General features: G+C 43.5%; 1 protein-coding gene across 2 annotated transcripts; it reads left to right on the plus strand.

Moving 5' to 3' along the window:
- Window positions 1–397: 397 nt before the first annotated feature.
- Window positions 398–100088, plus strand: VWCE (von Willebrand factor C and EGF domains). 2 transcript variants are annotated; one of them, XM_040328383.1, is made up of 31 exons: window positions 398–525; window positions 14847–14941; window positions 18589–18678; window positions 18763–18804; window positions 28291–28410; window positions 31700–31855; window positions 33334–33459; window positions 33560–33676; window positions 34726–34848; window positions 35037–35165; window positions 36728–36847; window positions 38348–38769; window positions 40716–40806; window positions 40887–40969; window positions 45888–45975; window positions 47812–47897; window positions 48085–48202; window positions 50903–50988; window positions 52011–52107; window positions 54049–54131; window positions 59745–59835; window positions 59904–59986; window positions 63025–63115; window positions 65568–65650; window positions 70319–70394; window positions 70475–71293; window positions 76639–76721; window positions 82548–82652; window positions 87914–88037; window positions 96837–97015; window positions 99484–100088. In XM_040328383.1, exons 1-30 carry the CDS (start codon window positions 419–421, stop codon window positions 96920–96922), a joined length of 4020 nt encoding a protein of 1339 aa, XP_040184317.1. In that variant the 5' UTR covers window positions 398–418; the 3' UTR covers window positions 96923–97015; window positions 99484–100088. The 2 variants fall into 2 exon arrangements, with proteins under 2 accessions (XP_040184317.1, XP_040184318.1); XM_040328384.1 differs by lacking the exon at window positions 36728–36847.
- Window positions 100089–144179: the final 44091 nt, after the last annotated feature.

The following is a 144179-nucleotide window of genomic DNA, read 5'->3' on the forward strand; positions in this document are numbered from 1 at the left end:
AATTCCATCAGCAAAGCGGAGAGGGAGAAAGTGAGTCAAAGCACAGAAGAGCTACAGAGGGAGGATGGAGAGTTTTAGAAGGTGATAGATTGCCATGGCACGCCGTTAGCAACACAGATAAATGAGTCAAGGGAAAGAGTCGTACGCAACAGGGACACAGGCAACAAATTTCCTATAAGAGAGGGACAAGGACAAATTTGGGAAGCAGATCATAAATGGACAAGAGAGAGGAAAGCGGGTGTGAATGGAGCTTCAGAAAAAGAACGTACATATAGTAAAGCAGAGCTGATGCTGAGAAGTGAAGGAAAGGCAAAGCAAATCTTTTTGACTTTAAAGAGGCGAACAACTGACTACAGGAGTGCAGGGGGATCCCACTCACTATTGGTCACTGGATTCGGGGCTGGTTCAAGCGCACATCATGATCCCATTTTGGATGAGGATGTCCTGCATACTCCTCCTCACTTCTGGAAGAGAAGGAAGACTTTATAACGGGAGGAAGAAGCCGTCAGCACTGACAGCACAGAGGTATATTGACACTGACGCTATGACTCAGAGGAACGGTGACTATAAAACAGGAATCCACGAGCATGCGCACTAACACTGGAGGACAGCATTACACTAATACTGTACTCAACACAGGCAAGGCACAATGCTCCTGCACTACATTACAGAGGCGCCGCACTATATACAGGCATGAAGTTTTAGAACAGAGAGGATCATCACGTAAAGCGGGAGTTCACCCAATTGCTTTTTTTTTTCTATTTTCCCCTTAGATTCCTGCTCGTTGTGTCTAGGGGAATCGGCTATTTGTTTTAAAATATGATCCGTACTTACCCGTTTTCGAGATGCATCTTCTCCGTCGCTTCCGGGTATGGGTCTTCGGGAGCGGGCGTTCCTTCTTGATTGACAGTCTTCCGAGAGGCTTCCGACGGTCGCATCCATCGCGTCACTCGTAGCCGAAAGAAGCCGAACGTCGGTGCGGCTCTATACTGTGCCTGCGCACCGACGTTCGGCTTCTTTCGGAAAATCGTGACGCGATGGATGCGACCGTCAGAAGCCTCTCGGAAGACTGTCAATCAAGAAGGAACGCCCAGTCCCGCAGCCCATACCCGGAAGCGGCGGAGAAGATGCATCTCGTAAACGGGTAAGTACGGATCATATTTTAAAACAAATAGCCGATTCCCCTAGACAAAACGAGCATCCATCTAAGGGGAAAATGTGTTCTCTATGGGTGAACCTCCGCTTTAAAGGGTTAGTAAAGGAAAAAAAATGTTTCCTTTAAAATAACATGTTATACATACCTCCACTGTGCAGTTAGTTCTGCACAGAGTGGCCCCGATCCACGTCTTCTGGGGTCCCTCGGCGGCTGTCTCTGGTCCTCCCCGCAAGTAGAGCTTGCATGGTGGTGAGTAATTGAGGGTGCGCTCCCGTGATACAGCGAGTGGCCATAGCCGCTCGCTGTATCACTCGGCCCCGCCCCTCGGCGCAGCACGTCACTGGATGTGATTGACAGCAGCGCCAGCCAATGGCTGCGCTGTTCTCAATCCATCCGCTCCAGCCAATCAGCGGCCAGGCTGATCGGCGAAGAGGATCTCGGGACCGAGCGCGGGACTTTCGAGGGGTCAGGTAAGTATAACGGGGGGGGGGGGGGGGGGGGCGGCAGCATCAGATGTTTTTTCACCTTAATGCATAGATTGCATTAAGGTGAATTTTTTTTTTACTTTACAACTCCTTTAAAGCGGTTGTAAACCCAGTTTGGTCATTTTTACCTACAGGCAATGCTGGCCATACACTATACGAAAAATCGGGCGTTTTTCGACCAGTTAATGGACACAGAATCGATAATCGTTGGGACGTTTTTGAGCCGAAAAAACGAAGGACAAGTTTGGAAATTTTCTGCCGAACGAACGATAAATCGTAAGGTTAATGTTTTTCCCGTCCGAACTTTCTGCACTAAGTATATGTAAAAAAACGAACCAATTTTTTTTTATTTATGTCCACTGAACGATTTATCGGTCATTACATGAGGGCACTATCGTTTGCACTCACGATCGAACATTTGTTTTTCGAAAGTTCGTTCGGATGATTTTTCGTGGAGTGTATGGCCAGCATAAGCCTACAATTTTACCCCCACCTGTAGGTAAGATGAATATCTCCTAAACGTGTTTAGGAGTTATTCACCCTGCATTCAGCCAGTGACATCACTGGCGCATGCGTTTTGAAGGTCTGACATACCTTGCGGAACTTTAGAGCTTCGTGCCGGGACCGAGGGCTCGGGAGGGACGTCATCGCGGCCCTAGCCAATCACAGCACCGGACCTTCGCAAACCCAGAAGAAAAGACAGGGGGAACATGCCAGCCCTCTCAGCGGTGACTTTACAGCGCAGGAGGGTTTCACATGCATACTAGCACATTATGCCATTGCCTTGCGTGTTCATTTTTTTTTTTTTTTTACGAGAATTTGCAGTTTACAACCGTTTTAAAGTAAAGGGACGGTAACCTGCACGCCTGCAAACGTTTTCATTTATCCAGGTCATGGTATAGCTAGTATTAGTTGGTCACTTTCAACTGGAATTGCTCTATGATGATGTTGAAGATGTTTCCAGGGCTGGAATTAGGAGTGGGTAAATTGGACAATAGCCCAGGGCCCCCACCCTCTACAGGGCCCCAGTTAGTGGAATACACAGCAGGGGAGGAAAAGTAGTTACTAGCCACAGAAAGTGGTGTCCTGAAGACCTTGCAGAGAATGATGTACAGCGCCACTGTTCCTGCTTAAAATGATGTACCACCACGGGGCAGGATAGGCGCATTATCCTGGGTGGGATGTAGCAGAAACAGCTGCTGCAGGGAAATGCTTGAGATGGCAACACTGAGGGTGCACAATGGCCGAGTAAAGCTAGTAGTAAAGCTGTCTATAATAAAGGGTGGGTAGGTTGGGAGGGAGTGAGGTGTGTGTTAACCTGGCCATAAACTGAGAAAATTTCTCGTCAGGAGAAGACAGTGGACCAGATTCAGAAAGATCAGCGGATCTTTCTGCTGGCGTAACGTATCCCTTATACGTTACGCCGCTGTAACTTTGGGAGCTTAGTTCTGTATTCAGAAAGAACTTGCGCCCATATTTACGGTGGCGTAACGTATGTGTTACGGTGGCGTAACGTAAGGCCGCGTAATTCAAATGGGGGTGTTGGGGGCGTGTAGTATTTATATTTGTCTTGACCCCGCGTTTTTTACTTTTTTTTTAATGGCGCATGTGCCGTTCGTAAAATATCCCAGTGTGCATTGCTCTAAATGACATCGCAAATTACGTCCAGCCGTATACGCAAACAACGTAAAATTTTAGGATACGCCGCACATACCCCTCATATAGCAGGGGTAACTTTGCGCCGGAAAAAGCCGAACGCAAACGACGTAAAAAAAAAGCGCCGGGCGGTCGGTCATTTCTGAATCGGCGTAAATCCTAATTTGCATATTCCTTGCGTAAAACATACGGAAGCGCCACCTAGCGGCCAGCCAGAAAATGCAGCCTAAGATACGACGGTGTAAGACACTTACACCTGTCGGATCTTAGGGATATCTATGCGTAACTGATTCTCTGAATCAGTCGCATAGGTACGACCTCCCGCTCTCAGAGATACGACGGCGTATCAGGAGATACGCCGTCGTATCTCTTTTCTGAATCCAGCCCTGTGATTATTGCTAGCGGCCATAACAGCAGCTACTGATGATTGCAAGAAAATCCGGCAGGCTGGTTGTACCCAAGATGATCGATCTATCAACTTGGTACATTCAGCCTGCCAGCCGAGATTCAAACTGTCTATGGCCAGCTTTAATAAGTCAGTTTATGTGTGTTAGTATGTATTAGGGTGTGTATTTACTGTAAGTTGTGGTGGCAATACACCTAACAATCTGGATTTTGACAATATGATTGCATCTATGAATTATCGAAAAGACACATACTGTGTCATCAATTGATTTTAAGCAAAACCAATTAATTTTATTTTATAATTATTTTAATTAGTGTGAACATGAATGGCACATTGAACATTCTTTTTGATCTTACAATTTTTCTCCTGGACAATTAACTGATTCACAATATGATAGTATATATAAAATCGTTCCATTGTATGGCCTCCATAAGTATGTGAGTTAGGGTGTGTAGGTGTGTTGCTGTGTGCTTCTGCGAGTGTTAGTTAACCTCTTTAATAAGCCCTCGAATTTTGTATAGTAGAAAAAACAAGGTATCCCCAAGTGTCCCAATATGGGGGACATGGGCATGTGGGAGATTTTTAGCGCGCCTCAATATATATTACAAAAACAGGCAATGTACTTAAAAAAAACGATAGTTATTATACACAATTAAAATCTGAGGATATAATCTAAAATCATGTGATAGAAGCTGCCATATTTATATTACAACCAACAGAGCAGAAATCAAAGGTAGGATTGATGCGTTTTGCCCAAATCGGCCTTTTCACATTGCAGGTTGCTTCTGCGGCATTTGCTGCGATATTGGCTGTATACGTGGCTGTAGTCTTCTGAGATCAATGTGGATGGCTGGTGGGGTTTGAATTTAAGGTCTTGGTTATTATTTCTTCCCCTCTTATTCCCCTGGCCTATGGGGTTCAAATTGGGCATTCTTTTTTGTAAGGATGACAATAATTTTTCTTAATATCATTCTATTGATTTATTACTGCGGTGTAGCCTTCCCATCAACCTCCTGCTTCATTCGTCATTTTGGGCCAATATGTTGTAAACACAAAGTGGATCCGGAAGAAGCCCAATTTGGGGGCGAAACACGTCAATCCTACAATCACTTTCTGCTCTGTTGGTTGTATAATAAACTTGGCAGCATCTATAACATGATTTTTGATCTAATTCTCAGATTTTAATTATGTATCATAAATATTGTTTTTTATACTGCCAGGCAGGCTAAAAATCCCTCACATGCCCATGTTCCCCCTATTGGGAGATGATACCTTGTTTTTTCTACTATTGAATTTTTGAGCATTGTGCCATATCCTTTTTATACAAGCTCTCCCACCTAATATTCCCTCTAATTTTGTATGTTCACCCAAAACATTACCACACTAATTTGACCCTTCACTTTGCAAAAGGGCCCGACCTTCATCCGAGAGAACAAACATATTCCATGCCGACCAGGTCTTGGTATATTGCTCGCGCTGATGGCGGGCTGTAAGGATCAGGTCCTCCATTTTTTTTATTTCACCCACCTTTTTAAGCCACAGGCTGATGGTCGGGGGTTGTGTTGACTTCCACTGCAGGTGGATGCATGCTTTGGCTGCGTCAAGTAAATGACGGATCAGTGACTTTTTGTAAGATTTATGTGAGAGGTTGGAGGCATGGAGGAGAAAGAAGGCCGCGTCAGCCACTATGGGGCGTTCAGTAAATTCCTGCACTGTGTGCTGAATGGTCTTCCAGAACCGCTCCAATACAGGGCAGGACCAAAAGATGTGGAGAATCGTTCCCCGGTCGCCCTGGCATCTCCCGCAGCGATCCGAGGAGGGGGGGGAAATCTGATGTAGTTTTGCGGGGGTGTTGTACCACCTAGTGATGATTTTATAATTGGTCTCCTGCGTCTTTGTGCATATTGAGGATCTATAGGTAAAATTAAGGATATTCTGTTTTTGACGTGTTGTGAAGGTACATTGCATGTCCCTCTCCCACGCGTCGAGGCACTGCAATTGATGGCCCTCAAGTGGCGTACTCAACAGTTGATAGGCGGCAGATAAGGCATGTGGCAGGACACCCTTCTCCGAGCAGTAGATCTCAATGGTGGTGAGGGTTTGGCCAAAATTACCGGGTGGGGGGGGGGGGAGTGATCTGAGAAAGTGGTTAATTTGGAGAGCTCTCCAGAAGTCCAGACGGAACGGGCGGTCTGGGTTCATAAGTTCGCACACTGATGGCCACCTGCCCCCCACCAAAAAGTGGGAGGCTTGGAAGCGGGCAGTGGCTCTCAGGGAACAAAAGACGGGGTCCGCGCACCCAGGGGCAAACTCTGGGCTACCCAATATCGGGCGGAGCGGAGAGTCAGGGGAATGAAGGTGGGATCGCGTAAAGAGGGACGTGCAAGTCCGCGTGGTCGTACCTATTATGGGCCGTACACACGACCGAACATGTCTGCTGAAACTGGTCCGCGGACCAGTTTCAGCAGACATGTTCGGTCGTGTGTAGGCCCGAGCAGGCAGGATTCCAGCAAACATTTGCCCGCCGGGCCTTTTTCCAGCGGGCAAATATTTCCGGACTTGTTTTAAAACAGCCCGCTGAAATCCTGCCCGCTCGGACATGTTTGGTCGTCTGTACAGACCTACCGTACATGTCCGAGCGCCCGCCATCCCTCGCATGCGTCGAATGACTTTGACGCATGCGTGGAAGCATTGAACTGGCATGGCCGCCCACGTCGCCGCGTCATCGTCGCGGCAACGGCGCGGACACGCCCCGCGTATTGTTTACACACGGATTTCTGTATGATGGTGAGTACAGCCACCATACAGAAATCCCCGGGCAGACATGTACGGTGAAAACGGTCCGACGGACCGGTTTCATCGTACATGTTTGCTCGTCTGTACCCGGCCTTAGCAGGGGATTCTTCATGTCACTCGGCAGTGTGTTATGACACCAGGGAGCCCTGTCCAGGGGTATGGTACATTGGGATTGTTCCAGTCGGGGCCACAATTTAGTCAACTGATGACAACACCAATCTATAAGTCTGGTCAGATGAGTGGCTTGATGGTATTTGCGGAGATCAGGGACTGCCAGGCCCCCATGAGCTTTGGGAAGTGTTAGCTGTCGTCTGTTGAGTCTAGGTCTTTTGTGCGCCCAAATAAAATAAAAAAACAGAGCCCTGGTTTGGTCAAAATAACTAGCAGGAATTTGGATCGGGAGAGCTTGTAGGAGGTATAGAAACTTGGGAAGTATGCACATCTTAAGGATATTGCATCTTCCAAACCATGAGTGTAGCCCCGTGTGCCATTTGGCGAGATGACAGCAGCGGAGGGAAATTCAGGGCAAATATCTGAGACACCCTAGGGGGGATGTGTGTCCCCAGGTAGTGTAGGGCCGTATTTGTCCATTTAAATTTAAAACTAGTTTGGAGGGTTGTGAGTAGACTCGGAGGTACACCTATGCCCATGGCCTCGGACTTATTGAAATGTATCTTTAAGTTCGAGAGAGTCCCATATGTCTTAAATTCACATAAGAGGTTTGGAAGGGATACCGCTGGGTTAGTAAGCGAGAATAACATGTCATCCGCATATGCGGAGATCTTCTGCTGTGAGTCTCCCAGAGATGTCCGGATTGGCACGCACCGTACGCAGGAATGTTTCCAGTGACAGGGTTGATGTATGATTTTATTTATCACCACTCTCCTAAAGTCTCATGGGCAATTATTTTTTCTATATGTGTCTAGAGTTCTGCTTCCATCCGAACATAATGAGATAAAGAATAAAAGTCTAACCCTGGTTGGTTAGTGGGAAATATCTCTGATTTAAAAAACTGATAATTCAGTACCATAAATTCCCATGTTTTCTGTAAGTTGAGCTAAATTCTTACCATATGCTAATGTTCTATTTTTGAGTAAATATGTGTTCAAGATCAGCATTTAAAATAGCAACGCTTAAAGGGTTTGTAAAGGAAATATTTTTTTATCTTAATAGCTTCCTTTACCTTAATGCAGTGCTGTTTTCATGTCCTCATTGTTCGTTTTTGCTCTCAAGTTGCTGTAATTCTTCTCTGATTTCCACACTTCCTGGTTGTCTGTTTTCCTGATAACCACAGTACTGGGAGCTTTCTCTCTGTGGTCACTAATCAAGGAGGTGTGATTACTGTGTGTCTAAAACCCCTCAGCACCAATCAGTTTCGTTTTCCAAACCATCACTGCCATGTATTGGCTCTGTGGCTCTGTACAGTAGAGAAGCAGGAAACATGCAAAAAGGAATCAATTAACTATTATGGGGCATATTCTTAAATATCTGAGGCGGCGGAACGTATGTCCTTTACATTACGCCGCCGCAAGTTTAAGTGGCAAGTGCCTGATTCCCAAACCACTTACCTGTAAACTTGCGGCGGCGTCGCGTAAAGTCCACCCGCGCAAGCCCTCCTAATTCAAATGATCCTGGTAGGGGGCGTGGATCATTTAAATTAGGCGCGCTCCCGCGCCGATCGTAATGCGCATGCTCCGTCGGGTAAATTACCCGACGTGCATTGCGCTAAATGACGTCTCACGGACGTCATTTGTTTTGACTGTTGACTGTTTTGTCAGTTTGAGAATACACTTAAACATAGGATCGGACTTACGTCTGCGTATCTGCTGATACGCAGGCGTAAAGTATTTGAGAATATGGCCCTATGTCTCTATACCCTGTAAACAGTCATTTCAGCAAAAAAAAATGTTTTATTTACAACTCACTAATCTGGAACAAGAATGTAGGTAGAGAATCCAGAACACCAGGGGCCAGATCCACAAAGAAGTTACGCTGGCGTATCTGTTGATACGCAGCGTGAGGCCTCGTACACACGACAGAGTTTCTCGGCAGAATTCACAGAGAAACTCGGTCAAAACCCGGATTCTGCCGAGAAACTCTGTCGTCTGTACACTTTTGGCTCGATGGAGCCGCCGAGGAACTCATTGAGAAAATAGAGAACATGTTCTCTATTTTCTCGTTGTTCTATGGGAGAAGGCGGCCCGCCGAGCTCCTCGGCGGCTTCATCCCAGAACTCGATGAGGAACTCGACGTGTTTGGCACGTCAAGTTCCTCGGCCGTGTGTACGGGGCCTAACTTCTAGTTTGCTCCGGTATCCACAAAACAAGATACGCCTGAAGCTGGGCTAGATCCGACTGGCGTACGTCTTAGTACGCCGTCGGATCTAAGGTGCATATTTACGCTGGCCGCCAGGTGGCGTTTCCGTAGATTTCCGTGTCGAATATGCAAATTAGCTAGATACGGCGATCCACGTACGTCCGACCGGCGCATTTTTTTAGGTAGTTTCCGTAAGGCTTTTTTCGGCGTATAGTTACCCCTGCTATATGAGGCGTATCCTATGTTAAGTATGGACGTCATTCCCGCGTCGAATTTTGAAAATTTTACGTCGTTTGCATATGTCGTTTCGCGAATAGGGCTTTGCGTAGAATGACGTTCACGTCATAAGCATTGGCTTGTTGCAGGTTAATTTCGAGCATGCGCACTGGGATACCCCGACGGACGGCGCATGCGCCGTTCAGAAAAAACGTCATTTACGTTGGGTCAAGACGTATTACCATAAAACACGCCCCCATGTCATCCATTTGAATTGCGCGCCCTTACGCCGACACAGTTACACTACGCCGTCGTAACTTACGGCGCAAATTCTTTGAGAATACGGGAAATACGCTGTAAGTTACGGCGGCGTAGTGTATCTGTACACTACGCCGGCCGTAAAGAAGCGCCGCGCTACGTGGATCTGGCCCCTGATCTCTATACTTGTTCCAGGCCAGTGACTCAATAAATACTAAAGCCTTTGGATTAGCATAACTGCCAGACAACCAGCATTTTAATGGGGAGGTCTCAGCAATGGTTTCATCCTCCACCGAGTATACGATACCCCTGAATTTTTACCCAGAATTGGCTTACACGCTCATCCTTGCTGCAATAGATGTAGCCAGCCACATGGGACTTTGATCTACATTCTCTGGCACTGTCCCAAGCTCAGAAGGTATTTGTAAGGGGTAGTTCTAACCCTTAATGGTATTTTTGTTACACACCTGGAAGTTGACCCTCTCACGTGCATTTGATTCATCCTTACTTGATGATTGGCTATAAAATAGGATGTTGGCTTTAAAATGGGAGTCTGCAACGCCCCTTTCATCTTTGCAGGAATGGGTGCGTGAGCTGAACAGATGTATTTCTTTTGAGAATTATAGCTACTCACTTTGCAACGCAATGCATAAATTTGACCTGATATGGTCTCACTGGTCAGATGTTATGGACCACAGCGCCGTATAACATATTAAGTCTGCCTTCACACTAAGAAAGTCATGTAAAAATGTGTGTTTTTAGTAATGTATATTACTTTTTATATGTAATGGGCTACAGATTGTCCTATAAGTGGTATGTGATATTTATTTGACCTTTTTGTCTTATCTGAAGTGTTGTTTCTATGTATTTTCTTTAAATCCTTTTTTTTTTTTGAAAATTTATTTTTATTGAAGATGTTTTGTATAAGTACAGAACATAGCCTTTGGGCATTCCCGGCTAACAAATACAGACAGCACAAACTTCTAAATAATACAACTTATCAAATACAAAGAACAAAACATTCCATACCTTGCACTCCTTTAAAGCGGTAGTTCACCCTCAGTGTCAACATTGTACCATAAAATCAGGCATTGTAGCGCGAGCTACAGTATGCCTGTCTTGAATTTTTTATCCCCGTACTCACAGTGTACTGGTACATTATAGATTCCGACTCCCGCGTGGAATGGGCGTGCCTATGGAGAGGGAGGATGATTGACGGCCGGCTCTGGCACGTCACGCTCCCCAAAGACAGCCGGAGTAGGTCTCGGCTCTTCACGGCGCCTGCGCACAGGCTATGCGCAGGCGCCGTGAAGAGCCAAGCCTATTTGGGCTATTTCCGGAGAAGCGTGACGCGCCAGAGCCGGCCGTCAATCACCTTCCGTCTGGATTGGAACGCCCATTCCCCGTGGGCAGTCGGAATCGTCTATGTACGATTACACAGTGAGTACGGGGATAAAAAATTCGAGACAGGCATACTGTAGCTCGCGCTACAATGCCTGATTTTATGCTAGAAGAAAAAATATTTTTTTTTTCTTGTTTATAGGGTGAACCCCCGCTTTAAATCCTTCTTAAAATAAAAACAGATTTAAAAAAAAATCTCAGCAATGGGAGCCTTTGCATGTGTCTCAGTACAGGTTTGCTTTAACATAAACTGGGCTTTAGTTACTCCAAGTATTGTATCATATTTGAGAGGGTCAGCTACACTGGCACAGCAGAAGCCTGTTACTGGTGTGTTTTCCGTGAGAGAATTTCTGGGTTATATTTGTAGCGTTTAAAATGAAGTGTACATATAGGCCCGGATTCTCAAACGAGTTACGCCGACGTATCTCCAGATACGCCGTCGTAACTCTGAGTCCGAGCCGTCTTATCTATGCGCCTGATTCTTAGAATCAGTTACGCATAGATTTGTATTAGATCCGACCGGCATAAGTCTCTTACGCCGTCGTATCTTAACTGCATATTTACGCTGGCCGCTAGGGGCGTGTACGCTGATTTACGCCTAGAAATATGTAAATCAGCTAGATACACAAAATCACGAACGTACGCCTGGCCGATGCAGTACAGATACGCTGTTTACGTTAGGCTTTTCCCGGCGTAAAGTTACCCCTGCTATATGTGGCGTAGATGCAGGGTACCAATGTTAAGTATGGACGTCGTTCCCGCGTCAAATTTTAAATTTTTTACGTTGTTTGCGTAAGTCGTTCGCGAATAGGGCTGGGCGTAAAGCATTTGCTTCTTGCGGGTTAATTTGGAGCATGCGCACTGGGATGCTTTCAAGGACGGCGCATGCGCCGTTTGTAAAAAGCGTCATTTACGTGGGGTCACATAAAATTTACATAACACACATCTACCACATTTGCTATTTACACTACGCCGCCGCAACTTTCGTTTGAGAATACGGCACTTGCCTGTAAAAGTTGCAGAGGCGTAACGTAAATAGGATACGTTACGCCCGCACAAAGATACGCCATTCTACGTGAATCCGGGCCATAGCCATTTTTTTAGGTCTTTTTTTTTTTTTTTCTGTTTTTGTACTATTGGGCACATTTCCCATCACTTCTTGTCTTAAGCCTCGTACACACGGTCGGACATCCGACAAACTTTCCCTTGGATTTTTGTTCGAAGTGATTTGTCCGGTCACACCCATAGCATACACACGCTGGAACTTTTCTGAAAACTTTTCCAACATCACGTGGTTTTTCTGCTCTTTATCGCCACCCTTTGGTTAACTTCTGCTATTGTTGGTTGATTTTAACATTGGTTCTGGGCATGCGTGTTTGTACTTCAGACAAAAGTCCAATGGCTTGCTGTACACACGGTCGGACTAGGCACCATCTGACTTTTGTTGACGTAAAATTTGTCCGTTTGCAGACCGAACTTTTTGTCCGATGAAATCCGAAAAAGTTGGTCCGATGGAGCGTACACATGATCAGACAAATGTGAAAACTTGTTGATTTTGAAGTTTGTTGCCTGAAAGTCCGACCGTGTGTACGGGCATTAAGATATACAACAGGAAATTAGAGAAATGTTCCTAATATGAGAAACATTCCCCTCTTAAGCCTCTTACACACAATCAGACTTCCAGCAGACTTTTCAGTGGATTTTGGTCCGCAGGGTGTTGGCTGTGAACTTGTTCTGCATACACACGCACCAACATTTTCAGCCAACATTTACCAAACCACTTGGTTTTTCAGCTCTTTACCGCCACCCTTTGGGCAACTTCTGCTATTGTTGTCTGACGTTTAGCATTGGTTCTGAGCATGCGTGTTTGTACTTTGGATTTTAGTTGGACGGATTTGTGTACACACGATCGGATAAATCAATGTAACAAATTTATTGCCAGACAGTTGGTGAGCATGAACAGCCAACATTTGTTGTCCTTAATTACGCCAAAGATTGTCTGATGGAGCATACTCACACAGTCGAATTATTCGACACAACACTTCCATCAGACAATTATGGTCATAAAATTGGATCGTGTGTACGAGGCTTTAAGCCTCGTACACACGGCCGAGGAACTCGACGTGCCAAACACATCGAGTTCCTCGGCCAGTTCAGCACTGAAGCCGCCGAGGAGCTCGGCGGGACGAGAGCTCCCATAGAACAACGAGGAAATAGAGAACATGTTCTCTATTTCCTCGTCGAGCTCCTCGTCGGCTTCCTCGGCCGAAACTGTACACACGACCAGTTTCCTCGGCAGAATTCAGCCAGAAACTCGGTCGGAAGCTGAATTCTGCCGAGGAAACTGGTCGTGTGTACGGGGCCTTAGACAGTTTTCCCCTAAACAGGTATCCCCATTGGAAGATTTCTACTAGTCTCTATGTTCTAGGGACAGCTCTAAAATTTTGTATTTCTCTTTGCTTTCTTTCACTGTGACATTGGTCTCTAGCACAAATAGAGGGTAACCTTAGCCCACTCTATCCAAAACTAAAAAAATCGTTTTTCCTAAAATTAAACGTTAAAGGATATAGTTTTTGCTTTGCATGATTTGCTGTATAATATTTCAATATGTTGTTATAAAGATTTGTTGTATGCAAGTATGATCTGTTGTATATTGGATGTGAGGCAGAAAAATATACACACTAATCCTTTAACCCTTATTGTTAGTTAAAAAACATGCACCATTGATTCTGGAACCTAATCTAAAAGTAGATGGAAGCAATGTACTGTATGTACTTATACCTGGGATTGCCATCTGATTTGTCCATTCCTTGGCTTCTATGTCAGGTTTTTAGATGTATGTTCTAGTCCTATATGTCTAATGGCCCAGAAACATACCTGGGGGGAGTTGGGGGAAACCCATGCTATTTTTCTCAATGATTTTCATCCATATTGCAGGGACCAGACATTACATTTAAGCCGCAAGCAGTTATAAATTACTTTTTTCTTATAGTAATCTCATTTTGTGCAGGGACAGTTCTAAACACGTGCCACTTCACAGGCATACTATAGACACCCAGCAGGTACGATATTTAACCTCTTGACGACCGCGCCATAGCCGAAAGATGGCTACAGCGCGGTCGAGTTGTTCTGAGAGTACGTCCCTGGGAATTTTTCATTAAGCATCATTAAAATCACTGCTCCAGAAAAAACGACACTTTTTAAAACTTTTTTTTCCATTGATACATGTTCCCTGGGGCAAGACCCGGGTTCTCAAACCCGTTTTACGACAATAACTTGCATATTATGCCGCGTACACACGGTCGTTTTTTGTGATGAAAAAAAAACAACATTTTAAAAAACGTCATTTAAAATGACCATGTGTGGGGAAAACGGCAAAAAAATAATTCAAACATGCTTCAATTTTTTATGTCGTTTTTCAAAACGTCGTTTTTTGTGTCATAAAAAATGATCGTGTGTGGGCTAAAATGACGTTTAAAACGACGTTTTTAAACCTGCGCATGCTCAGAAGCAAGTTATGACGCGAGCTTCAATGGAACAGAGTGCCGCCATACGTGCTGAACGTAACTGCGCTTTGCTACAGCATTTTGAAAAAACGATGGTGTGTAGGCAACGTCGTTTTTTAAAATGAAGTTTGAAAAACGTCCGTTTTTTTTCATGAGAAAAAACAACGTTTTTTTACAAGACAAAAAACGACCGTATGTACGCGGCATCAGGCTTTAAAATTAGCACTTTTGAATTCGAACGTTCGAGTCCCATAGACGTCAATGGGGTTCTAAATGTTCGCGTGAACGTTCGGTCCTTTAGAAGGTTCTGGTGCGAACCGAATGGGGTGGTGTTCGGCTCATCGCTACTGATGACCAAGGCATTGTCCCCGCCACACTGGTGTTGAGGTGCAGCTCCAGGATATTGACAGCAGATGATGATAAAATGATCAGATACACTTGCCACAGTGCATGACATGGGCATAAATCTACTCCAAAGATGAGGATAGTGGGAGAAAGAATGACCCGCGTTGGTCAATTTTGATGAATGTGGCAATCCTTCTTGTATAAAGAACCCAAATCATATTTTTAGTCAATAATACATTCAAGATATATTCTAGTTTCTGAATCAAGTGACTATTGATGTGTTTGTCCTTCTTATATCTCTTTAGACTTCGTTCTGGTCCTCATGTTTGTTTCTCAGGTATGGGCAGTGGATGCTGTCCAGGATGGACAGTCTCCCCAGGCACTGGACAATGCCTTCAGCGTAAGTCTCATTTAATCAATGTTATTTTAAACAAATCGAGTTTTTGGAAAAAGCCAATGGTTAAATTTTTTCTTTGGTTCTTAATAATATTTAAGATATTTAGCCAGATATTTTAGTCAGATATTCTTAGGCCCCTTACACACTGAGGCGTATTTCAGGCGTTTTAGCGCTAAAAATAGCGCATAAATAACGCCTGAAATACTCCTGCCCGAGGGCTTTCACACTGAGACGATTCGCTGGCGGGAGAAAAAGAAATCTCCTGCAAGCAGTATCTTTGGAGCGATGTGTATACCGCTTCTTCACCGCTCTTTCCCATTGAAAACAACGGGACACCGCGGTAATACTGCCGGCAATGCGCCTCTGCAGAGACGCATTGCAGGTGGTATTAACCCTTTTTCGGCCGCTAGCAGTTCCACTGCAATTCCGACGGTATAGCGCCGCTAAAAATAACGGCGCTATACCGCCACCGCACATACTGCCCCAGTGTGAAAGGGGCCTTCATTTCCTGCTCTAACAATTAGACACAGCAAACCAGCAGTGAACATTTCACTGTTCCTACACTGTCACATCAGAAGGCTGGGGTTGCAGTGTTCTTACCCCAAGTGTTATGCTGCTGCCATGGCAGTCAAGGACCAGGTGTGTTGTCTGGTAGAGCTGTAGTAATTTTTGTTCATGGATTTTCTTGGATTCAAATTTAAGCAAGTGACATGATATATGTTTTAAAAATATTTCACGATATTCACAAAATACTTAAAGTAAAAAAAATTCTAAGACATAGTTCACACAGTTGTTTTTTGCAGAAACACACAGTCAATTTAAGAAGGTTTCCTATGGAACACGTTCAAATCTATGCTTTTTTCAGCTGCCGCGTTTTTTTGGAAGAGATCGGGGGCTTTTTCAAACGTAAAACGTTGCACTTTTGGTTTAATAGATTTCAATGGAGATGCTGCAAAAAAAAAAGCATGTAGTGTTTTTGGTGCGCTTTGTATTTGATAATCTGCCCAACAACAAATTGGCCAATAAAAGGCATTCAAAATGTATGAAAAGTGCATGTTCAGAAATGCACTGTAAAAAGCACTTCGAAACGTATTAAAAGCAAACGGCATAGGTATAAATCAGGCCTTAAAGTGGTTGTAAACCCTTTACAACCACTTTTTAATGCAGGAAAGCCTATAATAAGGCTTACCTGTAGCTACCCCCGGATATCTCTTAAACCTGCACAGTTTAGGAGATATCCTCTGTATCAGCATGTGCCGACGTCATCGGCACATGCGCACTAAAGCAATGGCATGTTCGTGCCGTTGCTTCAGCTAGTATGCCGTTACCGGCGGCTCCAGTGCACATGCGTGGGAATGATGTCATCACAGCTCCGGCCAATCACAGCGCCGGAGCCCACGATACACAGTGCCAGTATATAAGAAAATGTTGGGTTGATGAGTTTTTCTTATTCAGATATATGGAATTTATGTATACCTTTAAATATATTTTATTCAAAATGTAAAATACAAAAAAAAGCATACGGATAGATTGTCTTTCCACATATCAAGGTATTTTGCTTTGTCGTATGGTGGGATTGCTCTAGAATAGCTGCCCAACGCAGTCCCACAGCATCTGGTGTGAATGGACCCTCAATGAATGTAACCTCAGCTTATGCATTTTTTCAATTCTATGCTCAGTTTGAAATGCACAAGATTGTGACCACCAGTTGAGGGTAAAGTGACAGTTTCTCTTTAAAGCTTATTCCAACCCATTTATACTCATCAAAAGAATTACACCTGTCTGTCCAATTTTCATGGCATGCATTGATTTAATTCCCAGCAATACAATGATGCTCCCCAGAGTTTTCCCATACACTGGGCCAGATTCAGGTAGGAGATACGACGGCGTATCTCCAGATACGCCGTCGTATCTCTGAGTGTGCGGTGTCGTATCTATGCGCCTGATTCTTAGAATCAGTTACGCATAGATTTGACTAAGATCCGATCGGCGTAAGTCTCTTACGCCGTCGTATCTTAGGCTGCATATTTACACTGGCCGCTTGGTGGCGCTTCCGTCGATTTACGCAAGGAATATGCAAATTAGGTAGATATGCCGATTCAGAAACGTACGTCCGCCCGGCTAATTTTTTTACGTTGTTTACGTTAGGCTTTTTCCGGCATAAAGTTACCCCTGCTATATGAGGCGTATCCTATGTAAAGTATGGACGTCGTTCCCGCGTCGAATTTTGAAATTTTTACGTCGTTTGCGTAAGTTGTCCGTGAATGGGGCTGTGCATAATTTCCGTTCACGTTGAAAGCATTGGCTTTTTGCGGGTTAATTTGGAGCATGCACACTGGGTTACTTTCACGGACGGCGCATGCGCCGTTAGTCAAAAACTTCATTTACGTGGGGTCATGTTTTATTTGCATAAAACACGCCCACCTCTTCACAATTTTAATTAGGTGCGCTTACGCCGGCAGATTTACGCTACGCCGCCGTAACTTAGGGCGCAGGTTCTTGGTGAATACAGAACCTGCCTCACTAAGTTACGGCGGCGTAGCATATCGGAGATACACTACGCCCGCATAAAAATAAGCCATTCTACGTGTTTCTACCCCATAGTGTGTATGTGTGTAAAGGAAGAGCTCTTGGGAGCTGTAGTTCTGGGAGATGTGCCCATGTCAATAGGAAGTGGGCATCCAGCCCACAAGCCTGGTGATAATTTCACAGGGAGTAATAAAATCTGTTTCTCTCTACAAGAACAAAGTACAAGTAAAAAAGGAATGCTGGGACATAATCTAGTGGGGTAAAGGGAGGTTTGGGGGTATATTTGGGTAAAATTTAGGCAGATATAAAAGACAGGAATTAATGCAACTCTGTGACCATTAGGCTGGATTCACACCTATGCTGTTTTAGTGCTTTTTGCATTTTGCAGATTTGCACTACAGTCTATTTAACATGGGTTCCTATGGAACGTGTTCTGTAGTGCAAATCTGCAAAATGCAAAAAGCACTAAAACAGCATAGGTGTGAATCCAGCCTAAAAGCTGAATGTTTTTTACCTTGCAAAAAAAAAACGCACAATGATAGTCTATATACAAATAATTAAAAACAATATAAATGCTCATTCCCATGGGCGTGTGTCCTGAACAGCTTGAATGATTGCCTTGTCTATGCAACTAGAGCAGCCCAGAGCCCCATGCAGACAGTTCTCTATGGGGATGCAGTGACTGTATGGATGCAGCTGCTTGTCCTAATGTGACAGGCGTGCAGGGGGGGCAGGTGAGTGACCCTGAACACACACTATCTATGTTCAGGGTCAGCCGTGCATCCGCATACAGAAACATGGGCTGCCTACAAGCAGGTACAGGTGGCTCTAGCCGCATAAAGAAGGCACTCATTTACGATGTATGGGCTCTACTACAGTGCCCATGTGAATGAGGTCCTAATTACCAGTTTTCCAAAAAAAAAAAAAAAAAAAATTTAAAGAAAATTACAGTTTTCCTTTTACTGAAATAAGTGTGACGGAAAGGGACAGGTTTAAAAGGATGCCTGAATCTTCTGTCCTCCTTTGCCCAGGAACTATTGCCTCTTCTGCACCCTTTTAGCTATGCCCTAGCTCCTGCTAATATTTTCGACATACCTGGCACTTATTCTCCTTTATTGCAGCACTGTGTTCGTTTGGCTGTGGCGGTGGGTACTGCATTGCGCCCAATGTGTGTTCCTGCAGAGATGGACATCAAGGTGTCACCTGCACCGGTAATAAGATATACAGTAAGACGTGAGACCTTTAGTGTTCTGTGATTGATATCATCCAATCGTTTAAGCCTCTTCTCATTTCAGATCATTACGCCACTGAGTATGACAAGGAAATAGAAGACAGAGGTGAGATATGATATATGATAAAAAAAAGTGTAAAACCTTACCAGACAATGGCAGTTTGCAGGAATTAGCCCTGATGTAAAAAACAAAGTGTAGCACTACCCACTGCTGCACAGTCAGTCACATACCATTTTCTTACATTCACCTGCTGATCATTCTGGGGGGAACTAACAGTCACTTAGTTAATTCAGCAATAGCTCATTACAGACTATGAACATGTGGGGTGACCAGCATCTCTCATAACCTTCTGCTTGCCTGTGGCCACTGATCCCAGTTCCACCACTTGCAGAAATACCAGCCCACCTGACTGCTTCTCCCAGTCCTCTCGACTGACACACACACACACACACACACACACACACACACACGGAGACTTCCCAGGGCAAGGTTGGATAAAAACTTGGCATAACACTGTCTTCAAGAGAGCACTGCTACAGCTGACAGTCTCTCACCTTGTCTGTCCGTACATGTGTTGATCTACTCACTGTCTCTACTTGCTCTCTCTGCTGAATCTCTGGCTTGAATCCCTCCAACTGCCAGGCTGGCCTCCCGAGCTCCAGACCAAGGTAACCCAGCTCTCGCCAACCCCGGCCACCAGCAGCCTCCCTCAGCACTGATTCTCCATCCTTCACCCAAGCTCCCTTGCTGGCATGGCTCATGTCTATTTATGGGTTTCCCAGTTTCCTGCTAGGCTAAGGTGACCAGATTTTTAAAATGAAATTCAGGGACATATTTTTTCTTTACTAGTAATGGCAACAATCAGCGACTCTCTGCCCGTCGCCGGCCGCCTCACAACCTCTCAAGTCTTACTCTCCGGGCCCCGGCTACTACTGGATGGGGAGCGGAGAAAGATTACTCCACCAGGGAAGGCAAGGAGATAGGCAGGTGGCTGGCCAGGATTTGAGCCAAGGCAAAAGAACATGCGAGCGAAGCTGAATGGGCATGCGCCCGAAACTGAAGAAATATTCCCTCCGCTCCGACCAGCACATGATCATCAGAAAGGGGCACAGATAATGGGAAAAATACAACCCCCCTATGCTAGTAGGCAAGGCGGATCGGGGGTGTGTAATTCAATTTTTTTTATTTTAATTCTGCACTGACTTGTCTTTGAAATTGCCCCAGCCCCCTATTAAATCCAATCTGGGGACAAAACCAGGGACAGACTTGGTCTGGGGACAGTGTCCTCAATCAGGGGACTGTCCCCTGAAACTGGGGATGTCTGGTCACCCTATGCTAGGCCCACTCCTGGTGATTGGCGGAGGGCCCATATTCAAGGCAAATTAACTACTTTAGACCCGGAATATAGTCAAAAGACAGCCTCCAGGTGGCTCTATAAATCCGGGAGGCCATCTTTTGACGTTCTCGCGTCCTCCTGCCACTGGGGGGCATGCTCCGGCGGTGGCGCGTGCACACCCCGCACGTCCCCGAGATGCCGATGCGCGTGCCTGGTGGCCGCAATGTCCGCCAGGTACCCGCGATCGCCAATGACAGAGCAGGGACGTGGAGCTCTGTGTGTAAACACAGAGCTCCACGTCCTGTCAGGGAGAGGAAACAGATGCTGTGTCCCTTGTACATAGGGACACATCATTGGTCACCTCCCCCAGTCAGTCCCCTCCCCCCACAGTAAGAATCACTCCCAGAATACACATTCAACCCCTTCCTCGCCCCCTAGTGTTAACCCCTTCCCTGCCAATCACATTTAGAATCAGGAAGACAATAGCGAATATTAATTCCCTATTGTCACACAACTGAGTGGGCTTCGGGCCCAGTGCTCTGTCCCCTGAACCCTCCCTTTTTTTAAGCCAATTAGAGCCACGGGCCAGAATCTTGTCAGGAAAAAACGTTGTTTTTCCTGACGAGATTCTTGGCAAGAATCTTTTGCTGCCTGAGTGTACAGACACTTCTTTCAAAAGAACTGCGGTTCTTTTGAAAGGCAAGAACGCGGTGACGGCATCACATACGACGAGCAGGCGCTCGTCACATTGGATGCCATCCTCGCCATCTTGCTGCACCCTACCTATGCCTAGGAAGCTACCGCGCATGCGTCAAACTCATTTTGAGCATGCATGGGTTTCCACAGCGACATGTAAGTATACACACTCTCGGGTTTCTCGGCAGGAAAACACTGCCGAGAATCACAACGAGAAAATAGAGAGCAGGTTCTCTATTTTTCTCGTTGATATTTTAGGCAGTTTTCTTGACGAGAAACCTGAAAGCCTCGTACACACGCACGGTATACTCGAAAACCGTGCGCGTGTACAAGGCTTTAGGCTCTAATCATGTGCTTCAATAAAAACAAAAAAGTTTGAAATCCATGCGTTCGGTGCCCTGCATGTAGATTAGTGGCTGTACGCATGGATTAGGGGGGCGGCACCCCTGCAGCCCAAATGGATGGGCCGCCACTGCTCAGTGGAGATATCCCCTGCTGAGAATGTGGATCCTGCTTCACGGAGGTACCCATGTGAATAGGGCCTTAAAGGAGACGTACAGCCAAAGCTCGTTTTGCTGTACTTTTCCTATGGATCACAGGAGTGCAGTTTGTTTTTCACTCCTGTGACCTGTTTTCAGCAGAGAGCGGGCTGAAGTCCACTCTCTGCTGATGTCACAGAGTTGGTCCAGGCTCCGCATCATCAGGACCGTGGAGTAGGGATCTGCCCAGATCCCTGGACCAACACACGGCTCAGCCGCTCAACGAGCCACTGAGAGGCTGAGCCAGCCACTCCTGTCCCCTCCACAGCACAGTGCCCCAGTGACAGTCAGCAGCTCTCTGCTTAGGGAGCTGTGACACCCAAGCGATCAGCAGTGTCCAATTGCTCGGTTTTCAATGTAGAGGCGCCGGGGATAGATGCTGCATCCACCTAGGTAAGTATGAATAATAAAATAAAAAAAAAAAAACTTTTCTTTTACGGTGGGAGAAGTCTTGAATCTTAAGAGCATGTCAATCTGGGGAAGGGGGAATTAAACCTGTTGTTTATCACTGCAGGGGCTAACATAGTTAACTGAAATCAAGGAAAACCTCACTCATTAACTCAGAATGAGTATGCATTTTACTGTACGAAAGTCAGAGTAAAGTTTGACATCTTAATCTTCATACTTGTTCCAGGTTCTAGATATTGAAGCATGGAATTTTCATGAAAGTGTTACTGCCCATTTACTGACAAAATCACGGAACATATTCTGTGCTCATGATTGGGAACATAGTAAATTCTATTTTTGTTGCTGTCTAAATCCCCACTGGGAAGATTTTTTTCCCTTACATCTTGTTCCAATGCAATGGTCATGGGGACATAAATTGAAAAGAAAGTCAACATTTTACAGGAGGCTAGGGGGAACATTTCCACAGGATACATATAGTATATTATACTGGTCACTACTATGGTATGATTCCCCTTAATTTATGGCAATTATTTTTAATTTTGTCATAAGGACCGGAAGTAAGAGAAATATCTCCAATGCGATGAAGACCTCAATAAAAACCTGACACCAGATCTAACTGTTTAACAATTAGAAAAAAAAAAAACAGAAAAAAAAAACGCTTTAAGTCTTTCTGTCCACATTGGCCTTTGTGTATGTGTTTGTCGGTATGACTGTAGCATGACTGTTAGACTGTAAGCTCCTCTGATACAGTGACTAATAGAAATGGTTTATGTTCCTCTGTAAAGCACGATGGAATTAGTTTGCACTATATAAATGTATAAATAAATAAAATACACATGGTCCAGTTGTTTCCAACTCTACGTGCCATAATGAGGTCACCCTACAGTAAAACACTTGCTCCACCAGGCATTTACCACCGGAATCGTTTAACTCGTAAAAACTTAATTTTCCTGGAATGTAGATTTCTGGATTAACATAAACTAGATTTGCTTCCTATTACAAATTTTATAGAAATTAAATGCACCTGTTGTTATGTTATACACATTTCTACAATCTAACACAATTGAAGTTGTAACAGAAAAGTAGAACTAGTACCATTAAAGCTGAAATTTAGATATGGCAATTTTTGTATAGTTACATTGGTCTGGTTTGGACCAGGGTAGGTATGTACAGTATGTTCCATATCTGTGGTATTCAGTTGCTCAGCATGGGACCTGGAGGTTAGGAACAATCACTGTAGTAGCAGTGTCTACCATTGTGGTTTCCAGCTTCTCGTGGACCCTAGAAATGTGTGTGTGTATATATGTGTGTGTGTATGTATGTATATATATATATATATATATATATATATATATATATATATATATATAGTAATAGTGAGAGTCCCTGTCCCTATGGAAAGGGAGCAAAAATGGACACAGAGGGGCAGATCCACAAAGATCTGCCCCGGCGCAGCGTATCTGAGATACGCTACGCCGCCGTAACTTACTTGTGTTTGGTTCGAATCCAGAAAGAATTTGCGCCGTAAGTTACGGCGGCGTAGTCTATCTCTCGCGGCGCAATGGCGCGGAATTCAAGTGCGGCGAGTAGGGGGCATGTTTCATTTAAATGAAGTGCGTCCCCGCGCCGAACGAACTGCGCATGCGCCGTCCCTAAAATTTCCCGCCGTGCATTGCGCTAAATGACGTCGCAAGGACGTCATTGGTTTAACGTGAACGTAAATGGCGTCCAGCCCCATTCACGGAAGACTTACGCAAACTAAATAAAAATTTGACGCGGGAACGACGGCCATACTTAACATTGTGTACGCCACCAAAAAGCAGCTTTAACTATACGCCGAAAAAAGCCGACTAGAGACGACGTAAAAGAATGCGACGGCCGCTCTTACGTTCGTGGATCGTCGGAAATAGCTAATTTGCATACTCGACGCGGAAAACTACGGGAACGCCACCCAGCGGACGCCGAAGAATTGCATCTAAGATCCGAAGGCGTACAAAGACGTACGCCTGTCGGATCTAACCCAGATGCCGTCATATCTTGTTTTGAGGATTCAAAACAAAGATACGACGCAGGAAATTTGAAAGTACGGCGGCATATCAGTAGATACGCCGGCGTTCTTTCTTTGTGGATCTGCCCAGAGTCTGCATGTCAGCGGACTGCAGAACTACACAGCATAATTTTGAAATGGAGAAAACAGTTTTGGCAGCTTTCTCCGGGTTTTTCTAAGTTCGGATGGGGCTGTGTAGTTTGGAGATCCTGCAGAGACTTGGGCGGGATAGGATCTCCAACCCTGTGTCCAGGTCTTGTGAATAACCAGCAGGTTGTGTGCCCAGGTGCACACAACCAATATAATGAGGGACTGGTGAGAGCAGAGTGGAGAGGAAGGTGGAGTGTGTGCAGCTGGCTACTGGTTCAAGACAGACCTGTGTGTGGGGAGCTGTCTGTCTGCCCTGTGGGAGAATACATCCCTGGTGAGGGGGGACTTTGTGCCTGACGGACTGGGAGGCTGGAAGACCTGAGGTGGCTAGCGAGTCTAAAGGGGCTGAAGGAAGTCCGGAAGTCTAGGAGACAGTAGGCTGGAGAATCATGTTGAGGCCAGGAGTGAGCCAGGTTTAGCAGGTACTGCAAGGCTAAGTAAGCCTAGGAGCCAGGAGGCTTGGCATTTTGGTTATATGAATATTACTGGAGAAGAGCCCCTGCGTGGGAAATCCTGTATCTGAACTGTTGTTTTCTTTCCTTTCAATAAAAATGGGCTGCCATGCCCTCAAACCTAACATCTGACTGCTGTGGACTCGCTGAAAAATGCATTTACCATTTGAGTTAACAACCCCCAATATCACAATATATATATATATATATATATATATATATATATATATATATATATATATATATATATATATATACACACACACACACACGGCAAGATCCACGAAGCAGTTACGCTGGCGTATCGTGTAACTGCTAGTTTGCTCCGGCGTATCTTTGTTTTGTATCCACAAAACAAGATACGCTTGAAGCTGGGCTAGATCCGAATGGCGTACGTCTTAGTACGTCGTCGGATCTAAGGTGCATATTTACGCTGGCCGCTAGGTGGCGTTTCCGGCGATTTCCGCGTCGAGTATGCAAATTAGCTAGATACGGCGATCCACAAACGTACGTCCGGCCGGCACATTTTTTTACGTTGTTTCCGTAAGGCTTTTTTTGGCGTATAGTTACCCCTGCTATATGAGGCGTATCCTATGTTAAGTATGGCCGTCGTTCCCGTGTCGAATTCTGAAAATTTTACGTTGTTTGCGTAAGTCGTTCGCGAATAGGGCTTTGCATAGAATGACGTTCACGTTGTAAGCATTGGCTTGTTGCGGGTTAATTTCGAGCATGCGCACTGGGATACCCCCACGGACGGCGCATGCGCCGTTCAGAAAAAACGTCAATTACGTCGGGTCAAGACGTATTAGCATAAAACACGCCCCCATCTCATCCATTTGAATTGCGCGCCCTTACGCTGACACAGATACACTACGCCGCTGTAACTTACGGCGCAAATTCTTTGAGAATACGGGAAATACGCTGTAAGTTACGGTGGCGTAGTGTATCTGAGATACACTACGCCAGCCGCAAAGAAGCGCCGCGCTTCGTGGATCTGGCCCACACACTATATTGTCGAAAGTATTGGGACACCTGCCTTTACACTCACATGAACTCACTCTAATGGCATCCCCGTCTTATGGCCTGTACACACGATCCGAATATCGTACTACTTTTTCCTCTTAATAGTTGCAAGTAGAAATTGAATAGGATACTAAAGTCACGAAAATTCTCGTACGACAGAAAAAAAAAATATTATGTGATGTCATGGGTTGTAATGTATTTGTATTGTATTTTCGGACGACAACTATACTGACTAAACGAAAATCGTATGATCTGGCATCGTACGAGGAAAATTTTCGTGCTTGTCCGATCGAATAATAATTGGATGAACTGTCGTGATCGGCTCTCGAAAGTAGTGTACACACGATCTGAAACTCGCACGATTCTTCTTTGGACGATTGTTTTTGTCCGATATTCGGATCGTGTGTACGGGCCATTAGTCTGTAGTCAGCTGCCCAGTGTCAAAGGCACATATTGGATTGACTTGTTGGAAATGACTTGTTTTTATAAAACTAATCTCAGAGGTATTGGATATTCCAATACACCTGAAAGCTATTTATTGGTAAATATAATCTGCAGGTACAATGTCAACAGGCTTTCTAATAATCAGCTGCTGTAAAGCCTAATGCCGCGTACACACGATCGGAATTTCCGACAAAACCATGGATTTTTTTTTTCCGATGGAATGTTGGCTCAAACTTGTGTTGCATACACACGGTCACACAAACATTACGACGAGCCGAGAAAAATTAAGTTCAATGATTCCGAGCATGCGTAGGATTTTTGTGCGTTGGAATTGCATACAGACGATCAGAATGTCCGACAAGAACTTTTCCCGTCGGAAAATTTGAGAACCAGCTCTCAAATTTTTGCTGATGGAAATTCCGACAAAAAATGTCCGATGGGGCCTACACACGGTCGGAATTTCCGACCAAAAGCTCACATCAAACTTTTCTTGTCGGAAATTCTGATTGTGTGTACGTGGCATTAGTTAAACCAAAAATTATTAAAAAAAAAATCAGCACATGGACTATTCGATTACAAGCAATGTGTTAAAGCAATGTGTCCCTTGTGCTGCTGGCTGATGTTTTAGTTTAAATTTTCTATCCTCCGATGCCCCCAAGCACCAGAAGATTACGGCGGCAGTGGTTAATAGATTTTATATGCACTCATCAAGAGTGCTGAAGATGCCCACCCTTTCTGCCCACCTCCTACATTTGTAGAAGCTGTACTGTAGCTTCTATGAATAAAAAGTGCCCCATGAATGGAAGAGGGGCAGATGGTCTGTGTGTTGCAATTCATAGATAATTTTTTATTCAAGCGGTAGTAAACTGCATTTTTTTTAAGACCCTGTAGGACAATTGCATAATGTGCTAGTATGGATCGCATACTAGCACATTATGAAATACTTGCTTTAGAACAAAGCCTTCCAGGGGCAAGCTGTCATCACTGAGGACGCTTGCATTGGTCACAGACAGGACAGTGACACGGAGCTCTGAGGGATGGAGAATGCATGCCATGGTGACACCACTGGCTAAATGCAGTGTGATGATTATCTCCTAAACAGTGCCAGTTTAGGAGATATTCACAGTACCTACAGGTAAGCCTTTACTGGCTTACCTGTAGGTACAACTTAAAGCAGAGGTCCACACAAAATGTAAACCTCCGCTTTTCGGAACCCTCCCCACATCTGGGGTCACATTTGGCACGTTTCAGGGGGGTGCAGATACCTATATATATATATATATATATACAGGTATTTGCACACACTTCCAGGCATAGACTTCCACGGGAGTCACGCCCCTTCTCGCCCCCCACCCCAGCTGTCTTCTGGGAAACACACTGGTCCCAGGAGACAGCGGGGGCCAGTAAGGACGCATTGCGTGACTCGCGCATGCGCAGAAGGGAACCGAGAACTTCCTGATTCCCTCACCAAGGATGGCGGTGGGGGCAGCCAAGTGATTGCTCAGCTGCTGACATTGCGGGCACCCTGGACAGGTAAGTGTCCATTTATTGAAAGTCAGCAGATGCAGTATTTGTAGCTGCCGGCTTTTAATATTTTTTTTTAGGCGGCCCTCCGCTTTAAAAAAAAAGGGTTTGCTTCCACTTTCAAAGAAGCTATTGTCGTGCTTTTATGAATGGAGGAGATGGGCAAAAGGGCTGGTATAGTCTACACTTTTGATGCGTGCATATGGCATAGTAACAAGTTGGCATAATCTAATTTAGTAAAGTACCATACAATGAAAAAAAAAACGATGGGATGTTTAAAAATAAATCTCCTACTTGCTTCATCCCATTCTCCGATTCATTTAATACCAATAGTCTTGTATATCCCACTGCCTATTATAAATGTTGCACATGTATAAGCTGTTGCTAGCATATATGGGTCTGCGAGTCAGTGGGCTTCCTTTAATACCTAACATTTTTTTTGTTTTTTTTTTAAATCAGAAGAAAGTTTTACTTGAACAAATCTAAACATACATGTTCCATAAACACTCACAAAAGTTGTAATGTACAAAAAAAAAGAAGAAAACAAATAGGCAATTAAAGCTTTTAACTGCAGAGAGCTTTACTAAAGAGAACATACAGCCCCACCTAGTGGCTGAAAACAAAAATGACAGTGCCAATAGAGCATTATCATCAGTCAGATAGTAATAACTAGCAATGAGTAAGCAACAGCATTATACCCCAATATACTATCTATAATCAGGTCTACTGGGGCCAAGCATACATAACTTTTTTATACTTCTGGCAATTAACTTTTTGAGCCTTTTTCTTGTCAACGAATGTCACCCCCTAAATACTTGTATGTTGTTCATAGATTACACAGACTGGCTCCTGAGCCAAGGGTTTGTATATTCTACTCATGGGTGCTTGCTAAATGTTGTTTAAAAATCGTTCTTCTGAGTAAGTGTCAGATACTCGGGTACTCTTTACTCTCTTCATATAATTGTATTGCAGGGTTTACTCCAAGTTGCCTATCAGCACTGTGTGATCAGGGCTGTAAAGTGATCAATGGTATTGCCATGTGTACCTGTTTCCATGGTTACATTCTTGGAAAAGATGGAAAAAATTGTTACGGTAAGTTGGTGGATTCCATATATTTATTACAGCATTTTCTCCCTTTTAGATTGGACTAGACTTAGAATTAATGAAAGGGAATATTCAGTTTATATCACATGAAGATCAATTCTCTAGTTAAGAAGTAACACATCATTTTGGGACCACTGACATTTATACAGTGATCAGTGCTAAAAATTGGCCACTAATTACTGTATAAATGTCAATGGCAGGGAAGGGGTTAACACTAGGGGGGCAATCAATGGGTTGGGTGTGTCCTAGGGTGGTGTTTCTAACTGTGGGGGTAGTGTACTACTGAGGAGGAGAAAGATCGATGTTCCTAATCACTAGGAACAGCAGATATGTCTATTCTCCCCTGACAGAACGGGGATCTGTCTGTTTACATTGACAGATCCCTGTTCGGTCTCTCTCAGGAGCAATCGCGAATGGCTGGCAGACATCGGCGCGCCCCCCTAGTGGTCTTAAAGCGACCGGCGTACAATGATGGCGATTCGCCCAAGAGAGCCACCCTGCTGCACTAGATGGCGCTTCCCTTTCTATACTGGGTTCACACAGGAGCGGTGGGGGAAATCGCATGCAGTTTGAACAGAAATCACACCACATTCCTGTTCAAATCACATGCGCTTCTTTGCAGTGCGATTTGAGCCCATTCATTTTGTATGGGCCAAATCTCCCTGCAAAGGTATCCATTTCGGGTATCGGTAGCATTCCCAAGAGTACGCATGCAAATACTCTAAATCTGCACCAATACCAATATCGGTGCAACCCTAGCTTATATCAATGTAATTACCATACCTGTCTGATCCCCCTGGAACCTGGAAATCATTGAAGTAGACACCACTACCGCAGTTATCTCCACTTGCTTCGGTGTCCCACGCTAAGTGGCTGGCCTGCTGTATTCTGGGGTTGGCTGGCCACTTAGGTATAAAATATCCATACCTGGAATTCCTCTTTAAATTTTCACCAGTTTCTAATTGGGATTAATTGTTCACGTCTATGAGAGGTATGTAAAGTAGAAAAAAGTGACATTGAGGGGGGCATACAGAGAACTACAGATGACATAAATATTTTCTGGTAAGTAATAAAGATTTCATACTTCTGAAATATTTTTGTGTTAATTGAATGTTTGATGGGAAAATAAAAATAAATAAAAATAAAATAAAGAAGCTGCACAAGCCCTTGTCCTCAGCATTGGGAGAAGGTGTTTTACAAGGAGGTTCCCCCTGTCAAGGTACCCCCATGTTGGGGGCATGTGACCTGGCACCTTTCCCTCCCATTTCCTGTCCAGCCAGGCTGTATGCTTGGATAAGGCTCTGGTATAGATTTTGAAGGTACTACATTTTATTTCCAGAACCAAAGGGCATAGTACGATTTTTTTTTTTTTTTGTAACACTATCCCTTTGTTTGGAAATCATGGCTGACAGCTGAATGTGCCAGGTGGTGATAAGTCACTTGTTGTTAGTATTCTGGCAGGTGTCGGCCAACCAAAAGCCTTGTACAGGAAGCTATCACATTAGGCAGTGGTAGTAATGCATAGTGCATAGGTCCCACTCATATTATTTTCCCTTCTGGTCAAATGTTCTTACTTTAGCCTTTAGTTTTCGGCTACTTTCTCTTTTAGTGAATTTTATTTAATTCTTATGGTTGAATGTTCTCATGATCATTTTTCTTAGGATCGAAGGGAATGGCAACTAATAGAAACGAACATTGCACACATATAACAAACATTATGGGGTTGATTTACTAAAGGCAGATAGACTGTGCACTTTGCAAAGTGCAGTTGCCCCAAAGCTTAATAAAAGAGCTAAAGCTTCACTTTGCAAAGAATACCCAATCACGTGCAAGGGAAAAAAAATGCATTTTTGCCTACACATGATTGGATGATGGAAGTTGGCAGAGCTCCTGCTCATTTACTAAGCTCCGGAGCAAGTGCACAGTCTTCTTGCCTTTTAGTAATTCAACCTCAGCGGGTATTATTCATTACTTTTTCACAAATCAAAGCAAATTTTTTATACACAGAACCTTAAGACCCCTTTCACACTGAGGAGTTTTTCAGGCGGTGCAGCGCTAAAAATAGCGCTGCTATACCACCTGAAAAACTCCTTCACCCGAGGGCTTTCACACTGAGGCGATGCGCTGGCGGGAGAGAAAAAAAATCTCCTGCCAGCAGCATCTTTGGAGCGGTGAGAGGAGCGGCATGTATACCGCTCCTTCCCATTTAAAACAATGGGAAACTGCGGCAATACCACCCGCAATGCGCCTCTGCTGAGGCGCATTGCGAGCGGTATTAACCCTTTATCGGCCGCTAGCGGGGGTTAATACCGCACTGCTAGTGGCCGATTCCCGCGGCAATCCCGGCGGTATAGCGCCGCTATTTTTAGCGGCGCTATACCGCCACCGCGGCTCCCGCTCCAATGTGAAAGGGGCCTTAGTGTTACTTTATGACATCCATCAGAAATACACATTTTAGGTCAACGACCAACAGAAAGTTAGCTTTCACACATAAGACTTAGGCCCCATACACACGAGAGGATTTATCCGCGGATACGGTCCAGCGGACCGTATCCGCGGATAAATCTTCTCGAGGATTTGCGTGGATTTCCATGCGATGGAGTGTACTCACCATCGAATCGAAATCCGCGCCGAAATCCTCTGGCGATGACGTGTCGCGTCGTCGCCGCGATTATGACGCGGCGACGTGCGCGACGCTGTCATATAAGGAATTCCACGCATGCGTCGAATCATTACGACGCATGCGGGGGATCCCTTCGGACGGATGGATCCGGTGAGTCTGTACAGACCAGCGGATCCATCCGTTGGGATGGATTCCAGCGGATAGATTTGATAGCATGTCATCAAATATTTATCCGCTGGAAATCCATCCCAGGGGATAAATATCCGCGGAAACAGATCCGCTGGAGTGTACACACCATAGGATCTATCCGCTGAAACCCATTCGCTGGGATTTTTCAGCGGATGGAGTCTATCGTGTGTATGGGGCCTTAGGCGCACAATTATGAAGCACCAGTAGGGATTTACAGCTGTTTTAAAAAAAAATGCACACTTTTGAGAACAGTAGCATGTTTTACAGATGTGTATTGTGCAATTAATATCAAGGGGTGGAAAAAAAATCAAGGAGGAAATCATGGAACCAGCCATCTTCTGAATCACAAGCTTATTGGTGACTGCTTGGTCCAAGTTTTGGGGGACCCTTCTAATGCATATATGCACATTGCTGTCATAAAGTGGTTAAGAATAATTTTGGGGTGCTGTTTTATTTTTTTGCCAGATATTGATGAATGCTCTCGGCCTCAGGCTCTAAACCCTTGTCATCAGCAATGTAAGAACAACATTGGAAGTTACAGATGCATATGTTATTATGGGTATCAGATCTCAGCCAACGGACGAACATGTCTACCTACAAAGCACCCCAATACCATTGCTGGTAAGTTCCAAACTTTTTTACAAAGAATATTTAAAAAAAAATTAAATCATGTTGAATTTTCTAGACCAATGGCATATACAGGTGTTGTCCATGCATTATTGTGCATGACAAATACTTATTTTTTTAGTGTAGAGTAAAGTATAATGGGGAATGATTACGCCTCATCAGGTTACTCACTGCTGTCAGTGGGGAAAGTTCCCATCACTTTCTGTCTTGGAAATGCAACATTGTCACCAGAACATTTGTCCTAATTGAAAGATTTCCCCTCACCTTGTGCTCTCATCACAACTCCAAAATATGTAATTTACTCTATGGGCCAGATCCACATAGAAATGGATCAGCGCAGCGTATCAGAGATACGCTACGCCGTCGTATCTTACCTGGCTTTAAGTCGAATCCAGGAAGATTTTGCGCCGTAAGTTACGGTGGCGTAGTGTATTTCTGGCGGCGGAATTAAAATCTGCGATTAGGTGGCGTGATTCATTTAAATGAAGCGCGTCCCCGTGCCGATTGAACTGCGCATGCTCCGTTTCGAAATTTCCCACCATGCTTTGTGCGAAATTACGTCGCAACAACGTAATTTTTTTAACTTAGACGTGACTTACGTCCATTCCTATTCACGGACGACTTACGCAAAAAATAAAATAAATTCAAATTTCGACGCGGGAACGATGGCCATACTTGACATGGCAAGTCTATCTATACGCCGCAAAATAGCAGCTTTAACTATACGCCGGAAAAAGCCGACTAGAGACGACGTAAGAGAATGCGCCGGCCGCGCGCACGTTCGTGGATCGTCGGAAAAAGTCCATTTGCATACCCGACGCGGAAAACGACGTGAACTCCACCCAGCGGACGCCGAAGTATTGCATCTACGATCCGAAGGCGTACAAAGCCGTACGCCTGTCGGATCGAACCCAAATGCCGTCGTATCTTGGTTTGAGGATTCAAACTAAAGATACAACGCGGGTAATTTGAAAGTACGCCGGCGTATCAGTAGATACGCTGGCGTACTCTCTCTTTGGATCTGGCCCTATCAGTTTTCCTGCAGGTTTTTTCTCTTCAGGTTTACCAAAACCATGTAGTGCAAGGACCTGCCTGATTGCATACAAATTTAAACTCTTAGACCCCTTTCACACTAACACGTTTTTCAGGCGGTTCAGCACTAAAAATAGCGCTGCTACAACGTACAATTTCCCCACAGCAGAAAAAAAAATGTCCTTTACTAATTAATTCTTGTGAATAGAGCAAGACTCCTTTAAAAGTTCTTATTTGAAGGGTAGAGTTAATTTATTTTATTTTATATAAAATGTAAAAAAAAAAAAGTTTAAAAACATTGGATTGGATTGGATCACACATATCTTTATATCCTGCAAAACACATCATAAAAAAAATTAACAGAACATAGAAAAGGTGAATTTTGAACATTTGTTCACATTATTTATGATCCGTCCTTTCCCCAACATGTGTAATTACAGCTCCTGGTCCTTGTGGAGAATATGGCTGCGAGTTAAGCTGTAATGATGGCGGCTGTGAACATGTCTCCCGTGTGTGTCCTCTTGGATTTCGCATGACCGAAACAGCAAACGGAGTCACCTGCACAAGTATGCTAGTACCCTCCTTTCTACTATCAGATTAGCTTTGATGCACTGTAAATGTTATCTTTATGAACAGTCTTTTTTTATCATACCTTCCTTTTACCAGGCATTAATGAATGTGCTGCTTCTACCTGCGAGGGAACTTGTCGGAATACTGAGGGAGGCTTTGTATGTGACTGTGGGCCTGGCCTAAAGCTTGCTGCTGATAGGACCAGTTGCTTGGGTGAGTTATAACTTTACGAGATTGTCGTTTTTGAAAATATAAAATTCTTAAGAGTTTAAGGACTCTGACATTTTTAATAGAAAACCCCAGCTGACATTTATGACATTTATAATAAATGATGCAATGTAATGGGGAGTGTAATGAGTGATGGGTTCTAAGAAGGTTCTACTGTACCACGCTTTGGTGCAGTGAAGAGCTTTTTGGTCCTGGATGTATAGGTAGTCATGAGTTATATAGGAATATAATTTGCCTGGATCCACCCACCATCTGCAAGTGAGTAGTAATCACCTTAATTTTTGGGATATTTGATGTAATGAGGCATTTGAATATCTTCTGCTCTAAAAAGTTTCTACAGTGCTATACATTGGTTCAGTGTTCCTACTCATTATAACCCTCTAGATCCGTGGTTCTCAACCTGGGGGTCAAATGATGATTTGCCAGGGGTCCCCCCCATCCTGGGCTGTTCCTGAAGCCCACACCGCTCTCCCAGCCTTTTTGACTGATCAGCATTACCATTCATCCCAATTCCCCGCCAGCACTGCCACTCACCCCCCCCCCTCCACCAAGGAGCAAGAGAAGTAATAAAAATATTGCAAAATGTCCGTAGGTTTGGGGGTGCAAATTACTTGTCTTGCCTAGGGTGCTCACAACCCACGCTACGAAAATAATTTTACTGTTAGGGGTCCCCACAACTTGGAAAATTTTATTAAGGGGTCACGGCATTAGAAGGTTGAGAACCACTGCTTTAGATTATACTTTTTTTTTGATCTTTCTGACAGAAATAATCCATCAGAGGAAGCACTAAGCGCAAATTCCTGACATGTTCCAAGCAATTCCCTTCAGCTTGGTTATGGGACTTGGATTGAACCACTGTAAATGGTGTAATACTGTATATTTCAAGCCAAAATTTGTATGCGTAGCCAATTTAGATTTCTTATGCATTTTGCTTTATAACTCCTATTTATAACGCCTATTTTTGGTTACCATAATAATATATTTATATTAAAATGATTACTATCCAATTTGTAGCATTGTTTTCTAACCTTCAGATATTGATGAATGTTTGACACAACGATCAGTTTGTCAGCACAGATGTAAGAACATTCATGGCAGCTATAGATGTTTGTGTGGAACAGGGTTCACCCTGCAGAACAATGGACACACGTGTGCAGGTAAGCAGCAGTTATTGATCATTTGCATTCTTTACCCAACTGAAGTTCCTTTTTAGAATCATTTTATAAAAAATCATTGCCATTGGTTATATTTTAGTCACTTTGAAAAGACCTGCTTTTTATCTTTAAATCTGAGCTCAGGGCACAAAAACAGTTTTGACTTTTCAATGTTATTGCTTATTATACAGATATCAATGAGTGCCGAAGACCAGGGTCATCTCATCTTTGCCAGCACTTTTGCCACAATATCTATGGAGGCTTCTTCTGTTCATGCCGAGCTGGGTTTGTTCTTAGCATAGACAGAGTATCTTGTGTTGGTAAGCATATATACTTGTATAATATATAAGGTATCGTGGCGTACTTGGTTTGCACTTGTTCAAAACAATCTTCTTTTGAGACCTTGTGCTTTCACTAAACTCTTCCCTTGTTATATAGATGGATTGTCTACAGGTCAGTGTAGTATATTTTCACTATGCACTGTTTTGCTAAACTGATTATTTAATGCCTAGGAAAGTCTAATCCCGCGTACACATGATCTGAAAATCCGACAAGAAAACCGTGGATTTTTTTCCGACGGAATCTTGTCTCAAACTTGTCTTGCATACACATGGTCACACCAAATTTCAACCGTCCAGACTGCGGTGAAGTACAACACTATGATGAGCCGAGAAAAATGAAGTTGAATGCTTCTGAGCATGCGTAGACTTGCTTCAGAGCATGCATGTTTTTTGGTGCGTCGGAATTTCCTCCAAGAACTTTTCTTGTTGAAAAATTTGACAATCGTCTCTCAAATTTTTCTTGGCGGAAATTCCGACAGAAAAATTCAGAAGCCTACACACGGTCGGAATTTCTGACCAAAAGCTCACATCGGACTTTTCTTGTCGGAATTTCCAATCGTGTGTACGCGGCATAACAGTATTTTTGGTGTAAGGTAGTTATTGCTTTATCTTGTTTTAACAGGTCTTCTTCTGAGACCTTACACTTTCACTAAGCTCTTTCGAAGAGCTGATCATTTCACCCTTGCTTTTGTTGGACTCTGTGCAGGACACTGTGGTATCTATTACTCTATGTGCACTGTATTGTTAAAGGGGTTGTAAAGGTACCATTTTTTCCCCTAAATAGCTTCCTTTACCTTAGTGCAGTCCTCCTTCACTTACCTCATCCTTTGTGTGGAGTTACAGACAGAAGAACAGCAAGTGAGGATTTCTCAGAAGAAATAAGGACATTTAAAAGCAAAATGGAAGGATGAGGTAAGTGAAGGAGGACTGCACTAAGGTAAAGGAAGCTATTTAGGAAAAAAAATTGTACCTTTACAACCCCTTTAACCTAAAACTCCTGACTCGGTTTGCGAGTGTTGTCTCGCAAAACTAGCAGGATTTGAGCAGGATTCAAGCCACAGCAGTGTGCAGTACCGCGTTTGGCCTGAGGTGGGGGGCGCCGGAGCTGTTTGGTAATCCTCGGAAAGACTTAGAAATACTTAGTTCCCGAGCGTTTTCCGAGGTTTGCCGAGGTCAGCCGAGCTGTCCTCTGACCTTTCCGTGTGTTTCCGAGGCTCTCCGGCACCCACCACTATGGCCAAATGCAGTATTGCATGCCATTGAAATCAATGCGGAACTAATTATTCTCGTTTTCATTTACTTCAATGGGGAAACTCGCTTTGATATGCGAGTACTTTGGATAACGAGCATTCTCCTGGAACGGATTATGCTCGTAATCCGAGGTTCCACTGTATATAGCTAATAAACATCCCAGAGCAGAGACACAGACAGCAATAGGAACCTAAAAGATAAACACAAGCTTATGGTTGTTTTTAACCCTTGAACAGTAAAAACTGTCACCCCCAACAATTGCGCCATATGTATGTTTTTTTGTATTCTAGATGTGAATGAGTGCCTAGAAAACACCACCCTATGCATATCTGGCAGCTGCATGAATACACTGGGGTCATATGTCTGCTCCTGCCCTGATGGCTTTCAGTCAATCAATGGTGGCTGCTCAGGTAAAACATTTTAAAGCATTTTTTGTTCCTAATTTAGGCATTGGTACACGATGCTGAGAGATCCTTCTCCTTTCAGGTGAAAAGTAGGAAATGGTCAGCTATCAAACATTTTTGCAATTAATAAAAAAAATGTTTCTTTACTTAGAGAGGAACTTCACCCCCACTTAATTTTTTTTCTCTACCCCTTTTACCTTTTTATGCTGAGTTGTGCCTAAGTAACATGCTTGTTCTGTATGCTTTGCTGCGGCACACCATGTCCAGCGCCGTTATCTTCCTCGCTTACATCATTGGGAACTTGCTGTCTCTCTTTGGGGTTCTTGCAGCTCCCCCCAATGCACTCTGCAAGATCCTCCTTCTCCAGCACTGTGTTTGTGCCTCTGATGCCTCCTGGGAGATCGGACGTGGATATCTAAGGAGGCTGCAGAAGTAGAGTGAATTCATTCTCGCCTAGGCAAGAATCAAGGCATGAGGGCAGGCCAGACTGTAGTATCAAAAAAAAAAAAAAAGTAAGCCAAAAAAATGTTGGCTATTTTAGGTTTAGGAGGAAGGTGGATTAAAATGATGTAAAAGGAGTATATTATGCCCTGTACACACGACCAGTTTTCCCCGTCATAAAAACTGCGATGAGAGCTTTTGGACGGTTAATCCCGGCCGTGTGTATGCTCCCTCGCAGTTTTTCTGATGGGAAAACTGCCGAAAAAAAGAGAGCAGGATCTCTTTTTTTTCCTGTCAGGAAAAAATCCTAGCAGGAAAACCGTTTGTCTGTATGCTTTTCTGACCGGAAAATAAAAAACGTGCATGTTCGGAAACAAATCAACGCATGCTCATGCCTCGTACACACGATTTTTTTTCCCATCGGGAAAACTGGCATGACCGCTTTTGGCTGGGAAAATTGGCCGTGTGTACGCTCCATGGCAGTTTTCCCGACAGGAAAACCGCCGGGAATCCAGGCGGGAAAAATGAGAACATGTTTTCTTTTTTCCCGCCGGGATTGCCGGCGGTTTTTACCTATGGGAAACACTGTGGTGGAGCATACACACGGCTGGGATTCCCGACCAAAGCTCTCATGGCAGTTTTCCTGTCGGGAAACCCGGCCGTGTGTGGGTAGAAAAAGCTACCGTGCAGGTTCTCGGTTTTCCGTTTTTTCTGACTTTTTACCGCCGGGAAAAACGATCATGTGTACGGGGCATCAGAAGCATAGAAGTTAATTTTCTCGGCTCGTTGTAGTCTTTTACGTCACCGCGTTCTTAGCAGTCAAAAGTTTACCAGACTTTTGTGTGACTGTGTGTATGCAAGTCAGGCTTGAGAGGAATCCCGTCGGGAAAACCATCAGTTTTTTTCTGATGGGAAAACTGATCGTGTGTACAGGGCACTGACAGTAGAGTGAAGGTCTGCTTTAGGCAAGCTGGAAATTAACCACCACACTATATAGGATCTACTTCCAGACTTGTCATAGGTGAGCTGAGGAAGAATAATTCTTGTTTTTTATGCACTTTACAGCCACTCCTCTTGAGACACAGACTGCAAGCTTACTACAGGCAGTGCACAGTGACTGGATGCCACTCAGCCTAACACCACCAATGTCTGCAAGCATTAAAACCCCAACCACAATTGCTTCCCAGACAGATCTGGCCAGTACCAGGTTACCACAAGAAATCATTTCCACAAAGTCTACCTCAATGCAACCAACCACAACAACTATACTTGATCCAGTGCCTCCACCTCAACATCTCAAAACGGGTCATTCTTCATTATCTCAAAAATCCTCAGGAATATCTCACATGCCTCTGAAAGAGAACATAATAATTCCCACTGGACATCCTACTGTTTTGGGCACAAATGTGCCTTGTTGGCATAACAGGGAACTGCGGCTGACAGGCAGCACCTGGACAGAGTCAGGGTGTTCAGATTGCATCTGCAAGGTAAATGTCATTGTTCATAAGTACTGAATTTTATTATGTTGTAACTCATCACTCTTCCTTTCCTTATTACAGGAACTAATGCAACCATGGTGCCACCATTCTCCTATATGGGTGACTTTTCATATAACTGTAGCATTACCCCTGTAGAGGCTGCACAGCCGGACACATAGAATCTTCAACTTGCATCCAGACAGAAAACAATCCTTGAGCTTGTTTTTGTTGTTTTATTGAGGGGTAATAACTTGGATGGGGGTGGCCAACTTGACAATAACAAACAGAACCAAGGACAGCTTCCTCCATATTTACACAGGTCCAACTCGATCCTCCTGCACAATAACTTGATCCTTTGTACCAATCTGCTTGGTTCCGTCCTTAGGAACTAACCGTCTTATGTTAGTTTAGCAACAGCCCCTTACAGGCTAGGAACTCTCAGTCCCTTAGAAAAGTATCACATGTGGAGTGAACTGCCATCTGCAACACATTATGCTTCCCTGTAGACACTGGTCCCAGCTCTACTTTTTGCAGAAAATGCTAGACCACCTGGCTGATGCTTCACCAGCCCACCTGGCTGCTTCCCCTTCCCAGTCTCCCCGACTGACACACTACACCAGTCCTCCCGACTGACACACTGGGGATCTCCCAGGGCAAGGCTGAAGACTTAAGCACACCGCTGTCTTCAAGAGAGATCTACATGTGGCAGGGGTCCCTCAAGGTAGGGTTGCCACATCATCCCTTTAATCCAGGACACACATTATTTACACAGGTTCTGTGGCTGATTTAGGCGGTAATTAAAGGGTCACTAAAGGAATTTTTTTTTTTTAGCTAAATTGCTCCCTTTACCTTACTGCAGTCCTGGTTTCATGTCCTCATTGTTCGTTTTTGCTTTGATGTTGCTGTAATTCCTCTCTGTTCTGGACACTTCCTGGTTGTCTGTTTCCTGATCACCACAGTACTGGGAGATTTCTCACTGTGGTGACTAATCAAGGAGGTGTGATTACTGTGTGTCTAAAACTTCTCAGCACCAATCCAGTTTCGTTTTGCAAAACCTTCACTGCCCTCTATTGGCTTTCTGGCTCTGTACATTCAGAGAACCAGGAAACAACAGCAAAAACAAAACTAAACTGTAGGTACTGTTTTTTATCTATTTTTAATCATTTTTAAAAGGAATCGGTTAACTATTATGTCTCTATACCCTGTAAACAGTCATTTCAGCAAAAAATGTTTTTTCCTTTAGTGACCCATTAAACTCACTTGATGCCTCTTGCATTAAATCAACCTCAAAAACAAGTAACTAATATGTGTCCTGGATTAAAGGGATGGTGGGGCAACCCTTCCTCAGGGACCACTGACAGCTTTCCTCAGCACTGCATCTTCCACCCGTCTCCCCTTTCTAGCATGGCTATATATATTATGTCTATTAATGGCCTCAGTCCCCTGCTAGGCCCACTTCATTCTAGATAATTTTTCAACATTCTAGAACCACGGGAGGCTCTAGAGAGTTGCCTGGATGAGTCATCCAGCCCTGAACTCTAATGAACACTGACCCAGATTTCATGGCTGAGGTTTAACCTTGAGCCAGACTATAATTTACCTGCACTACCACTAGTAGCACACTAGAGGGTGCTACATAACATACTTCAGTAAGGACAGACACCTTGTTGCGTAGCCTGTTGTTTATTCTGTACCAATAGAGAACTACAGTTGGACATGGCATGGCCTTGTGTCTGGAAGAAGAAACTGGACTAAGGTCAGCAGTAAGAGCTGACTGGATAGATTTCCTGGGTTCTGATCAGGTCAGGCTGGGTTACCCACAGGGTGTTACAGGAGGGTCTGGTCTGTATATTTTTTCCCAGTAACCAGAGGTTTAAATTGTATTCAGCAAGCAGTGCAAGTAATACCTCACTTCTTGAGCTATCTTGACATAGTTTGTATTGTGTACATTTCAGGAAGGGAAGGTTTCATGTGTCAGAAGGGTATGTAATCCAGACTGCTCTCATCCCGTCTTAACCCCCGAAAGCTGCTGCCCATCTTGTGATGGTGAGTATGTCACATTTCCCCCAAATAATTAGTAAACCTTCCTCTACTGTCGCACATTGATTGCTTCTGGTTTCTGGCAGGATGCTTGTTTGAGGGAAAATTGAGAGCAGACGGAGAGCTCTTCCCAATTACTCCAGATAATTGTACCGTTTGTATCTGTCTGGTAAGAATCATGAATTTTAAACCCAATTTACATAATTTAATTTAACCTAATACAGTATAATGTAATTAATCTACAAATCCCCATATGTGTACAAATACATGACTGGAGTTGTATGTATAGTAAGTCATAAAACTAAAGATGGTCATACATATGAGAGGGGTATTATCTAACTAAATATAGTTTGCTATGTTTGTCTTTTTATGTTAGACCAGTGATGGTTAACCTTGGAACTACATTTCCCATATTGCTTATGCACTCTGCAGTGTAGATGAGCATCATGGGAAATGTAGTTCCAAAACATCTGGGGTGCCAAGGTTCACCATCACTGTGCTAGACTATATCTTTGTTGTTAGCTTTTCGATTTGTGGCCGGCCAATCAAGCTAGTTAGGGATTTCATATAAGGCAGCTTTCTCATCTCTGCATAAGAAGAGGACCTGTACATTCTCCCCAAAAATGACATTTACACTAAAGCCTCTTATATTGGTAATGGTGGCCAAAGATGACTCCTTTTTTTAACTTTTTTGGTGAAGTTAGTCGGGTTGATAAAAAAAACAAAAAAACAAAATAAAACACTGAATAAATTTCTCCATCCACACAAGTGAGGAGGATAGAGGAATCCTTTCCGCTCACACACTGTATTCTATCTGTGTAACTCCTCCGCTATCAAAATACAGTGAGCAGTGGCTGCCGCTGGCGATCGAGAAACATTTTCCAAGTCCCATTCGACAGAAATTGATCTAATGATTTAACTTGTGTTAACTTGTGGGGACCACCATACATGGAACAGTCCCTGCTGAACCGGTCAAATTTCGTTCCATCTTTTGCCATCCTAAATTTAAAAAAATATTTACTGTTTTTGAAATTGTGGCTCCTGCTGCTAATAGATATACTGATCAGTCTTTTTTCTTAGAGCAGGGGTCTCCAAACTGCGGCCCGGGGGCCGGATGTGGCCCTTTGCGTGCCTTAATGCGGCCCTTGGGGCATTTTTCCATCCAATTTAAATGGGGCATAATTCTTGTTTCTGACACCAATGGGGCACTATTCCTCCAACTCACACCATTAATTCTTTCCATTAACACCAACGATGGGGCACTAATCCTCCCACTGTCACCAAAGATATGGTATTATTTACTCCCACTGGACACCTGGACATTTTTTACTCCCAATGGCCCTAGTCTGGCCCCCCTAAAGTCTGAAGAATCGTAAACTGGCCCTTTGTTTAGAAAGTTAGGAGACCCCTGTCCTAGAGAACAGCATAAGATTGTGATTTTCAAGCTATATAATTCATTTTTCAAAATTTGTATTGTTCCAAAATGTGTTTTGCATTTCATCATTCTTAACCACTTTAATACCGCACACCGTCATATGACGTCCACAAAGGAGATATCCTATCCTGGGTAGATGCCATATGACGTCCTGTACTTTGTGAGGTGATATCTGAATGATGCCTGCAGCTAGAGGCATTATCCAGATATCATTTTGTTCCGGCGGCGACCCTGCGCACCATAAGAACGATCATAGCGGCGGTTCCGCCGCTTGATCGTTCTTCTAGGCGGCGGGAGGAGATATCCCCCCTCCCCTGTGCCATCGGGGGCCCGGAAAAAGGATCGCCCTGCGCCGGATAGGAAGCATAGAGATGACTGGTGACCAGTCATCCAGATGGTCACCAGTCATCTCTATGACCGTCGGAGGCCCGGGCGCGATGTGATGACGTCACGCCCGGGTACCCGTAAGTAAACAAAGCTGCAATTGCGGCTAGAAAGCATTAGATCTGTGAATTTTGTTCACGATCTTATGCTTTCCAGCCTGGAGGAGAGATGTGGGGTCTTATTGACCCCGCATCTCTCCTTAAAGAGGACCTGTCACACACTATTCCTATTACAAGGGATGTTTTACATTCCTTGTAAGAGGAATAAAAGCGATCAAAAAAAAAAATGTAAAAAAAGTGTAAAAAATAAATAAATAAGTAAAATAAATTTAAACGCACCTGTCCCCGGTAGGTCGCGCTCAGAAGCGAACGCACACGTAATTCCCGCCCACGTATGTAAACATCATTCAAACCACCCATGTGAGGTATCGCCGCGTGCGTTAGAGCGTGTGCAACAATTCTAGCACTAGATCTCCTCTGTAACTCTAAACTGGTAACCTGTAAACATTTTCAAAGCGTTGCCTATGGAAATTTTTAAGTAACGAAGTTTGGCGCCATTCCATGAGTGTGCGCAATTTTAAAGCATGACATGTTAGGTATCTATTTACTCGGCGTAACATCATCTTTCATATTTTACAAAAAAATTGGGCTAACTTTACTGTTTTGCTATTTTTTAATTAATGAAAAAAAAAAGGTGTTTGAAAAATTATTGCGCAAATACCGTGCAAGATAAAAAGTTGCAATGACCGCCAGTTTATTCCCTAGGGTGTCTGCTAAAAAACATATATAATGTTTGGGGGTTCTGAGTAATTTTCTAGCAAAAGAATGATGATTTGTACATGTAGGAGAGAAGTGCCAGAATAGGCCCGGTATAGAGGTGGGTTTTAAAGCCCTGTATTGAAGTGGTTAAAGTATATCTAAGCCCAAAAACAAAAATGTAATAAATTGCAGCTTACCAGTACTTAGATGAAAAGGTAGCATTTTACTTACTTTTTTTTCTTTTTCGCCTGGTGATCTTGCCAGTAAGTTCATGGGTGTCAACTCTCACTTATCATACGTAGAGCCCTCCTCCAGTTATGCTGCTAGGCTAAATTTCATTTTTGCTTCTCTGCAGTCAGTGGAGCAGTGATCTATTATTTTTGTATGGTCAGAGTTTCCTAGCTGGGTGTTTGATTACTCTCACCTGCTTCTGGACAAAGCTTCCAGAATATAGAGCCAGGACAGTCAAATGACCAGTATGACTATTTATTATGCCCTAGCCAATTACTTGAAGGAGGCATTCAGAAGGTGGCTGAGGAGGGGATAGATGTTTGGGAGGCCTTTCCAGAGTATTCTTCCCTTTACAGGAAGGGTACCAATTCTCCTGGGGCTGCTACCCCTGGGCAATAGCTAGTGAAATTAGAAATTGTAGTCTAATGCCACGTACACATGATAATTTTTCGGCATGAAAAAAAACAACGTTTTTAAAAAATGTCATTTAAAATGATCGTGTGTGGGCTTCACATAATTTTTCGGCTTCTGAAAAACTACAAAAAAAAAATTCGAACATGCTGCATTTTTTAACGACGTTTTAAATTTAAGAAATCAAGTTAGTTGTTGGCGTTTACACACTCTTTACAGCCTTGACCAAACGTTTTGAGAATGACACAAATATGAATTTTCACAAAGTCTGCTGCTTCAGTGTTTTACATCTTTTTGTCAGACTATGCTATACTGAAGTATAATTACAAGCATTTCATTAGTGTCAAAGGTATTAATCGACAATTACATTAAGTTTATGCAGAGTCAATAATTGCAGTGTTGACCCTTTTTTTTTTCAAGACTTCTGCAATTCGCCCTGGCATTCTGTCAATCACCTTCTGGGCCACATCCTGACTGATGGCAGCCCATTCTTACATAGCCAAAGCTTGGAGTTTGTCAGAATTCGTTTTGTTTTTTTGTGTTCACTCGCCTCTTGAGGATTGACCACAAGTTCTCAATGGAGTTAAGGCCTGTGGAGTTTCCTGCCAATGGACCTAAAATTTCGATGTTTTGTTCCCCATGCAAGCCACTTAGTTATCACCTTTGCCCAGGGGCGGACTGACCATTGAGTCACTCGGGCACTGCCCGAGGGCCCCATGCACTAGGGGGCCCCATCAGGGTTGCCAGGCTCAGTAAAACCAGGGACAGTATGTAAAAATCTTTTTTTTTTTTTTAGATCTGTCCCTGATATGTCCGAAACCAACATGCTTTTGATGTGAAAATCCAAAGATTTTAGCTGCCCTGCCTCTGCACTGCCTCCTGGCGTGGTGGCCATCTGTATGCCCAGGGGCCCCATAATCTTCTATTGCCCGGGGGCCCCATGAGTTGTCAGTCCGCCCCTGCCTTTGCCTTATGACAAGGTGCTCCATCGTGCTGGAAAAGGCATTGTTCATCACCAAACTGTTCTTAGATGGTTGGGAGAAGTTGCTCTTGGAGGATGTTTTGTACCGTTCTTTATTCATGGCAGTGTTCTTAGGCAAAATTGTGAGTGTGCCAACTCCCTGAGAAGCAACCCCACACATGAATGGTCTCAGGATGCTTTACTGTTGGCATGACACAGGACTGATGGTAGTACCCACCTTTTCTTCTCCAGACAAGTTTTTTTGTGGATGATCCAAACAATCGAAAGAGGGGATTCATCAGAGAAAATGACTTTACCCCAGTCCTCAGCAGTCCAATCTCTGTACCTTTTGCAGAATATCAGTCTGTACCTGATGTTTTTCCTGGAGAGAAGTGGCTTCTTTGCTTCTCTTCTTGACACCAGGCCATCCTCCAAAAGTCTTCTTCTCACTGTGTCTGTAGATGTACTCACACCTGCCTTCTGCCATTCCTGAGCAAGCTCTGCACTGGTGGTGCCCCGATCCCGCAGCTGAATCAACTGTAGGAGACAGTCCTGGCGCTTGCTGGACTTTCTTTGGTGCCTTCTTCACAAATGCAGTGGAAATGTTTTTTATGGGAATAAGTTAATTTGCATGGCAAAGAGGGACTTTGCAAATATTGCAATTCATCTGATCACTCTTCATAATATTCTGGCGTTTTTGCAAATTGACATCACAAAAACTGAGGCGGCAGTCTTTATGAAAATGTATATTTGTGTAATTCTCAAAACTTTTGGCTACGGTTGTACTTAAACTTTATTTAGCTATGTTTACACCTTCCTGGCAATTGTTTATAATGGCTTTATTGTATGTATGAATTTAATTATTGTTTGTATGACTTTGGTTGAACTGTTCTGATTGCTGCTATAGGCTGGAAATATCACCTGTATCCCTCCTGTGTGTCCTACAGTAGCATGCACTGAGCCTGTCATGTCAGACTGCTGCCTGCAATGCCCAGGTTTGTACTGTACTCTTTTTCTATAGCATTTAAGGATATGATATCACTGAAGGAGTCATTATGTCATTATGAGTCATTATGTTTCTTACAAATAGGAAATGTGTTTACAATTAAATATTGAATTGAGACTTCACTTTTGATGAAGAAAAACTATATATATTGCAAGGAATTCTAGAAAATGTTCTTGCAGATTATTACCCATTTCTATTTTAAACATATTGATTTTTACATAATTCTTTTAACAAACTGAGTGCTTTTTGGGAGGGTATGTCTTTATTCTCACCACCACTTAAAGCGGTGGTTCACCCATGGAGAACACATTTTCCCCATAGCTGGATGCTCGTTTTGTCTAGGGGAATCGGCTATTTGTTTTAAAATATGATCCATACTTACCCGTTTACAAGATGCATCCTCTCCGTCGCTTCCGGGTATGGGCTGCGGGACTGGGCGTTCCTTCTTGATTGACAGTCTTCCGAGAGGCTTCCGACGGTCGCATCCATCGCGTCACGATTTTCCGAAAGAAGCCGAACGTCGGCTACTAGTGACGCGATGGATGCGACCGTCGGAAGCCTCTCGGAAGACTGTCAATCAAGAAGGAACACCCGCTCCCGAAGACCCATACCCGGAAGCGACGGAGAAGATGCATCTCGAAAACGGGTAAGTACGGATCATATTTTAAAACAAATAGTCGATTCCCCTAGACAAAACGAGCATCCAGCTATGGGGAAAAGAGAAAAAAAAAACGCAAATGGGTGAACTCCCGCTTTAAGCAGTCTTGGGGCTGTGATAAGAAGATTTTTTTTTTAGGTGTGCAAGAGACCTAGAAAGCATTTCACCAAAAATAGAACCCCTTTTACAATTGTAGCACTACCCCTGAAGGAGCTGCTGGTTTGTTTTGGGTGGCATGTTACCTCATGGCTCTTCCGCCAGCCTAGGGGTGTATGGTGCATATAGCAGTAACGGAATGTCCATGACAGGTGTCTTTTGCTGTGGTCTTTATTACCCAGCCGGGTAAAAACATAAAAACGTGTGATGAAGAGTAGAGGTGAAGTAGAAGAAGAAATAGCAGACTCAGGCGCAACAATAGGGAAACAGTCCTGCTCCCAACAATACATTATATTCTTCACCACACCAGCCAGAGTGGGTATAGCATACCTGGACAGGCCCCTTTAACTGACCTGGCAGCCAGAGTATCGCTCGAACTTGAAGTCTCTGCCACAGACCCTCCTGAAATGGACTCAGGGAAAAGCCTCTGCCACAAGCCCTCTCTGTGATTACGGAGATGATAATGACACTGGCTGGGAAAGGGTTACAAATCTAGGGCAATCAAAGGTTTAAATGTGTACCTAGCCAGTGTTTATGTTTGTGTGTGTGTACTGTGTGGTGCTTTCACTAAGGGATGTTCCTCCTTGCTGATCAGCGGGTGCTTTCAGTCATCCATATTCCAGTACCTGCTGTTTAGCTTGTGCTGTGATTAGTCACAGCACAACCGATGCGCCCCCTACCCAGGAAAAGCAGAATTGCGTATATATACATGATTCTGCGCAGCCGGCTTGCCCTGTAGCAGTAAAGCTATTGTGTGCGGTCACCAAGCGGGTACTGTTTTACAGGTTAATCTACGTGGAGTTTATTCAGCTTTATACTTGTGTTGGCTGCTCCTTATTTTGTAACATCTATTATCTAAAAATAGGGAGCCCAGTTAGGACTAAATTGCAACCAATACGGGTTTCTATGGTTCAATCCAAGTGACTCTGTATTTTGCTACAACTTTTAATTTTTCAATTCAGTTTTTTTGGCTACCTGTCTGAAAAATCTTAAAACTTTGTTTACCTCCAGATGGCTGTGAATTCCAAGGTAATATTTATCCTCATGGTGCCACATTTAGCCGTGATGAAAATGGATGCACATCATGTCTGTGTCAGGTCTGTAGGGCTCCAAATTCTTTCTCCACTTTTGTGCTTTTTGTTGTAAATATTGTTGTTTACTTCTAAAATCTATGCTTCTCTGTGAAATTTTTACAATCATGCAATGCGATATCCTATAGTCATGTAGACATTCCTCCAGTGAAAGTTATCTGAATACTCTGCTTTGTGCATACGTTTTTTTTAGAATGGAGTTGTAGAATGCTCCTTTCTCCCATGTCCCAGTCTTGAGTGCCCTAGAGAGGACTGGGTGCTGGAAACTGGACAATGCTGCTTCAAGTGTCAGCAGCCATCACCAAGTACAGGTGCGTGACACTGTAGCTATCCTGGCTTTGTTATACATATTCCATATACATACTCTATCTTTCCACACACTTTACATAGTTTGTTTGGGCCAAGCTGGCCCAAACAAACTATGTTCCTCACTAACTTGTGAGGCCGCTGGATGTATAAACTGTATGAAACTGTGGCCCGGTGTTCCAGGTGCGAGCCAAGACTTCCTTTCTTATACCCAGAATGGAGAAGAGTCTACTGCAGTGGCGCTCTAGAAATGAATACAAAGCTTCCTCTGATTGGCAGAGGTTGTGACATCATCAGACCCAATCAGAGGAAGCTTTGTATTCATTGCTAGAATACATTGCTTGCTCTGAGCGACTTAGTGCCGCTGCACTTGACTCTTCTGTGTTCTGGATATGAGACAGGAAGTCTCAGGCTTGCTCCCGAAACACAGTGTGGTATGCTGTATGTAGCTGCAGCTACATACAGCTTATACCGCACATCCAGCGGCCTCACAGGTTAGTGAGAGATATAGTTAGTTTGGGTCAGCTTTTAAAGGGTATGGAAATATGGGGTTCTATAAATTGTGAATCATCTTACATTTTCAGAGTCAGCTGGTCTAGGCTTCCTTAACATGTGTGGCCAGGGGATGGTAAAACCAGTTGGTTGAGTCAGGATTTTATTGTCTCATTGCCATGCCATGATGCTGTGCTTCACAGGCACCCCAAAAATTAACAGTAGGTTGCACTTGGCGGGCGTTACAGCAGCTGAACGCAACCTGTGCAAGTCTATGGTGCCATTTCGCAAATGCACATGATTGCGGCATGCTGGTGCAGCATTTACAGGGTTAAATCATGGCCATGTCAATGCCTCTTTTATAAGTGATCCACAGTGGATTTATTTTCAGAGGAGCGGCAGGGGCTGATGTATATGTGACTGAGTCTTAAGTAGGAATTCCACTATATGGCAATGGGTTTGTGAGAACCTGACTATGACACCTATTTGAACTTGGAGATTAAGGGGTATTGCCTCAATGAAATGTTGATTGCGAGCCAGGAATAATTAGAAAGAAACCTATTTGAACTTGTTGGACATCACATTTTAAAAACAAGTGCAATAATTTGGGTATCTCCCCTTTCCCCCAAGCTATAACATTTCCACTCCTTTGGCAAGGCTTTCCACTAGAATTTTAGAGTGTGTCTGTGGGAATTTGTGGCCATTCAGCATTTGTAAAGTCATATACTGATTGATGTTGGAGGAGAAGACCTGGCTCGCAATCAACATTTTATTCCAAAGGTGTTCAAAAGGTGCACAGGAGCACAGTCGTGCTGGAACAGAAAAGTGCCTTCCCCAAACTGTTACCACTGGGTTGCCAGGACACAATTCAATCTGTAATATGTCTTTTATGCTGTAGCATGAACAGAAACATCTGAACTCAGTCATTTTGAGGGCTGCCCACTTACTTTTGGTCATATAGTAGCTGTAACAGTCAGTTATCTCCAAATGTTTAGCTATGTGGTACAGTATAGCCTTCATAGGAATACAAGGATAATGTCCTTGCTCAGAATGGCACGGCTGGGCAAAATCACATAAGGGTACGTCCCCTTTAAGTGCCCAGCCGTGGGTCGCGCGCCCGCGACCCGGTCCGAAGCTCCGTGACCGCTGGACCCACGGACCCAATCACCGCCGGTGTCCCGCGATTGGTCACAGGAGCTGAAGAACGGGGAGAGGTGTGTATAAACACACCTTCCCCGTTCTTCACAGTGGCAGTGTCACTGATCGTCTGTTCCGTGATATAGGGAAAGACGATCAATGACGTCACAAGTCCAGCCCCGCCCCCTACAGTTAGAAACACATATGAGGTCACACTTATCCCCTACAGCGCCCCCTAATGGTTAACTCCTAAACTGCAATTGTAATTTTCACAGTAAAGAACGCATATTTATAGCACTTTTTGCTGTGAAAATGACAATGGTCCCAAAAATGTGTCAAAATTGTCCGATGTGTCCACCATAATGTCGCAGCCACGAAAAAAATCGCTGATCGCCGCCATTAGTAGTAAAAAAAAAAATATTAATAAAAATGCCATAAAACTATCCCCCGTTTTGTAAACGCTATACATTTTGCGCAAACCAATCGTTAAACGCTGCTTGCGATTTTTTTTTAATCAAAAATGGGTAGAAGAATACATATCGGCCTAAACTGAGGAAAAATTTTTTTTTTTATATATCTTTTTTGGGGATATTTATTATAGCAAAAAGTAAAAGATATTGCCTTTTTTTTTTTTAAAAATGTCGCTCTATTTTTGTTTATAGCACAAAAAATAAAAACCGCAAAGGTGATCAAATACCACCAAAAGAAAGCTCTATTTGTGGGAAAAAAGGACGCCAATTTTGTTTGGGAGCCACGTCCCACGACCGCGCAGTTGTCTGTTAAAGCGACACAGTGCCAAATCGTAAAAACGGGCAAGGTCCTTTAGCTGCATAATGGTCCAGGTATTAAGTGGTTGATTACCACCTTAATCAGCCACAGAACCTGTGTAATTAATATATATTTGGTTTTAAATGGATGAGGTGGCAACCCTATCTCAGCAGCAGGGTGTGGGAAATACTTGTCTACTAGGTCTACAGAAAAGCTCCAAAGGCATGATAAGGGAATAAAACCTGTAACTGGTAGAGTTAATGTATACAGAATATTTGATTTAAAAAAACGTTGTTTTCATATTTTAGGATGTCCATTTGATGACAATGGAATTGAGATTCCAGTTGGTCAGATCTGGTCTCCTGGGGATCCCTGTTCAATCTGCATTTGTCAGGTATAATTCATGTTTCAAAAACATACCTATCTAATTTAAAGAGAACACGTCATGATTGAGCTTCTGCAATAATATGAGTGGTGGCTGTGTATTTCCTGGCTTTTTTTACTTTATTTTCATCTGGTGATCTTGCCAGTAACTTTCCACCCTTCCTGTCCTTCGTGTGACAACCCTCATTCACTGCACTGTATCACACAGAGATGTAGTGTTGTCACCCATCCTGATTGGAATTACAAGCACGTCCTCTTCTCTTCATCTCGATTGGAAGGCATATAACATTGTTTGAAAATGTATTTACAGGCTGCTTTCAGACTGATCCGATGCAGTTTGACTGCACAGTGGATGCAGCGCAACTTACCCGCATGTTTTGAGTGGGTTTGTTGTGTTTTCCCATAGAGTTATATTGTGTTCTGTGGTTTTGGTGCGCTTTCAGAAAGAGCACCAAACACACGCAGGACCTAATATAACACTATGGGAAAGCACAGGTAACCCACTCCAAACACGAGGGTAAGCTGCTCTGCATCTGCGGTATGGTCAAAATAAACAATACATGTTAACCACTTCAGCTCTGGAAGATTTTACCCCCCCCCCCTTCATGACCAGACCATTTTTTTTTGCTATTTGGCACAGTGTTACCTTAACTGGCGATTGCGCAGTCATGCATTCTAGATTCTAGTCCTAGATATACTGGCCATTACCTGTCACCTCCTGGAAAGGCTAATGTAAGAAGATTAGTGAGAAGTTTGTCCTCCCATTATTGCTATTGATAATTTTGGAGTATCTGTGACTCTAAACCCCTATCCTGTTAAAGTTTCTTCAAGCAATAAATGTTAAAAAAAAGACATCCCCTGGACTGTGTTATTGGATCCGGCGTGAATGGACTGGTGCTTGTGGTGGTGGGCAGCCTCTGTACTTTTAGGGAACAACCAGTTATTACCAGCAGCCCCTAAGGGGGCACTGCTACACAGGTTTCCTTAAAGCTCACAATATCTGATAACTATATCTACTATTGTTTCATTTAGGCAGACAGCACCATTGTGTGTAAGAGAACAGACTGCGTGGAGACTTGTCCCCATCCCATCATTGTGCCAGGACAGTGCTGCCCTGACTGCTCAGCAGGTAACTGTAGCCTTGCAGACTAAATTTAAGTAGAAAGTAGAAAAGCCCTTTCCTTCTAGCACAGTGGTCATTAACCCTGTCCTCAGGGCCCACTAACAGTCCAGGTTTTCAAGATAACTGAAATACATCACAGGTGATATAATTTGCTGCTCAGTGATTGCAGTATTCTAGTCTGCATCTCCTCAAGGTAATACATAAAATCTGGCCTGTTAGTGGGCCCTGAGGACAGGGTTGATGACCACTGTCCTAGCATACTGCAGTGCAGAGTAGGACCTTTGCTGTGTTGTCTTCAGAAGTCTGACTCCACATCAGTTAAGTCATTCTAATAGCTCTGCAATCAGCAAAGCTTATGCTTCCTGCTTAATGGAGAGTGCATGCTCTAATTTAGCAGGGGGTATGTCAGGCCTCCGCAGAGAAACCACTGCTTCCCCAGAGAGCGCAGAGGTCACTCTCCTCAGTTGCTGGCAGTGGACATGATTTTCTGCTCTACAGTGGTTAGTTTAGAAATAAAATGAACTGTAAGAAAATTAGCTCTTTATGTTTTTTTCACCTGTAATGTATTTGGCTGAAAATACAATCGGCTTGTCAGTGCTGTTTGTTTGAACATATGTGTTAATAACTGATTACAGATCAGAGCAGTTGCCATATTTGCTTTGTACGATTTGGTGTAGACACACGCTGGAAGTCTTCAGCTGCCTTGTAAGAGCCGGTTCACACTGGGGCGGCACGACTTCGGGGGCGACTCGGCAAGGCATCCTGAAGACGACTTCAGAGGCGACTTGCAAAATTACTTTTGTATAGAAGTCGATGCAAGTCGCCCCGAGTCGCCCCCAAAGTCGTACAGGAACCTTTTTCTAAGTCAGAACGACTTGCGTGGCTCCTATTAGAACGGTTCTATTGAATAGAATGGGACACGACTTGTCAGGCGGCTGAGTCGCCTGACGAGTTGCCCCAGTGTGAACCGGCTCTTAAGGTAGTGTCTGAGCTTCTGATGCGTTGCTGAATTTTTCAGGATTGGGTTGCCACATCTCTTTAATTCAGGACTCATATTAAAGCAGAGTTCCACCCATTTTTGAGAGGTGGTCTTAAACTAAAGACCACCTCTCAACATCTCGTTTTTGGATATTTTTTTTTTCTTTTCTTACCTTTTTGGAAGTACTGAGTGTACCTTCGGTCCAGCCGGGCCATGGCCCATGTTGTCACGTCCTTTTCTGTGGCAAGCTCCCCCGTTGTCTTCTGGGACCTGTGTGTGTCCCATAAGACAAGCTGGCCATTCACAAAGTGCCGCGCGACTTGCACATGTGCAGTAGGAACCTGGCAGTGAAACCGCAAGGCTTCGATGCCTGTTTCCCTTAGTTGGCATGGCGGCGCCGGCACACTACAGTGTTTGTAGCTGCTGAATCGTGCCCTGCAGGCTTCAATGTGAAAGCCCGAAGGCTTTCACACTGAAGCGGTGCGCTAGCAGGACCGCTCCAAAAGTCCTCCTAGCCGTATCTTTGGAGCGGTATAGGAGCAGGGTGTTTACCGCTCCTTCCCATTGAAATTAATGGGAAACCGCGGTAATACCGCCCACAATGCGCCTCTACAGAGGCACATTGCGGGCGCTATTAACCCTTTTTCGGCTGCTAGCGGGGGTTAAAACCACACCGCTAGCGACCAAATATCGCAGTAAATACGACGGTATATCGGCGCTAAAAATCGCGCCAATATACCGTCACTGCACCTCCACTGCCCCATGTGAAAGTGGCCTTAGAGATCAGAGGTGCCTTGATGCAGAAGTGTGGCTTCCCTATGTATTTGAAAATGTATGCAATGAAAATCTCTGTTTAACCCGAGTAGCTAAACACTATTAGTTAACTATTTGCTTTTTGCTGTCTAGCTTGAAAGTGTGCTGGGAACCCCTTTAGTACTGTGTTATAATTGATGCCTGATATCTTGAAGGTTGCTCATATGGGCGAAGAACATACAGAAATAACGAGAGCTTTCCATCTACTTCAGATCCATGCCTCACCTGCATCTGTCTGGTAAGGGGTGTTTGGGAGACCAGTTTTCATGGATTGGCTGCTGCATTTTCCCAAATCCCATCAGCAGGGACCACTAAGACTGGGGCTACATGAGCCATTTATAGCCATTAGCTGCTTGCTGGCAGTAACCTAATTGTACCACTCTAAAATCAATATACTGTTACCTAGTCTGGTTTAAAAAAACAAGTCCATCTAGTTTAACCAATAAAAAAAAATGAGGTGATGTTAACTCAGTAGTTAAATATTTTATTGCTAAAAAGATTTAACTGCACACGTAGCTCTAGGGAAAAAAAGCATTCCGCAGTATTAGTGTGAGAGTAGGCTCGGTTTCATCTGGCCATACACTGATCGAAATTTGGCATGTTTAGAAGGTTCTGGAAAAATTTCAATCAGCGTGTGGCCACCCCCATGTGTGGTTGTCATTTGATCAACGTCTTACAAACTGCCATGTTGAGGAACCTTTGGCCATCATTAGCTGCAGCCACTGATCAGTGTATTCTGACAGCACTGGGTGCCGCTGTCAGATTACAATGACTCAGTGGGCAAAGGTTCCACCTCCACCTCATTTGTATGAATAGAGGAATATTTTTTTTTTTTTTCATCCAGCCTGCTGGCCAGCATTAGGTGATATTTTATTCCACCATTACAAATTTAGGCATGAAAATGCTTAATACACTTTAAAACGTATTTATAACACCTGAAAGTATATTATTCTCCTGTTTACTCCTAACCTCGACATCCCATATTGTAAATCCAATCCGAACCCTGGCCCTAATGGCTATATATACTGTATATATGTGTGTGTGTGTATATATATATATATATATATATGTAACACTACCCCCGGAGGAGCTGCTGGTTGTTTGGGTGGCACATTTACCTCATGACCTCATGGCTCCCCCGAATTCCTAGGGGTGAATGATGCGTATTGTATTTGGTAGAAGTAAAAAGAAATGTCCGCAACAGGTGCTCTTTGCTGTGCTCTTTATAACCCAGCCGGGTAAAAACAATAAACGTGGTGAGGAAAGTAAAGTTGAAGAAGAGAGAACAGCAGATTCAGGCGTGATAATAGGGAAACAGTCCTGCTCCCAAGCGTAACACTTCTCTGCGCCACTCCTGCCTGAGTGGGTTTAGTGTACCCGGACAGCAAGGCCGGTACAAGGCAGGGGCAGAAGGGTCCAGTGCCCTGGGCGCTACCATTTTGTAAAGGAGGGGGGGCGCAGCCGCAGGTGAAGTGACCTGTGTGTCATTGCCAGCGTGCCGACTGCCGTGTACGTGCCGCTCGCCACTCCTGTATCCGGGTCCGCCACCTCCCGCCCCTGCTCCCTTCCCTGTCTGCTTACTCCCCCTACGGAGGAGTCTTAGTCCCTCCCTGCCAGCGGCGTGACGTCACACCAATCACGGCCGGAGGCGAGGGGGGAGATGGAGGACTCCGAGGGCTGCGCAGGGAGCTGTGTCGGCGCTGCCTATGATGTGACTCACAGCCTGGGAGCTAGAGAGGAGGAGCCGCCGACGAGGACGAGGAGCCTGCCTGGCTCTAGCTGGAACCTGTGTCTGCTACAAAACGGACTTCTGAACTGCAAAGTAAGCAGATAATAAAATGGCTAAGAGGGGGGGGGGGCTCTTGAGGGGCTGACTGAGGTGAGGTGACCAGAACTTATTAATAAAAAATGTCAGATAATTTTTTTTTTTTTTTTGTGTTATTTTAAATGAGCCATGCAACCCATCAAAAGCAGCCACTGTGCCCATCAAAAGAATCCACTGTTCCCATCAAAAGCAGCCACTGTGCCCATCGAAAGCAGCCACTGTGCCCATCAAAAGCAGCCACTGTGCCCATCAAAAGCAGCCACTGTGCCCATCAAAAGCATCCACTGTGCCCATCAAAAGCAGCCACTGTGCCCATCAAACGCAGTCACTGTGCCCATCAAACGCAGTCCTGTGCCCATCAAATGCAGCCACTGTGCCCATCACACGTAGAAACTGTGCCCATCACACGCAGCCACTGTGCCATCAATTGTCGCCACTGTGCCCATCAAAAGCAGCCACTGTGCCCATAAAACGCAGCCACTGTGCCCATCACACGCAGCCACTGTGCCAACACACGCAGCCACTGTGCCAACACACACAGCCACTGTGCCCATCATATGCAGAAACTGTGCCCATCACACGTAGCCACTGTGCCATCAAACCTAGCCACTGTGCCCATCACATGCAGAAACTGTGCCCATTACACGCAGCCACTGTGCCATCAATTGTCGCCACTGTGCCCATCAAACGCAGCCACTGTGCCAACACACGCAGCCACTGTGTCAACACACGCAGCCACTGTGCCCATCAAACACAGCCACTGTGCCCATCAAATGCAGCCACTGTGCCATCAAATGCAGCCACTGTGCCATCAAACGCAGCCACTGTACCCATCACACGCAGCCACTGTGCCCATCACACGCAGAAACTGTGCCCATCACACGCAGCCACTGTGCCCATCAAAAGCAGCCACTGTGCCCATAAAAAGCAGCCACTGTGCCCATCAAACGCAGCCACTGTGCCCATCAAACGCAGCCACTGTGCCAACACACGCAGCCACTGTGCCCATCAAATGCAGCCACAGTGCCATCAAACAGAGCCACTGTGCCCATCACATGCAGAAACTGTGCCCATCACACGCAGCCACTGTGCCATCAATTGTCGCCACTGTGCCCATCAAATGCAGCCACTGTGCCATCAAACAAAGCCACTGTAACCATCAATTGCTTCCAGTGTGCCCCATCAATTGCTGCCAGTGTGTGCCCATCAATTGCCACCAGTGTGCCCATTAATTGCCACCAGTGTGCCCCATCAATTACCGCCAGTGTGCTGCCAGTTTGCCCCATCAATTGCTGCCAGTGTGCCCATCAATTGCCGCCAGTGTGCCCATCAATTGCCGCCAGTGTGCTGCCAGTTTGCCCCATCAATTGCCGCCAGTGTGCTGCCAGTTTGCCCCATCAAATGCCAGCGTTTCTTAAAAACGGGGGGGGGGGGGGGGGCGCAGTTTGCCATCTTCGCCCTGGGCACCAAATGGCCTTGTCCCAGCACTGCCGGACAGGCCTCTCTCACTGACCTGGCAGCCAGAGTATCACTCGAACATTTGTAGGATAAAGTCCCTGCCACAGACCCTCCTTGGTGAACTTCAGGGAGACACCTCTGCCACAGGCCCTCTCTGACTTGTAGTTACGGAGGCAAACCTCCTTAGATGGATCTCCTTCAACTTGTCGCCCAGGTACCGACTGACAGGTGATCAATCCTTCAATGTCTGGCTACCCTGATCCCCGGTGGTTTGTTGAGGCCCTTTTGGATCGCCAGCCTCTCAATGGCGCTCCTCAGACGGACTCCCCACTGAACAACAATACAGCACTGGGTTCCCATTGCTGCTCAGATGCTCCAGGCCAACATGGTCCCGGGAACCAGGAACACTGCGTGGCACGCACGCCCCGGCCAGGTAGGCCATAACGCCGGGGCGCCGTGATGTGGTCACCCTAAAGGTGGGTGCCACACATTTGAGGAAGAAGACCCAGAACCAATGGCGTCTGCCTCATAAATACCCCTCCCCAGCATGCACAGCAAGGCCAAACCCTCCTGATTGGCTGCTGGGAAAGAGCACCCAAACCTTAACTCCACTGCTGCCACCTGCAGCACCGGGGTTGGAAGAACACCCCAATGCAACAGAATAGCCTACAGCACAGCCAAGCTGAGACAGAGACCCTGTTTTGCACTTAACAATTTGGATCAGGGTTTAACTACACTCTGATCTCCCTCTAAATTTAACTAGCACCGGTACCATAAAGTACTCATGCGCTACATATATATATATATATATTGCCAATACCAGTAGCCAAAATATAATACCATCAAAAATGTTATGTGATTAAATCTTTGGTGACTACTTGTAACATGTTAAATTACTGCCAACTGTGCCTGAATCTGTGCAACAAAATTAATTCAATCAAAGCAGGTAGGAATATAAATATAGTAACCTACAGGGCCTTGAAAAAGTATTCATACTGAATACTGAAATTTTCCAAATTTTATCATGTTACAACCAAAAAAGTAAATTTATTTTATTGTGGTTTTATGTGATAGACCAACACAAAGTGGCATATAATTGTGAAGTGAAAATAAAATGATAAATGGTTTTCAAATGAGTCAATACTTTGTAGAACCACATTTCACTGCAATTACAGCTGCAGTTTTTTTGGGGATGTCTCTACTAGCTTTGCACATCTAGAGATTGCTATTTTTGCCCATTCTTCTTTGAAAAATAGCTCAAGGTCTGTCAGATTGGTTGGAGAGCAATTTTCAAGTCTTGACACAGATTCTTAATTGGATTTAGGTCTGGACTTTGACTGGGCAATTCTAACACATGAATATGTTTTGATCTAAACCATTCCATTGTAGCTCTGGCTGTATGTTTAGGGCCATTGTCCTGCTGGAAGGTGAATATCCACCCCAGTCTCAAGTCTTTTGTAGACTTTAACAGGTTTTCTTCTAAGATTGCCCTGTATTTTGCTCCATCCATCTTCCCATTAATTCTGATTAGCTTCCCTGTCCCTGCCGAAGAAAAGCATCCCCACAACACGATGCTTCCACCACCATGTTTCACAGTGGGGATGGTGTGTTCAGGGTGATGTTTAGTGTTAGTTTTCTGTCACACATAGCGTTTTGCTTTTAGACCAAAATTTTCAATTTTGGTCTCATCTGACCAGAGCTCCTTCTTCCACATGTTTGCTGTGTCCTTCACATGACTTCTAGCAAACTGCAAATGGCACTTCTTATGGCTTTTTTAAACAATGGCTTTCTTCTTACCACTCAATAAAGGTCAGATTTGTGGAGTGCATGACTAATAGTTGTCCTGTGGACAGATTCTCCCAGCTGTGGATCTCTGCAGCTCCTCCAGAGTTACTATGGGCCTCTTGGCTGCTTCTCTGATTAATACTCTCCTTGCCCTTGCCCGGCCTGTCAGTTTAGGTGGACGGCCATGGTTTGGTAGGTTTGCAGTTGTTCTGTACTCTTACCATTTTCGGATGCACTGTATACCAACAGATATTAGAAGGCATTGTTGGCCTCCAAATAGACTGGCCAGTGCAGTTGCTCCAGAGCTTAGTAAATCAGGAGAATCCTTTGCTGACCTCCACAATGTGCAAGCAAAAATATATTTTTTTTCGCCTTGCATGCGATTGGGTGTTTTTTGTAAAGTTAAGTTTTACCTCTTTTTTTTAAGCTCTGGAGCAACTGCACATGCGAAGTACACAGTCTATTTGCCTTTAGTAAATCAACCTTGTTGGGGCACTAGCTCAAAACAAGTACAGTATGAGCATTGTGGCCAGGCTTTTTTAATTGAAGAGTTAGACAGTGGCAGTTGTTACATTACCGTAGCTGAAAAAAATTTGTAAGTGTGGTTCCTTTATAATGTTGCTCCTTAAAGGATCCATGCTTGCAAAAAAAAATTCAGTTATGGTAATGCTGTATATGTTTCTAGTGACTAGACACCAGATTGACAAATTATCTTGGCATGTAACCCACTGAAGTATGTGTGATCATATATCTTTCCTTAGATACTGTTTTTATTATTTGCAGATGGGCACAGTAGCCTGCTCTCCCATTGAATGTGCCCCAAACTGTACCTACCCCTTCCATGATGAGGGAGAGTGCTGTCCTGTGTGCCGAGGTAGGAACTTGACAGATCTTTCTCTTAGTTGTGAACTTCTACATATACTAATATTTGTGTCACTGCAGACTGCACATATGAAGGGAGGAAAGTGCTAAACCATCAGACATTTTCACTGGAAAGCGAGCCCTGCACTCAGTGCACCTGCCAGGTAAGCAGACCCAGCTTCAATAAAGGGAAAGATGGAACAATAGAAAGTGAACAAGAACCAAATGTAATGCTTGTAGATTTGCTAAGTTGACTTGAACACATAATGATTGAATGCACTTATTGCAGAGTAAATTTACCAAAATCATATAGATTGTAAGAGAATTTGCAAGGGAATTTTCCCCAGAGCTTAGTGAATGTGGTGACATTTCATAAAGAATACCCAAACATGTACAAATAAAAAACAAAACAAAAAAAACGAACTTTTACGGTTCACACAGGGGCGGCACGACTTCGGGGGCGACTCAGCCAGGCGACATGAAGACGACATCTAAGGCGACTTGCAAAATGACTTCTGTATAGAAGTCAATGCAGGTCGCCCCGAGTCGCCCCCGAAGTAGTACAAGAACCTTTTTCTAAGTCGGAGCGACTTGCGTCGCTCCTATTAGAACGGTTCTATTCACTAGAATGGGACGCGACTTGTCAAGTGGCTGCGTCGCCTGACGAGTCGCCGCAGTGTGAACCGGGTCTAACTTGCACATGGTTGGATGATTGAGGTCATCAGAGCTTTTTCTTCATTCAGGGCCTGGGGAATATTCCCTTGCAAGGAACAACTTCTCACAAAATGAACAAGCTATTTGCATTTAGTAAATTAAGTAAATTAACCCTTTCCTTTCGCTATTGCATATCATACAGGTGAGAAAGTAAGGAGAATTGTACAGCTGAGATTTCTCTTGGATTCTGTGTAATGCTTTACAGTACAAAATGTTGTAGTAAAAAGCAGCGAAGAAAAATGGTCCTCTTTAGGTCAGCCATATAGTAAACTTATTTGATTTTAATTGCCAGCTTCTATTCTGCACTTTCTACTAGAAATTACACTGGTATGGAGGTAAAAAGTTTAAATTACACTTACCCCAGTGCAGTCCTTTATAAGTTATGTATCTCCATAAAACTGTACAGAGAGTGCAGCAGTGCCACTAGCTCACTGCTTGCAGTTTGTGCGCTCTACTTCTGTTCCTGGTATATTCTGAATTGACTAGTCACTTCAAAAGCAGCATGTAATGAAATGTCCCACACGCCGCTTGAGTGTTTTTATCATATACCACTTCCTCCTAGTCTGAATCTAGATACCAGATATTCCAACCGCTCACAAGCACAAAACGAGACGATACTTGTTTAGTTGCTGAACATGGACTGTTTATTAGAACCAGAATACAAATCTTTTTATACACTTTTAACACAAGGGGTTAGATAATGAGGTAGGGTTGGCTCCTGGATACTCCCCCCCTCTCCTCCCCTCTAGCAACAACTTAGCAGACGACTATATAATTAGCATGTTAATTAACACAGCCCAGATGACTAGACAGTCCATCACTGGAGGTCAATGTGATTGGCTCTTTCAATGATCATGTATTGTTCAGAATCAAACAAACTAAGAATAGTCTTTACATATATCCTGGGAGATATTGTGGATAAATATTACTGTCCCATTTTAAGTAATCCAAGATATATTTTCTCAGTCACCCTGTGCTAGGATGGTACAGGGTGACTTAGACATTAGAGGTGCATAGGGAGCTTAAAAAAAGAGTTTTTCCCAACCTTTCCAAGGGATTCTGGGTTCCACGGGCCCTTCCCGTCACACAGTTCTACAGTTCTATACACTTGCATTGCATGCATGCAGATCACCAGTGGCCACCCTTACATTTTTTAAAACCTTCAGCCCACATGGGATCAGAACATGAAGATATTTCCTATCTCCTGGCATAAGATCACCTATGAAGAACAAGTCAGAAATATATGACCATTAAAAACCTTTTAATTGGTGTGCAGAATATGAGAATAACTGTGCCGAAGCTGAATTCCAGATATAGATATGTTTGCATAGTTACATTGGTCCAGCATGGACCAATGTAAGTGTTCATATTTCATAACTGGCTAATCCCTGTGGAAGTGGAGAATCACTGTAATAGCCAGCTCTACTACAGTACGCCTCGCAATCTTCTAAGCGCTAGGTGCTATTCAGAGCATTTCATCTTGAATTTTCCTCAATGAATGCAAAGCATTCTCTGATTGGACAAGGTAGATAGACAGGGCAGTGACATCATAGTCTTTACCTCCTTCATTTGTATTTATTGAGAAAAAACAAGGCATTCCCTGTGCTGAGTGGGCAGCAGGGACCCAGAGGAGAGCAAGGATCACTGTAGTAGCAGTGGCTACTACAGTGATGATCTGCTTCTACAGGGGTCAGCAAGTTATGGAATATGTACAGTATACTAACATTGCATTGTGCTGGATCAATGTAACTATGCAACAATATTCATACCTGAAATTCAGTTTTTAGGAATGACAGGATTCAAATAATTTTATTACTCAAATACTATAGAGCAGGGGTCTCCAAACTTTCTAAACAAAAGGCCAGCTTACCGTCTTTCAGACTTTATGGGGGCTGGACTGTGGCAATTGGGAGTAGAGAAGGTCCCGAGGTCAGTGAAGAAAAAAAATACTGCCCCATCATTTGTTTCAGTGAATGCAATTGTGCCTCATCATTGGCGTCAATGGGGGGGAATTGTGCCCCATTGTTGATGTCATTGGGCCCCATTGTTGGTGCCATTGAGAGAAACAGGGCCCCATTGTTGGTGTCATCGGGAAAAATCATGTCCCAGCATTGGTATTAGTGGGAGGAATGGCGCCCCTTCATTGGTGTCAGTTGACCCCTATAGTTGGTGTCATTGGGAGAAATTGTTGCCTCATTGTTGGTCCCATTGAGAGGAATAGTGCCCCATCATTGGGTGTCATTGGGCCCCAATGTTGGAGCCATTGGGAACAATTGTGCCCCAGCATTGGTATTAGTGGGAGGAATTGTGTCCCTTCATTGGTGTCAGTGGGGAGCAATTATGTCCCCAAGGGCCGGATAAAAGCAAGCAAAGGGCCGCATCTGGCCCCCGGGCCGCAGTTTGGAGACCAATGCTATAGAGCATAAGAAGCACCAAGGATGTTTATTATTAGTTAATTATTAAAGTAATTTTTCATGTATGTTACCAGGAGGGAGAAGTGCAATGTGAAGCCATGTCCTGCTCTACTACCTGCTCTCATCCATATATTTTTGCTGGAGAATGTTGTGCTGCTTGTGAAGGTACCATTTAAAGTCATCATCATTGTGTTCCATTGAATAATTTACACTGCTGTGTAAGATGTTATCTATAGCAAGTAATAGTTATATTCAAATGTATTTTTTCTGTAATGTTCAAAGATGTTTTGACACTGATCAAACAGCATCCAAAGAACTTTGCACGTTCTGATTAGATCTGGGATGAGTAGTAAAACATCCTTTTCGACATTAGCGAAAAATATTCTTACAGAAGTCCAGACAAATGTGATGAATGTGACTAACTACTATTGGCTACAGTGCATCCGGAAAGTATTTCCAGTGCTTCACTTTTTACACATTTTGTTATGTTACAGCCTTATTCCAAAATAGATTAAATTCATAATTTTCCTCAGAATTCTACAAACAATACTCTATAATGACAACATGAAAGAAGTTTGTTTGAAATCTTTGCAAATTAATTAAAAAGAAAGAACAAAAATAAATATCACGTATTCAAAGCCTTTGCCATGACACTCAAACTTGAGCTCAGGTGCATACTGTTTCCACTAATCATCCTTGAGATGTTTCTACCACTTGTTTGGAGTCCACCTGTGGTAAATTCAGTTGATTGGACATAACTTGGAAAGGCACACACTTGTCTATATAGGATCCCACAGTTAAAGGGTCACTAAAGGAAAAACATGTTTTTGCTGAAATGACTGTTTACAGAGTATAGAGACATAAAAGTTAACTGATTCCTTTTAAAAATGATTAAAAATTGAATTTAATCTATCATATAATGTGCCTCTAGTTTCACGTTCGGTTTTAAAGGTACATACATGAATTTCCGGGTGAGAGGTGAGTCGGGAAGACTCACAGAATAAAAACAACAAATCCAGGGCAGTGTTTTGTTTTTAAAATGAATCTGATTGGTTCTGAGGAGCTTTAGAAACACAGTAATGACAGCTTAGACCACCGTGAAAATCTCCCAGTATGATGGTTATAAGGAAACAGGCAACCAGGAAGTGTGGAGATCACAGCAGAATTACAGCTACTTCAAAGCAAAAACGAACAATGAGGACATGAAACCAGTACTGCAGTAAGGTAAAGGAAGCTATTTAGCTAAAAAAAAAAAATTCCTTTAGTGACCCTTTAAGAGTGCATGTCAGAGCACCAACCAAGCCATGAAGTCCAAGGGATTGTCTGTAGATCTCTGAGACAGAATTGTATCAAGGCCCAGATCTGGGGAACGGTACAGAAACAGTTCTGCAGAATTGAAGGTCCAAATGAGCACAGTGGCCTTCATCATCCGTAAATGGAAGAAGTTTGTAACCACCGAAACTCTTCCTAGAGTGGGTCCCAGAGCCAAACTGAGCAATCAAGGAAGAAGAGTCTTAGTCAGGGAGGTGACCAAGAACCTGATGGTCACACTGACAGAGCTGCAGAATTTTTCTCTGTGGAGAGAGGAGAACCTTGTAGAAGAACAACCATCCCTGCAGCACTCCACCAATCAGGCCTGTATGGTAGAGTGGCCAGAGGGAAGCCACTCCCCAGTAAAAGGCACATGACAGCCCGCCTGGAGTTTGCCAGAAGGCACCCGATGGACTCTCAGACCATGAGAAACAAAATTCTTTGGTCTGATGAAACAAATATTGAACTCTTTGGCCTGAATGACAAGCATCATGTTTGGAGGAAACCAGGCACTGCTCATCACCTGGCCAAAACCATCCCTACAGTGAAGCATGGTGGTGGCAGCGTCATGCTGTGGGGGTGTATTTCAGTGGCAGGGAGACTAGTCAGGATTGGGGAAAAGATGAATGCAGCAATGTACAGTAACGTCTTTGACGAAAACCTGCTCCAGAGTGCACTGGACCTCAAAGGGGCAAAGGGTTGTCTTCCAACAGGACAATGATCCTAAACACACAGCCAATATAACAAAGGTGTGGCTACAGGACAACTCTGTGAATGTCCTTGAGTGGTCAAGCCAGAGCCAAGATTTGAACATCTCTGCAAAGATTTGAAAATGGCTGTGCACCGACGCTCCCCATCCAACCTGATGGAGCTTGAGAGGTCCTGCAAAGAAGAATGGGATAAACTGCCCAGAAATAGGTGTGCCAAGCTTGTAGCATCATACTCAAAAAGACTTGAGACTGTAATTGGTGCCAAAGGTGCTTCAACAAAGTATTGAACAAAGGCTGTGAATACTTATGTACATGTAATTTTTTTTCCTTTTTTATTTTTATTACATTTGCAAACATTTCAAACAAGCTTCTTTCACGTTGTCATTATGGGGTTTTGTTTGTAGAATTTTGAGGAAAATAATTAATTTAATCTATTTTTGAATAAGGCTGTAACATAGCAGAATGTGGAAAAAGTAAAGCACTGTGAATACTTTTCAGATGCGCTTTTTACTATGACTTGGATAAATGAGAACCTTTACAGACAAAATGTCATCTAATATTACCTTCTATGATTGTTTTACATCTCTCTATACCAGAATGTGCCTTTGAAGGACATGTGTTGGAGAATGGAGGGTCCTATATCCTAAAGTCTGACCCATGTGTTGTGTGTCATTGTTATGTAAGTGGTTTTCATTTTCTTTCTTTGCCTAAATAGAAGTGACGTCTATCCTACAGGATATATGTGGCTTAGTTGACAATTTCATAAACCATAGATGGAAAATGCCAGACAGTGAACACCAACATTTGAAGTGGCTGATTACCGGTAAAAATATCTGGACCACTCTATTGTTTAATTTACAGATTTATATGGTCAGCAACTACAATTATACAGGTACACAAAATAAACCCAATTTTTCCTGGACAAAAAAAAAAAACTTTGTATGGTAGTTTTGGATTGTGGGAAGAGTTTGGAGGATCCAAAGAACACTCCCAAAATCGGCAGGAAAAGCACTTGGGGCCAGATTCACAGAGACTTACGCCGACGTATCTGTTGATACGCCGTCGTAAGTCCAAATGTGCGCCGTCGTATCTATGCACTGATTCTCTAAATACGCCTGAATTGTGGCAAGATACGACCGACGTAAGTCTCCTACGCCGTCGTATCTTGGGTGCATATTTACGCTGGCCGCAAGGGGCGCTTCCGCTGATTTACGCGCCGAATATGTAAATGACCTAGATACGCCGATTCACAAACGTACTTGCGCCCGTCGCAGTAAGCTACGCCGTTTACGTAAGGCGTACGTCCGGCGTAAAGATAAACCACCAAATAGCTGGTCTAAGTCGTGTAGGGTATGGACTTCGGAACTGCCGTCGGATTTTACGTCGTTTGCGTAATTCGTACGTGAATGGGGCTGGGCGTAGGTTACGTTCACGTCGAAAGCATTGAGCCGGCGTATCTTAGGGAGTATATGCAACGTGATTCTGAGCATGCGCGCGCATGTGCCGTTCGTACGGCCATGCATTTACATGGGGTCACGACTCATTTTAATACAACACGCCCACTACCTGCCTACTTTGAATTAGGCGGGCTTACGCCGGTCTATTTACGTTACGCTGGCGTAAATATGGGAGCAAGTGCTTTGTGAATACTCAGCTTGCCTCTCAATGTTACATCGGCGTAGCGCATATGAGATGCGCTACGCCGGCTTAAAGATGCGCCGATGTACCTGAATCTGGCCCATAGAGTTTCCTTCAGTGTCTAAAATGAAAAGTAATACTCGGTTCCAGCATTGCATGTCACAATGCCCCATTCCAAACTTGCAATTTCCTGTAAATTCCTTGCTCAAATGGTCAGCAGACTCAGACTGCTTAGGTACACTACTTGCGAGAGAGTAAATCTATAATATAGATGGGGCATATTAGGGATTTAAATGCTGATTTGTTTTTGTGCTCCGAATTGTATGTTAACTTGTAAATTCAGTCCTGAATTAAAGAGACCCCGTCACTAATTTGCAAAAACACCAAGATTGCAGGTAAATGCACAGAAAATGAAGTAGTTTAAATGCTTACTTGCAGTGAAAGTTTCCTTTCTATAAACATTTTTCATGCACTTGCATTATACCTTGAATGTGCTTACAAATGTGACTACTCCATTCCCTAGCGCAGTCCCCACTCCATTTGCCTGTCATAGCCCTTCCCAGATCCTCCACTTTCCAACATAAGCTTTTTCATAGCTGCCAGAGGAGGAGCAAATGGGAATAGTATAGAGAGGGTCACTTGAGTATTCTGGAGCTGCTGACATCACATCCAAGATGGATGCATCCAGCAGCAGTCTCAGGGATTTTGGATGTCTACACAAGGGAGGTTTTACAGGTAAATAACACACCTAAAATATGTTACACGCATGTGTTGCGCTTACCCCCACAGGAGCCGCTTGGTGATGATGTTTTGCCATGACTCTTGAAGCTGCTTGAGAGTTTAAAGCAAAAGGCTAATGGGCTTCCAAACTAGGGGGAGTCTCTCCTCTATTAACTCAGTGTCAGTGTTGAGATGGATGCAAGTATGTTAAACTCACCCTTCCTGGTACACAGGCATCCTGTCCAGACCACTTGACAGTCTGCAGTTCTCTGAAATCAGGTCCTACAAGGTTCAGTCTCTCTGCAGGTCCGGTCCTCCATAAGGCTCAGTCTGTCAGCTCTGGTATAGGCACTCATGGTAGTGGGTCTCTCAGTTCTGACGTATTGATCCCTCTGTGGCTCAGTGTTCAGGTTCTTGTGGACACAGCAAGAGCCCCCAGTCTCTGTTCAGGCTTAGCAAAGGCAACACATCCGAGCAACACTGCTTCCCCTCAACAAAGACCTCTCGGTCTCCGGATTTGCCCAGGAAAACAACAACTTTTTGTAGCCATTCACTTCCATTATACAGTGCCTCTTTAATGCCCTGTACACACGATCACTTTTTGTGATGAAATAAAATGACATTTTTAAAAATGTCATTTAAAATGATCGTGTGTGGGCAAAACATCATTTTTTGTCCTCTGAAAAACGACCAAAAAAAAATTAGAACATGCTTCAATTTTTTATGTCATTTTTTAAAATGTAATTTTTTGTGTCATAAAAAGTGATCGTGTGTGGGCAAAAACAACGTTTTAAACCCGCACATGCCCAGAAGCAAGTTATGAGACGGGAGGTAAAACTACCATTTATAATGGAGTAAGTACATTCATCACACTGTAACAGACAAAAAAGCGCGAATCGTCTTTTACTAACAAGTAACCAGCTAAAAGCAGCCTCAAGGCGAATAGAACTTCCCCTTTAGAGTGCCGTCACTTTGTTCATCATTTTTCAAAAACAATGGTGTGTGGGCAACATAATTTTTAATGATGAAGTTGGAAAAATTTCATTTGTTTTTCATGATAAAAAATTAAAAAAATTTTCATCACAAAAAGTGATCGTGTTTATGCGGCATAAGACTACACTTCCCATGATCCTCTAGTACACAGCAAGTCTCCCTCTTTGATGTGCTCATTGGCTCTGACTGCTCCTGCCCTCTTATTGGCCCTTCACTTCTGAATCTTCTTATAGCCTAGGCCATCTTTATGTAGAGCAACAATTCTTTCAGATTCTCAGAGAGTTCTTTGCCATAAGGTGTCATGTTGAACTTCCAGTGACCAGTATTAGAGAGTGAGAGCGATAACACCAAATTTAACACACCTGCTTCCCATTCACACCTAAAACCTTGTAACACTAACGAGTCATATGACAACAGGAATGGAAAAATGGCTAATGGAGCCCAATTTGGACATTTTCACATTTTCACATAGGTGTGTACTCACTTTTGTTGCCAGCAGTTTAGACATTGATGACTGCGTGTTGAGTTATTTTGAGGGAACAGCAAATGTACATTGCTATACAAGCTGTACACTCACTACATTGTAGCAAAGTGTAATTTCTTCAGTGTTGTCACATGAAAAAATATAATCAAATATTTACACAAATGCGAGGGGTGTACTCAATTTTGTGAGATACTGTATACCACAAACTAATATGCCTTTAACATGGTATAAGCAGTAACAACAAAAACAAACAAATAAAAACAACCAGCTGAGGATGCCTCGATATTATTATTATAGGGTAATACCGAATCATGCAGCACTCAATAGTTAAAGCCTAAAGAATGCGCTGAGCAAACATTATTTCAGGAATCATCCTGTAAAAATACCATGCAGTACCTGAGATTGGCCAATGTTCAGTTATAGGGATACATTTTGAGAACCTCTCAGGGACTAGGAGAGAAAACGTTCTCACAAGTCTCCTCATGTGCAAAAGGACGTTACCACCACCGTGAGATAAGCTATACCATCAAAAAAGGAAAATAAAACATTTACCTCAAAAGTATGGCCAGAGAGCAGTTAGATAATGGAAAAAAAGAAAGAGGGGAGGGAGGGAGAGGGAGAGAGAGCGCTCGGCCCCAAGGAATCCATGGCCACCACCGGTAGGTGAGACAGAATCTCCTATAGGTCGGGAAAGCTGAAAGGCAGGCTTATCCAGGGGCGGACTGACCATTGGGGCTCTCGGGCACAGCCCGAGGGCCCCATACCACTAGGGGGCCCCATCAGGGTTGCCAGCCTCAATAAAACCAGGGACAGTATGTAAAAATCTGTGTTTTTTTTACATCTGTTCCTGATATGTCTGAAATCGACATGCTTTTGATGTGAAAATCCAGAGATTTTAACTGTCCTGCCTCTGCACTGCCTCCTGGCATGGTGGCCATCTGTAAGCCTGGGGGCCCCATAATCTTCTATTACCCGGGGGCCCCATGAGTTGTCAGTCTGCCCCTGGGCTCATCGCTGGAGAAATAAAACCAAAGAATTTCCAAGCCCAACTTAGCAACTCATCGCTGGAAACGGACCCAACCAAGGCTGCCAAGTCTTTAGAAATTTGTCCTTAGTGCTGGCAAGTATCACCGTAAGCTCTGGCTGCATTATTTTATATCTGTATGCAGACCTGCTCACTACTAGCAGATGGGGGGGGGGAGCGGGGGGGTCTGCACACAGCCCTATTCACTATTTATAGTGGCAGGGGGAAAGGAGTCCACACAGCCGGCAGCAGCACCCAGCTACACGCATATAATACTATGGGAAGTTTTTCTGTTGCATCAGATAATTTGGCAACAGGGTCTCTAAGTCACCATAATAAGAATGGAATAGGTAATCTATACTACTTGTTGATATTATGAAGCGGTACTATCCATATGATCCCAAAAATTAGGTAAGCAAAGATAAATTTGTTCATTTCTTTTTGCCCCAAGAGAACGTTGATTCAGATGTCCCATCTTTTTTCCATAGGCAGGGAATGTGCAATGTGAACAGAGCGAAGGTTCCTGTACTCCTTGTGAGCAGAAGACTCAGGATTGTCAGAATGGTATGTTTACTATACTTATCAGACGTCAAAGAAAGTCTTCATCTAGATTTCAACATTTGTTGTATTTGTGTCTTTTACAGAAGTCTCAGAACCCTTCAACACTAAGCAACTACAATATTCTCCCCAAGATGCTGGACAAGTCAATGTTCCACTAAAGATACTAAGTGCCACTAAATCTCCAGCATTTGGCCGTCTGTCCTTATCACAAAAGCTGAAGGAAAGAAGGAACTTGGCTACTACAGCCTCATCTTCTCCTGTCTCTAGTTCTGTGCCCTCAGATCATGTCTCTCACTCAGAATCAGTGTCTGCTCTAGAGCATAAACTAAATTCAAATACTGTGCCGCGTATACAAACAGATACAACTGTGCCGCCTGGTGAAGAAAAGGTCTCTGTTCATTCTTATGTTCACATGTCTTCTACTCCTTCTGGTGTTTCTGTATCACCTTCATTACCTGGTCAACCAGTTCCTACTTCAGATACTATAAAGGATACAACAAGCCACCCTACCTCAAACTGGTCACTTTGGAGTTTACATTCTAACTTATTTACTGATAGCCAAACTCCGACATCTGCTACTGTAGCTGATTCATCTCTCTTTCCAGCAACAACTTCTACCTCTGACCATCCTCAGAACTATACCCCTTCATCTTCTCCCCAAGCCACAGTAGCCAACAGAGCTTCTGCAAAAGATGTTCTCGTGCCCTCACGTGATCATGGAACCTTATCACCTTCAACGAATGACAGTCATACACCTTTATATACATCTAATGCTCAAGAGGAGAGTGTTCCTACAACAAGGCACACTGATCATGTTTACCAATTAACAGATGTTGCAAAACTTGCATTTGAAAAAATTGAAAATGCTGAGGAGACAGATTATGAACCAAGACTCCTAACAGGTAAGATTCATAAAAGGTAATAACAAACAATCTGGCTTATCCTTCATGAGCTAGGAGGCAGCTCTGTCTTTAGACAATTAAAGGACATACAGTAAAACCTTGGCTTGAGAGCATTTTGCAAGACAAGCAAAATGTTTTAATACATTTTGACTTGATATACAAGCAATGTCTTGATATACAAGTAGCGTCATGTCAAAACTGAGTATGAAAGAGAAGAGAGGCGCCTCTAAGTGTAGCAATATGGTTACATTTAATGAAGGTACAACATTTAGCAACTTATTGCTACACTTAGAGGCGCCTCTCTTCCCTTTTATACTCTGTGGCCCAGATTCTCGTAGATCGTCGCATCTCTGCGCCGGCGTAACGTATCTAATTTATGTTACGCCGCCGCAAGTTTTACGGGCAAGTGCTTGATTCACAAAGCACTTGCCTGTAAAGTTGCGGCGGCGTAGCGTAAATCCCCCGGCGCAAGCCCGCCTAATTCAAATGATCCGGGTAGGGAGCGTGGATCATTTAAATTAGACGCGTTCCCGCGCCGAACGTACCGCGCATGCGCCGTCCCTAAAATTTCCCAACATGCATTGCGCTAAATGACGTCGCACGGACGTCATTGGTTTAGACGTGAACGTAAATGGCGTCCAGCCCTATTCACGGACGACTTACGCAAACGACGTAAATTTTCAAATTTCGACGCGGGAACGATGGCCATACTTAACATTGACTGCGCCTCATATACCCAGAGGAAACTTTACGCGTCGCAAATCTAACGTAAACGTTGTAACTTCACTACGTCGACTGCGCGTACGTTCGGGAATTCGCGTATTTTGCTAATTTGCATACTTGATCGGGAAAACGACAGAGGCGATACCTAGCGGCGAAAAAAAAAATTGCATTTAAGATCCGACAGCGTAAGAGCCTTACGCCTGTCTGATCTAATGGTTATCTATGCGTAACTGATTCGCATAGATACGACGGCCCAGATTAGGACTTACGACGGCGCACATGGCGTTGCGCCGTCGTAAGCCCTTTCAGAATCTGGGCCTGTAGCTCTTGCTGGATTTTGCTTCTAATCCATTTGTGGAGGGACGTTTTATGGTTACACAACCTATCACATTGCTATAACCTTTATATATGGACTATAAACTGAAAGCGGGGGTTCACCCTTAGAGGACACTTTTCCCCCTTAGATTCCTGCTCGTTTTTACTAGGGGAATCGGCTATTTATTTTAAAATATGTGCAGTACTTACCCGTTTACGAGATGCATCCTCTCCGTCGCTTCCGGGTATGGGCTTCGGGAATGGGCGTTCCTTCTTGACAGTCTTCCGAGAGGCTTCCAACGGTCGCATCCATCGCGTCACGATTTTCCGAAAGAAGCTGAACGTCGGTGCGCAGGCGCAGTATAGAGCCGCACGGACGTTCGGCTTCCTTCGGCTACGAGTGACGCGATGGATGCGACCGTCGGAAGCCTCTCGGAAGGCTGTCAATCAAGAAGGAACGCCCGCTCCCGAAGACCCATACCAGGAAGCGACGGAAGAAGATGCAGCTCGAAAACGGGTAAGTACTGCTCATATTTTACTACAAATAGCCGATTCCCCTAGACCGAACGAGCAGGAACCTTATGGGAGAAAAAAAAAAATTCATAAATGGGTGAACTCCCGCTTGAAGGACCTATGAATAAATGGTTGTGGAATGAATCATTTGAGTTTCCATTATTTCTTATGGAGAAATTTGCTTTGATCTACAATTGCATGTTTCTGGAACGAATTATGCTCGCAATCCAAGGTTTTACTGTATTTTCTATGGGGAAATTCGCTTTGATATACAAGTGCTTTGGATTACAAGCATGTTTCTGGAACAAATTATGCTCGCAGTCCAAGGTTTTACTGTACTTTTATAATGAGAGCCTTTAATTTATCTGGGAAAGTTCCCTTTTAAGGCAGGCCACACATGGTGCAAATTTCTTTCCTGCAACCATGGTTTGGGAGGCCATCCCCGCTGGGCGAAGACAGTGAATATCGCTAGTGCTTATAGCAGCCGCTAGCGATAATTGCATGATAATCCAACAGGCTTGTTAAAGCGGGAGTTCACCCAAAATTATTTTTTTTAACATTAGATTGATGCTCATTTTGTCAAGGGGAATCGGGTGTTTTTTTTACAATCGAAGCAGTACTTACCGTTTTAGACAGCGATCTTCTCCGCCGCTTCCGGGTATGGTATTCGGGACTGGGCGTTCCTATTTGATTGACAGGCTTCCGACGGTCGCATACATCGCGTCACGAGTAGCCGAAAGAAGCCGAACATCGGTGCGGCTCTATACGACGCCTGCACACCGACGTTCGACTACTTTCGTAAAATCGTGACGCGACCGTCGGAAGCCTGTCAATCAAATAGGAACGCCCAGTCCCGCAGCCCATACCCGGAAGCGGCGGAGAAGATCTATCTCTAAAACGGTAAGTACTGCTTCGATTTTAAAAAAAACACCCGATTCCCTTTTTAGGGTGACTTGGCAGAGGAAAAAGAGATGGATATTGGCTCTTGTTAAGCAAAAGCTTTCATTAGGAATAGATTGCAAGCTACCAGCGTCTTACATGGTACATATAGCCAATTCTTCAAGATTAGCATTTACAGATTTCTTGCAGTCGCTGTTATCCATGGTGTTAGGCCCCTTCCACACGGGGTGGATCTGTCAGCGGCGCCCGCCAGCTCAGTGGGAGATCTCTCAGTTGATCTCCGCTGAGCCGGTGGATGACAGGTCCCCCTCTGCTCACTGAGCGGGGAGGGGCTTGTCGAGTGCCGCTGCTTGTCTATGGAGAGATCGGACGAAAATGGACAGCATGTCCGTTTTTATCAGATCTCATCCGATCCTCCAGGACGGATGGCGACGTATCGCCATCCGTCTGATTTTAGCGGATCGGATGTCAGCGGACATGGTCACCGCTGACATCCGATGCTCCATAGACAAGCATGGAGCACCCGTTCAGGTCTGCCGAATAAACTGACAGGCGGACCTGAACGGTCCGCTCGTGTGAAAGGGGCCTTAGACACACTGCTTTAACCTGTCCATCTAAGTAGGGTTGGTTGGGAAGGCTTCTTGTTTCCTTCATTCATTATTAGGTCATGGCATGTTAAAGAGTAAGTTCACCTTTTCAAGAAAAGTGAAAAAGTTAACCAATCCCAAATATTCTGATGACCAGGACCCAGCTGCACAGCGGCACAATGAGTATCCTTCATAATGTTCGCAATAGCAAGTGCTTAGTGATCTGTGCGACCATGTCACAGTGCTAACCAATTAAAAACACCTTCTTCTGGGACACTTTACTGTAAGAAGAAGCCTCAGATGCACTTATCATTGGTCAACACGGTCACGTGGTTGCGCTGACCAATGAGCACTTGCCATTGCAGGCATTATGATGGATACTCACTCCAGTGCTGTGCATTGCTGTGTACAGTATATGAACCACTATACCAGCAGCAGGGGATATTACTTTTTTGATAGCCACTTTGTGTTGTGGGGTCCAGAGGGGTGGCCAAGACATTTGATGTTAGTTCACCTTTTAAATTTTTTGTGCAGAAAATACATTTCCTGTGCGGTTAAAATAAATTACCAGGCCTTGGATTATGCACTAATTGATGTGGGTATAATTAGGTCCCTCAAGTAACAGACTCACATAAAAAAAAGTGCCTTTTCAAAAACTTTTTGTGCATATAGTAGTTTTACTAACATATACGGCCACAAGATGGCAGTGCAGAATCAATAATAATTGCTCACTTCTTAAACCTGCTCCTTGGACTGTTCCTGTAAAAATTAGGTTTCTGGTGTTGAGCATCTGATGACATTTATAGCTCTGTTTAGCACGTTGGGTTCTTTTTTTTCATGGAAAAATAAGCGAAACGTGTCCTTCCCAAACACTCCTCCGAATTCTTCACCTGAGCATCCGATATCTGGAGAGTTTTGATGGGGAAAAAAATTGTTTTATTACATTATTAACCATTTTTTTTTATTCAGAGGGTTAGGGGAGGAGTCATAATATGAACATTGGTCATGTTTCGAAGAAAAAAAATATTTGGTTTTGGAGCAACACGAGCCGGAAATCAGAGGATGAAGACAAGTAGAAATTATTTTAGGAGCGGGGGCTGCAGATTTAAAGCGGAGGACCACACAAAAATGGAACCCCTGCTTTTCGGGAACCCTCCCCCCCCCCCTCCGGTGTCACATTTGCCACATTTCAGGGGGGTGCAGATACCTGTATAATACAGGTATTTGCACCCACTTCCGGGCATAGACTTCAGGGGTCACGCCACCCCCCCCCCATGCGGTCTTTGGGGAAACACACAGGTCCCAGAGGACAGCAGGACCAGTGAGAACGCGCAGCACAACTCGCGCATGCGCAGTAGGGAACCGGGAAGTGAAGCCGCAACGCTTCACTTCCTGATTCCCTCACCGAGGATGACGGCGGGGGCAGCCGAGAGCCAAGCAATTAATCGGCTTCGGCTGCTGACATCGCGGGTACCCTGGACAGGTAAGTGTCCATTTATTAAAAGTCAGCAGCTGCAGTATTTATAGCTGCTGGCTTTTAATAAAAAAAAATTAGGCGGACCTCCGCTTTAAATAAACTTGAGAAAGGGAAAACCCGTCTTTTTTAATTACATAGGTCATATAACGGAAGCTCAGCATAATTACTATATTCTGGCCGTTGACAAGTACCATGTTGCTCTTTACGAGGAAGTAAAAGGCAATCAGGTGACCTGATCGGCGGCCACTGAAATGAACCCCACAGTGGTTGGTCATATTGGGAAAAGAAAATAAAGGGGAACCGGTAAAAGACCCAGGCTCCCCCCCGGGGAGCTGCTGGCTTCCCTTCTTTCCCCCTGACTGTTGTGGGGGATGTTTTAGGATGGAGAGTGAAGGAAGGGACTTTTCCAAATGAACATAGTGAACACACTCACTGTTTTCATTCATAACCGAAGCATAGTAAACTATGTTCATTATGCTTCCGCTTGTGAATAAACAGGAAGCCACTCAGTACAGAGTACAACTTATTGGACGTTTCTTTTTTCAACCAGATGAATTATGTTACTATGTGGCTTCACAGAGCCTGGGGACCTGTCATTCACTTTTCAGTGCAGCTCATGCTCCAGAGAAAGGCATATGTGTTTGAGCTTTGGGGTGCACACCCTAATGCAATAGGTTGCACACACCTATGACATCTGCCAACAGGCATACTATGACAAAAAAAAATGTGTATTTCTGTGTCAGCATAGAGCACATATGCTAAATACCTTTACCTAGCACATCACAGGATCATTTTATTGCATTAAATCACGTTTTTCTTTCTTCCCTCAGAGTGCTCTTTCAATGGTCTCAGCTCTACCAATGGTTCCATTTATGTCGCTGATGAGGACTACTGCTTGCAGTGTGAATGTTCGGTAAAACTTAACCAACAAAGCGGTCCAGTTTCCAAAATCTAACCTACACATATACAAGCAGCATTTTCTTTATTTTTATTATATACACACACACACGCGAATCAGTCATAACCTTATGGCTACCCACCTAACATTGCGTATGGTCCCCCCTTTTGCCACCAAAACAGCCTTGACCCGTCAAGACATAGACTCCTCTGGACCTCTGAAGGTATACTGTGGTATCTGGCACCAAGCCATCAATAGCAGATCCTTTAATTCCAGTACGTTTCAAGGTGGGGCCTCCATGGATTCTTTTTCAAGCATTTCCCACAGATGCTCAATTGGATTGAGATCTGGAGAATTCAGAGGCCAAGTTAACACCTTGAAGTTACTTTCTTCCATTGCTCTGTAGTCCAGTTCTGATGCTCACATGCCCATTGTAAGCACTTTTGGCTGTGGACACTTGTCAGCATTGGTACCCTGATCAGTCTGTAACTATGCAGCCCCATATGCAACAAACTGTGGGGCACTATGTGTTCTGACACCTTTATATCTGAAGTAGTATTACATTTTTCAGCAGTTTGAGATACAGTACAGTGGAACCTCGGATTACGAGCATAATCCGTTCCAGGAGAATGCTCATAATCCAAAGTACTTGCATATCAAAGCGAGTTTCCCCATGGAAGTCAATGGAAAGGAAAATAATTTGTTAAAGCGGAGCTCCGCTGTAAAAAATTATTAAAAGCCAGCCGCTACAAATACTGCCAACTTTTAATATTAGGACACTTACCTGTCGTGGAGCCCAGCGATGTCTGCAGCAGAAAACGAGCAATCGCTCGTCACTCTGCTGCCCCCACCGCCATCCTCGGTGAGGGAATCAGGAAGTGAAGCGCTCCGGCTTCACTGCCCGATTCCCTACGGCGCATGCACGAGTCGCGCAGCGCCGTCCTCACTAGTCCCCGTTGTGTTCTGGGAGCCGAGTGTTTCCCAGAACACAACGGGCGGTTTATTGGATTGGACCACTTGGGCCAGGCTTCACTCCCCACATGCATGAATTAACCTTGTCTGCCCATGACCCTGTTGCCCATGTACCTTCCTTGGTAGGTTCCGATTACAGAAAATCAGGAACATTCCACAAGAGCTGCAGTTTTGGAGGTGCTCTGACCCGGTTGTTTAAAGGGGTTGTAAAGGAAAAAATGTTTTCCCTATGTAGCACCCCCCCTTTTAGTTAGTGGGGCGTTACGCTAAAGTTAGTAGGGAGTGGGAGATTTAAGTTGCTCCCACTCACAAATTGTTTAGTTTGTGCTGTTGGCAGTTTGGTACTGCCTCATGGGTCAGTCTGCGTGCCAGGGGTGTGTTATCACCCCTGGGCGACAGTTGGCGCTAGAGGGGTTCTGATGGACCTATCTTTCCTCAGCAGCTATTCAGAGGGGTTTTTCCCTCTTTGGGCATGCTGGCGGGGGGTATATCTGTGGCGACCACCATGAGTAGTTCTGCCATCGAGGCCTGCCTGGCCGAAGCTACGCACCTACCGAAACCACACCTTGATGCTGAGAGGGACCCCAGATCCTAAGCTGGGAGCTGTACGACGGGGGGTCTGCTCGGGAGAACCTAGATACAGAGGTTGTCTGCGAGGTCTGGACGTGCCATCGGGGATCCGGTTACCACGCCGCATGACAGGTACATTTTAGCTGTCTGTTGGTGACCCTGAATTGGACTTACTGGGAGGATTCGCTAGTTCTACCATTTAACCATATTCGAATATATACCAGGCCTGTACAAGGGCCCTGCTTTCCTCCCAGTGACTTTATTTGCAAGTGGCCTTCTGGCTGCCAGGCTCAAGTTAATCACCTGTCCAGGGGCACTTTACCTACTCTGGCGGGAGTGGCGATGTTTGAACTGTCTTTGCTGAGAGCAGGCTTGCTCTCCATCCTCTTGATATCCAAGGCCCGATACTGCAGTTTTTTTTCTCTCTGCTCATCAACCCTTTTTCTATTGTGTGCCATGTTGATGTTGGCTATGTTGGCCTTGGAATAAAGCATTGGAAACTCACACTGTTGTCTGAACATTTGCTCCCTATTAGGCATGTGCAAAAGGGAAAAATTTGTTTTGTTTCGTTTTAATTCGGTATTTAATTAATTTCATTAAGTTAGATTCGTTACATGTGTTAAATTCGTTTTCAGAATTTGTTCGTTTTTGACCGAATTTCGAAAAATCCGGTCGGATTCAAAAATATTTTGACCGGATTCGATAACAAATTCTATTCAAATCGAATTCGAAAACAATTCTATTCGAAAACAAATTCAAATGAAAATTGAAAGCAAATTTGAATCAAAATCTAAAAAATATAAATCGATTTCTAAAAAAGAATACAATAAAATAGAATATAAAATAATAAAACAATAGAATGAAAATCAAAGAATAGTAAAGAACAGAATGGAATTTAATAGAATGTAATCAAATACAATAGAATATGACCTGGCTTCTTCTATCTATCTTCCATTTCCTGAAATTTGAAATTCATATAGAATGAACTCAAATTCGAATAGAAAAATATTAGAATAGAACAGAAAAAAAAAAAAATTATAATTATATATATATATAATTATATATATATAATTATTCTACTCTTCTAATATTTTTCTATTTGAATTTGAGTTCATTCTATATGAATTTCAAATTTCAGAAAATGGAAGATAGATAGAAGATAGATAGAAGAAGCCAGGTCATATTCTATTGTATTTGATTACATTCTATTAAATTCCATTCTGTTCTTTACTATTCTTTGATTTTCATTCTATTGTTTTATTATTTTATATTCTATTTTAGTGTATTCTTTTTTAGAAATCGATTTATAATTTTTTATATTTATTTTGGTTCAAATTTGCTTTAAATTTTCATTCGAATTTGTTTTCGAATCGAATTGTTTTCGAATTCGATTCGAATAGAATTTGTTTTCGAATTCGATCGAATTTCGTACGTGGGATTTCGATTCGAAAACGTTTGTTCGGATTCGGTTAATTCGTTAATATTACAATTCGGGAATTCGTATGCATCCGAATGTCCGAATAATGAAAAATTTGTCCGAATTTCGATTCGGAACGAAACGAAATGCACATGCCTACTTCCTATCCACACTCACAAGTTGTACCCCTAGACAAGAGAACTTGGTAACTTAATATGCCGATCCCCAAATTATCCAGCGGCTCCTTTGGGGGTGAGCGCTACACCTAAATAGCTTCCTTTACCTTAATGCAGTCCTCCTTCACTTAGCTCATCCTTCCATTATGGTTTTAAATGTCCTTATTTCTTCTGAGAAATCCTCACTTCCTGTTTTTCTGTCTGTAACTCACCACCGTAATGTGAGGCTTTCTTCCTGGTGTGGAGAAAGCCTCTTGAGGGGGGAGGGGGCGAGCAGGCATGTCAGGACGCTCTCTACTTTGCAGATAGAGAAAGGAGCTGTGTGTTAGTGGGCATCCTGACACTCCTGCTCGCCCCCTCCCCCCTCAAGTGGCTCTCTCCACACCAGGGAGAAAGCCTTGCATTACTGTGTGTAGTTACAGACAGAAGAACAGGAAGTGAGGATTTCTCAGAAGAAATGAGGACATTTAAAAGCAAAATGGAAGGATGAGGTAAGTAAAGGAGGACTGCACTAAGGTAAAGGAAGCTATTTAGGGGAAAAAAAAGCAATACAATTTGGCACTTTTTTTTAGATTTGCTTAAATCCTTATGCTTGCTAATTTTTTCTGCTTTCAATACATCACCTTCAGGGACATGTTCACTTGCTGCCTAATATATCCCACCCACTTTCAGGTGCCATTGTAATGAGATATTCAGTGTGAAAGTAGCCTACAGGTCACAGGAGTGTATAAGGAAGTGCACTCCCGTGATGCACAGGAGAAGTAGGGCCAAAAGAGATTTAGCCCTACTTCTCCTTTATAGCTCTTTTCACAACTGACTTTGGCAGCACTGTATGAATATAAAAAAAAAAAAAAAAAAAGATATTAGTGATGCGCTGATATCAACATTTGCTGCTGTGAGTACAATGAGTGCCAATGATACCAAAAATATACGACCAAAAAACATTAATGAGAGGTATTAATTAGGAAGGTAATTATAGAACCCATGTGCTGTGAACCAAAAACTAAAAAAATATAAAGGATTAATGTCACCGTTTATATGAAACAACAACCACACATCCCTTATCAGCCATAGACCAGTACAATGAGCTCAAACTAGTGCTATGAGGGAAAAAACAAACATCAAACAGTCCTCTGCTGTGTTGGTGGTGTTCGCAGTGTTGACTTTAGCTCCAGGCTGACACTCTGTTGGTTCGGAATAACACAGCTCATGCAATGACAAGGAAACGGAATATAGTGCAATACTATAGTATAAGGAAACGTAAATGCAGTGTTTGCAAGCTCACTCACGAATCCCCGGATCAAAAACCAGCTTCAAAAGTAGCCCCTTTGCCGCTCAGTGTAGCAATCTCCTCATACGAACGAGTGTCCGTCGATCGCATCACTAGGCTCCTCCCCCATGCGTTGCGTCACTCGGCACGTGACTTAGTCATGGGTTCACTGTATGAATATACTAACAGCACTGTAAAATATTTTACAAATCATAGATACAAATTGTAATAGACTCAAGAGCAACTTTTTTTTCAATCATGGCTTCTCCAGAGGTTACTAGAGCAGTAAATTGATAACCCACCTGACTGTGCCAGAATTGTGGCAGCCCTAGCGTCACTCAGCAGACTCAGCTTGTGGAACTAGTACAGCCTGTCCTCTTAGGTTTTAGCTAAGTTACCAAATACCCTTTTAGTTGTCTGTAAGATAAACATTCTTTCTACTGACCCCAAGTATAAGGGCTCCTTCGAATGGGACGGATCCGTGATGATCCGTCCAGTGAACCTCCGCTTGCTCAGCGGGGATCGCTCTGTTGTTCCCTGCTGAGCCGACGGGTGACAGGGCGGTCCCCACACACTGTGCAGGGACCGCCCTGTCAGATCTCCGCTATCCTCTACGGGGCGATCGGATGAACACGGACCATCTGTTCGTGTTCATCCGATCCGATGACAGCTGGGAAAAAAATAGTTTTCCTCCGTCTGCAGAATCGGAGGATTGCGGACCCGGATGAGATCGGGGGTTAGCATGTGTTCATCCGCTGACACCCGCAATCTCATAGGGATCAAACTATGTCCCTTTTTCATCCGTAAACGGATGGATGAAAAAGCGGACATGCGTTCCGGAAAGCATGTGTGAAAGGGGCCTTAATGGGGTCCTTCTACCAGTGTAAGACAGTCCCTCTCCACTGACGAGCAAGTGAGCCCTGCACTTACTATAAAATAAAAGGGGCACTATTCCAATTACAACACCACATTCTTTTTTTCTTTCATTATATATATATATATATATATATATATATATATATATATATACACACACACACACACACCTGTATACTAATAAACTGTATAATAATAATAATAAAAAATATAATAATATACACCAGTCAGTCATAACATTATGCACTGAAAAATAACACAAATAACACTGAATATCTCATTACAATGGCACCGGAAAGTGGGTGGGATATATTAGGCAGCAAGTGAACATGTCCCTGAAGGTGCTTTATCGTCGTTTTTGCGGCGCTCTTCACCCACTAGCGGGGCACTTTTAACCCCTGCTAGCGGCCGAAAAATGGTTAAAACCACCGGCGCTGTCCATTGATTTCAATGGGCAGGGGCACTTTATGAGCGCATAGCCCATAGATCTACTTCAAATCTCTTAAAATAAAATATAGGGCAGAAAAAAAAAAGCCTACTGATAATCACTTTGTTTCCAGAGATCAGAAATCTACTGTAGAGCTGAAGCACATTTCTTTCGAGGACTATGCTGTGATGGATGCTATCACCTCTTGACAGACCCATGCTCTAAGGAAACCAATCAGGTAATCACCCCTGTTCTAGAGATCTATTTAACACTATTTAAATAAGTAGATGCATTATGTGAAATAGATAAAATAAAGAAACAAAAAACATTAACCTACAGCCTAAGCTTCTGTAATGCAGAGTTTTCTTAAAGCAGAACTAAATACTGTAAGTGGGGCTTTGTCATTGGCTAGTTTTGGCACCCAACCACAAGGCCCAAGCCCCGCTAGAACACAATCCCACCTGCTGATGCCAACCCCTCCACCACCTTGTGCCCTGCTTCTCACCATAGGCCTCCTGACGTCATTCTCGACCATAGACCTCTATATCAGAAGATGGAATGTCCACATGGTAGTTAGCTCCACTGCATTTTTCTAATTTTGTTCAGGGGATAGCAAGACAGTCACATCAGAAGAGTATACACTGAAAAGGTTTGAGTACACCTCCATTTTTCCAGTTTATTGAAATTTAAACAGTTCAAGTCCAGTGAATAACCTGAAATGGTACAAAGGTAAACATACTGTATTATTATAGCCTCTTAAGCAATATTTGGACAGTATTGTGGTACAGTATACAACAAGAACAGTTTCCCACACCATCAAAAGGTACTTGGAAATGGGAAGAAACTCTGATGCCTTGTACACACAACTGGGATTCCCGACGGGGAAAAGATCCGTCGGAAATCCCGGGGGGGGGGGGACGACCGAGAACCTGTTTCGTAACTTTTCCCCCATCCACACGAGAGGTTTTCCCGTCGGGAAAACTCCGATGAGAGCTTTGTTCGGGAATCCCGACCATGTGTATGCTCCATCGCAGTTTTTCCCATAGGAAAACTGCCAAAAACTGCCGGGAAAAAATCAGCCAGGAATCCTGGCGGGAAAAAAGAGAGCAGGTTTTCTGTTTTTGTCCGGCGGTTTTTGGGCAGTTCTTCCATCGGAAAAACTGCGAGGAGCATACACCCGGCCGGGATTCCCGACCAAAAGCTCTCTTCGCAGTTTTCCTGTCGGGAAACCCGGCCGTGTGTACGAGGCTTTACAGGAAGAGGTTTGACAGACCCAAAGCTACAACAGAATCAGAGGACAAGTTTCTGAGAGTCAACAGCTTGTGAGACAGCTATCATAAACCCCAACTCGGGGAAACCAACGCTTCAATATTAGGGTCTACCAAGTGGAAAACGTCCAGGGTGGATAGTCTGCAGCTGAATTGTTCATGGAGACTGGACTGCTAGCAATATGAACAACAAACACAAAATCTCAGCACTGAGGTTTAGTGTTTGTTGTTCTTATAGCTTGTGTGATAGGCGGCTCACAGGACAACAGCTGATCGAGGAAGTCTAGTTTCAAGGAAGTCTAGTTTCAACTGTGAAGAGAAGATTTGGAGCTGCAGGTTTGACAAGTTGAGTGGCTGTAAGAAAGCCATTCCTAAGATGGCAAAATAATAAGAGGAGGCTTGACCTGGGTCATGAAGCACCGCCAGTGGACTGCTGAAGACTGGAACAAGGTCTTCTGGAACGCTGAATCAAAATTTGAGATCTTCAGTTCATCACACAGGGTTTTTGTATGCCACCGATTAGGTGAAAGAATAGTTCCTTGATGTGAGACGACAACTGCCAAACATGGAGCGTGATGGTCTGGCTATTTTGCTGGATTCACAGTCGGTAACTTGCACAGTGAGTGTCAACAATACACAAGGTAGTTATATTGCATCAGTGAAGTTCTCTTCCAAGCAAGGATTTCAAAGCAGACTGGGGTTTCAAGATGTGCTGTTCAAGCTCTATTGAAGAAACACAAAGAAATAAGCAACATCGAGGACCTTAAACACAATGATCGGCCAGGGAAACTGAATTTAGCAGATGAAACACACATGTTTACTTCCCTTTGACATCGGAAGGTGTCCAGCAGTGCCATCAGCACAGAAAATGTGGTCACACTAAATATTGATGGGATTTGTTAAGTGATAAAAATTAAACAAATAAAACTTCTATTTCTGAAAACGTTCTTATTTTACAGCATTTTTTCATACCTGCCTAAAACATTTGCACAGTAGTGTGTGATTTTTTAGCTATGTGTCTTTTTACATGGTCTTATTAAAATTCTACATATGTTTATAGACATCTGTAGTTGTATTCTCTGGGTACTTCAATATTTACGCTGGCCGCTAGGGGCGTGTACGCTGATTTACGCCTAGAATATGTAAATCAGCTAGATACGCCGATTCACAAACGTACGCCCGGCCGTCGCAGTAAAGATACGCCGTTTACGTAAGGGGTTTTCAGGCGTAAAGTTATTCCACCAAATACATGGCGCAGCCAATGTTATGTATGGCCGTCGTTCCCGCATAGAAATTTTAAAATGTTACGTTGTTTGCATAACTCGTCCGTGAATGGGGCTGGTCATAATTTACGTTCACGTTGAAAGCATGACGATTGGCCGACGTCATTTGGAGCTTGCGCACTGGGATAGGTCCACGGACGGCGCATGCGCCGTTCATTAAAAACGTCAAATACGTGGGGTCACTAGTATTTTACATAGAACACGCCCCCAACCAGCCTATTTTCAATTAGGCGGGCTTACGCCGGCCCAGTAACACTGCCCCGCCGTAAGTTTCAGCGCAAGTTCTATGTGAATACAGGACTTGCTGCTCAAACTTACGGCGGCGTAGTGTATCTGAGATATGCTACGCCCGCCTAATTCTACCTGAATCTAGCCCAATATTTTTGACTTTTTGTTATAATAATATCCCAATTTTAAAAAAATATATATATATTTTTTTCCTCGGTTTAGGGCGATACGTATTCTTCTACATATTTTTGTTAAAAAAAAATCGCAATAAGCGTATATTGATTGGTTTACGCAATAGTTATAGCGCCTACAAAATAGGGGATAGATTTATAAATACATTTTTTATTTTTTACTAGTAATGGCGGCGATCTGTGATTTTTTTTGTCAGGCCTGCGATATTGCGGCGGACATATCGGACACTTTTGACACAAGTTTGGGACCATTCACATTTATACAGCGATCAGTGCTATAAAAATGCACTAATTACTGTATAAATGTGACTGGCAGGGAAGGGGTTAACACTAGGGTGTGAGGAAGGGGTTAAATGTATTCCCTGGGTGTGTTCTAACTGTGTGTGGTGGGGACTGACTGGGGGAGGTGACCGATGCTGTGTCCCTATGTACAAGGGACACGGCATCGGTCTCCTCTCTCCCTGACAGGACGTGGAGCTCTGTGTTTACACACAGAGCTCCACGTCCCTGCTGTCACCGTCGATTGCGGGTACCTGGCGGACATCGCGGGCCGCTAGGCACGCGCATCGGCATCTCAGCAATGCGCCGGACGGAGTGTTCCCCCGCTGCGCGCCCCCAGCGGCGCGCGCGGGGAATGCACATAAAAGGACGTCCAGGGACATCCACCCGGCAGTTGAGAGCCGCACTGTGGACGTCTTTCGTGTTAACTTGTGTCTTTTATATCAAGCCTGGAGTTCAGCTTTATAGCAAAATGCATTAGGCAAAAAAATGCAAAAGGCGCCTTCCCAGCCTGAAGCCTCGTACACACGATCGGATATCTGATGGAATCTAGTCCGATGGATTTATTCGTCGGATATCCGATGAAGCTGACTTCATCAGTCTTGCCTACACACCATCGGTCAAAAATCTGACCGTGCCAAAACGCGGTGATATAAAACACTACGGCGTGCTGAAAAAAATGAAGTTCAATGCTTCTGAGCATGCGTCGACTTAAATCTGAGCATGCGTGGATTTTTGACTGATGGACTTCGACACAGATGATAGTTTTTTTCGATCGTTTTTTTATCCATAGGAAAATTTTTAATTTTTTTCACCCATGGGGCCCATACACGATCGGTTTGTCCGATGAAAACGGTCCATCGGTCTGTTTTCATCGGACAAACCGATCGTGTGTACAGGGCTTAATACTAGTGTATTACTCAATAACTAAGAATAAAACTACATGGGAAAATACATTTTTTAATAGAGGGATGTAACTGCTTCCTAAAAAATACTTCCTCTTCAACACATTAACTTTAGTCTTCTGCAAATAAGATGACTGTCAACAAACAATAACATTTATGAGTCATAAAATGTTTTAACGGAAAAAGCGTCTGAACGTTTTGTGGTTCCAAAAAAAACTCCCTTAACCACTTCAGCCCCGGACCATTTTGCAGCTAAAAGGACCAGGCCCCTTTCTGTGATTCGGCACTGTGTCGCTTTAACTGACAATTGCGCGGTCGTGCGACGTGGCTCCCAAACAAAATTGACGTCCTTTTTTCCCCACAAATAGAGCTTTCTTTTGGTGGTATTTGATCACCTCTGCGGTTTTTATTTTGTGCTCTATAAACAAAAATAGAGCGACAATTTTGAAGAAAAATTCAATATTTTTTACTTTTTCCTATAATAAATATCCCTCAAAAATATATAAAAAAACGTTTTTTTCCCTCAGTTTAGGCCGATACATATTCTTTTACATATTTTTGTTAAAATAAAATCGCAATAAGCGCTTATTGATCGGTTTGCGCAAAAGTTATAGCGTCTACAAAATAGGGGATAGTTTTATGGCATTTTTATTAATATTTTTTTTTTTTACTAGTAATGGCGGCGATCAGCCATTTTTATCGTGACTGCAACATTATGGCGGACACATCAGACACTTTTGACACTATTTTGGGACCATTGTCATTTTTACAGCGAACAGTGCTATAAAAATGCACCGTTTACTGTAAAAGACACTAGCAGTGAAGGGGTTAACCAGGAGGGGGCGCTGTAGGGGTTAAGTGTGACCTAATTTGTGTTTCTTACTGTAGGGGGGGGGTGGCTGGGTGTGTGATGTCACTGATCGTTGTTCCCTATGACAGGAAACGGTGGCAGTCACACTAGGAAGAACGGGGAAAGGTTTGTTTACACTTACCTCTCCCTGTTCTTCAGCTCTGTGACCCGATCGTGGGACACCGGTGGCGATTGGGTCCGCGGGTCCCATGGGCGCGGTCACGGAGCACAGGACCGGGTCACGAGCGTGCCGCCGGCGGCACGCTCGCGAGCCACGGCTGGGCTTCTTAAAGGGGACTTACCTGTCCATATGCCCAGCTGTGCCATTCTGCCGACGTATTTAGTCGTGCGGCGGTCCTTAAGCGGTTAAGCAACAGCAGAAGGTGTTCATTGTTTTATATGCAACACTAGTACTGAAAACATGTCCAAAATGTTATGTTCATTTGATATATCTGATTTGAAAAAATGCTAAATACCTAATGATTTGTTTTTCAGATTTATTCAGAACAGGGTGAGGTTCAGGGGCTTTGTAAATGTCAGAACATTCTTGTAAAGTGCCGCACCTGCTCCTCCGATCCTGACTGCGTCACACAGGGCACACCACAGAGTTCAGAGTCAGGTATTCATCTGCTTGTAACAAAAGTTATTGTTCTTTTATATTTATGTGCTTTAATGAATGCTCATATTTATCTATAAACGTGTCAAAAGTGTCTATGAAACAAAACAGTAAAACCTTGGATTGCGAGCATAATTAAAGCATTTGTTTATCAAAGCAAATTTCCCGATAAGAAATAATGGAAACTCAGATGATTCCTTCCACAACCATTTATTCGTAAGCCTTTCTGTTTATAGTCCATATAAAAAGATTACAGCAATTTGAGAAAGTTGTGTAACCATAAAATGTCCACAAATTGAAGCTTTCACAAGGGGATTATAAGCAAAATCCAGCAGGAGCTACAGAGTATAAAAGATAAGAGCGGCGCCTTTAAGGCCGCATACACACGATCGGTTAAACCGATGAGAATGGTCTGATGGACCGTTTTCATCGGTCCAAACCGATCGTGTGTGGGCGCCATCGGTTAAAAAAAAGCCAACTTGTTTTAAATTTAACCGATGGATTCCTAACCGATAGTTAAAAAACGATCGTGAGTAGGCACAACCGTCGGTTAAAAATCCACGCATGCTCAGAATCAAGTCGACGCATGCTTGGAAGCATTGAACTTCATTTTTTTCAGCACATCGTTGTGTTTTACGTCACCGCATTCTGATACGATCGTTTTTTTTAACCAATGGTGTGTAGGCACGACGAACCATCAGTCAGCTTCATCGGTTAACCGATGAAAACGGTCCATCGGTCCGTTCTCATCAGATGGACCGATTGTGTGTACAGGGCTTTAGTGTAGCAATGTGGTTACATTTATTGAAGGTACAAAATTTAGCAACTCACATGGTTGATGATTAAAAGAGGCACATCTAAGTATGCAAGCATCCGGGGTAAAACTGTCCACATAGAGCAGGGGTGTCAAACTCCATTTCATTGTGGGCCACATCAGCATTATGATTGCCCTCAAAAGGGCCGGTTGTATCTGTAAGATTAGATGTCCAGTGCATCCCTTTCCCTTTACATTAGATGTCAAGAACCACCCCACCATCAGAAGTTGAATCCCCACTCTCCCTTACATCACAGTACACCCCCCTTTCCTTATGCTGCTGCTGGGAAGAAGCTGGATGCATTGCCTGAAAGCAGAAAGTAAGGGTCTAGAGTAGGACCAGAGGAGGGCTGCAGGAGAGGTGCGAGGGCCACATGCAGAGCTTTTTTTCTCAGAAAATAGGTGCAGGAACTCAACCACGACCCGTTCAGATTTCACAAACAGTAGGAGGGTCTTAAAGGGGCATCAAATACCAGAATTGCATTACATACAGAGTGCAGAGTTCAGGGGTTACAAAGCTGTCACTTGTAAACAAAGAAACCAGACTTCTGTGTTTACAAGTGATTGTGGTGATCAGGCACCAAAGGGTCTGAGCCAAAGGTGGTGGAACTGAGTTCCCCCAAGTTCCCCCTGAAAAAAATCCCTGGCCACATGAAATGGCCTGGTGGGCCAGATTCGGCCCGCGGGCCTTGTGTTTGACACCTGTGACATAGACCATCCCCTATGTGGACAGCTTTACCCCGGATGCCTGCATACTTAGATGTGTCTGTTTTAATCATCAACCATGTGAGTTGCTAAATGTTGTACCATGTTGCTACACTTAGAGGTGCCTCTCTTCTCTTTTTATACTCAGTTGTGACATTGCGCTACTTGTATATCAAGACATCGCTTGTATATCAAGTCAAAATGTATTTAACATTTTGCTTGTCTTGCAAAATGCTCTCAAACCAAGTGACTCTCAAACCAAGGTTTTACTGTACCTATGTTGCCCACACCTATGAGCTTCTAATTTTTGCATTCTGCCCTACATTCAGATACTGATTAACTGCTTTAATACTGTGAATTTTCAGCTTTTAATACTGTCAGACTTTGAATGACAATTACGCAGTCATGCAGTGCTGTACCCAAACAACACTGTAATATATATTTTTTTCACACAAATAGAGCTTTCTTTTGTTGGTGTTTAATCACTCCTGGGGTTTTTTATTTGTTGCCAAAAAACGAAAAAAGTTTGAAAACACTTCTGATGGGGGACATAATGGTGGCTCTGGAGTTACTTACTATACTACATAGAGCACCACTATAATGGGAAGCAGTATAATGGACAGTGGCAAGGGCGGAAAGAAACGGATGGCGGCAATCAGTGCCCCCTTCCCGTGGTAGATAGATGGTGGTGATCAGTGGCCTTACCTTAGGAGGCCGATGCTGCTCCTTGCTCCAGCTTGCCAAGAGGAGAGCGGGGGGGGGGGGGGGCATTGTTTCTCCTCCCGGCCGATCAGGCATTGCTTCTCCTGCAAACAGGAAGTGGGTCCTAAGACCCGATTGGCAGGGAGTCCCCTAAGATTTCCTGACCAATCGGGTCTCAGGACCCGCTTCCTGATTGGCCGGGAGGAGAAGCAGGAAGACAATAGTAAATATTCATTTGCTATTGTCACACAACTGGGTGGACTAAGGGCGCAGAGCACCCTTTTTTTAAGCCAATTAGAGCCTCATCGTCATAATCATGTGCTTGGAAAAAAAAAAAAACCCTACTGAAATTCATGCGTCCGGCACCCAGCATGTAGATTAGGGGCCAGGCGCATGGAATAGGGGAGCGGTGCCCCTGCGCCGTTAGTGAACGGGCCTCCACTGATAATGGAGGCACTATAGTGAGAGGCCCAATGACCACCAATGTAAGAGGGGATGTTACTGGGAGCTGCGGCTACCAGCGACCTGTCATAGTGAATGGGGCTGGTGGCTGCACCTAGCCACTCAGGGCCACAGCAGAAATCAGAAGATTCCTGCTGCTACAATTCGCAGCGGCCTGAATCGCCAGTGGGAATATAGCCTTCCTGTTATTTACTGTGTAAACTTTTTGTATTAGTTGTTTGTAAAAATCTCCTTAAAGTAGAACTCTAGTCTGAAAGAAACATAATCTGTATATCCAAGCCATGCAAGATGGGTAAGAAGGACAGTTTAGCAAAATATTTAGGCAAAGGATAAACCTTTACCATACCTCATTATTTGGCCATAGGACCCCATCAGACATTACTTTTTAGGGGGGCTTATCGTTAACCATTATATATTACTTGATCCAAAACCTGAGTACCTTGGTGTATTGCCACCAAATATGGTACTTGGTGCCAAGCTGGCCACAGTGCCTAAAACGCTGCACCTTAGGAGAGGCCGTTGTGTGCATTTTCGCATTTCTCGTGGGCACCAGGTACCCTCTTCATAATGTCTTGTATATAGTTGGATTCTATCAACGTTGTATTGATTGATATTTTGGATAGATCGTTTGCAATTTCTTACCATTCTGTTAATTCTAATGAGATGTTCGTGATCGTTTCCCAGCACTTCAATATTTGGCTGAAAGTTTGTGGAGCATTATACCTCTATGAGGTTTACAAAACCATGAACATTAATACTAATGTATATATAGAGTGCACAAAAAACAACAAAAGGGGGTACCAAAGTGCACTTCCCGGCGCCAGAGAGGGTTAATTAACTTGTTAATGAGATACTGGTAAGCATAAGAAAATGATCATAAATAATTAAAAATATATTAGAATATATCAATATCAAAATACCCAACAGTATGATATGATAAAAAGATTGCAGCAGCTGTTTAAAAATAAATGAAGACTCATTTATCAAAGCATAAAAAGTTGTATCAAAACATATGGTGGTTATAAAATGATAAAACAGCGCTAAAAGTGGATAAAGTCCAGTGTAGATAATAAATGTCAGAAAAGTCTACAGGTGGGTACAGCAGGACACAGTTCAGAGAAATGTGAGAAGTGCTTCAAGGGTTGGAATGGTAGTGCACCCTACACCGACTCCCAATCTTCACCACACAAAAGTGAGGTACACTTCCCCTCTGGGGTTCACACTCACCAGATTTGACTTAACTGAGCCTTGTAAATATTTCCTTCTGATCAGACCTCCAACATCACTCCAGAAACAGCAAGGGTTAATTCCCACTCACCGACCATAAAAAACAAAAGCACTAATATAGTGTAAATCTGCTTTAATTAGAAAAGAACCCGTGTAACAACACCCCGCTTCCTATCTACGTACAATAAATCAACTGTAAATATCATAAAAAGAGTGTAGTCACCGCTCTCCTCCGCACACAAAACAGGGAGCCAATCGGCTGTAAAAACATTGTATTAAATCTATACCGGAGTTGCACGGCAAAGAAGTGTCACTATAAAACACATATCCCTGATGAGGTAATCAGTATACAGTTAAGGTAAAACACCCATCAGCGTATAGGGTGTAGACCAGCAATATCAATTACCCGTCAGAGTCACAAGCCTTTAACATTTGTATGCCGAATGGAGCCGTTGTATACCCATTAACCCTTAAAGTAAACGGTAGTTTAAACCGTATAAGGGTGTGTGTTTCAATATAAAGATACATATCCATAAAAATATGGAAAAACATATAAATATAAATGTAGGAAGAGGAAAAAGGAAAACTCAAACTTAAAGCGGTAGTTCCGCGGGAAAACGTTTTTTTTTAAAGACATTTTTGTAAAGCTGATGGTACAACGAAAATTGTACTCACCAGTCTCCTAGTCGCAGCCGCCACCAGGACGATTTCCCCCAAAAGAAGATTTTATAAAATCTGATGATGGACATTGCCATCTTAACTGCTGGCACCGTGAATCCCTCCTGTATTATCTTCCGGGATGCGGTGTCTCCTGAGAATACCAGGAGACGCGCCGTGTTTGAAATCTCGCGATATCTCGCGGGTCACGTGACTAGTCACAGCGGGGAGTGTCCTTTTCAGGACGCTGCCGGCTGTTGTCCTAGCAACTATGCAGTGTGACGGCGAGCCGCGCCGTCAACACTGCATAGTTGCTAGGACAACGGCCGGCAGCGTCCTGAAAAGGACACTCCCCGCTGTGACTAGCCAGACTAGTCACGTGACCCGCGGGATTTCAAACACAGCGCGTCTCCTGGGATTCTCAGGACTCGCTCCCAGGAGACATAGCGCTGATCGGTGATTTTTCGAAACCACGCCCACTCCCGCGGGGAAATGTGAGTGACAGCTCACAAAAGGCCCTCATTCCAAGGTAAGGAGGCCTATTAAAAAAATAAAAAAAACGGATAGATACAGTACAATGGCTGCTGGTTTTAACAAGAAAAACTTGACAATTAGGGTGAACCACCGCTTTAAATGAGTAAAAGACTCAAAGTACCCTATGATGTCCCAAAGGGCAAATAATCGACATCAATTGAATAAAATAAAAATAAAAATGGGCAAACTAATGCACAGATAATATATCAATAGAAAAAAGGTTGGAGAAAATTCCTATCGGCAGATTCTGATAGGTGTATAAATACTAGATTTATAGTTTATAATAAAAGGTCTCTGAGATAGATTCTATTTAGAAATGCATAATATATTATATTAAAAAAATATACCATAAATATCTTAACCACTTGCTTACTGGGCACATATACCCCCCTCCAGCCCAGGTGAAATTTCAGCTTCCGGCACTGCGTCTCTTTAACTAACAATTGCGCGGTCGTGCGACGTGGCTCCCAAACAAAATTTACGTCCTTTTTTCCCCACAAATAGAGCTTTCTTTTGGTGGTATTTGTTTGCCTGTGCGTTTTTTATTTTTTGCGCTATAAACAAAAAAGAGCGACAATTTTGAAAAAAATACAATATTTTTTACTTGTTGCTATAATAAATATCCCAATTTAAAAAAAAAAAACACATTTTTTTTTCTCAGTTTAGGCCGATACATATTCTTCTACATATTTTTGGTAAAAAAAAAAAATCGCAATAAGCGACTGGTTTGCGCAAAAGTTACAGCGCCTACAAAATAGGGGACAGAATTATTATTTTTATTCTTTTTTTTTTTTTACTAGAAATGGCGGCTATCTGCGATTTTTATTGGGACTGCGACGTTATGGCGGACACATCGGACACTTTTGACACATTTTTGGCGCCATTCACATTTTATACTGCGATCAGTGCTATAAATATGCACTAATTACAGTATAAATGTGACTGGCATTGAAGGGGTTAACACTAGGGGGCGGGGAAGGGGTTAAATGACTTATGACTTATTCATGAATAAGTCACGTGTCGAGTGACGCAACACGTGGGGGAGGAGCCTAGTGACGCGATCGACGGGAGATCCGTCTGTCTGAGGAGATCGCAAGCACTGAGCGGCATCTTTTGAATCTATTGCTGAGCTTTTCTTTGATCGGGTGTATCGTGAGTGCAATCGCCGTATTGCCAAGTTTATTTCTTTATCTGCACATACGTTTTTGCACTATGTCGGTTTCCTTTCTTTCCCTGACATGAGCTGATCCACCCTGAATGAACAGGAGAACCAGGGGTGAAGTACATTGCATTGAATACAGCTTGGGACTAGTATCCTTGTTTTACATATTCAAGTGATTGTGAAGTTTCCTTTCTCTGAAGGTTTCATGCTGACACCAAGTGGGACTTGATTTATATTACATGTAGCACGAGACTGTTCACATTTATCTTTTCATTGTTGGTTTCTTTCATTAATTTTGCATGTTATGATACCTCCTAATTAGGGTGTGTACCAGGTATCAATTTGCACTATTGTACTTGTAGGAACACAGTTAATATAAGCGCAACACCTTATTATAATTTGTCACTATTGGTGTAGGATGCACCACCATTCCAACCCTTGAAGCACTTCTCACATTTCTCTGAACTGTGTCCTGCTGTACCCACCTGTGGACTTTTCTAACATTTATTATCTACACTGGACTTTATCCACTTTTAGCGCTGTTTTATTATTTTATAACCACCATTTTGGGCTATATGTTTTGATACAACTTTTAATTAATACTAATGTGCCATCATGCCTTTGTACCCATTTCTTCTACAAAAAACAAGATTTAAGACTATAGCCTTGTACACACGGGCCAGAATCTCGTCAGGAAAAAAACTTTTTTTCCTGAGGAGATTCTTGGCAAGAATCTCTTGCCGCCCAAGTGTACAGACACTCCATTTAAAAGAACCGCTGTTCTTTTGAAAGGCAAGAACGTGGTGACTTTATCGCGCACTTCGAGCATGCGCTCGTCACATTCGATGCCGTCGCCGCCATTTTTCTGCACCCTACCTATGCCTTAGAAGCATGCGTCAAAGTCATTTCGAGCATGCGTGGGTTTCCATGGAGAGGTAAGTATACACACATTCGGGTTTCTCGGCAGGACAAAACTGCAGAGAATCTCACGACGAGAAAATAGAGAACATGTTCTCTATTTTTCTTGTTTAGATTCTGGCCAGTTCTTGCTGGTTCTTGCCGAGAAAACCGAGCGTGTGTACCAGTGGCGGTGCGTCCATAGATGGCGCAGGAGCGCCGCCCCCTCTCTCTCCTGCACCACCACTGAAATACAATACACAGATTCATGCATTGCATGAATCTATGCATTGTTGCTGCCGCCCACCATTCAGATAGCCGGTCCCCTGGTGAGCGTCGGCCATCTGAATAACGGCAGCTGGTTGGCTTTGGAAGTGCCTATCAGAGCCAGCGGCTCTGATAGGCTTTCCAATTACAGCCCTCAGGCTGTAATCGGCTTCCAAATAGTTATCCAGGGGACGCACAGGGGGTGTGTTCCCTGGATAACACTGACAGGCGTCTCAGCCAATCAGGTTCACCGGGTCTGGTTACCGCTAACCTGATTGGCTGAAGCGTTATCGAGGGCGGGAGAAGACATCGAGGGATGATGGAAGCAGGATGGCTGACCCCAGAAAGGTAAGTGCCGGGCGGGGGGGGGGGCATTTTACAGGGCACAGTGGCAGCATTTAATTCATGGGCACAGTGGCTATAATTGATGACACAGTGGCTACAATTGATTATTGATGGGCACAGTGGTAACAATTGATGGCACAGTGGTAACAATTGATGGCACAGTGGCTGTGTTTGATTTTGGCATGGCACAGTGGTGACAATTGATGGGCACAGTGGTGACAATGGGTACAGTGGTGACAAGTGATGGCACAGTGGCTGCGTTTGATGGCATGGCACAGTGGTGACAGTTGATGGGCACAGTGGCGATAAATGATGGCACAGTGGCTGCGTTTGATGGCATGGCACAGTGGCTGCATTTGATGGCATGGCACAGTAGTGACAATTGATGGCACAGTGGCTGCATTTTATGGGCACAGTGGCTGCGTTTGATGGGCACAGTGGCTGCAATTGATGGGCACAGTGGCTGCAATTGATGGGCACAGTGAGGCTGCAATTGTTTTTTTTTGTTTGTTTGCGCCCCCCCCAAAAATTTTGGGCACCAGCCGCCACTGGTGTGTACGGAGCTTATCTTTGCAAGTTTGAGACCATTAGGCCAAAATAGTATTTGTGAGGTCAGGTACTTATGTTGTAAGAAAAGACCTGGCTCGCTGTAGGGTTGTAAGGTAGTCAGGGCTCTGTGCAGGTCACTTGAGGTCCTCCAGACAAAGCTCATCAAACCATGCCAAACCAGGAGCACAAAGATGATGAAAAAGAAAAAGGACCTTCCCCAAAATGCTTTAACAATGTTGAAAGTGCACAATTGTCTAAAATGTTTTTGTAATCTGTGGTATTCACAGTCCCCTTCACTGGACACACTTCAACTCAATCATTTAGAAGGGTATTCACATAATTTTGCCCATATAATGTATTTTGTCATTATCTACATGCAATTAGTAGCATTCTTTCATTTAACGCAGCACAGTAAACCGGTGATAACGCAAGACTAATAATAATATATTTTGTTTTTTTACATTTCATCATTTGCTTACAGAGCACACACCAAAGGCTCAAATGAGCGTTTTTCGGGTAGCAATTAAAGGCATGTTGAAACTTTGGGATGAAAATTCCAGTCCTTGATGACACCAAGCTCCAGATCACGGAGAGGGAAGATACTAGAACTGTTACTATCTTGTAATTTCAGCTTCTTAAAGCTTTCTCGGCACTTATATGGTAAGAGACTCCACGGAACCGCAGAAGTGAAGTGTCATTTAAAAATGTAAAGGGCAGTAGCCCAGAGCAGTCAGTCTGAAATCAACTTTCACTGATTTACCTTTAAAGTTTAAATTTGATTGGTTGCTCTGTATTTTGATCCAAAGATAAAAATGAGTGTGCTGAAAGAGGGAGGAGAGAGATGACCTCATCAGTTTTCTGCTGCTCCTTCATTGTCCAGTCACAGGCTGATCAGTGGGGAGGTCAGGAGCAAGGTGGCCTAGCTGCCTTGCTTAATTGCATTGGAAAAATGTCAGGTCACTAACCTGGCTAGGATTGTAACTTTTTAGGACTGGATGGATAGAAAAACAAATCCTTTTAAAAAGTAAAACAAGTCTATTATACAGTTGTGTTTATAAGTTTACATACCCTGACAGAATTTATGATTTCTTGGCCATTTTTCAGAGAATATGAATGATAACACAAAAACATTTCTTTCACTCATGGTTAGGGTCCTTTCAGACATGCGGACCGTATGTCCGCTTTTTCATCCATCCATTTGCGGATGAAAAAGGGACATACATTGGTCCCTATGTGATTGCGGGTGTCAGCGGATAAACATCCGCTGACACCCGTAATCACCCGCCTCCGCAAAGATCCGATTTTGCAGACGGAAGAATGTCCTATTTTTTCTTCCGTCTGCGGATCGGATCAGGTGAACACGGACACACGGTCCGTGTTCATCCGATCCCCCCATAGGGGAGAGCGGAGAAAAGACAGGGCGGTCCCTGCACAGTGTGCGGGGACTGCCCTGTCAGCCGCCGGCTCAGCGGGGATATACGAAGCGATCCCCGATGAGCTTACGGACACACGGAGGTGGATCATTACTGATCCGCCCCGTGTGAAAGGGCCCTTAGTGTTTGGCTGAAGCCATTTATTATCAATCAACTGTTTACTCTTTTTAAATCATAATGGCAACAGAAACTACCCAAAATCACCCTGATCAAAAGTTTACATACCCTGGTTATTTTGGCCTGATAAAATGTACACAAGTTGACACAAAGGGGTTTGAATGGCTATTAAAGGTAACCGTCCTCACCTGTGATCTGTTTGCTTGTAATTAGTGTGTATGTATAAAAGGTAAATGTGTTTCTGGACTCCTGATTTACCCTTGCATCTTTCATCCAGTGCTGCACTGACATTTCTGGATTCTGAGTCATGGGGAAAGCAAAAAGAATTGTCAAAGGATCTGCGGGAAAAGGTAGTTGAACTGTATAAAACAGGATAGGGATATAAAAAGATACCCAAGGAGTTGAGAATGCCAATCAGCAGTGTTCAAACTCTAATCAAGAAATGGAAAATGAGGGGGTTCTGTTGAAACCAAACCACGGTCAGGTAGACCAACTAAAATTTCAGCCACAACTGCCCAAAAAATTGTTTGGGATGCAAAGAAAAACCCACAAATAACTTCAGGTAAAATACAGGACTCTCTGAAAACATGTGGTGTGGCTGTTTCAAGATGCGCAATAAGGAGGCACTTGAAGAAAGGTGGACTGTACGGTCGAGTCGCCAGAAGAAAGCCATTACTACGCAAATGCCACAAAGTATCCCGCTTACAATACACTAAACAGCACAGAGACAAGCCTCAAACTTTCTGGCACAAAGTCATTTGAAGTGATGAGACCAAAATTTCGCTTTTTGGCCACAACCATAAACTCTACATTTTTAGAGTCAACAAGGCCTATGATGAAAGGTACATCATTCCTACTGTGAAAGACGGAGGTGGATCACTGATGTTTTGGGGATGTGTGAGCTACAAAGGCACAGGAAATTTGGCCAAAATTGTTGGCAAGATGAATGTAGTATGTTATCAAAAAATACTGGAGGAGCATTTGCATTCATTAGCCAGGAAGCTGCACATGGGACATACTTGGACATTCCAGCATGACAATGATCAAAAGCACAAGGCCAAGTCGACCTGTGATTGGCTACAGCAGAATCAAGTAAAGGTTCTGGAGTGGCCAGTCTCCTGACCTCAATATCATTGAGGAGATCTCAAACGTGCAGTTCATGAAAGACAGCCCAAGAATTTACAGGAACTGGAATGGGCAGCTTTACCATCTGAGAAGATAAAGAGCCTCATCCACAAATACCACAAAAGACTTCAAGCTGTTACTGATGTTAAAGGGGGCAATACACGGTATTAAGAAATGGGGTATGTAAACATTTGATCAGGGTCATTTGGGTAGTTTCTGTTGCCATTATGATTTAAAAAGAGTAAACACAGTTGATTGATAATAAATGGCTTTAGCCAAACACTAACCATGAGTGAAAGAAACGTTTTTGTGTTATCATTCATATTCTCTGAAAAATGGCCAAGAAATCATAAATTCTGCCAGGGTATGTAAACTTTTGAGCACAACTGTGTGTAGTTTAGCCATGTATTTTGCAATTTGCTCCAGAGCTCATAATCCTTTATCTTTTTACAGTGATCCACTACAGTCAGAAAGGTGACAGAATATCATGGTACAGTTCAACAGGAAGTATTCTTTCCTCTCTAGAAAGCCTAGTCATCAACAGGCGTCCTATACTAAAATTCAACTTAATCCTTTTCTCCAATGGAAGACTGTTTACTTTAGAAATAAATGACTATAAAGCGTTTTTTGTTTGACAAATTTATGAAATATACTTGATAAAGAGATACATATAATTATTGTTATGCTGCTTAGTGAGAATCTAAACTCACAACGAAAATCCAACTACAGACTTTTCCCGGGAGTTCAAATCAGAATCACAAACGGACTTTCAAAAGCCAAAGCTGGAGCCTTTATTGGAAAACCAAGTTACCGCCATCTGATGCTAACATATCATGCCACATCTGTACAGTGCAAATACCATGATATGTGATATTGGATACTGGATTAGAAACTTGCTTTACTCATTAACTGTGGAGTTCCAATGGACAATGAAATATCCCAACACTGTCAGATTAACCACTAAAAGGATCCTCAGGTTAAGCTACATACAGCAAGCATATGTACAATTTATATACCCACCTTAATGTATAAAAATGGTCTCCAATTTAAAAATGTTATCGGTCTCCTTTGCCTTTTTTCTTTAAAACTTTTATGGTTGCATTAATGAACCAGTACAGTAAGGAAGATTCTAGCTGAACAATTTTTTTTTCTTAGTCTTGTAGTTTGTTGACTCTCGAGTCGGTAACCGGTGCATATGCAAATCTAATGCCGCATACACACGACCATTTTTAATGGTCTAGAATAAACTGCGTTTTTTTCAACACGATTATTGTTAAGCCTGCCTTGCCTACACACGATCGTGAAAAAAAAAATGCTCTAGCAAAGCGCCCTGGCGTACAACACGTATGACGGCACTATAAAGGGGAAGTACCATTCGGATGGTGCCACCCTTAGGGCTGCTCTTGATTTTGTGTTAGTAAAACTGGTGAGGGACGATTCACGCTTTTCAGTCTGTTACAGCGTGATGAATGTGCTATCTCCATTATGAAAGCTAGTTTTACCAGAACGAGCGCTCCCGTCTCATAACTTGCTTCTGAGCATGCGCGTTATTTTTACGTCGTTAAAGCCCACACACGACCATTTTTTATGATGTTAAAAACGACAATGTTAAAAACGACGCGAAAATTTAGAGCATGTTCTAAATTTTTAATGGCCACTTTTAAAGTTAAAAAACATCTATATACCATTACATCCAGCATACTTCCGACATCTACAGTATGCTGTGTTTTTTTTTGCCGTACATACCGTTTTATTGTTATTTTCCCCCCCCTGCTCCCGGGTTCTGGCTCCCGTGGGACTGGGCGTTCCTATTCAGAGGTTAGATGATTGACGTCTGGTGAAAAACTTCCCCTGGCGCATAAGGCGCGTCACCAGTTTTCCGTAACTAGCTGACCTGCGAGTCGGCTCTATACGGCACCTGCCGTGTAGAGCTGACTGTGCAGGCGCCATATAGAGCCGAGTCCCAGTTCGGCTATTTTCGGAACGCGTGACGCGCCTTATCTGCAAACCAATCATCTACGCCTCTTCATAGGAACGCCTACTCCCCGCCGGAGTGAGAACCCGGAAGCCGGGTGAAAAAGAACTATAAGACAGTATGTACAGCGAAAAAAAAAAAATACCAGCATACTGTACATGTCGGAAGTATGCTGGATGTAATGTTATATAATTGTTTTAGGGTGAACCTCCGCTTTAACGTCATGAAAAATGCTCTTGAGCCCACACACGATTGTTTTTAATGACATAACAAAAATAAAAAAATTCACATTGCGAAAAACGTGTGTACGTGGCATAACCCCTGAGGATTTCAATACCTTTTGATGGCACCCTGCACTGGCTGTCCTGGAGGTGCAACAGTAAATCAAAGGGAATCTCTAAAATGAGAGGAAATGCCTTCCAGGTTGTCCCCTTACCCTACGTTCACACCAATGTGCAGAAATTCAGTACAGTCCATTTAACATGGTTTCCTATGGATATAGTTCACATCTGTGTGTTTTGCGGTGCTGTGTTTTTTTTTAAATGGGTCAGGGGCAGCATGCATTGGACTGTGATGTCACAAGGGGGTGGGGCAACCAGGTGATGTCACCAGGTGGAGAATGCCCCTTACCTTTGTAAGCACCCTGGCGGTATGATTAAGTGAGATTTTTGCGACTCAAATCGGTACAATTGTTTTACATTTGGCGTTTTATAGTACAGTATAGTATTGTAGGCCTGTAATTCTTAGGAATAACACACTTAAATCTGTCCAAACAAGAGTCTAGTAGATAAAGTTTGAAACAGAAAATTATAATATAATAAATAGCTATAAATAATTATACAAAATAATAATGTAATAATAATAAAATTCATTTCCCCACGATTCGCTATCGCTCAATTCTACAAGTGTTCTAATTTACGATCACTGTTTTCTAGCTGGTCTAAAACCACTTTTGACATAAAAGGAACACTTTTTGGTTTCCATGGACAATCTCAAGTTTCCAGGCAGAAAGAACAGTATATATATTGTAAGGGGTTAGCTCGTAGCGGGGGTGTGTGACCCCCTTGATGGGTTCACTCCACACAGAACGATACAGAGAAACAGCCGAAGACGGTTGAAAACAAAGAATTTGGTTTATTCTTCCATCTTGCTGGAAACAAGTGCAAGCATCCAAACAGCATAAACAAAATCAAACATAAAATAAACCCTGGCCACTTGGGGCGTCTACCTTCACCACACAGGAACCTATCTATGGAGTCTGGCACAGCCTACTGCTGAGCAGACACTGCTGGTCATACAGCAGAAAAACAAATAGTCTTTTTGATTTTTATCACACAGAAAAATCAACAGCACCTCACCTCTTCAGAAATATTTCTGTTCACTGCTCTCCTTCACTCAAAAAGCCTCAGGATGCAGCAATCAGTAGTAATCCTCTGGATTACTTATAGAGGCCTTATTTGCCTCATTCTGAACAGCTGAAGTTTTCCAACGCCCTTAAATCTTTCTGGCTGCTTCTGCAGCCGACACCTGATAATAATTGGTATATTGTCTAAACAAGGCAGAAATGTATCTCCCGTCTGTGACAACACCCACAGATTTATCTGACTTCCTGTCACAATATATATATATATATATATATATATATATATATATATATATATATATATATATATATATATATATATATATAAAATTGCAGGTAGGGCACTGGACAAAGCACTAGGGACAAAAGGGATGTAAAATGAATTCATACAGTAATGTAATCTGTAAGATGTATGTACTGTACTGTATGTGAATTTTGTACTTTTTGAATTTGCTGCCGGGCTCCACCCCTGTGCGTTGAGACGCTCGCAGGGAACAAAGCCTGACACAGAGGCATTGGGCGGAGGACAGAGCCTGCATACACAGCAGGGGGACATTGCAGGATCCTGGGGACAAGGTAAGTAACCTGCTCCAGGATCCTGCAATGCAATCCCAAAAGTGTGGCTCAGGGTTACCGCTAATGGTACTGAAATTTAACCCCAAGCCACACTCTGGAAAACTGCCCGGGAGGTTATGAACTGTCAGACTGAGGAGCGGGCAGTTGGCGGTAAGCCTTAGATGAATGCAGAGCTCCTTTTTTTTATGGTCCGGTGGGTGGCTTAATTGACAATGGATCTACATTGGGGGACATTATTTTTTAGTTTTTAATAAAGGTATTGTCAAAAACTGTGTTTGTGTTTTTTTTTCTGTGGAATGAGTAGGGGTACAATGTACCCCATACTCATTCACATTTGGAGTGGGAGGATCTGGAGACCCCCCTTGTTAAAGATTCTGATTAGCTTTCACCCACAGACCCCCACAACCACAGGCCAGGGTTGTGGGGAAGAGGCCCTTGTCCCCATCAGCATGGGGACAAAGTGTTTTGGGGTGGGAGAGACCTGCTCCAAACCAACCCCCTATGTTGAGGGCATGTGGCCTAGTATGGTTCAGGAGGGGGGGGCGCTCACTCACCCCCTTGCTTTCCTGACCTGCCGGGCTGCATGCCCGCACGCTCCTTAGCAACCAGATATATACAGTGTGTTTTAAAGAGAAAAAAAAGCAAAACACATAAAAACTGCATTCAAAAATGCATTAAATATGCCAATTCAAAAATGCAAAATGCACCGCAAAACGTGCCTGAAAAACGCATTAACTGCAACCGCAATGACGTGAACCTGGACCTAACTGGTTTCTCTATTAGATGATTTCCTATCTATTCTTGTTCCAGTGAAAACTCAAAATTTTAACAAGAGAAGATTTTCTGTAACTTTTAGCCTTGGTGACAATGTCTATGAAAACCTAACATGGGTTTCAATCTTCTCCTACTCTTCCTGCTCTATACAGCACTACAAATTACCTTTACATACATTTTAAATGCTCTCAACTGATGTTTTCACATTATTCATCATGGGCCTTACAGTATACAGGTATAGGAACTGATATTCGCACAAAGAGGGAGATTGAAGAATAGCAAATCTGACACTTTCCATAGTTCACTTTCCATAGTTCACAGGGCATCCAGGGGCAAAAAAAGCAGGCAGATGAACTGCAATATTACCACCCCCAACCACCCACCTAAACAAGGACATGTAGCGACATGGCTGTAGGTATGCCTCGCCTGCAATGCTTTATTTCATGACTATGGAAAAAATTAACCTCCTGTCATGTTTAGTGGGCAATACCACGATTAAACGCAATACTACGATTGCTTTTCAGAGGGGCGGCAAGGGCTGCCACACATAGCAATAAGCCCTAATAGTGTAGCCTTGTGCAAAGCACCTCTGGGAGAAAGAGGTTTTAATGGCAGGACTATACAGTAAAACCCTGGATTGCAAGCATAACATGCTTGTAATACAAAGTACTTGTACAGTATATCAAAGCAAATTTCCCCATAAGAAATAATGAAAACTCAGATGATTGGTTCCACAACCATTTATTCATAGGTCTTTCAGTTTATAGTCCATATAAAAAGATTATAGCAATGTGATAGGTTGGGTAACCATAAAATGTCCACAAATGGAAGCCCTCACAAGGGGACTGGAAGCAAAATCCAGCAGAAGCTACAGAGTATAAAAGAGAAGAGAGGCAATGTGGTTACATTTAATGAAGGTACAACATTTAGCAACTCACATGATTGATGAATATAAGAGGCACATCTAAGTATGCTGGCATCTGGGGTAAATCTGTCCACATAGACCTTCCCCCGCACCACCAGCTCTTACCGCTGTCAGTCTGCAATAGTGACCGTGAAGACTACCCTGAAAAAGGGAGGCTTGAAGCGCACGTGGAGTGCAGCGTGGAAGGGGTAACATCGATGGCAGTATGATTAAGCACTAAGTTTTAGTGTGAAACGCGTCAGCTTATACTCGGTTTGCTGTGGCATGTATTTTGTGATTTTATTTTTTTACAATAAAAGATTTATTTTTTGGAGTGCGGCTGTCCAAACATTCCCCTTCATTTTTGCATTTAGATGCACTGACCTAGAATAAGAATACAAATAATTCTGACTTAACTCTGCATACTTCTTAGTAGGAAGTCAACAATGTCTGCTGTCACATATTGTCATGGCTCCTATACAAGTTTCAAAATGCTATGTCACACGGAGTTGTAATTTGTATAGAACTATAACTATAACTATAAGTAAGTAGTTAATAATTAGTTTCGCTGGTTGGTATAACGTTACAATGGCAGGCAGCTCAAGCATACAAAGACTCAGCGTGCCGTTACAATAGAAGACATCGCAGTGGAAAGGTAACACCGATTGGAAACAATCTGAAGAAAGAGAACAGGTAAAGTTTCCATGGTTATCGCACAAACACAGTACATTATAACTGGGTGTTGCTATAGCTCCTTTTTTTAATAGATAATGCTGACTTTTAAAATACAATGATCAAGTGTCTCTAAGCCTACAAACTTTAGGTACATAGGGCCAAATCCACAAAGATCGTGCGTAACTTAATTTTTTCCATTTAAGTTACACTGCCTTAAAATTTCTACCTAAGTGCCCGATCCACAAAGCACTTACCTAGAAGTTTTGGGCTGTGTAACTTAAATTCCGCCGGCGCAATGCGTTCCTCTTCAAATGGGGGCGATTCCCATTTAAATGAGGCGCGCTCCCGTGCCGGCCGTACTGCGCATGCTCGTGACGTCATTTTCCCGACGTGCATAGCGCGAAATTACGTTACGCCGAGCTTTGTGGATCGCGTCGGGTCAATAAAGTTGCGTCGGGAAAAAAAAAAGATACGGCGGGAAAAAATAAATAAAAATAAATAAATAAATCGCGTCGCTGGACAGAAGGGTCTGCTTTTACATGGTGTACTAACTTTACACCTTGTAAAAGCAGCCCTAATTTTGCGTTTGCAAACTAAAACTTACGGAGAAAAAACGAAGCTGAAAAGCTTCGTGGATCTCCGTAAGTGCTAATTTGCATACCCGAGGCGGCATTTCGACACGAAATGCCCCCAGCGGCGGATGCGGTACTGCATCCTAAGATCCGGCAGTGTAAGTCCCTTACACATGCCGGATCTTCTGCCTAACTATGGAAAACTGATTCTGTGGATCAGTTCCATAGTTAGGAACAGGGATACGACGGCGTAACAGTAGTTACGCCGTCGTATCCCTTTTGTGGATTTGGCCCATACAGTATGTACCATTTCAAATTATACACCTGCATAGATCGTTCTTAGAATGCTATTACTGTATAGGTCAAAAAGTATTCTCCCATGATGCAATACTCAGGATCTCTTTGACGTGAGTAAAAGGATAAGTTCCCAGTTTAGTTAATCTATACATATAACAAAGCCTAGCGTTAGTCACATCATTTATTACAGGAGGTTCTGGTTAAATACAAGTTAAAAGTGATTGTAAAGTCTCGTTTTTTTTCTATGAAAATAACAAATATGTTATTCTTACCTGCTCTGTTGCAGATGCTCCTCTTCTCAAGTCCCACTTCTGTGATCCTGGCCACTCCCTCCCGTTCAGTGCCCCCACAGCAAGAAGCTTGCTATGGGGCACCCAAACCGAGTCACAGCTCCCTGTGTCCATTCAGACACAGGGCCATGGCCCAGCCCCCCCTCTTCTGATTGGCTGGCTGTCTGTGATTGACAGCAATGGGAGTTAATGGTGCCACTGCTGTGTCTTAGCCAATCAGGAGGGAGAGTCTCGAACAGCCAAGACACTCGTGGACATTGCTGGACAGATATGGGGCTCAGGTAAGTATTTGGGGGGCTGAGGGGAGCTGCTGCACACAGAAGGCTTTTTATCCTAATGCATAGAATGCATTCAGATAAAAAACCTTTTGGGGCAGATCCTCAAAGCCATTACGCCGGCGTATCTCAAATTTCAAATTTTGCGCGTCGTATCTTTTGGTTGGTATCCACCAAACAGATACGACGGCATCTTTGTTAGATCCGACAGGCGTACACCTTAGTACGCCGTCCGATCTAAGATGCAATTTTCCGGCGGCCGCTGGGTGGCGTTTCGGTCGTTTTCCACGTCGAGTATGCAAATTAGCTATTTCCGACGATCCACGAATGTACGAGTGGCCGTCGCATTTTGTTACGTAATTTTTTTTCGGCTTTTTCCGGCGTATAGTTAAAGCTGCTATTTGGTGGCGTACTCAATGTTAAGTATGGCCGTCATTCCTGCGTATAATTTTAAATATTCTACGTCGTTTGCGTAAGTCGTCTGTGAATGGGGCTGGATGCCATTTACGTTCACGTCAAAAACACTGATGTCGTTGCGACGTCATTGGAGCAATGCACCCTGGGAGTTTTGACGGACGGGGCATGCGCAGTTTGTTTGGGAGCCACGTCGCACGACCACGCAATTGTCAGTTAAAGCGACGCAGTGCCAATTGGCAAAAACTGGCCAGGTCCTTTAGTTGCCTGAAGGTCCGGGTCTTAAGTGGTTAAAACTGAATTCCAGGTATGCATAGTTGCCAACATTCTAAAAATATTTATAGGGACACTTTTTTGTCTGTGGGCGGAGTCTTATTATAATTAGTGGGTGGGGCATTCTTTTGTAGGTGTGACACAGTGGGTAAAATTAAAATGCGAAAAATGGGCATGGATTACACAAAATATTGGTGCGTGGCTTAAAGGGGCGTGACTCAAATTTCATTTATTTGATTGCCGCTTTGAGTATTGGAACTTTGTCTATATGGACTAAGGACTTTTTTTTTACTTACCTGTATATTACATGCTAATTACTACTAATGATATTGTTTTCATTCCAAAAATCTTGTATATAGTCTCTTATCATATCTTCTAAGAGCTTGCATACTATTGATGTTAGGCTAACTAATCTGTAGTTCCCAGGGATAATCTTGGTCGTTTTTTAAATATTGGTGCTACATTGGCTTTTCTCCAATCAGCTGGTATCAGCTGGTATCATAACAGTCAGTAGACTGTTTGTAAAAATTAGGAACAACGGTAGGGTTGCCACCTCATCCCTTTAAAAAGGAACACATATTAATTACATAGGTTCTGTGGCTAATTAAGGAGGTAATTAGACTAATTTGGTGCCTTTCCTGCATTAAATTAACCTCAGAACCTGTGTAATTCATATGTGTTCCTTTTTAAAGGGATGAGGTGGCAACTCTAAACAACGGTCTGGCAATTACTTGACTGAGTTCCTTAGGGACTCTCGGGTGAAAGCCACCTGGTCCCCGTGACTTAAGATTAAGATTCAAATCGATGACCCTAGTGCTGCCAGGTGGGAGTGCTAACTATTTAGCCACCGTGCTGCCCAAATAACACCGAAAACCTCACTGGATCAGGCCACCCACTTGTTCTCCTGCACAGGAGCCAAAGCTCATTGAGCCAATCCATGCTCCATGAAACAGACGCCACTGAGAAAAAAGGGCCACACTCCCTAGGCATCACTAGTCACGTCACCCATCTGGGCATAGTCATAGAGATACATTCACACCCCAGTCCACCCCTATTTCTTTAAATAAGCCCAGATGGGTGAAATAATAATAAAACTGTTGAGCTTTAGCAATGTCATTGGAGTGTGGCCCCTTTTTCTCAGTGGCACTTAATGATTCCTTGATATGGGTATAACAGATTGTATTCTACAGTGTATGCCAAAAATATGATTGTGAAAGTTTTGATTTATCCAGGTCATAGTATATCCTGTTCTTGGACAATTACTTTTGCCTTTCTATGGTGTCCAGATCAAGGGGTTGGTGCTATCAATGTGGATATCCCTTCTGAATAAGCTATGAAACATCTTCAACATTACAGAACAAGTTCAGTTAATTGTGACTGACTGCTACTAGACTGCACACATTTGTTTTCGAGGTCCGTTGGGGTGTCTAAATAAACACTTTATACCCTCCAACCCTTTGCAACACATATACTGTAGATATATACATACTTTCAAACTTTTTGAGATGGGAATGAGGGACAGCTGTTAGCAAAAGTATATAGGTATAGGAGACACCCCCTGTGACACCCCCTAAAATTATACAAAAAAAGATTAGTTAAACCCACAAGTGTTTTTTTTATCTTCTTTTTTTACCTCTACTATTCCTTTTATACTGGCTTTTACAAATGCATCAATTTAGAAATTGGATGAAAGGTTTAGCACTGTAAAACGCTTTTTGAAAGATTAAATAGTGCATTTTATATACAACTATATAGATCCGACCAAAATGAGGAACAAATCAGGGATAGTCCCTTGAAATCAGGGCCAGTTGGGAGCTATGTATATAGGAGCCTGCACAGTCAGACTGTAGAATCTGTGGAACATCTGTGTACAGACTATACAATGGCATTGTATTGTTGATGGTCAACTTAAAGTGACGCTAAATGATATCCTTATTCTCCCCAAATAATCCATACAAGTGTATGCCAGTAGGTGTCACTGGCTCTTTTCTGTACTCGTGTCTATTCTTTTTGTATTATTGTGTCTGTAGGCCAGTAACAGGTGTTCGGAATTCCCTACCCGGAGTTTTGAGTGAGAGTCAATAAAGTCCTTTTTGTTGTACTTGCGCCCCTCTGTGCACATCCCACTATTGCTTAAGTAAGCTACATCCTAAGATGAAATGTCAGCCCATCCTGTCTCTTGGGGTTAGCCCATATGGGGGTTACCGCCATGTTTGCGGGGTTGCTAAAAGCCACTATAAAATCATTTTCTAGAATAGCAAGCCCCGGGGAATTATGGGAAAAGGTGTTAAAAGATGAGAGAAAGTCATTCTTTTCAAAGCACTCATGGGATCTCCATAAGTTAGGTCTCTAGGAGTGCCTAAGCTCTGTCTTCTGGGACAAGAGGTAATGTGTCTTTTCCTACAAATGCATCAGTGAATGGTGGTTTAGAGTGCTCCACAGCAGGAGTATGAACCTGAACTCGGTGACCAGATGACTGTGTAATATTGCCAGGACCTATGACTTCTGGGGATCTGGAGGTAATGGTGGAAAAGCAGTGGGCAGCCACAACTGAACCTCTGGTGGCTGAGACATTTGTGACTCATGAACTTGCTCAGGTTCGAAAACATTAAGGGTCTCTCTGTGGCTCCTGATAGATTTAAAGAGGTTACGATGTAGGTGTCTCAGTTTTCTTGAGTTCATGCTCTCTGGATATCATAGACTGGCACACCTGGAACCGGCTGTTGTAGGAGAAGCTTCAGGGTCTTCCTTAAATGGCATTTACAAATTTCCACGCAAGCACCTCCCCTTGGTCTAGTACCCTAGGTTGAAGATCAAAGTCTGATACTTTGGACTTTCCTTGATGCACTCGTGGGTCGTGACCCATTTTTAAGGAGGTTATCCTCCTGTTTCTGTTGCTGTGATCCGGTATGTTTTTGCTGTTCGTTTAAATAAAGACAACCTGTTTGGTTTGGAGTGCGGCCATCCATCCTTCATTTTACGCCAATGCTTGCCTAGTGCACTGCCAGCACCCTTGGAATCCTATACCTGTGTATGACCCTATAGCAGACCCACCTTGAGCGGTGATTTTCTTTCTTCTATTTTTAAGGAGCTGTTGAACTCCAGACAGGCATTTTCATTCTCACATACAGCAAGTCAGAGTCAGTAAAATAAAAGAATGCCATAGACAAAGGGCAGACATGACAGGGTTAACTAGTGGTACATTAACATGGGGGTTTTTGAGAGAGCTCCCTGGATTGGGAGTTGGAGGTAGGGGGAGGGGTTAGCTGCATGAAGCAAAGTGTGGGTCCCTCCCCAGCTCAGTGGTAGCACCCTCCCTCCCTGGTTAAAGTCCGACGGAAAAAAATAAATATTAAGAGCCAGCAGCTAAAAATACTGCAGCTGCTCACTTTTAATATATGGACACTTACCTGTTCAGGGCGCCCGCGATGTCGGCAGCCGAAGCCAATCTGTCAGTCGGCTCTCGACTGCCGCCGCCATCCTTGGTAAGGGAATCAGGTAGTGAAGCCTTGCGGCTTCACTTCTTGGTTCCCAACTGCGCATTCGCGAGTTGCACTGCGCACCCTCACTGGTCCCTGCTGTCTTCTGGGACCTGCAGTAGTGGGTGTGATCACCTGTACTCTGACTCAGAGATGCCTCCCCTGCTTTCAGGAAGATTGTTTTGGAATAGGAGTTTTGAGTGACAGGCAGTGAGGAGCTCTGACCAATCCCTATTCGGTATTGGCAGGGGGCAGGCCTCCCATATAAGCTGAGGTCACATGCTGCTAGGTGGGTCCATTGATACAGGAGAAGGGAGAATGGAGGTCTAGGCAGTTGCTGCAGGGCGTCCCCACGTGGGGGACACGCTGAGCGCAGAGGAGGGCCGGAGGAGCCACTAGGATGTATTCCCAGATAAAGATCTTCACCATGGAGAGAGTGTCACGCTCTTGTGACCGGGGAACACAGGACTTGCACTTTGGAGAAGGTCAGTGTGGAAGAAGCACGAGGAGAATTGTTGAGAGTAGTGCAGAGTGCTGTGGCCGGGAAACACAGCATTTGCAGTTATGGACTGGCTGAGATCAGTAGTCCGCATATTGCCATGTGCCGACCATTGCTAGGTCATCGGGTAGAGGTACCGAGCATCTCTGGCCTAGTAAAGTGCTCAGGTAATACAATCCAAAAGACTGTGTAGCTACCCAAAATTACTGAGCCACCAGGGAGAGGTATTGCATGCCTCTGGCTTCTTGATTTGCTCCAGCAACACAATTCAAGAGACTTTATTACTTTAACAAAGTACAGCCAGCAAGCTGGGGTTATTCAGAGTGATCCCCTTTTATCTTACCAAGCTAAATAATAGGAATTGTACTACATGGATTCACAACACATTCCCATATTCAAAATTATACGGAGTCTCTATTGCGATCCACAAAGATATACCTCATCAGATAATGGAGAATTGGGTGGTAGAGACGGTAGATCCTTAATTATAAAAATAGCAATATACGGAACTGTCTTTACCATAATCAATCTCTATCTACCAAATTATGAACAAATAAAGATAGGGACAAAACTCTTTTTGGACGCAATGGATAAAACAGAGGGAATAAAAATAATAGCAGGAGATTTTCATTAAACCCTGGATATTGTTTAGCCCTTAAGTCATAAATCCAGCGAGCTTCGAGCTGGAGCAGGGTTCCATCGACACTGCCACCTCTCCAGTCCAGCGGGACATGATCGAGGGCTAAAAATGTGATAACATTAAGGTCAAAATTATGATAAATGCCGACATGTATGCTAATTGCAGGAACAATCTTCTTTTTAAGGATGGGCTTCATATGGTCCCTTATCCTCTTAAAAAAAGGTTGTTTAATTTTTTTGACATAAAAGCCGCCGCAAAAGGCATTGAGTGAGATATATAACTCCCACTGTCTGACAGATGACCAAAGCTTTAGTCATATGCCATTTACCATTTGGTAATTTGAATTTTAGTTTGTTGTCAACATAGTTACAGATATTGCATTGGCCACATGGGAATGTACCCCCACTAGTCAAGGCTTTAGGAGCTGAAACAGCGTTAAAGTGACTATGTACCAATCGATCTCTCAATGATGGTACATGTCTGAAGGTAATCTCGGGATACTCTTTCACATATTTTTTCACAATGGGATCTGCAGACAGCAATGGCCAAAATCTCTTTAAAATATTTCTCATTTCATTATGTTGATTCAAGTATCGTGTGATTACTCTTACTGTATCAACATTACTATGGCATTTAGAAGAAAAAATAAGAGAACTTATTTTTTAAACTTAAACCCGGTTATACGCTCATTTGAGACATCTATGTTCTTGTTTTTAATCTGTGGTACAGATCCTTAGAGGTAGTGTGAAAATCTGTGTCCCGCCTACAGTTGCGCCTGAGCAGCAGATATTGACTATAGGGGATGCTCTGCAGTAAAGGCTCTGGATGAGAGCTGCTTGCATGAAAAATAGTATTGCCTGCTGAGGGTTTTCTATATAGTGATGAGTTGATTTGTCCATTGTCATCAATTAGAAACAAAATTGTGTAGCGCTATGGCAAATTAATATCTATAATGGTAGTTCCTCATGGGAACAATGGGAACATAAATAAAGTAACAAATGCAATAAAAAAGTTCTCGTGAAAGATAAAGTCCAATGGTTGTAAACACAAAGTCCATATATCTGTAGACACCACGTGCAAAATGAGGGAACTTGATTAGAATCCCATCGAGACAAATTGTGTAGTGAGTGATCACCGCCACCAGTGGTAGTAAATGGAGGCTTACCGAAGATGGTGGACCTGAAATGACGTACGTCAATCAAGTCATAACAAGCTTCAAGTACCAGACAGGGTACACAAAGTAGCAATCACCAAGAAACTTGCTAGAAGTAATCAATCAGTGTATGATCATAAATGGATAACCTTGGATATTTGCAGCTCAGCAAGGGGTTAAATAGTTGAAAGAAAATGGAAAGAGAAGGGCCACATAGTGTAAACCGGTATAAAACTGGGTATTTATTGTAAAAAGATAGCAAGTGCACTCACATGTATCTGGATAAAACTTGCATATTCTATAGTATGAGGCGGCAGTGGAGGCGACCCGACGGCGTTTCGTGTTATTCACACACCCCAGATGATGTGTGAATAACACGAAACGCCGTCGGGTCGCCTCCACTGCCGCCTCATACTATAGAATATGCCTATATATCTCTTTCCATTTTCTTTCAACTATTTAACCCCTTGCTGAGCTGCAAAGATCCAAGGTTATCCATTTATGATCATACACTGATTGATTACTTCTAGCAAGTTTCTTGGTGATTGCTACTTTGTGTACCCTGTCTGGTACTTGAAGCTTGTTATGACTTGATTGACGTACGTCATTTCAGGTCCACCATCTTCGGTAAGCCTCCATTTACTACCACTGGTGGCGGTGATCACTCACTACACAATTTGTCTCGATGGGATTCTAATCAAGTTCCCTCATTTTGCATGTGGTGTCCACAGATATATGGACTTTGTGTTTACAACCATTGGACTTTATCTTTCACGAGAACTTTTTTATTGCATTTGTTACTTTATTTATGTTCCCATTGTTCCCATGAGGAACTACCATTATAGATATTAATTTGCCATAGCGCTACACAATTTTGTTTCTGTTTGTTCCAGCTAATGTGTCTTTGTTAGCAGTGTGAGCAGCTGGTCTTATTAATTAGTGTGTTTTAAGCAGCGCAGTATAATCACCTTTTTTTCATTGTCATCAATTGAAATACTCAAATCTTGAGATACGTCGGCGCAAGTGCTTTGTGAATACGGGCCATTATGCTTCAAGATGTAACTCTGAATGACCCTTATCGTGAGGTAATGTGTTGTTCAAGCTTTCAATATCAAGCGCTACAAGCCAGGTATTAGCGGGGAGATGGTCTTTAGTAAATCAATGGTGTCTTTAATATATGAACATAAAGATGTAACATGAGGGAAAATATAACTGTCTATTAGGGAACTGGCGTTCTCTGTAAGACTAGAACAGCCTAATATGATCGGTCGACCAGGTGGGTCAAGCAGAGATTTATGAGACTTCGGTAGAGCATAAAATGTGTGAGAATTTCCACGTATCCTGATCAATGATGCCCTGATGAAGTGCCTTTAAAATGATCTTTCGATATAAAAATCTTTTACACATGATTTCATAATGCTCTATATCCATGATAATTAAATTTCCCCCTTTGTCGGCGGGTTTAATTATTATCTGGGAGTTATTTTGCAAAGATTTTATAGCTTCCTTTTGAGATCGAGTAAGATTAGATGTTGGTAAAGGTCAGAACTTAGATTCTTCAATACTTTGTGAAACCTATTGGACAAACGCCCAAATGTTGGGATTGGTGTTTTAAAGTGGAAAATTTCTTGATTTGGGCTTGAAAGACTGAAGGGGGGGAAGGACATGCCAGTGACCGACAAGGTTGTTGGAGAACCCAACCAAGTCTTGTCGTCGGTGACATGGCCCTCCTCCCACAAATCCATCAGATCAGCCAAAGCATGATGTTCTGCAATGTCATTTTTAATGTTAATATGACTTTCAGAAGTTTGTGGTTGTACAGATGGTTTATCAAACATAGTCTTATACATGAGCCTACGGGCAAAAAGATGTACATCCTTAATTAATAGGGATGAACCGAACACCCCCCCGTTCGGTTCGCACCAGAACCTTCGAATGGACCGACCGTTCTCGCGAACATTTAGAACCCCATTGACGTCTATGGGACGCAAACGTTCAAATTCAAAAGTGCTCATTTTAAAGCCTAATATGCAAGTTATTGTCGTAAAACGTCTTTGAGAACCCAGGTCTTGCCCCAGGGAACATGTATCAATGGAAAAAAGTTTTTAAAACGGTCGTTTTTTCTGGAGCAGTGATTTTAATGATGCTTAAAGTGAAAAAAAAAAGAAAAATTCCTTTAAATATGGTACATGCTGGGTGTCTATAGTATGCCTGTGAAGTGGCACGTGTTTAGAACTGTCCCTGCACAAAATGAGATTACTATAAGAATTTAAAACTGCTTGCGGCTTTAATGTAATGTCTGGTCCCTGCAATATGGATGAAAATCATTGAGAAAAATAGCACAGACACAGACAGTACACACACCACATAGCTTTAGGTGCAAACTGCAGAGGACAAAGGCAGTACACACCACATAGCTTTAGGTGCACACTGCAGAGGACACAGGCAGTACACACCACGTAGCTTTAGGTGCACACTGCAGAGGACACAGGCAGTACACACCACGTAGCTTTAAGTGCACACTGCAGAGGACACAGGCAGTGCACACCATGTAGCTTTAGGTGCAAACTGCAGAGGACACGGGCAGTACACACTACGTAGCTTTAGGTGCAATCTGCAGAGAACACGGGCAGTACACACCACGTAGCTTTAGGTGCACACTGCAGAGGACACAGGCAGTACACACCGCGTAGCTTTAGATGCAAACTGCAGAGGACAAAGGCAGTACACACTACGTAGCTTTAGGTGCAATCTGCAGAGCACACAGGCAATACACACCACGTAGCTTTAGGTGCAAACTGCAGAGGACAAAGGCAGTACACACCACGTAGCTTTAGGTGCACACTGCAGAGGACACAGGCAGTACACACCACATAGCTTTAGATGCAAACTGCAGAGGACACGGGCAGTACACACCACAAAGCTTTAGGTGAAAACTGCAGAGGACAAAGGCAGTACACACTACGTAGCTTTAGGTGCAATCTGCAGAGGACACAGGCAGTACACACCACATAGCTTTAGGTGGAAACTGCAGAGGACAAAGGCAGTACACACCACGTAGCTTTAGGTGCACACTGCAGAGGACACAGGCAGTGCACCACGTGAGAATACTGCAGCTAGCACAATCACCTGCCTGCCAGTAAATTAGGAAGTGCGGATCTATACAGTGTATAAATATATATACAACACCTGGGATGCATATATATCCTCTACACACTGTAACTTTAACTGACTAGCCTGCCTGCCTGCTCTATCTACCTACTAAAAATGACACTCTCTCTCTCTCTCTCTCTCTCTCTCTCTCTGTCTTCTCTCTTTTAACCACCGCAACACACTACACAAGGCCGACCTGCAGATGGCCTTTTATAGTGTGGGGCGTGTACTAAACCCCCTGAGCCATAATTGGCCAAAGCCACCCTGGCTTTGGCCAATTATGGCTCTCCGTTTTTTGCAAGCTGTGATTGGCCAAGTGCATGCTTGGCCAATCATCAGCCAGCAATGCACTGTGATGCCGCAGTGAATTATGGGCCGTGAAACGCAACTCGAATTTGGTGCAAACGGCCCAAAACTTTCGTAAATTGACGAACGATCGAACATACGATGTTCGAGTCGAACATGAGTTTGACTCGAATACGTAGCTCATCCCTATTAATGAAATTAAATTTATCGACTTGAGAGTCCAGGCAGAAAGTCAGGCCCAGTTTCAGAACCTGGGCCTCACTCTCTGACAAACTATACTAAGACAGATTGATAATAGATAATTCCAAATTAGCATTAGCCTGTCCATACGAGGGAGACAGAATTTCCAAATTAGGGTGTGGATCTAATCTTTCCCTAAAAAAATGGGTGCAATTCTAGCTTCAGCCGGTAAAAGTGTCCCAGATGGTTACACAATTATATCAACATTGCTTACCTTTGTGGTAGTGTCAAGGTGCATGGGTGACACTGTGATTGAGGTAGAAAGTGCGGTAGAGACAATAGCGTGTGACGCTGTGGGTTGAGGACCTTGAGGTGCGTTTAAAGACGGGTGAAACAGAGTCGAAAGGTGAGATGAGGTTTGTTTAGGATGAGTGTCTTGTAACCAACGTGGCAACGGAGTGCCAAGCTGATGTCCTAATGACATTTTTTTTTATATATAAATGCCCAGTGTGTCAAACATTTGTGTATAAAAATATTTTTTTCCTTTTAAATAAGTGACCACAAAATCTTTGTTTTCAGCTGCATGAGAGGCTTGGAGAAGTGGGGGCAGAGAATTAGCAGTACACTGAATGGCTGTGCAGAGGGGGTCGGTATAAGTCTGATCAGATCATTGAAGGACAGGCAGGCTGTTCTCCCAGCACAGCAAGAAAACTGACCAATGACCATGCTGGGATAGATGTTCTCTCATATGTGGTCAGTTTGAAATAGAAAAGCAGAAGCACCAGGTATTTCACACAAAGGAAGCCATACAAACTGAATAGGATACTTTTTAAGACAAAGCCCAGGTGCTGAAGGAGTTGGTACTTCCAGAGTCGGTCATTTTGTACCAGGCTCTGTATTTACAGTCCTTATTCCTTCTATGTGCACCATTGTACCCTTTTATAGGTAGAGTAGGTTCTGCAAACTCTACCCTAGGGCCTTACTGCTTGCATGCATTTAAAGCTTTCTGCAATTAGGTCATGAGAGTTGTCTGGATGTAAGCAGGTGTTGGGCAGTACTTTGTCCACCAACCAGAAGGTGACACTGTGCCACTTTTTCAGACTGGTAGGGAACCACTGGAGACTAATTTGTCTCCTATTACCAGCTCCAAGCAGTCATCTTGGAGAGACAGGCAAATCCTTTTGGCTGTCGAAATCCTGCAAAATGTGTGTAGCGGCCTGCTCCTGTTGGGCTGGCGCTGCTTTAAATTTAGAGTCTGAGTATTAGTTGACTCAGACACACGTAATTTTGGCTAAATTTGGCCTCTGTTCCAGCCATGGCTGTGCTGGGAGTGACTACCATTCTTTGCCTGGGGGTGTCGTTACCACCCCAGGCCAAGGGTGGCAGCAGCTAAGTCAAGGTGGTAATGGGTGTTCCCCCTCAGCAGTGAGTCAGTGGGAGTGATCATCCCCCTGTGCATGGGACCACGTTGATCCGGGGTTGTGATCTGTCCAAGTAGGCCCAGTAGTCAGACTGGGTCTGCACTTTCAAGATGATCCTGTGCAGTCCGTCCTGAAGGGAGGAAGCTGCTTGATGAAGGACCTATCTTGGAGAGGACCATGCAAGAGGCTGGTATCTCGGGAGAGGCCTGGAAATTTCATCGGAGGATGCATCGTGTACTGAGAGGCATGATGTTGATCGTCTCTCAGAACTGAGTTCTACAGAAGTTAATCTGGAGAGATCCGGGTGCTGAATCCTGTGTTAGGGGATTCTGGACCGAAAGTGACTCCTCATAAAGGAAGGTCTGTGGCAGAGACTGTACTTTATTCCGTGCGCCATTCCGGCTGCTGGGCCAGTGAGGGGGACCTGTCTGGGTAAGCAAACCCCATTCTGGCTAGAGTGGCGATGAGAACTGTTTGCTGGAAGCATCAGTGTTTCCTAAATAGAAATGATGCACCTGAACCTATCTACCTGTTTACCCTTCCAACCTTTCAACCACTTCTTCTTTCTTTGCCAAGTTCTGCAAATAAATCTTAGAAAAAGAAGTGTAAAGTGTGGACATTGAACTTTTTTAACTCTCATCTGCTACCCTGAATGGCGAGAAGATAGAGGTAACATGCCACCTGAAAATACTCAGCAGCTCCTCCGGGGGTAGTGCTACATGTGGATGGCCATCTTGTCACAGCAGTGTCATTAGGCATGCCCACTGTGTGGAATTAGGTCAGAGATAAAGCCCTGCTGGTTTTAGAGGAGCAGTTTGAGGAGGAAATAGTAGGTTTCTTCTTAGGCCCCATACACACGACCAAACATGTATGCTTAAACTGGTCCGCGGACCAGTTTCAGCATACATGTTCGGTCGTGTGTAGGCGCGAGCGGGCAGAATTCCAGCAAACATTTGCCCGCCGGGCCTTTTCCCAGCGGGCAAATATTCCTGGACTTGTTTTAAAACCGTCCGCTGGAATCCTGCCCGCTCGGACATGTATGGTCGTCAGTACAGACCTACCGTACATGTCCGAGCGCCCGCCGTCCCTCGCATGCGTCGAATGACTTTGACGCATGCGTGGAAGCATTTAAAAGGCAGGCCCGCCCACGTCGCCGCGTCATCGCCGCGTCATCGTCACGGCGACGGCGCGGACACGCCCCGCGTATTGTTTACGCGCGGACTTCTGTACGATGGTTAGTACAGCCATCGTACAGAAGTCCCCGGGCAGAGATGTACGGTGAAAACGGTCCGACGGACCGGTTTCATCGTACATGTTTGCCCGTGTGTACCCGGCATTACAGGTGTCTCTTTGGCAAGCTTCTTGGAACTGTGTCACCATCAGACAGATAAAATGCAATTATTTGGGGGATCTCAGGGAGACCCAGTAATCTTACACCCCCTCCAAGGGAAGTGCTCCTCAAGCAGTCTCTGGTCTGTAAGTTCATTTCATAATGCCATTAAAAAAGTGTCTTGTTAAGACTTTACCTTTCTGCGTGAGTACGTGTGTAACCTGCAACACATTTGTGCCATTTCTGAAAAATCTTATCTCTCTGATCATTACATTTCGACATAATAAATTAACTTTTTTTGGTACCAACCTGTGTTGACTCCCACCCACTTTTCTGGTATGTCAGTTAAGCCCTGCCCACATGGAGCAAAGAATCATCAAGTTATTCTAATAATCTCTTTGATGCAATTTTTTATGCTGGTTGCCCATGTTAAACATCCAGTGAACTTTTAAGAAATACATTTCATGCAAAAAGACTCCTTTTTTTCCCAATCAAATCTAACTACTTCCAAATGACTTTTGTATAAACTGTATATATATTGTATCAATCTTTTAATACAAGTGACATTTTCCTTTAAAGTGGAGTTCCACCCATAAATATAACATTACATCAGTAGTTTTAAAAAAAATGTCATTAGTCCTTTAAGAATTTTTTTTTTTTTTTTTAGATGCCTTCAAAGTGTTGTTGCTAGGCAGAATAGTTAATCTTCCCTCTTCCTGCACGTAGGTGCTTCAGCTTCCTAACCTACACCGCACAGACTCCTGGAAATGTAGTGGGTGTAACTTTCCAGGAGTCTGTGCACTCCCCAGTCTTGAAGAATCATGTGACTTGGACAGTACAGGTGCTGAAACCTGATCTAAAACCTATTACACTGCTTGTGCAGCACTGAGCATGTGCGAGATCTGCAAGGCTGAAATCCAGGAAGTCATACAGTCTGGCTTCATGATGCCCACACTTAAGATGGCCCCAGTCAATTTCTATTTTATAAAGTGTCTAAATGCTGTAACAACCTAACAAAACGGACCTTAGTTTACAGACTAACTTTACTAGAATACATTAAGCTTGTGTATTACAGGGGTATTTATATTTAAAAAGTGAAATTGTGGCCGGAACTCTGCTTTAAGAAACCATTTTTGGTAGAGCTGGCTGGCTGGAATAACACTGTTACATACCGTCTGGGAGAGCCTGATGAGTAGAGGGAGACCTCTCGTACAGCCCCAGCTCAAGGACATCTGGAGTTGCAACAGTGGCCGCGAGAGCAGGGTGAGGTGAGAGCGCCTGCAAAGTCCTCCGTTGGTAGCAGTAGCGGGAGCTGATGAGTAGCAGGACCAGACTGGATTGCTGAGAAGCAGAAGGTAGCAGGAACAGTGGATGCAGGTATGCTGTGGATGCAGGACAGTAGATGCAGGTAAGTTGTAGCATACCTCCCAACTTTTCAAATCATACCGCGGGACATTCATTCTAGCGGAGGGGGGGTTCTCGGGTTCTTGCGGCGATAGTGAAAGTGTCGCAGTACATTGCCACCGGTCGGCCGACATCTCACTTGGTAGAGGAGGGGGTGCTGTCCTACCTCCTCCCCCCGTGCTGCCACCACTGTCTCCTCTTCTTTTGCGGGAAAATTACCGATGTCGCGGGACTTCATGAAAGAAGTGTCTGAGCGGGAAAGTCCTGCAGAATTTGTGCGGGTTGGGAGGTATGGTTGTAGACGCAAGATGGCAGTACTGAAGCTACACCGGCTGGAAGCAGAAGACTGGAGCAGAGTCAGACAGGCCAGGTCATACACGGAGGATCAGTCTATCATAAACAGCAGACAGAGAATGGTCAGAGTTCAAGCTGGGTTTAGCAACAGGAAATCAGGCAGACAGGCATCTGCACTAGTGCAGCTGCTGTCTTATACAGGCCATTTGGCGCCAGCATTAGTGGCTAACGTGCGCATATATTTTCTGCATTTTGTGCGTTTACCTGTTAGCGCTAATGTGCGTTTGGCTGTTAGCGTTAATATTCCTGCGCATGCACATAGGCTTTAGCCTATGCCTGTCAAGATGGGCACTGACGAACACTTGTGCCCTGTACACACGATCGGTCCATCCGATGAAAACGGTCCATGCTAGGAAGCATTGAACTTCGTTTTTTTCAGCACGTCGTTGTGTTTTATGTCACCGCGTTCTGACATGATCGTTTTTTTAACTGATGGTGTGTAGGCACGACGGACCATCAGTCAGCTTCATCGGTTAACTGATGAAAATGGTCAATCAGACCGTTTTCATCGGATGGACCGATTGTGTGTACGCGGCATAACTGATTGAAGAACATAGGAAGGTTGTGAGATAAATAGGAATTATTAATAACTGTTACTATCAAAAAGATTATACTCGGTTTGTATGTAAGGTAATTCGTTTCAACTCTGTGGATTACAACGAAATAATTAATGGTTAACTACAATTTACTACTATAAAAAGATTTATAGCTAAACTAAAATCTTTTATAGCAAGAAAAAATATATTTAGTTATTAATATAAAGTTCTTCAAACCTGGTAATTTATAATAAAGTAGAAGTGACACACGTATCCATATATCTACGCTAATAAAACAATCATCAAGAATAAAATCATTCTTTGTTGCCTATTGCACCCATTTCCATGCAATCAAGGGCCAGTATTGGTTCTTATTGCACAACCACTTTTTATGATTATTTTTATAATTCTACAAGGAGATCTCTGTGACTTACCCCAAGCTGTTGTTGGTCATCAACCTTGTAAAGTGAAAAGCAAATTCACTTTGGATGTTTTTAATTTTGGGGATTAGAACAGGAAATGTGAATTCTAAAGCCCCATACACACGGTCACACTTTTTGCCAACCAACTTCAAAATCTGCAAGTTTTCTAATTTGTCTGACCGTGTGTACGGTACGCTCCATCGGACTAACTTTTTCGGGTTTCATCCGACAAAAAGTTGGGTCTGCAAACGGACCAACTTTTCGGCAACAAAAGTCTGATGGTGCCTTGTCTGACCGTGTGTACAGCAATCCAACCAACTTTTGGACAAAGTGCAAACACGCATGCTCAGAACCAATGTTAAAAGCAACAAACAATAGCAGAAGTTAACCAAAGGGTGGCGGTAAAGAGCAGAAAAGAGCAAAAAAAACATGTGATGTTAGGAAAGTTTTAGAAAAGTTTGCCGAAAAGTCTGACTGTGTATGCTATGGGTGTGGCCGGACAAATCAATTAGGACAAAAATCCAAATTTTATGGATGTCTGACCGTGTGTATGAGCCTTAACACATACATAATAACACACATTAACCTGTGTATTGTTAAAGTGGAGGTTCACCCTAAAAACATGTATTTACCATTCCATTCAGCATAATTCCAACATTTACACTATGTCGTTTTTTTTACCGAAAGTAGCCGAACTGCTAGTCGGTGCTATACGGCGCCTGCCGTGTAGAGCTGACTGCGCAGGCGCCGTATAGAGCCAGCTACTTTCGGAAAACTGGTGACGCGCCTTTATACGATGGGGGGAAGTTTTTCACAAGGCGTCAATCATCTAGCCTCTGCATAGGAACGCCTACTCCCGTGGGAGTGAGAACCCGGAAGCCGGGTGGAAAATAACAATAAGACGGTATGTACAGCAAAAAAAAAAAAACGGCATAGTGTAAATGTTGAAATTATGCTGAATGGAATGTTAAATACATGTTTTTAGGGTGAACCTCCGCTTTAAGGCAGCCCATTCATTTAAAATATTTTAGAAACAATGTAACACATGGTAGTGCATTGCTGTGTGTTGTAGTCAGTGGAGGCTGATGCTAAACATTTTTGGGAGTGTGGCAAAAAATCCCCCCCCCTCCCAGGCCCGCACTCACCTCTCTAGCCGCCACAGCGCCATAGTTTCCCCGACTTCTCCTCCTTCTTTAGCTCCGCCTCCAGTCCTGATTGCCCGGGAGGAGAAGCCGGAAACTGATAGCGAATATTGTTTCTCTAGTATCATAAGTGGGAGGGTTCGGGCACAGTGCTCTGCGTCCCAAGCTCAGGCCAATTAGAGCCTCAGGTTCTAATCATGTGCTTTAAAAAAAAAAAAAAGACAGACCTCATAGAAAGGTATTAGTCTGGTGCCCCGAATGCAAACTAGGGGGGCGGTGCCCCCTGCGCCCCCCTGGTGGTAGTAATGCACCAATGTGATTACTGCTTTAAAGCTGAAACTAAAACTGAGCTCTGGGATGGTTTAACCACTTACGGACCGCCCGCCGCCATTATACGTCGGTATTTTAAAAAGGGATATCGTTGCTATGGGAGCAGTCCAGTCAAACGTTGTTAAAAAATGCAGCATGTTCGAAAAAAGTTTTTTTTCGTTTTTCAGAACCCGAAAAATGATGTGAAGCCCACATACGATCATTTTAAATAACATTTTTTTAAAACAACGTTTTTTTCATGCCGAAAAATTATCGTGTGTACGCGGCATAAGTGTAGCAATATGGTGACATTTAATGAAGGCTCAACATTTAGAAATTCACATGGTTGATTAAAACTGACACATCCAAGTATGCGGGCATCCGGGGTAAAGCTGTCCACATAGACTATCCTCTGCACCACCATTGATTTTGACCCTTCTTCAAGCAGTTCAAGCCTCGCTTTCAGATCGCTTTACTGCAGGGTAGACTTCCAAATCACATTCACAGACTGACAGCGGTGAGAGCACCCTGCCTTTGGCCGATTATGTTTTTCTCAGCAGAGCGCACTGTGATTGGCCAAAGCATGCAGGTCAGGTGCATGCTTTGGCCAATCATATGACGCCAATGCACTGCGATCTCGCAGCACATTATGGGGCGTTCTGCAGCACTCTAATTTGCCTCGAACACCCCATAATGTTCTAAATTCAGGGAACAGGCGAACACCCGATGTTCGAGTCGAACTTACATTCCACTCGAACATCTATCTCTGACTAGCATAATTTATTATTAAGAGGAAACGTTTTACAGGGTTGGGTTTTTCGAACCATTTGGGTATTTCCTTCAGTTTTGAACATATCTGAACACAAAAATATTTAACTAGACATAACTGAACACAAAACCCACCAATAAGAAATAGCCATAATAAAATGTAAAAATGTCAAGATTAACTATCTGGTTACAATCTCTCTACCAAGCTAAAATTTACCAAATCAAGTCTATGAAGTCCTGCTATTTGTGCTGTAATGAACTAGCGGCAAATGTTATTTTCTGCAATTCACAGCACTGAAACAAATCTATTATCAAGCCGGTGTAGTGTCACAGTCTGCTGCCTATCGTAGAATGCTGCGGAAGTCACGTGGCGGCCAACCGCGCATGCGCGATCCGTTCCAAATGCAAGTGCGATGCGTTCCAATTCTTTCACTGGTGTGTACTGTCGTGAATCCATTGGAACGCATTGCACTTGCGTTTGGAACACATCGCGCATGCGCAGTTGGCCGCCACGTGACTTCCGCAGCATTCTACGATAGGCAGCAAAATCTAACAATACACCAGCATATTAGTAGCTAAAAAATGTCTCTAGTGTAGGATCAAATAAGGAGATGCATACTGACACTTAGATGTGCAGGACACATGATCCATAAAGTCTTGTTTGGGCAAAGCAGGCTTTTGATCATGACCCCCAACTGAGCTGACATCTATGAGTTTGAGATCCACAACGCTTTGCCGGTATGACTGGACTGCTCCCATATATCGATTTTGGAGTCTTGATTGTGAGGCCTCGTACACACGACCGAACATGTCTGCTGAAACTGGTCCGCGGACATGTCCGATGATTAGTACGACTCATCGGACATGTCCGCTGGGCCGAAATCCCGCGCAAGCGTCGAAGTGATTCGACGCATGCGTGGAAGCATTGAACTTCCTGGGTCGCGCAAGTCGCCGCGTCATCGTCACCGCGTATTCTGTTTGCGGGGAATTTGGTCTGATTGTGTGTACACACATCAGACCAAAAGCTGCCAGCAGACATGTCCGATCAAAAAGGTCAGTTTTCATCGGACATGTCTGCTCGTCTATACAAGGCCTGAGATTGCAGGTCCACTTGTCTTTTCTCTTGATTGCTATGGGTTTTATCTAAAATGTAAAAAATTATTAAAAAAACATATTACTCATTGGTACGATATTGTACAAAATGTAAAAACAAATTCAAACATATTTGTGTATCTTGGTTTGCAAACCTTGGTATTCTGTATCCTTTAAAGTAGATTTTTCAATTGTTCCCTTTCCACTCTACTTAAAGCGGAGTTCCACCCAAAAATGGAACTTCCGCTTTTCGGAACCCTTCGGTGTCACATTTGGCACCTTTCAGGGGGGTGCAGATACCTGTCTAAGACAGGTATTTGCACCCACTTCCGGGCATAGACTCCCGTGGGAGTCACGCAACTTCCCGTCCCCCTGTTGTCTCCTGGGAAACACACTGGGCCAGATTCACGTAGATGAGCGGCGGCGTAACGTATCGTAGATACATTACACCGCTGCAATTTTTCATTGCAAGTGCCTGATTCACCAAGCACTTGCGATGAAAACCTATGCCGGCGGCCTCCGGCGCAAGGCGGGCCAATTTAAATGGGCGTGTGCCATTTAAATTAGGCGCGCTCCCGCGCCGGACCTACCGCGCATGCTCTGTTTCCGAACTCCCGCCGTGCTTTGCGCGCCGTGACGTCATTTTTTCTAACGGCGACGCGCGTAGGGTAATTCCGTATTCCCGGACGGCTTACGCAAACAACGTTATTTTTTAAATTTCGACGTGGGAACGACGGCCATACTTTATACAGCAATACGATTGCTGTTTAAAGTTAAGGCACCAAAAAAATTACTAACTTTGCGACGGGAAACTAGACTAGCGGCGACGTAGCGAACGCGGAAAACCGTCGTGAATCGCGGTAACTCCTAATTTGCATACCCGACGCTGGTTTACGACGCAAACTCCCCCCAGCGGCGGCCGCGGTATTGCATCTTAAGATCTGACAGTGTAAAACAATTACACCTGTCGGATCTTATGGCTATCTATGCGTAACTGATTCTATGAATCAGCCGCATAGATAGAACAACAGATACGACGGCGTATCAGCAGATACGCCGTCGTATCTGCTCTGTGAATCTGGCCCACTGTTCCCAGGAGAGAGCGGGGACCAGTGAGAGAGCGCCGCGTTACTCGCACATGTGCAGTAGGGAACTGGGCAGTGAAGCTGCAGCGCTTCACTTTCTGATTCCATCACCGATGATGTTGGCGGGGGCAGCCCGAGGGATGAGCGATTTCTCGGCCACGGCTGCCGACATCACAGGCGTGCTGGAGTGTCCATTTTTTTTTAAAACTCAGCAGCTGCACTATTAGCAGCTTCTGGCTTTTAAAAAATAAAAAATTTGAGTAGACCTCCGCTTTAACATTTGTGCCCGATGGCTCCATTTCCAGAGATGTATTGTCGTCATTGGAATCTTCATGATACCATGGTAACGTTCTGCAGAAAAGCAAACATGTTTTTACCTTCAAATTCAAATTAAACAGAGCAGAATAATAAAAAATAAATAACCTATGTGGCTGCATCATTGTTGTACTGTTGCTGTTGTGCCCGGGTCGAATGCCAGACACTGAGCTGTCACTTGATCAAATTAAAAATGGTTTTAGATGCCAAGAACACAATTGTTCAACAGAGCATGCAGCACTGTCAGTTTGGAAATGTTCATATTTGTACCTACCTGTTTTAGCGATGTATAGCTCCTTCGAATCTGATCTGAGTGGTTGCTCACTTTCTTGGTCAACACTTGTAGCCACCATGCTGTCAGAAAATGTTATTTGGTGTAATGTTCACTTTGCTTCTTATTTTCCTAAACAAATTAAAATAAATAGGTATTCAAATAAAAAAATAAATTAAATTAAAACAACCTTATGAAAAATATACTTACTTTCTTTGGATGATGTGATGAATGTGGCCTAGCTGCTCATGTTACCATTGTTTAGCCACTTGCTTACTGGGCACTTAAACCCCCCTCCTGACCAATATTCAGCTTTCAGCGCTGATGCACTTTAAATGACAATTGCGCGGTCATACAACACTGTGCCCAATTTTTGTATTTTTTTCCCCCAACAAATAGAGCTTTATTCTGGTGGTATTTGATCACCTCTGCAGTTTTTATTTGTTGTTTAAAAAAAATTAAAATACAGACAGATGGCAGATTAGCATCTAACATTATGAATGAGTCACTCTTACAATTAACCCGTTGAGTTCAGAATCAACAACCAGTAAATAGTTCTTTACAGATATCCTGGAATATATTGTGGATAATAATTGCATAATAATCCCATCTCAGGTAGTCCAAGATATCATTCCTCAGTCATCCTATGCCCCTAGTGGACATAGGATGATTTTAGGCAGGGGTTGACAAATTTGCTTGGAATCTAGGAGCCAGCTAAAAAAGTTAGGAGCCAGAAAACGCGCCCCGTCCCGACAAGCTTGCGCGCAGAAGCGAACACATACGCGAGCAGCGACTGCATATGTAAACGGTGTTCAAACCACACATGTAAGGTATCGCCGCGATTGGTAGAGCGAGAGCAATAATTCTAGCCCTAGACCTCCTCTGTAACTCAAAACATGCAACCTGTAGAGTTTTTTAAACGTCGCCTATGGAGATTTTAAAGGGTAAAAGTTTGTCGCCATTCCACGAGCGGACGCAATTTTGAAGCGTGACATGTTGGGTATCAATTTACTCGGCGTAACATTATCTTTCATAATATTAAAAAAAATGGAGATAATTTTACTGTTGTCTTATTTTTTAATTAAAAAAAGTGTAATTTTTTCCCAAAAAAAGTGCGCTTGCAAGACCGCTGCGCAAATACGGCATTACAGAAAGTATTGAAACAATCGCCATTTTATTCTCTAAGGTGTTAGGATAAAAAATATATATAATGTTTAGGGGTTCTAATTAGAGGGAAGAAGATGGCAGTGAAAATAGTGAAAAATTACATTAAAATTGCTGTTTAACTTGTAATACCAACAGCCACCACCAGATGGCGCCAGCTTACACATCTGGTGGTAATAACTTGTAATACCAACGGCTCACCACCAGATGGTGTCAGCTCACAAAAAAAGCCCCCCCTTCCAAGCCAAGTCGCCAGGACCCTATTTCTAGTCGCCATGGCGACCGGGATTTGTCAAACCCTGATTTTAGGCATAAGAGGGTCCAAATCTGTCACACTACCGAATTTTCAAAAAACACAAACACACTGGGGTTGAATTACTAAAGGCAAATAGACGAATAGAATTGCTCTCAGCAAGTGCAGTTGCTTCCTAGCTTGGTAAATGAGGTAAGGCTTCACCAAATGCTGCCAGTGTTCCCAATGTGCCAGTGTGCCAAATGCTGCCAGTGTGCCCATTAAATGCTGCCAGTGCTGTCAGTGTACCCAATGCTGCCAGTGCAACCAATCCGCCCGCTCGCTGTCTGCCTGGCCTTTACCCTGTCTTGGTGGGGCAGCGGGTGACGGCGACGGGGGGGAACCTTCATGCGCCTCCTGCACTTCTTCTCCCATCTCTCCTCCCGTCAAGCATCCAATAGCGGCGCCTGTTGTTTCAGCCAATCAGGTGACCGGTAACCAGACCTGAGCAACCTGATTGGCTGAGAGGCGGGTCAGTTTTAGGGAAGCAATGTATTTGGTTCCCTAACACAACACTAAGTAATCAGCGAACGCACAGCAGTGGGCTCTTTTGGAAGGCTATGAGAGCCCCACGGCTCTAATCAGGAAGCCTATTAGAGCCTATGACTCTAATCAGGCGCTTCCAAAGAAACCCCGCCACTGTAATTCATATGCCCGGCGCCCGAATAGGGGGTGGCAGCGGCAACCATAGATAGATTCATGCAATGCATGAATCTATCTATGTGAGAGAGAGAGAGAGTGACGGGGGGGGGGGGGGGGGGGGGGGGCACCGCCACTGATTATAGACAAGATGACATACATTATGGTGACAGATGGGATGGGATGACATGAATTAGAGAGATAAGCATTGGAGGTGTTATCATTGGTGACTTTTCCATATACTTATAGCATTACACTTTGCCCTTTCCTTTTGTCTGTAATGTATTGACCTTGTGATAATCTTTCTGATAAGAAACATTTTTTTTTTTTCATGCCTTTATAAAACAGGATGTTTCTTGTTCAAGTAGTTTTGATGTATTTGTCTAACTTACACATTCGCCAGAAAGATGATGACGATGAAAACGGTCCATCGGTCCGTGTGTACGCGGCATTACTGTGCCTTTTGGTATTTGGAGATTAACTGCTTGCCGACCAGCCGCCGCAGTTATGCGACGGAAGGTCGGCTCCCCTGCGCGAGAGCCGTAGCTATACGTCAGCTCTCGCGCAGGCCACTAGGGGCGCGCGCGTGCCGCCCGCTCGCCCCTGACTCCCGTGCGCATGCCCGGTGGGTGCGATCGCCGCCGGGCACGCGCGATCGCTAGTTACAGAGCGGGGACCGGGAGCTGTGTGTGTAAACACACAGCTCCCGGTCCTGTCAGGGAGAGAAATGCTGATCTTCTGTTCATGCAATGTATGAACAGAAGATTAGTAATTTCCCCACGTCAGTCCACCCCCCCCTACAGTTAGAACACACCCAGGGAACATACTTAACCCCTTCACTGCCAGTGGCATTTTTATAGTAATCCAATGCATTTTTATAGCACTGATCGCTATAAAAATGCCAATGGTCCCAAAAATGTGTCAAAAGTGTCGGCGCGGGACGACGGCGCGGCTATTTGTTTATAGCCGCTCCGTCGCGATCGCTCCCCGGAGCTGAAGAACGGGGAGAGCCGTATGTCAACACGGCTTCCCCGTGCTTCACTGTGGCGGCGTATCGATCCCTTATATAAGGGAGACTCGATCGATGACGTCAGTCCTACAGCCACACCCCCCTACAGTTGTAAACACACACAAAGTGAACCCTAAATGTTACAGCGCCCCCTGTGTTTAACTCCCAAACTGCAACTGTCATTTTCACAATAAAGAATGCAATTTAAATGCATTTTTTGCTGTGAAAATGACAATGGTCCCAAAAATGTGTCAAAATTGTCCGAAGTGTCCGCCATAATGTCGCAGTCACGAAAAAAATCGCAGATCGCCGCCATTAATAGTAAAAAAAATAAAAAAAATAAAAATGCAATAAAACTATCCCCTATTTTGTAAACGCTATAAATTTTGCGCAAACCAACCGATAAACGATTATTGCGATTTTTTTTACCAAAAATAGGTAGAAGAATACGTATCGGCCTAAACTGAGGAAAAAAAAAATGTATATATGTTTTTGGGGGATATTTATTATAGCAAAAAGTAAAAAATATTGAATTTTTTTCAAAATTGTCGCTCTATTTTTGTTTATAGCGCAAAAAATAAAAACCGCAGAGGTGATCAAATACCACCAAAAGAAAGCTCTATTTGTGGGGAAAAAAGGACGCCAATTTTGTTTGGGAGCCACGTCGCACGACCGCGCAATTGTCTGTTAAAGCGACGCAGTCCCGAACTGTAAAAACCCCTTGGGTCTTTAGGCAGCATATTGGTCCGGGGCTTAAGTGGTTAATAAAAAGAAAAAAGAAAAAAAATATATAAAAAAAGAAACAAAAATGTTATAAAAAAAAAAAAGGGGGGGGGATGCCACTCTGGGCCCTGGGGACCTATGAGCCCTTTAATAAAAAAATAAATAAATAAGAGATATAAAAAATACATTTTTTTTAATACATTTTTTCTTTAAAAAAGGGGCGTTGCCATCCGGGGGCCCCTGGAGACCTCTGGGCCCTTTAATAAAAAAAATAAAAAAAGTTAAATATATAAAAAATTTTTTTTTTTTTTTATAAAAATAAAATAAAAAAAGGGGGGTTGCCATCGGGGCTCCTGGGGACCTCTGGGCCCCTTACAGGTGTACTGCCTGTACCCCCCTGATGGCGGCCCTGACATCAAGCCTTGAGCAAGCTGCTTTAGAAATACCTAACATTGTTATTACCTATTCACTGAAGCTGGCATTGTATGTAGTGTTGAGCAGAATATGCCATATTCGATTTCGCGATATATCTCGAATATATATTCGAATATTCGAGATATATTCGCTAAATTCGAATATTCGTGATATTTTATCGAAATTAATTGAATGCGATTTTTCGCTATTGCGAATGCGAAAATAATTGCGATTTTTTTAATAACTGCGGTAGGAGCGCTCTGATTGGCTTAGAATATTCGTGATATTTTATCGAAATATCGCAACATGCGAATGCGATATTTATTGCGCAATTTCGAGATATGCTGGAGGAGCGCTCTGATTGGCTCAGAATATTCGTGATATTTTATCGAAATATCGCAACATGCGAATGCGATATTTATTGCGCAATTTCGAGATATGCTGGAGGAGCGCTCTGATTGGCTCAGAATATTCGTGATATTTTATCTAAATATCGCAACATGCGAATGCGATATTTATTGCGCAATTTCGAGATATGCTGGAGGAGCGCTCTGATTGGCTCAGAATATTCCTGATATTTTATCGAAATATCGCAACATGCGAATGCGATATTTATTGCGCAATTTCGAGATATGCTGGAGGAGCGCTCTGATTGGCTCAGAATATTCCTGATATTTTATCGAAATATCGCAACATGCGAATGCGAAATTTATTGCAGATATTTCGAAAACTGCTGTAGCAGCACTCTGAAATCGAATATGTATGATATTTTAACCAAAATACATATTGCGATTGCGATTTTTCGATCGCGCATGCGCAATTGCGCGAACAACACGCGACCATTTCCTGGAGCCTTGCCAGTTTCCCAATATTACAGCAACATGGTGGGAAGCAATTTCACAAAGTCTGAGGAAAAGTTGCTGATTTGTGTAAGTATTTTGACCACTGTTATTTCATCATCTTCAACTGCATTTAAGTCTAGTTTAAAAGTTAGTATATATGATCAGATATTAGTATTTAACCAAAAATGTGTCTCCTGCTTTTACAAAACTACAAGTCCCAGCATGCCTGGACAGCTGCAGACACCCTGGTTGGCAAATGTGTATTTAGGCACTTTTCCTTGTTATTTAGCATAATGAATTTAAAATTTTTTTGGACATAGGACGTATGCGAACGTCCTGACTTCAGTGTCCTCAAGGCCCAAGGACGTTCGAATACATATTGCCCTTTAGATGTTGCAGAACTACAACTTCCAGCATGCCTGGGAATGCTGGCACTTCTAGTATTGTAAGTTCTGCAGGCCCACATTTTTCAGGCCTTTATGCACGGGTCTCTAAACTGTGGCACCCTAGATGCAGCAAAAGTAAAATTCTTAGCATGCACTGAAAGACCGTGGCTGATGGGAGTAGTAGTTTTGCAACAGCTGGAGGTGGACTGGTCTTGAAACCCAGAGTTAGGTAACAAACCCGTAGTGTTTTGCAACCATTCTGCCTCCAGCTGGTTATTTTCTGTTGAAAAGCCTGTGGCGTGCAAAACACAACCCAAAAACTCCACCCGGTGCAAGGAAAAATTTGCACACACCTAAAGAGTGACATCACAAAAAACTGCGACGGTTGCATACGTCAGTGGTCCTCCGAAAAGGTCCCGTCTCTGACCCCCCGGGGCGTTAGGCTCCTAGGCTCCTGACAGGGAAAAGAGTTACTGTGGTCCATACAGCCGAAGCCATATGGACCCATCTCGGTCCAAGCAGCGCAATCAACACGCGAACAACACGCGACCATTTCCTGGAGCCTTGCCAGTTTCCAACTTATGATCGCAGCGCAATCACACAGCAACATGGTTGGAAGCAATTTCACTAAGTCTGAGGAAAAGTTGCTGATTTGTGTAAGTATTTTGACCACTGTTATTTCATCATCTTCAACTGCATTTAAGTCTAGTTTAAAAGTTAGTATATATGATCAGATATTAGTATTTAACCAAAAATGTGTCTCCTGCTTTTACAAAACTACAAGTCCCAGCCCAGCCCAGCATTTAAGTCTAGTTTAAAAGTTAGTATATATGATCATATATTAGTATTTCACAAAAAATGTGTCTCCTGCTTTTACAAAACTACAAGTCCCAGCATGCCTGGACAGCTGCAGACACCCTGGTTGGCAAATGTGTATTTAGGCACTTTTCCTTGTTATTTAGCATAATGAATTTAAAATTTTTTTGGACATAGGACGTATGCGAACGTCCTGACTTCAGTGTCCTCAAGGCCCAAGGACGTTCGAATACATATTGCCCTTTAGATGTTGCAGAACTACAACTTCCAGCATGCCTGGGAATGCTGGCACTTCTAGTATTGTAAGTTCTGCAGGCCCCCATTTTTCAGGCCTTTATGCACGGGTCTCTAAACTGTGGCACCCTAAATGCAGCAAAAGTAAAATTCTTAGCATGCACTGACAGACCGTGGCTGATGGGAGTAGTAGTTTTGCAACAGCTGGAGGTGGACTGGTCTTGAAACCCAGAGTTAAGTAACAAACACGTAGTGTTTTGCAACCATTCTGCCTCCAGCTGTTTTTTTCCTGTTGAAAAGCCTGTGGCGTGCAAAACACAACCCAAAAACTCCACCCGGATGCAGTGAAAAATGTGCACACACCTAAAGAGTGACATCACAAAAAACTGCGACTGGTACATACGTCAGTGGTCCTCCGAAAAAGGTCCCGTCTCTGACCCCCCGGGGCGTTAGGCTCCTGACAGGGAAAAGAGTTAGCAACGCATATCTCCCCTATACGTGTATCCTGTGTTGTTAATAATATATTCATAATTATGCAAATGATAATGGCTGCTATATTTATGCAAAAAAGGTGGCGACCGAAATGGCAGGATATAAAATCTTTCATGTTACCCCTGTCATTGATTAATAAGGCGAGAATGCTTCCAATTGTTGAATAGCATACATTTACGTCATATATCCATAAGGCTGTCAACAGAAGTATTACAATATACTTTGTTCTTCATCTTGCAGAAGTTCCTGGAAACAGGATACGATGAGCTGCGGAGGCAGCCACAGAAAAGGGCTGTGGTCAGCGCCCTAATCGCTGACTTTGGCGGCCAACATGACCACAAGGCCATTGTTAAGAAGTGGTCTGACCTGAAGAGGCGCCAAATGGTTATTGTTGACAGTTATGTTTTTTTTAAAAAAAGTGTATTTTGTGCGTGAACTCGAAAGAGAGAGGAGCCGGCCTGCAGGAGTTGGGAGGCCTCCCCCAGAGGCAATCTGCCACCTTTCTCCATGCCCCGGTTGGCAATGGCGGGTGTGAGGGGGTCCTCCCAACCCAACCTCGCATAGCACACCCACCAGGGGCGGGGCTGAGACCACCAAACTCAATTCACAGGTAGCCGAGAGCGGGATCCGAACCCCTAGCTGCAGAGGTGAATCAGTTGTCAGTGCAGTGGCAATCGCGTGGAGCCACCGCAGCTCCTTTGGTGACAGTTATGTAAGGTCATATGTAATTCATGTAAGGTCAGATGTTGTTAACCAAGATGCCATGTTGTGCTAACATATATCACCACCGGCCAAGGTATTCATAGTACTGTTGAAAAAATACATGGGGCAGCAGACAGGAACACAGAAGTTATGTGGGAACATAATTTTCCCATTGCTTTGCATGGGACTTTAAAGAAAAACCCCGACCATGGCAAGTGGGGGTGGGTAAGGTTTAAACCACCTATCCTATGTTTGTGGCTGACATATAAGTAACCTGTGTGCCAAGTTTCATATAAATATCTTTAGCCGTTTGTACGTGATGCTGGAACATACATACATACATACATACATACATACATTTATGCACACACACACGTTGAGTTTTATATATATAGATTACCACTAAATTCCTGTGTTAGGAGTGGGGTTGTTATAGTAATCCCGTGTGCTCCATCAGGCCCTTTTTTTAACATGAGATGGTCTGAACAAAACAAAGGAGACAAAAACAGCTCATTTTAACATGGTTGCATCCCAGCTCACGCTCAGTCCCCTGTAGTGCCCACAAGACCCTTTAATATAACATTGTCCCATTGGTTAACTGTCTATATAAATCAATTTGTATTCATATACAATACAGCACAGTACACAGAATTTGCATACGTCATTAGAAAACATTTTTATAATATATGAACATTGTGTTATTATAGGAGCTCCAATGCCAGTTGTCCGCGCCAAGCGCAGAAGGCGCCAGGCCGATGAGGAGGAGGAGGATGCGGCAGAGGAGGATGCGGCAGAGGAGGAGATGGATGAGGAGGAGCAGCCAGGGCCCTCCCACTCCCCAACCCCAGCTCCTGTTGAGGAGCAAGCTGAGGAGCTTCCCCCCCCCACCACCCCAACTTCTCAAGCAGAAGAGCAGGAGGAAGAGAGCGGTCCTGTGAGCCTCATTCAGGAAGGTAAATATGTGCACAATGATTAATAACATTTCAACAACAAAATGTAGATATAAAAATGGACAACATATAAAGCGCACCTGTCAGATTGTAGAACCATAATATGGTATTGATGCTAGAAGTATACAGGTAGTGCATAATTATTAGGCAAGTTGTATTTTTTGAGGATTCATTTTATTATTGAACAACAACCATGTTCTCAATGAACCCCAAAAACTCATTAATATCAAAGCTGAATTTTTTTGGAAGTAGTTTTTAGTTTGTTTTTAGTGTTAGTTATTTTCGGGGGATATCTGTGTGTGCAGGTGACTACTATTACTGTGCAGAATTATTAGGCAACTTAACCAAAAAATAAATAGATAGCCATTTCAATGATTTATTTTTAACAGTGAAACCAATATAACATCTCGACATTCACAAATACACATTTCTGACATTTAAAAACAAAACAAAAACAAATCAGTGACCAATATAGCCACCTTTGTTTGCAAGGACACTCAAAAGCCTGACATCCATGGATTCTGTCAGTGTTTTGATCTGTTCACCATCAACATTGCGTGCAGCAGCAACCACAGCCTGCCAGACACTGTTCAGAGAGGTGTACTGTTTTCCCTCCTTGTAAATCCCACATTTGATGATGGACCACAGGTTCTCAATGGGGTTCAGATCAGGTGAACAAGGAGGCCATGTCATTACTTTTTTTTATTTAATACCCTTTCTTGCCAGCCACGCTGTGGAGTACTTTGACACGTGTGATGGAGCATTGTCCTGCATGAAAATCATGTTTTTCTTGAAGGATGGTGACTTTTTCCTGTACCACTGCTTGAAGAAGGTCTCTTCCATAATCTGGCAGTAGGACTGGGAGTTGAGCTTGACTCCATCCTCAATCCGAAAAGGCCCCACAAGCTCATCTTTGATGATACCAGCCCAAACCAGTACTCCACCACCACCTTGCTGGCGTCTGAGTCGGACTGGAGCTCCCTGCCCTTTACCAATCCAGCCACGGGCTCTTCCATCTGGCCCATCAAGACTCACTCTCATTTCAGCAGTCCATAAAACCTTAGAAAAATCTTTCTTGAGATATTTATTGGCACAGTCTTGACGTTGCAGCTTGTGTGTCTTGTTCAGTGGTCATCGTCTTTCAGCCTTTCTTACCTTGGCCATGTCTCTGGGTATTGCACACCTTGTGCTTTTGGGCACCCCAGTGATGTTGCAGCTCTGAAATATGGCCAATCTTGTGGCAAGTGGCATCTTGGCAGCTGCACGCTTAACTTTTCTCAGTTCATGGGCAGTTATTTTGCACCTTTGTTTTTCCACACGCTTCTTTTGTTTGATGATCACGCTTCAGAAGCTTTGCAACTTTAAGAGTGCTGCATCCCTCTGCTAGATATCTCTCTATTTTGGACTTTTCAGAGTCTGTCAAATCCTTCTTTTGGCCAATTTTGCCAAAGAAAAGGAAATTGACTAATAATTATGCACACCTGATATAGAGTGTTGATGTCATTAGACCACACACCTTCTCATTACAGAGATGTACATTACCTAATATGCCTAATCTGTAGTAGGCTTTCGAGCCTATACAGCTTGGAGTAAGACAACATGCATAAAGAGGATGATGTGGTCCAAATACTCATTTGCCTAATAATTCTGCACTCCCGGGATGTGTTAGACACATAACAAGTGTATACACATGATAATGATTGATTAATAAGCAAAAAAAAATATTTATTTATTTGGTAACGTTATTTGAAATCCAAATGTTTTTTTATTATATCCTAAAAGCATCAAGAGATCTGAGGAGGCAAAATATACTCATCCAAAAGACGCACCAGAAGATCCTTCAGAACCAGCGGAAGATGAGCTACCTCAACCAACAAAATGCTCTGCTAGAGCAGCAGCTATCGGGTCAGATTGCGGAAATGCACCGCATTCAGAAACGGATTGAGAGCTATATTTAAATTTATTTTTGTATTAAAAAAACTTATTTTTTGGAAATGTTTCATTTCTTTTTGAGATAGAGTTGTAGGTTTTTAAACACATCTAACTTCACATCAAACAAATCAACATCAACACATTTAACTTCATAATAAGCAAAAACATTTTATACTATTATTTTATTTAACATTAACCTAGGACAAACTAAAGCACACGACACAGACACGACGAACACAAAATAAACTGTTGAAAAATGAACATAACAAAAGCAACAATATATATATATATACAAAGAGAGAGAGAGGGAGAGCAAGAAAGAGAGAGAATGCAGATGAGCTCTTGCAGTCAGCCCAATGGTTGCAGTATAAATGCCGCAAAACAGGGTTTAACATAAGGTTCATTGTTATAGTTACACTTGCTGTTTAGATCCGGTCTGGTAGTCCGGTCTGGTAGCTTGTAGCGGAGGCTGTTGGTGGATCCGCTGTGCCAGAAAGGTCATGAAGCTTTACTCAGCATGGAGGCAGCAGCAGGAGTATTAAAATATAATATAACTAGACAATGCATTTCCTGAGGAAAATGCGAGTGGGAATGCTGAATAGCTTAATTGGTGAGCCCCTTGCCAAAGACATTCACCATAACCACTACACTATCTTTAGGACACACAGCTTCTTTCTCTATCTGCAAAGTATAGAGTATGCTGACTTCCTGGTCGCCCCTCCCCCCTCAATAGGTTTCCCCTCCCCCCCAGGTCAGTGAGGAGGAATATTGCACTGAGGTCAGGAAAGTTATTTATGGAAAGAAATAACATTACAAACGCTTTTAATTCACAGATCTAATACATGATTTAAGCCTCCAAACAAAGCTTAATAAATCCTCAAACGTACATGCAATTGATACAACGACTACACCGTTTGAAATACACGGCCCTTGTAAACGCATCGATATGAAATTTATGTAGATAAACTTAAAAATGTGGCCATGTCTGCGATTTAGAAAAGAGCGTCTTTGTGAGTTCTGCAGCAACATTTTTTAGATAATTTCACATGAGAGTCTATGAGACATAATTTCTGGCTGTTGCTCCAATAATTAAAACTAAAATACGTATCGCAGAATTGGTCACATTGCCATAAACCAGACAAGCATAGCTACGTTTTGATATAAAAATTGTGTATGAAAAGTAGATCTTGTGGGCGTGAGACCAATTTGTTTCCCCTTTTTGTAAAGATATTTTTAATTACAAAGATCTCCAATGTTAAGGTCACATGACAGACTCTAAATCCCCTCCATAGGATTCCATTATAACCTATTGCATTTTTGTGAAAAATTCGCAAAACGTAAATTGCGTTTTCACCAAAAAATTGTAAACGATAACGATCTGAAAAGTCATAGCCGGATAGCTAAATATTTTGTGACCGCTTTAAAGGTTTTTCAGTGTCTGTAAGTGAAAGTATGAAGTAGCTGAAACTTTTGGCATGGCATGTGAATTCAAAGGGGAAAAGGATGTTCTCATTGACTTCAATGTTTAAAAAAAGGGTCTAAAAGCTTAAAATTTATAAAAGTGTAAAAAGTAGAAAAAAACTTGAAGAAGTCCCATCATTAGCTGAACGAGACGAACATTTTTACAGTTGAATGGTCTCAATAGCTGAAAGTATGCCGAAGTTACGCAGAACCAAAAAACGTAAGGAATAATAAGATTACTAAATTTACGGATATCAATACTGGAAATGTTTATTAAAGCATTCACACTAATTAAGATTAATACATTTACGGGTATCCATACTAGGAATGCTTATTAAAGCATTCCCACTAAGTATCACACAGGCATGATTTACAAGCAGTAGTGGTAATAGTAATACATAGCATAAAAACACTTGGGGAATACTTTACAGCATCAGTAGTGGTCATAGTAGTCAATAGTGTACCAAAAAATTGGGACACAGGTGTCTTGACTGAGCTGTAATAGTAGTAGTAGACATTGACAATACAGTGTCAAATCACTCGGGCAAGAGGTGCCATGATGAACAGCAGTCTTAATAAGAGTATATAGGGTGTGAAATAACTGATGACATAGGTGTCTTGACTGGGCAGCAGAAGCAGCAGTAGTAGTATTAACAGTAGTAGTTGATACAGAGTCATATCACATGGGCAGGAGGTGCCATGATGAACAGCAGTAGGAATAGGAGTATATAGAGTGTCAAATAACTGCTGACATAGGTGTCTTGACTGGGCAGCAGCAGCAGAAGCAGCAGTAGTATTAACAGTAGTAGTTGATACAGAGTCATATCACATGGGCAGGAGGTGCCATCATGAACAGCAGTAGGAATAGGAGTATATAGAGTGTCAAATAACTGCTGACATAGGTGTCTTGACTGGGCAGCAGCAGCAGAAGCAGCAGTAGTATTAACAGTAGTAGTTGATACAGAGTCATATCACATGGGCAGGAGGTGCCATCATGAACAGCAGTAGGAATAGGAGTATATAGAGTGTCAAATAACTGCTGACATAGGTGTCTTGACTGGGCAGCAGCAGCAGAAGCAGCAGTAGTATTAACAGTAGTAGTTGATACAGAGTCATATCACATGGGCAGGAGGTGCCATCATGAACAGCAGTAGGAATAGGAGTATATAGAGTGTCAAATAACTGCTGACATAGGTGTCTTGACTGGGCAGCAGCAGCAGCAGAAGCAGCAGCAGTAGTATTAACAGTAGTAGTTGATACAGAGTCATATCACATGGGCAGGAGGTGCCATGATGAACAGCAGTAGGAATAGGAGTATATAGAGTGTCAAATAACTGCTGACATAGGTGTCTTGACTGGGCAGCAGCAGCAGAAGCAGCAGTAGTATTAACAGTAGTAGTTGATACAGAGTCATATCACATGGGCAGGAGGTGCCATCATGAACAGCAGTAGGAATAGGAGTATATAGAGTGTCAAATAACTGCTGACATAGGTGTCTTGACTGGGCAGCAGCAGCAGCAGAAGCAGCAGCAGTAGTATTAACAGTAGTAGTTGATACAGAGTCATATCACATGGGCAGGAGGTGCCATGATGAACAGCAGTAGGAATAGGAGTATATAGAGTGTCAAATAACTGCTGACATAGGTGTCTTGACTGGGCAGCAGCAGCAGAAGCAGCAGTAGTATTAACAGTAGTAGTTGATACAGAGTCATATCACATGGGCAGGAGGTGCCATGATGAACAGCAGTAGGAATAGGAGTATATAGAGTGTCAAATAACTGCTGACATAGGTGTCTTGACTGGGCAGCAGCAGCAGCAGAAGCAGCAGCAGTAGTATTAACAGTAGTAGTTGATACAGAGTCATATCACATGGGCAGGAGGTGCCATCATGAACAGCAGTAGGAATAGGAGTATATAGAGTGTCAAATAACTGCTGACATAGGTGTCTTGACTGGGCAGCAGCAGCAGCAGAAGCAGCAGCAGTAGTATTAACAGTAGTAGTTGATACAGAGTCATATCACATGGGCAGGAGGTGCCATGATGAACAGCAGTAGGAATAGGAGTATATAGAGTGTCAAATAACTGCTGACATAGGTGTCTTGACTGGGCAGCAGCAGCAGCAGAAGCAGCAGCAGTAGTATTAACAGTAGTAGTTGATACAGAGTCATATCACATGGGCAGGAGGTGCCATCATGAACAGCAGTAGGAATAGGAGTATATAGAGTGTCAAATAACTGCTGACATAGGTGTCTTGACTGGGCAGCAGCAGCAGCAGAAGCAGCAGCAGTAGTATTAACAGTAGTAGTTGATACAGAGTCATATCACATGGGCAGGAGGTGCCATGATGAACAGCAGTAGGAATAGGAGTATATAGAGTGTCAAATAACTGCTGACATAGGTGTCTTGACTGGGCAGCAGCAGCAGCAGAAGCAGCAGCAGTAGTATTAACAGTAGTAGTTGATACAGAGTCATATCACATGGGCAGGAGGTGCCATCATGAACAGCAGTAGGAATAGGAGTATATAGAGTGTCAAATAACTGCTGACATAGGTGTCTTGACTGGGCAGCAGCAGCAGCAGAAGCAGCAGCAGTAGTATTAACAGTAGTAGTTGATACAGAGTCATATCACATGGGCAGGAGGTGCCATGATGAACAGCAGTAGGAATAGGAGTATATAGAGTGTCAAATAACTGCTGACATAGGTGTCTTGACTGGGCAGCAGCAGCAGAAGCAGCAGTAGTATTAACAGTAGTAGTTGATACAGAGTCATATCAAATGGGCAGGAGGTGCCATCATGAACAGCAGTAGGAATAGGAGTATATAGAGTGTCAAATAACTGCTGACATAGGTGTCTTGACTGGGCAGCAGCAGCAGAAGCAGCAGTAGTATTAACAGTAGTAGTTGATACAGAGTCATATCAAATGGGCAGGAGGTGCCATCATGAACAGCAGTAGGAATAGGAGTATATAGAGTGTCAAATAACTGCTGACATAGGTGTCTTGACTGGGCAGCAGCAGCAGCAGAAGCAGCAGCAGTAGTATTAACAGTAGTAGTTGATACAGAGTCATATCACATGGGCAGGAGGTGCCATGATGAACAGCAGTAGGAATAGGAGTATATAGAGTGTCAAATAACTGCTGACATAGGTGTCTTGACTGGGCAGCAGCAGCAGAAGCAGCAGTAGTATTAACAGTAGTAGTTGATACAGAGTCATATCACATGGGCAGGAGGTGCCATCATGAACAGCAGTAGGAATAGGAGTATATAGAGTGTCAAATAACTGCTGACATAGGTGTCTTGACTGGGCAGCAGCAGCAGCAGAAGCAGCAGCAGTAGTATTAACAGTAGTAGTTGATACAGAGTCATATCACATGGGCAGGAGGTGCCATGATGAACAGCAGTAGGAATAGGAGTATATAGAGTGTCAAATAACTGCTGACATAGGTGTCTTGACTGGGCAGCAGCAGCAGAAGCAGCAGTAGTATTAACAGTAGTAGTTGATACAGAGTCATATCACATGGGCAGGAGGTGCCATCATGAACAGCAGTAGGAATAGGAGTATATAGAGTGTCAAATAACTGCTGACATAGGTGTCTTGACTGGGCAGCAGCAGCAGCAGAAGCAGCAGCATTAGTATTAACAGTAGTAGTTGATACAGAGTCATATCACATGGGCAGGAGGTGCCATGATGAACAGCAGTAGGAATAAGAGTATATAGAGTGTTAAACAACTGCTGACATAGGTGTATTGACTGGGCGGCAGCAGCAGCTGAAGCAGCAGTAGTAGTATTAACAGTAGTAGTTGATACAGAGTCATATCACATGGGCAGGAGGTGCCATGATGTACAGCAGTCTTAATAAGAGTATATAGGGTGTGAAATAACTGCTGACATAGGTGTCTTGACTGGGCAGCAGAAGCAGCAGTAGCAGTATTAACAGTAGTAGTTGATACAGAGTCATATCACATGGGCAGGAGTTGCCATGATGTACAGCAGTCTTAATAAGAGTATATAGGGTGTGAAATAACTGCTGACATAATTGTCTTGACTGATCCAAAGGAGTCATGGGAGAAAATCATGTGGTCAGATGAGACTATAATATAATTTTTTGATCATAATTTCACTAACCGTGTTCGGAGGAAGAATAATGATGAGTACCATGCCAAGAACGCCATCCCTAATGTGAAGCATGGGGGTGGTAGCATCATGCTTTGGTGGTGTTTTTCTGCACATGGGACAGGGTGACTGCACTGTATTAAGGAGAGGATGACCGGGGCCATGTATTGCAAGATTTTGGGCAACAACCTCCTTCCCTGAGTTAGAGCTTTGAAGATGGGTCGAGGCTGGGTCTTCCAACATGAGAATGACCCAAAGCACACAGCCAGGATAACCAAGGATTGGCTCTGTAAGGAGCATATCAAGGTTCTGGCGTGGCCTAGCCAGTCTCCAGACCTAAACCCAATAGAGAATCTTTGGAGGGAGCTCAAACTCCGTGTTTCTCAGCGATAGCCCAGAAACATGACTGATGTAGAGAAGATCTGTGTGGAGGAGTGGGCCAAAATCCCTCCTCCAGTGTGTGCAAAGCTGGTGTAAAACTACAAGAAATGTTTGACCGCTGTAATTGCAAAGAAAGCCTACTGTACCAAATATTAACATTGATTTTCTCTGATGTTGAAATAGTTATATTCAGCACTGTAAATACATCAGGTCCGGGGCTTCATCAGGGAATGCATGGCAAGGGACCCTTCAGCGCCCTGAACCGACGACGGGTGCCAGAAAGTCACCGCCGATCCAGGACTCATTCATCTTTATGAATGTGAGTCTGTCCACGGAGTCTGTGGACAGACG

The sequence above is a fragment of the Rana temporaria genome, chromosome 11 (assembly GCF_905171775.1).
Source record: "Rana temporaria chromosome 11, aRanTem1.1, whole genome shotgun sequence".
Classification (NCBI taxonomy): Eukaryota; Metazoa; Chordata; class Amphibia; order Anura; family Ranidae; genus Rana; species Rana temporaria.

Coding starts and splice junctions, on each gene's coding strand:
- VWCE (XM_040328383.1), top strand. CDS start 419: ATGATCCCATTTTGGATGAGGATGTCCTGCATACTCCTCCTCACTTCT. Junction 14,942..18,588: donor CACTGGACAATGCCTTCAGC/GTAAGTCTCATT, acceptor CCTTTATTGCAG/CACTGTGTTCGTTTGGCTGT. Junction 59,987..63,024: donor GCACTCAGTGCACCTGCCAG/GTAAGCAGACCC, acceptor GTATGTTACCAG/GAGGGAGAAGTGCAATGTGA.